General features: G+C 39.4%; 1 protein-coding gene across 2 annotated transcripts; it reads left to right on the top strand.

The window, feature by feature from the left end:
- Nucleotides 1-47,107: 47,107 nt before the first annotated feature.
- On the top strand, nucleotides 47,108-121,267 carry RAMP3 (receptor activity modifying protein 3). 2 transcript variants are annotated; one of them, XM_058183229.1, is made up of 4 exons: nucleotides 47,108-47,440; nucleotides 84,476-84,505; nucleotides 88,165-88,294; nucleotides 118,233-121,266. In XM_058183229.1, the coding sequence occupies exons 1-4, from the start codon at nucleotides 47,389-47,391 to the stop codon at nucleotides 118,486-118,488; spliced, it is 468 nt and encodes a 155-aa protein (XP_058039212.1). In that variant the 5' UTR covers nucleotides 47,108-47,388; the 3' UTR covers nucleotides 118,489-121,266. The 2 variants fall into 2 exon arrangements, with proteins under 2 accessions (XP_058039212.1, XP_058039213.1); XM_058183230.1 differs by lacking the exon at nucleotides 84,476-84,505 and having other exon boundaries at nucleotides 118,233-121,267.
- The last annotated feature ends 22,665 nt before the right edge of the window (nucleotides 121,268-143,932 follow it).

The raw sequence follows: 143,932 nt of genomic DNA, 5'->3' as shown, positions 1-143,932 counted from the left end.
ATTGGTTCACAAGTCCATCCTAGAAGGTTCCACAAGTCAGGAGAAGATGGGAAAGAGTTAGTTTCTATTGCACCACATGCATATGCTGAAAATTAATCTTTTCTCAAATTCCTTTTCTGCTTTCTTTCAACTTCTCTAATCTTTCTCTCAACTTCTCCAATCTTCTTCCTATGTACTGTTCTCAGATCCACTAGGACACAGATCAGTACTGTTGCTGCTTAGTTGTATGTGGTGTTTGGCAACTGAATGTCTGCAATGAAGCACTGGGGGGGGCGGGTTTACACATAGTGCACAAAGAAACACCATTCTATCAAGATGGAAATGAATGTGGCTATGTGGGGGAAGAAAAATGATGAACATGTCATGTTCCTTTTGTGTGAACCATCGCATAATTGAAGCAAAAATAAAATTATAGAACGTGAAAAGTTCAGTGCCTATATTATCCATGATAACAAGCAAGAGTAAAGAAAAAGTGATTGTCAAAACCAGATCATGCCAAACAAATTTTATTCCATTCTTCAACAAAGTGATCAGATTAGTAGATCTGTGAAATGTTGTGGACATAGTATACTTAGATTTCAGTAAAGCATTTGATAAAATAGACCGCAACCTACTTCCTGGCAAGTTAATAAAATGTGGGATAGACAGCATCACAGGTGGGTTTTAACATACAGTCTTTAATAGAACTATATGCAGATGAAGGGCAGTAAGCAGTGGGGTACCCCAACGTCTTGTGTTAGGCCAAGTACTCTTCAATATCTTCATAAACGATCTAGATGAGAATTGAAGGGGAACCCATCAAATCTGCAGATGACACTAAGCTGGGAGGAGTAGCCAACACCCCAGAAGACAAGCTCAAGATCCTTGACAGATTTGAAAACTGGGCTTAATCTAACAAAATAAAATTCAATGTAGATAAAAATAAGGTTTTACACTTAGGCAAGAAAAACCAAATGTATAGGTATAGACTAGGTGAAATTTAACTTAATGCAAGAAGGATCTTGAAGTCCTAGTGGACAATAATTTAAGTATGAGCTAATAGTGTGTGGCAGCAGCCAAAAAAGTCAATGCAATCCTAGGCTGCATTAGCAAAGGATAGAATCAAGATCATGTGAAGTTCTAGTACTGGTTTATAAAGCCTTAGAAAGACCACACTTTGAATACTGCATCCAGTTCTGGTCATCACAATACAAAAAAGATGTTGAGACTTTGGAAAGCGTGCAGAGAGCAGCAACAAAAACGATTAGGAAACTGGGGACTGAAATATACGAAGAATGGTTACAGGAATTGGGTATGTTTAATTTAATGAACTTTTCATTAAACGAGGGGAGACATGATAGCAATGTTCCAATATTTGAGGGGCTCCTAAAAGGATGAGAGTGTCAAACTATTTTCCAAAGCACCAAAAGGCAGACAAGAAACAATGGTTGAAAACTAACGGAGGGAAGCAACCTAGAACTAAGGAGAAATTTCCTAATGGTTTAGAGCATTCAACCAATGGAATAGCTTGCCTTGAGAAGTTGGGGCTCCATCATTGGAAGCTTTCAAAGACATTGGACAATCATTTGCCTGAAATGGTATAGGGTCTCCTGCTTGAGCAGTGGGTTGAAGTACAAGACCTCCAAGTCCCTTCCAGCTCTTATTATTCTATGTTCTATTTTCTATGATGGAAAAGTTAGAAATGCTGCTGAGCATGTCAATTGAATATCAATATCAGTGATATGCGCAGTTTATCCTAATACTCATTCAGGAGAAGGTAAGGGCTTGCTTCATGGCTTGCAACAGAAGATTAGTGAAAATACTATTGAAGAGTACTGTTGAAGAGAAGTAATGAGTGGTTCCTAGGTTTTAAGGCTCATGAGAACCTTCCTAATATGCAAATGAGTGGAGAAATGAAGAGTGCAGACCAGGATACAGTTGAGCTCCCAGAAACCTTCAAAGAGATCAAGGAAGGTGGTTATTTGCTCTAGCAAATATTCAGTATGGGTGAAATGGGGCTAATTGGAAGAAAATGCCAGAAAGAATCTACATCAGCAAAAAAGAGAAGACAACACCAGTCTTCAAAGCTGCAGAGGATAGACTAATTGATGCTACATTGCAATGCTTGTGGTGACGAATCTAAAACCACTGGTAGACAACAACTCCAAGAACCCACAAGCTCTTAACATCTAAAAGAACTTATTTCCAGTTATGTGGAAGGCTAACAAGAAAGCGTGGGTAATACTTCTGACTTTTAAGAACCTGTGTTTTTACACTAGTTTGAATTTATTAAAAAAATTGTGAACAGCTGCTCAGAATATAATCTGTCCATAAGTATGGTAATACCTATAGGTTTAATTTTCATCGTCACAAATGACAACTCCAGGAACCAGGCTTTTTCATTGACCAAATGTTCTTAGTGTCAGGAAATTTCTCCTTAGTTTCAGGTTGGAGCTCCTCCTGATGAGCAATATCATCCATTGTTTCTTGTCCAGCCATCAGTTGCTTTGGAGAATAAATCAACTACCTCACAGCCTTTCAAGTATTGGAAAATGACTATCATGACACCCAAGCCTTCTCTTTAATAAGATTAACTTTCCTAGTTCCATTAGCCCTCCACCATATGATTTAGCCTCCAGACTCCTCATATACTTTCTTGCTCTTTGCACTCTTTCCTCAAGTCTCTGGGGAGGGCAAAAACGGAGGCTGGAAACGAATTTATTTTTGGACTCCTGGTAAGCCCATTTTTCGCCCCCTCCAGGCTCTTAAGTGTCAATCTATCCATCTCATCACATTCTAACATTTTTTTAATTACATTTTCATCTGTCGGGACCCCATCATTTTTCCATTGTTGTGCAAACACTATTTTTGCTGCCATTACTACATGCAAAATAAATATGTATTCCCTTTATTATACTGTTCTGGTAGTATCCCTAGCAGAAATATTTCTGGTTTCAAATCTATGTGTTTTTTTATCATTTTTTCTAACCAGGTATGTATTTTAGTCCAATATTTTTTTGCCTTTGAGTATGTCCACCACATGATAATATGAAGCTGGTGTCTGATTACACTTCCAACATTTAGCTGATGAGTTTTTAACCATCTTTGCTAACCTAATATTAATTTAATATTAAATTAAGATAAAACCATAATAAAATCACCATAAGATGGCTCCATCGAATCGCAATAGGATAGATGTTATAATTTAATATATAAGGAAGATAACCCTCTAACCAGTGTGACTGAAATTAGAAGCCCTGAAATTTTTTTAAGGGTTCTCAAATTATATGTTATCGTTTGTTCTGGTGCATCCTAATCACACCAGTGGTGGGATTCTACTGGTTTGCACCAGTTCAGTAGAACCGGCTGTTAAGTAGTTAAGCAGTTCAGAGAACCGGCTGTTAAAAATTACAACATTCTTGTTTCCTAGACTAATCTTTAGTGCCCTGCTTACAGAAACTGCCTCTCCATTAACCCTTATTACATTCATAGCAGTACTTCTGAATTCCTGATCGCTTTTTTTTCTTGAATTTCATAAAGGGGAAGGGTTGTTTTAAGCTTTTTACACTGCTGTTGGGAGGAAATACTCACCTGTTGGAGTTCTTCCAGCCAGGATGCAATGATCAGCACTTTGAAGAAATAATTGAATAATGAAGCAGAAGCTTTTAATGACAAGGAACCAAGATGAATGACATTCAGCAAGGTTTATTGGCTAGCTAGAAAGATTGACATTCAAATGTGAGTTTACATACCCTTTCTGACTTTTAGTCTAAAACTGGTTTTTGGTGAAGTTTAATTCTGTGCTTGGTGATGTTTAATCCTGTGTTTAGTGATGAGATAATTTTCCCTATTCAGCTTTGTTTGGAAGGAAAAAAGGTTGATCTTTGTTCCTGAAAAGAAGCAGCTTCAGAAATCTGACTAGTTCCTCTATTTGTTCTGGTAATTGGTTTAACAAGCAACAGATACTCTGTTTGCTCCTTTGCTTCATTCTGGAGAGCTTAAATGACCTCTCTACTAAAGGGTTTCACTTTATGAGCAAGAGTTGGTTGCTGATAGTTATCATTGCATTTTAATTATTTTGATTCCTCAAGGTGCTCTGTCCCCCTGCCTGATTTGTAACTCCAGTTTGCAGGTATTTCTAATCTAATGATTGGTATTTAGGGCAGCTTTTTGCAAGCAAAGAAGCTTCTTGTGTTTTTGTACAGGTAATCCTTGACTTACAAACGTTTCAATTGCACTGAAAAAGTGACTTATGACTGTTTTTCACACTTACAACCGTTGCAACAAACTGTCATTAGGGCAAAGAAGCTATGTCACATGACCACCTGGCCACGCCCACCCGGTCTCATGAAGCACCACAGTTGCGAAATGAGTTACATGGTTGTTAAGAATGCTGCAACAGGCATAAATGATGACCAGTTATGAGTGCGAGGACCGGTCAAAAGTGTGAGGACTTGTCAGAAATCACTTCTTCATCCCTCTGGGTAGTCCCTATGTGCATAGGGACTATTCAGAGGGCTGAAAAAGTTATTTTTGACCTATCCTCACACTTTTGACCGGTCCTCTCACTTACGACTGTTCTGCCATTTTATGTTTTGCGCCCTATCTTGTAACTGTGGTGAAGAGAAGCAGTTGTGAAATAAGTGACACGGTTGTTAAGAATGCTGCAATGGGCATAAATGTGAGGATAGTCATAAGTGTGAGGACCAGTCAGAAATGACTTTTTTAGCCCTCTGAGTAGTCCCTATGCACATAGCTACGTCCACCCAGTCACATGACCAGTTAGCCACGTCCACCCAGTCACATGACCACCAAGCCACCCCCACAAATAAGCCACACCCACAGAACCGGTTGTTAAAAAATTTGAATCCCATCACTGAATCACACTGCAGTTTCTCAGCCATTTCCCATTTAAAAAGCTTTGCTTTAGTTTTGGCATGGCCTGTCCCAATTCTATTCAAATGGCTCTGTTGTGTTCGGCTGGAGAACACGTGACCAGTAACCAGCAGTCGATTGGTTAACCGCCGATGCTATAGCCGGCGGGAGAATTAAGGAGCTGCTATTGGCTGAGCTGTTGACAGCTCCAATATAAAAGGGCTGTCAGTTTAGAGCTTGCTTGCTTGCTCACTCACCTCAGTTAATTGTTTGTAGTTAATAAAAGAGCTGTTAATGGTTCTCCTGTGTTGCCTCACTTCTTGCCGTTGTTTTGCAAACACAACACTGGCGACGAGGATTTTGTTAGCGGAGATCGCAGGGGAACAAAGCCATTCACGAGAGCTAGCCAGAGAGCAGAGCCAAGGCAACAAGACATTGCAGGACTAAATTGCCTCAGGCAAGTCTCCTTGATCAATGGCCACTCTTTCCACATTCGCTCCATTCGATCAGGCGAAGGAATCCTGGGACTGCTTTGTAGACAGGGTCAATTGTTTCCTGGCTGCAAATGACTATAAGATACTTCCCGATGACAGGAAATTAGCAGTATTCCTTAGTATATGTGGGCATGACATGTTTGAAACAACCCGAGCGCTGTTGGCGCCTCAAAATGTTTAGGATGTACCATGGGGGGTGTTATTAGATAAGCTGAAGATCCCTTGCCCTCAAGAGTAATCAGGCGCCATGCCTTCAGGCACAGGTACCAGAATGAGGGAGAGTCTATAAGTCAATACACAGCAGCATTAAGGAAGGCTGCCCTTTATTGTGAGTTTAGTGACCTGGAGGATATCCTTCTGGATCAATTTATTTGTGGTATCAGGGATATCGAATTGCAGTGCCGCCTACTGGCCAGAACAGATATCACTTTTCAAACTGCAATAGATGAGGCTCAAGCCTCAGAACTGTCTGCTAAGTCGGCTTCTGAAATAAGGAAGCCTTTCAGCACTGCTGCAGCTGCTAAACCAGCCACAGTGCATCAGCAGGAGATGGTTTCTGATCAGTTCTCAGAGGAGGAGGAAGAGATAAGCCGTCTTAATTCGAGTTCTAGGAAGGGTTGGGTGACCGAGGAAAAAAAGCCACAGAATCCATGCTTAGGTTGTGGAGGAAACCACCACCGTTCTTTGTGTAAATTTAAGAACGTGGAATGTCGGCGTTGTGGCAAGAAGGGCCACCTCGCTAGAGTCTGTAGGGCCACGCTGCCCTCAATTTCCAACCCTGCAAAACAGCATACTAATTTCAACCCTGTGAGACCCAATCGTGATGCACAGCAGCGAGATAGGGCTGAACGGATTGAGGAAGATTGTTTCTCTATTCACCGGGGCACAGAACAGGGGAAAACTAGAGTAAGTCATGCCAGGTCAGGACTTAGGAAAAATTTTTTCCTCACAGTCCATATTGAGAATAAACCATGTAGAATGGAGATTGACATGGGATCTTCTGTGTCTATCATAGCGTGGCACACCATTTCCTACTTAGTGCCCTCCCTTAAAAAACACCAATTAGATCGGGCTCAACTAAAGCTTCGTGATTACCAAGGTAATCACATTCCCATTTTGGGTTCCAGATATTTTCAAGTTCAATATAAGAACTTTAACGATCACCTTAGAATCATAGTTGTTGATGGCATTCTCCCCTCTCTGCTAGGTCTGGAGTGGTTCGATGCATTGGGTTTGGCCATAACAGGCATACATGCTCTTGCATCAGACCACTTCTCCGATCTCTTCCAGGAATTCTCTGATGTCTTCAGTAAGGAATTAGGCAAATATAAGAGGTCTCCCATCTCATTAAATCTAGATCCCTCAATAGCTCCTATTCGCCTTAAGCCTTGCAGGGTTCCTTTCGCCCTTCGCACTAAAGTTGATCAGGAAATTGACAAATTATTGGCAGAAGGTATACTACAACCAGTGGACCATGCTCGCTGGGAGACGCCTATAGTGATCCCCATTTAGGCTGATGGATCGATAAGGATCTGCGCGGACTACAAGGCCACGCTCAACAAGGCTCTACAGGCAAACCCGTATCCTGTTCCGGTGGTCCAACATCTTCTGCATTCATTGGGCCGCGGCAGCATATTCGCCAAGCTCGACATGGCACAGGCCTACCAGCAGCTTGAGGTAGATGATGAGTCCGCGGAGGCGCAGATGATCGTGACTCACCGCGGTGCCTTCAAATGTCGCCGGCTGCAATTCGGGGTCTGTGTGGCCCCCGGCATTTTCCAATGCCTGATGGAGAGACTCTTACATGGGTTGCCGTAGGTTGTCCCCTATTTCGACGACATCTTTGTGTCAGCCATCGATGAGGCTGAGTTGCTACACCGCCTCCGTGCCGTTTTGATCCATTTCCGGAAGGCTGGCCTTAAACTAAAGTGTGAAAAGTGCATACTGGGCGTTCGCCAGGTCGAATTTCTTGGTTTTCTTGTTGATGCGTGAGGTCTGCACCCTACCCCCGCAAAGGTACGTGCAGTACAACAGGCTCCTACACCCACGACTAAGACTGAACTGCAGGCTTTCCTTGGCCTCCTTAACTTTTATAACTTATTCTTGCCACATAAAGCTACAGTCGCAGAACCTCTCCATCGCCTCCTCAACAGCAAGACACCTTGGAATTGGGGCCGAAAGAGGATGCAGCTTTCTGGGCCATGAAGGCACTGCTCACCTCTGACAGTGTCCTCATGCAATACCATACGGACTTACCTTTGCTCCTGGCATGTGATGCTTCACCCTACGGGATAGGAGCTGTCTTGAGCCACGTTCTACCAAATGGATCAGAAGTTCCTGTTGCTTATTTTTCTAGGACTTTGTCTCCAGCAAAACGTAACTATGGACAGGTAGATAAGGAGGCTTTGGCAGCTGTGGCCGGGATCAAGCGTTTTCATGATTACTTGTACGGCAGTGCATTCACACTTGTCACCGACCACAAGCCACTCTTGGGCATCCTGGCTGGGGATCGTCAAACCCCCCTTGTCCTGTCGCCAAGGATGACACGATGGGTTGGGTTCTTAGCGGCATACCAATACACCTTGGTCTACAGGCCAGGCAAGGCTATTGGACACGTGGACGCTTTGAGCCATTGCCCCCTTCCAATTCCTGCAGAGGACCCTGCCCCTGCCTCATCAGTCCTGTTTATCGACGACCAGGCTATTCCAGTGTCAGCATCAGATGTGGCGAAGTTCTCTTCCAAGGACCGTACCCTCCGCCAGGTGGCCGACTGGGTGAGGAGAGGGTGGCCCTTTGGGCAGTTGGCTTCCGAGTTTCAACCTTACAAGGTCAGGCAGCATGAAATTTCTATCATCAGAGGCTGCCTACTCTGGGGCTCCCGAGTGATAATTCCAGATGAGCTCCGTGGCCAGATCCTCAATGTCTTGCATGAAGGCCACCCAGGCATCGCCCGCATGAAGGCGTTAGCTCGCAGTTACCTGTGGTGGCCCAGACTAGATGGGGAAATCGCTGAGTGGGTGGCCGGGTGCCCAAGGTGCCAGATCCATAGAGCAGCTCCTCCAGAGGCAGTGGCCACTGAATGGGAGATGCCAAAAAGCCCCTGGGCCCGTGTCCACATGGATTTTGCCGGCCCCATCCAAGGTCACATGTTGTTGATTATCGTTGACGTTTACTCTAAGTGGGTCGAGGTTGTCTCAATGACCTCTACCACCTCAGAGGGACTGATCCGTGCACTTAAGAGAGTTTTCACCACTCATGGTTTGCCTGATGTTTTAGTGTCAGATAATGGGCCGCAGCTAACCTCAGCGGCCTTCCAAGCATACCTGGCAAAGCAGGGCATTTGCCATGCTACTATTGCTCCATTTCATCCTGCCTCGAATGGCCTGGCTGAAAGGACAATCCGCTCAGCTAAAGAAGTCCTAGCTAAATTAGTTTCTGGAGATTGGCGAGACAAAATAGCGACCTACCTATTGGCACAACACACCACTCCATGCCCCACGACTAACCGCTGCCCGGCAGAACTGCTGATAGGCCGGCGATTTAGGACTGTGTTAGATCGTTTGCACCCTGAGTACTCGCCAGAGAAACCCCCTGATTCTACCAGTGGAGCCCGCGCATTCCAAGTGGGGGATTGGGTGTATGCCCAGCATTTTTTGGGGGACCCGCAGTGGCTACCAGGTCAAATAGAAGAAGTGACCGGCCCCCGTTCATACTGGGTTAAGTTGGAAGATGGTCGTATGTGGCGGCGCCATGTGGATCAATTGCGCCGCCGCCACATGCCCCCATCCAATGTACTGAGCAACACAGATCTGGCCGCATCGAATCAGCCACCACCTGTACAAAGCAACGAGTCCCGTCCAGAAAACATGCCCAACCCTGATAGTCCACCCACAACTTCACCAGCTGTCGATTTACCTCAAAGACCACATCAGGACCGGTCCAACGAGTTTTCATCCAGCGCGGTCGAACAAGCCGACGAGTTTCCATCCAGCGCGGCTGAACAAGCCCCAGAAGTTCGTGAAGTTCCTGTGCGGGTCCCATCAACAGCACCTGGTACGGTTGTACTGCGCAAGTCGGAGCGAGCCAGAAGACGCCCAGCCTACTTGGCCGATTATGCTTGTGCAATCCGGGAAGGGAGGGGTGTTGTGTTCGGCTGGAGAACACGTGACCAGTAACCAGCAGTCGATTGGTTAACCGCCAATGCTATAGCCGGCAGGAGAATTAAGGAGCTGCTATTGGCTGAGCTGTTGACAGCTCCAATATAAAAGGGCTGTCAGTTTAGAGCTTGCTTGCTTGCTCACTCACCTCAGTTAATTGTTTGTAGTTAATAAAAGAGCTGTTAATGGTTCTCCTGCGTTGCCTCACTTCTTACCGTTGTTTTGTAAACACAACAGGCTCCAAATTTTGGGGGGCAATTTCATTCCTGAAAGCGGATTTGTTGGATGTGTGTAATTTCTTTAGTTGTGGTTATTAAAAGCTGCCCATTTTAATCACCATTCTTCATCTAGACCATAAAACTTTAGTATGTTATCCCAGATTGGTTTAAATTTGGTGAAAGGTAGAGTCTAATATTTTATGTATCAATAGATCTCCAGAATCAGTGGCCTGTTTAACTTATTTCACTCTCAAACTACCTATGATTGTTGCTTGAAATCAGGAAGGGTGTTCTGTCCCCCCACAACCACAACCAAGAAGATACGCGAGCTGACTATATCTGCCAGCAATTTATTCCTACGACAGATATCAGTTCTTGCAACGAACCTGCGATTGCCTGCCAAGTTCTCTTATCTCCTCAGAAGCTAGTGTAACTACAGTTCGTTACTGGAGCAACCAAGAGTTCAGAAATAAACAGAAATCCAGAAGCCAAATTCTTAGTCTCGAAATATTGCACCAAAGTTTCCAAGAGTCAGTTTTTGTCCGTCACAAGAAGCTATAGAGCAGCTCCTCCTGCTTTTATACTCTGTGGGGTATGGCTCCGTGACTCAGCACTCTCTAGGCCTGCCCCACCCCTTCTTTTGTTGTTCCCACCTCTCCTTTCTGCGATGCCTGGGATTTAACCAGGACTGATTGTCAGCAGCTGGGCTTGAGGCGTTTCCTGGGAGGGGGAAAGTGTGGGAGAAAGAGGCCTCGTCATTTCCTCCACCTGGCCTGCCTCTGGAACCTGGAGCGGAGCCAGAGAAGAAGGTCCTGCAGAGGGAAGCCCTGTCAGCTCTTCCCCCTCACTCTCTGAGTCACTCTCTGCCAAGAGGCCAGGCTCGGAAGCCGAAGACACAACAAAGGGCAATATTAGAAAGAACATGGAGTCATGAAAGTGGTGTGGATTTAAGGGTTCCAAATATTATTTTCATTGCATCATTAATCCTAATTATACCTCAGATCCATATTTTTCAACTAACATAGAAGGCTTAAGTAGAAATAAATATGAGTACCTAAGTGGACTGGCCATAGATAATAGGATAGATGTTACAACACTACAAGAGAGTAGTAGTCAATTGGTTGACGAGGAACAGTTTAAAACCCGAGGGAAGAACCCAGGATAAAAATTATAGTTAACATAATGTCTAATGTATCTCTATCATGATATCGAAGAATAAAATATTATTGTTTCCAACAATATAACATTGAAACTATCACTATTGAAATATCAGGAGTAATGATCAAGGCGATTTACAAATCTCTCAGTATTAAATAGTCTAGCCTACCACTGCCAACCTTGGACCACCAAGGTGATTTTAATGGTCATCATGTTGGGGATATAACACCAAGAATGAGACTGGGGAAATATTAGCAAATAGGATAGAGCAGAATGAGCTTCACCTAGCTTATGATGTCAAAGATTTGAAAAACATCCGTTCTTCAATAGCAAAATGAAACAACTCCAATCCCAGGACTGAAGACTAAATTTTAAAAATATCCCATAAGCTGATGAGATATTTGCTTCCGCATTAGTACTAAGTTAATTGTATGGATGTAGTTACAAGGGATTCAGCTCTACTTAAAAGAATTTATCTTATTTTTTATTAATCAAATGAGATATTAATAAATGAGTTGGAGTATCTGTGGTGGGAGAATGGAAAAGAAAAAGTCTTCCTATGCAGGATGGATGGAGCATACTATTTTTAGACTTGAGGTACTACCACTATGAAACACAACAGGCAGAAATCATTAGAGGAGAACATAATTTATGAAGAATTTATCAATCCAGGTAGTCCTCTATTAATGATTATTATTTTATTTTATTTATTTATTTATTTATTTATTCATATTTTTATACCGCCCTATCTCCCTAGGGACTCAGAGCGGTGTACAGCCATATAAAAACACATAAATATACAAAGTAAAACATTTATCTAAAAAACTTATTATATCGGCCAAATAATTAAAATAGACATATAAATAATAAAACCCAGTTTAAAACCAAATCTAAAATTTAAGCATTTAAAAATTTAAAAAACTTAAAAATCTAGTCCAGCCCTGCGCAAATGAATAAGTGTGTCTTAAGCTCGCGGCGGAAGGTCCGAAGGTCGGGAAGTTGACGAAGTCCTGGGGGGAGCTCGTTCCAGAGGGTGGGAGCCCCCACAGAAAAGGCCCTTCCCCTGGGTGTCGCCAGTCGGCACTGCCTGGCCGACGGCACCCTGAGGAGTCCCTCCCTGTGAGAGCGCACGGGCCAGTGGGAGGCATTCGGTGGCAGTAGACGGTCCCGTAAGTAACCCGGCCCTATGCCATGGAGCGCTTTGAAGATCATTACCAAAACCTTGAAGTGCACCCGGAAAACCACAGGCAGCCAGTGCAGTCTGCGCAGGAGAGGTGTTACATGGGAGCCACGAGGGGCTCCCTCTATCACCCGCGCAGCTGCATTCTGAACTACCTGGAGTCTCCGGGTGCTCCTCAAGGGGAGCCCCATGTAGAGAGCATTGCAGTAGTCCAGGCGAGATGTCACGAGAGCATGAGTGACCGTGCATAAGGCGTCCCGGTCTAGAAAGGGGCGCAACTGGTGAACCAGGCGAACCTGGTAAAAAGCTCTCCTGGAGACGGCCATCAAGTGGTCTTCAAAAGACAGCCGTCCATCCAGGAAAACGCCCAAGTTGCGTACCCTCTCCATTGGGGCCAATGACTCGCCCCCAACAGTCAGCCGAGGCTGCAGCTGACTGTACCGGGATGCCGGCATCCACAGCCACTCCGTCTTGGAGGGATTGAGCTTGAGCCTGTTTCTCCCCATCCAGACCCGTACGGCTTCCAGACACCGGGATTATTCATTTAGTGATAGTTCAAAATTACGATGATACTGAACAAAGAGATTACAACCTATGCCCAAAGTTACAGCTCCTGCAGCTTCCATTGCAGTAATTTACAAGTGGCTGCAGATATGTTGCAACTCCTCTCATTTACTTTTCCCTTTACCCATCTATGCCCTTAAATGTTGGAGAAGTTGCAGTGGCACAGCACGAAATTGCCACCTCCCTCTGACAGCCAAATTTCCAGGAAGCCTTCACAACAGCTGCCCACAGGAAGGTCTAAACTCCTGGGAGACTCCAAGGGTACGAAGGAGCCATCGCGTCCCCCATGAAACTCTGAAAGCCTGGGAAACTGCAGCCCAGGACAGAGCTGGAGCATTGAAGATCTTGTTTTTTTTCCACCACAGAGTTGTCCCCTCCTTTCCCCAAGCCTCTGAAGCAATTCTAAAAGAAAAAATTTCAGCTGCCTTTTGTTCTCCTTTTCCTTCTCCTTCCCTTTTCTCTTCCCCTCTCCCCTTCCCCACTTCTCTTCCTTGTCCTGACTTTTATGGGTTAAAACTATCAAGCACATATTCTTAGAGGAGCTTGGTTTCATGGGACCATTTCTACTTCCACAGGAGCCAAGATAGTGATACCATAGCAGCTTCTAGTTGACACAGATAATTTCAAGTATTGTATGGGTTGATGTATAAGAACTCAGATTTAAATTCTGCAAAGTAATGATAAATTTTATCTTAAAAAATTGACATACCCAATAATGCCATTCGTTTTCCACATTTGTACCTTATATTGAAGTGCCCATATTATATCTTTTGGCTTAAATTAATATTAGAAATGTGCTTGCCTAAGACCAATAAAATACTCCCACTTTCTCCTGCCCCTACAGGTATTCTTCCTGTTAGGACTATTTATTCAGTGATTGTTTGAACTTACAATGGCATTGAACAAAGAGACATCACTGGTCCTTGAAATTCCAGCTATTGTAGTGTTCCCCATGAATAAAATCGAGACTCTTGGCATCAGTTTTCACTTATGACCAGTTGCAGTAATCCAAGTCATGTAATTGTTATTGTTGACCTTTGCTGGCTTCCCACAAGCAATGTCAGTGGGGAAGCCACAGAAAGGTGACAAGTCATTTCAATAAACCTCCTCTTGACCTTTCTTTGTCTGTAAATACCACACTCTCCTTCTTACTTCACTTGCTTGCATCGACCAGAATTCTTCTTTGCCTCCCTGTGCTTCTACCTAGGCATGGACCCACCAGCACTTTCATTTCCTGCCCCCCCCCCCCGGAGCTTGTGCTATATTGTAACATTCCCTTCCCCAAGTCATGCATAGCCTGTGTGGTGCTTTCCAGGCCCTTCTTACCTGGGTCTTTTGGATTCCCTCAGCTCCTTACTTAACAACCTGGATGTCATGGAGTTACAATGTCCGTTGGGATTGCCAAGACTGCCATTGCTCAGAAATGTTGTCACATGACGTCATATTTTATGACCCCATCACAGAGTGATAGCAATCCTGGTCCCAAATGCTATTACAGCTTGAGGACTACTTTTATAGGTAGCATCTATACAAATATATACAAAGCATCTAGGTCATTTCTGTCAAACTGGTCATTGTTACAGTTAGGGCTAGTTATATTCCCTAGGGCATCAGTGTTAGTTACCTATGTCCTATCATGGAAATTGTGCCAATGTTCTGGCCTTAAACTAGCAAATTTTAAGTAACTGAAATATTTAAGGTTCAGTTGTCTTAAATGAATCAAACAGAGATCTACACAAGATGGCAGGCTTGTTTCTTGCTTCTTTTCTTTTCTTCTTTTAGGAACAGTGAACTTAGTCTGTATGCTGTCCAATACATTATTTTGAAAACTTTTATTCCTTTAATGAATGGAAAAAATAAATATTAAAAATCATAACTCAGAAAAATTTTCCAACAACAAAACTCTCCCCTCCCACCTTACTGGAATTCAGTAATGAAATAAATATGCTATTGGAAGGTCAAAATTAAGATAATTTCATATTGGATCAATCTATTTAGAGTTCATTTTACAAAATTAAATGCACTAAAAATATTTAATTTCTTAAATACCGTATATACTCGAGTATAAGCCGAGTTTTTCAGCACGTTTTTTGTGCTGAAAAGCGCCCCCTCGGCTTATACTCGAGTCTACGTCTTGATGTACTTCGGGAACCCCGCACAGGAGACGCCAAAGAGGCGGCGAGATCGTCCGGCGGGATTTGCCCAAGGCTGAGCAGTTCGCCGCGCGGACCTGAGCCAAGCCGGTCGCAGTCCAGCCGAACGGTGAAAGCGACATGCCGAGCGCCGCCCGCCACCGCTCGCTGACTGGGACCGCTTGCTGGTCCGCAGTAACTCCGCCAGGCTGTGCCGCGAAGAAACCATTTAAAAGCCCCGCCAGGGCTTTCTCTTCTCCTCCGTGCTTCAGAAGTTGGGCTTTTAAATGGTTTCTTCGCTGCACAGCCTGGCGGGAGTTACTGCGGACCCGAGCCAAGCCGTCGCAGTCCAGCCGAACGGTGAAAGCGACATGCCGAGCGCCACTCCGCTTTCACCGCTCGCTGACTGGGACCGCTTGCTCGGTCCGCAGTAACTCCGCCAGGCTGTGCCGCGAAGAAACCATTTAAAAGCCCCGCCAGGGCTTTCTTCTTCTCCTCCGTGCTTCAGAAGTTGGGCTTTTAAATGGTTTCTTCGCGCACAGCCTGGCGGAGTTACTGCGGACCCGAGCCAAGCCGGTCGCAGTCCAGCCGAACGGTGAAAGCGACATGCCGAGCGCCACTCCGCTTTCACCGCTCGCTGGACTGCGACCGCTTGGCTCGGGTCCGCAGTAACTCCGCCAGGCTGTGCCGCGAAGAAACCATTTAAAAGCCCCGCCAGGGCTTTCTTTCTTCTCCTCCGCTTCAGAAGTTGGGCTTTTAAATGGTTTCTTCGGCACAGCCTGGCGGGAGTTACTGCGACCCGAGCCAAGCCGGTCGCAGTCCAGCCGAACGGTGAAAGCGGAGCGGCGCCGGCATGTCGCTTTCACCGCTCGCTGGACTGCGACCGCTTGCTCGGGTCGCAGTAACTCGCCAGGCTGTGCCAAGAAACCATTTAAAAGCCCCGCCAGGGCTTTCTTTCTTCCTCCGTGCTTCAGAAGTTGGGCTTTTAAATGGTTTCTTCGGCACAGCCTGGCGGAGTTACTGCGACCCGAGCCAAGCGGTCGCAGTCCAGCCGAACGGTGAAAGCGGAGCGGCGCCGGCATGTCGCTTTCACCGCTCGCTGGACTGCGACCGCTTGCTGGTCCGCAGTAACTCCGCCAGGCTGTGCGCGAAGAAACCATTTAAAAGCCCCGCCAGGCTTTCTTTCTTCCTCCGTGCTTCAGAAGTTGGGCTTTTAAATGGTTTCTTCGGCACAGCCTGGCGGGAGTTACTGCGGACCCGAGCCAAGCGGTCGCAGTCCAGCGAACGGTGAAAGCGAGCGGCGCCGCATGTCGCTTTCACCGCTCGCTGGACTGCGACCGCTTGGCTCGGGTCCGCAGTAACTCGCCAGGCTGTGCCAAGAAACCATTTAAAAGCCCAACTTCTGAAGCACGGAGGAGAAGAAAGAAAGCCTGGCGGGCTTTTAAATGGTTTCTTCGCTGCACAGCCTGGCGGGAGTTACTGCGGACCCGAGCCAAGCCGTCGCAGTCCAGCCGAACGGTGAAAGCGGAGTGGCGCCGGCATGTCGCCACCGCTCGCTGACTGCGACCGCTTGGCTCGGGTCCCCGCGGCGGGGCGGGGGAGCCGACTTTGGCCCTTTAGCAAGGAGGAAGGTGGGAGGGAAGCGGAGCTGCCGGGTGTGGCGCCCCGCCCGGGGCCGCCGCCCCCGCCGGGAAGAGGGAGGAGGTGACCTCCACGCGCGGAGAGGGTGGGGGATGGGGGGGTTGAGGGGCGTGCAAGAGGAGCGAGCGTGGAGGAAGAGGAGGAGGCGACGGCCCCGCCGGGACAGCGCGGCTTCTAAGATCAGCCCACGCCCAAGAGGGAAAGGGAGCGAGTGGGTGGGTGGCTGGGACGAGACCCCCACCACAAACACACACACAGCCGGTCGGACGGCGCGGTTCCTTTCTCTGCTCTCTCTCGCTCTGCGCCAAGGCGCTGGAAGGGGGCGGAGAGCGCGAAACAGCAGCAGGAGCAGCCGCGCCGCCGCTTCCTCCTCCTCCTCCTCCTTTCGTGGCGGGCTGCTTCCAAGTCTGGAAATCTGTTTTGGGAAGTGGTGGTGCAGCGCAGTTCAGCCCTGTCGGCCGGGGAAGGAGGCGGTGGATCGGATTCTCGCGCCACAATCAAGTCGGCTGGAAAGCTTGCTGCTTCTTCTTTTTGCTTCTCTCCCCCACCCCTCTTTTCGGCTCTCTTGCAACGTTGCTGCAGCTCCTCGGCTCCTTTTCCCGGCGCCCAGAAGGCTCGAGCCTCTGCTGCCGATTGAATACTAAAATAAAATAAAAGCGGAGAAGAACGGGCGCCATGGTGTCCGCGTCCCTGTCGCCGCCCGCAGGACGCGTTTAAAAAGGCGGGGAGTTGAAAAGAGGCTGCCTCTTCGGGTTACCTCAACATCCATTCCAGAGCCGCTAAAGAGCGGCTGCTTGGCCCGCCCTGGTTGGGGAACGGCACAAAAAGGGTCCCTGGTGACCCAGAATTCATCCTAGCCCCATTGACTGGCCCCTTTGACTCGATAGGATTTAGCTGACGGGATTGTTAAACAGCGCTCGCACCTTTCTTCTGGGGAGAGAAGTCACTCTAATAAATATTGGGAGGTGTTTTCAAGGAAACATAGGGGTCCACCTTCTGCCCACAAGAAATGTAGGGAAATGCCACCATTCCCAGCCTTCTGAGCACATCAGCTTATCCTGGCAGAGGATGAGGAAAGTCGCATTTCAAAGCCTTTGGAAATCACCAGCTTGGAAAAAGCTAAATTATGTAGGGCTATTCAGCTACAACTTCGTGTTTAGGTTTTGTCTTTTGAAGCGAGATAATGATAGCTAGCTAGCTAGCTAATTAGATAGATAGATAGATAGATAGATAGATAGATAGATAGATAGATAGATAGATAGATAGATAGATAAGAAAGAAAACAGAACAAAAAAACAGAATAATAGAGTTGGAAGGGACCTTGGAGGTCTTCTAGTCTAACCCCTGCTTACGCAGGAAACCTTATACCACTTCAAATGCTTATCCAATATCTTCTTAAAAACTTCCAGTGTTAGAGCATTCACAACTTCTGGAGGCAAGTTGTTCCACTGGTTAATTGTTCTAACTGTCAGGAAATTTCTCCTTAGTTCTAGGTTGCTTCTCTCCTTGATTAGTTTCCACCCATGCTTCTTGTCCTGCCCTCAGGTGCTTTGGAGAATAGTTTGATTCCCCCTTCTTTGTGGCAGCCCCTGAGATATTGGAATGTTCCTATCATGTCACCCCTAAACTAGACATACCCAGTTCACATGCCCCGTGAGACGTCTTGCTTGCATGTCACACACACGCACCGCTCGCTGGGAAAAAAAAAAGGATGGAAGGAAGGAAGGAAGGAAGGATGGATTGATGGATGGAGGCGACCGCTTTGAAGCGCAACCCTTCTCCCGCAACTAAGGGGGGGGGGTCAATGTTTTCCCCAATCCTAGGGTGTGGGGAAACAGTCATTCTTTCTTCCCCCCTAGTCTCTCCCGAGATCGCACTGCAGCGCCCATCATCCCCAGCCGGCAATCTGAGCTCGTGCCATCGATGTGGTCCTTGAACTTCCCCCTCCTTGTTTCTAACCCAGCCTAGGATGGCCGGGCGTGGAGGGTATGGTGGTGGTAAACGACCAGGAGAAAGCTTTCGCTCTTTTCGAGAGGTCCTCTTGGAAGGCTGCCTTGGAAAGGGAAAGTGGGAGGGGCAGAGATTTCTCCTCAAAGGTCCCCTTGGAAGGCTGGGTTGGAAAGGAAAGTGGGAGGGGCAGAGATTTCTTCCTCTCGGGTCCCCTTGGAAGGCTGGGTTGGAAAGGGAAAGTGGGAGGGGCAGAGATTTCTTCCTCGGTCCTTCTAGAGTCCTTGAGAAACTGATATCATACAAGGTTAATAAATTATACCTCCTCCTCATTGATGAGTTTTTCATCCTGAAATTGATTGAAACATTGTACCATCATATGCTGCCATAGTATAGTGTTAACAACATCTGTAAAGATGATATATGAGCATGACACTAAGTTTTTTCTATATTTCCCCCTTTATTGAAAAACTTCCATCATGCTTCTTTCTGAAAACAAAGGTCATTATAATATACCTCATTATATATTTGATTTGATGATATTTCAGTTAATAAATACCATTTAAGGTGTTAAGCTTCCTTTCTTTTCAGCAGCAAAGTGAATTACAACTTTAAAGAACTTTATTACTTTATATTCATTTATTTTAAGTATAGATTTTAGATTTTTAAACAAATATGTTTAGAGCTTTTATATCTTTCAAGTTATTCAAATTATCCCCTCAGCAGGTATATAATGGCATCCAATTCCAATATCATGTTGGGGCTTTTGAGCAAGGGAGGAGGAACGCGAGCACCACCTTTTGCGCTGGCATTCCGGGATTTCCCTTTGTTTAGAGCTGGGAATCCTCCTTCCCCCTTTTGCACTTTTATTGTTTTTCGTTCAAATAAATATTCATGTTATTTTACTTGGCTCTATCTTTATTTTTTACATTGACCAGTAGCTGCCTCATTTCCCACCCTCGGCTTATACTCGAGTCAATAGTTTTTCCCAGTTTTTTGTGGTAAAATTAGGTGCCTCGGCTTATATTCGGGTCGGCTTATACTCGAGTATATACGGTATATAAAAAAACAAGTGTTTGAAAATAAGTGTCACAATAAATATTTATCACCTAAAGAATAACATAAATGAATCTTTCCAATCTGTCAACAAAAAACCAGGCCACAGCCAGAGAGTGACCACAAATCATTAATCCACAAATGTCAGATTTTTCTATTAAATTATAATTCTTTGGGTATTTGTTTTTATAAAAATGATAAAAACATTCAAAGTTTGAGACATAGAGCTCGATGTCATATTAACATATTTCAATCTTATTTTTCTTCACAATATCATATATAAGGATTAAAGTCAAAATAGGATCAAGATGGAACAGTACAAAATATGTACATTATAACCCATCCAAAATATTATACTTCTGATATATTGAAATTTAAAACCAATTCCATTGTTTTCAATGGATTGTACAGGAAATTTATCAAACTGATTCAAATTGATTTAATAATGAGATATCTTATCAATTTTGGTAAGGAACACTGTTAAATATGAGTGGCTGTAAATATCTTCCATATACAATAATATTTGGCGCTCAATTCCAGCGACCTTAATGTCAGGGGTGGGATTCAGAAATTTCAGCAACCAGTTCTCTGCCTGATTGCTGGGTGGGCGTGGCCTACTGAACCTCCTGCACCATGGGGGGTGGTGTATTTGCCCTCCCCAGACTATGGAGGCTGTTCTCAAGCCTCTGGGAGGGTGAAAATGACCTCTCCCGAGCTCCAGAAGCCCTGCAGAGGCCGGAAACAGGCCCATTTTTGGACTTCCGGTAGGCCCGTTTTTCACTATCCCCAGGATTTGGAGACTTTCCTCGAGCCTCCAGGATGGGCAAAAACAGGCTCCCCCAGGCTTCGGAGGCCCTCCATAGGCCAGAAATGGGCCATTTTCGGACTTCCGGTTCTTCCAGTAGGCTTGTTTTTCGCCCTTCCCAGGCTCCAGAGGCTTTTCTCGAGCCTCCAGGAGGGTGAAAATATACTCCATTGGGCTCTGGAGGTCCTCCAGAGGCTGGAAATGGGCCCACTTTTCTACTTCCAGTAGGCCCGTTTTTCACCATTCCCAGGCTCCGGAGGCTTTTCTCAAGCTTCCAGGAGGGCTAAAACAGCTTCCCCCGGGCTCTGGAGGTCCTCCTGAGGCCAGAAACAGGACTGTTTCTGGACTTCCGGAACTTTCGGTAGGCCCTTTTTTTGCTCTTCCAGAGCCTCCACGCAGGCTCTGCACTTAGCTGGTATCCAAAATGGGCTGCATGGAGACTCCTGGGAGAGGTGGGGTGGGTGGGCGGGGTCAGCCAGTTCTTGCAACTACCGGTTCGGTGAACCAGATTAAAATGGACATCCGGTTTTCCTGAACTGGTCCGAACTGGCTGAATCCCACCCCTGTTTAATGTCCCAAATATTCTTTGGTTGTACAGCAAAGCAAGCCAAAGACCAATGTTTGAAATTGATCAGAAAAATAAGAGATATCGAACTTTTTTCTGTTAAAAGCCATATCTCCTAATAGTAATCTGTTGGTAAAGGCAATGAAATCAGAATTCAATAGATATTGTAGCTAGATATTTTTTCTGATATTTGCATACTTTCTCCTAACTCAATTTTTTCTTTTTTTCTTTATATATTCCTTCTAGAAAAGAACACTTTAGATTTGTTCTTGACAAAGATCTGAATTGATGCTTACGGGAAATTTTTGAAATCAAAACAAGACTCACATATTGCCAGTTCTGCTACAAACAGGACTATCTATTAAATAATTTGTAAGTAAAGTTGAAACTTGAAACTTGTCCATATAGCTGAAAAATATTTTGATTAATAGCTTTTCATGACAATAACTATGTTTGACTGAGGATTATCTTTTACAAAACAATTGCAATTTATTTTCTCAGAACTGAAGAATATAAAGCAAAAAACTAAACAAAAGATCTGTACATATATTACCATGGTGTTTAGAGTTAATTCTCCCAAATATTGAAAAATCTGTCATATCCATACATACTGAGAGGGGGAACGATATATTTCCTGTCTTATTTCTGAAGAGTTTATAAAATAGTGGCAACAAACAATAAATCAATAATTAAAACATGTCCTGTATAAAAAATAAAATTTAAGTATTCTTTCCCGGAAAGAAATGTTTTTTGAAGATCCAACACATATTAATAAAGAAATGATTCAGGTCGCTTCCCTTCTTTTCTAGAGAGTTCCAAAATCTGTGCAAAACTATCAACCTGCTTTGGGCTTAGCTCAATTAGATATTTTTCAAGGATAGTTGAAGAAAGCAGAAGATTGGCAAGAAGTATCTTGATAAGCATATAAATTGATATGAGATGAAAAAGTTGTTCAGTGTTTGCCCATATCCTCAATATACAGAGTGCTAACAAAAAATTCTACGTAGTAAAATTTGTAGTATATTTCTCCTTCCTACCTAGAATTTCTGGATTACATTTGTTACTAAAATTCTTATTCTATACACCTGGTGACACAGTGGAGCAAATATACTTCAAATACTGAGAAAAATGTCCAAATTGGGCTCTATGGATTCCAGATGAATTCATGCAATTTTTACAGCTCTTGCAGCCTTCCAAGTTTGAAGCGCTGATATGTGGTCCCAAAATGACACATTTCATAATGTGTTCTGTTTTAATAAAACAAATTCCACTATTGTATTAACAATAAAAATGAATGTATTGTGAAAAAAACTTCTAAGCTTTCCCACAAGAAATGAATGAACCTCTCCTTCAACAATATTACCAATTATCATGATATACCATCTCAGGAAACAGACATCACAAGAAATACTAGAACATTATTGATACTGGCTATAACTGTGGTGTAGAACTCAATTTCATTGTGGGCCGCATCAGGGTTGTGTTTGACCTCGGGGGACTGGATGGACATGGCCAGCTCGACATCACTCATCTCGGGGGGCACCTGTGGTGGCCAAAGCGCTCTGCAAGCAAAAATGGGCTCTCGAGCTCCGTTTTCCACTGCAACGGCATCCTGTAATCCTATGCCAGTGAAAACGGAGCTCGGGAGGGCTGCACACAGCCCTTATGAGCTCCATTTTCACTGGCAAAGGCACCATGGGCCAATCCTTTGCTGTTTCCAGGACAGACCCGCGGACCAGATCTAAACACTCCGCAGGCTGGATCCTGTCTCCGGGCCTTGAGTTGGACACTCCTGGCCTATAATAATTGAATTGTGGCAGCCTAACAGTATTTTCTCTCTGTCTGAGGGACAAGACAAATCTTTCCCATGTTTTCCTGTTTTCCCAGACTAAGATCTTATTTAGCAATGGTTGCCATGTATTTTCTTTAAGACATCTTTCTGCAACTCTAAATCATATGAGAAAGATCTCTGCTTATCTTTTCTAATATGCAACTAACCATGTTACAAACATTGCCCAGCAGTATCTTTTTTGTAGAGAAGTTTGGAACCAGTTTGTACCAGCATCCAAGACCAGGCATCCTGAGAAACAATGTGGATTATCCAAACATCTTGGCATTTTCAAAATATCTCAGTGAGTTCAAATTGGCTGAAAATGGACTGGTCATGGGGGAAAGACTGGGATAAGGGGAAACGTTTCTGTATCTTTTGGTCAGATCTAGCCTGAATTTACTGCAGCCAACATCTTTTAGTAAAAGAACCTTTCACTTCAACCAAATGGAGTTAAGGGTCTTTCTTTCCTAAGGGATCAGATTGGGGCAGGTTTGACAGCTTCCTCCTTGGTCGTCCTTATCTGCAACAATTTATTGTTCTTAAATAGCAGAATTTGAAACATTAAAAAACCCTACTTGTTATAGCTTAAAAAAGACTTGATAACCTAATATCCATTTGTCTCATGAGCAGATCATATAGAAACACGGAACCTGTGATTTGTTATCTTAAAGGATTTACTTAAAGGATAAGTAAAACAAATCCTAAGTAAAATTCTAATTGTGGCCCACCTTGTGATTCAAAACTGGTTCTATATATTACGACAGAGTCGAACTCAGAAGGGAGCCTACAGTCTTGTTCCATCCATGCTGTGTCTGCTGCAGTGCTGTGATTGACAGATGCTTTCCTGCTTGCTGGTAATATGCTGGAGAAGGAGGATAGCCAAATTGAAGGAATAGCCAGTCTCTTTGCTTATCACATGCTGCACATGTCGGAGATTTGAATTCAGCAGGAGGCCTTGCCAGAGAATATGCTCCTGAATATAAGCAGTGTTTTTTTTTTAACAAAAGAGTAATAAAGTAGTAGGACACTCTATTAGAAATACTAACAATCAAAAGAATTATTGTAGTCCTGGATGCAAAGTATAGACTTACCTCAACATCAGCAAATACTAATAGATATTAATTGTATTTGAAGCAAAAGCATTTTTTAAAAAGAAAAACATAAAGATACTTACATCTTAAAGAAAGAGAAAACTGTGATATAGTCGTAGAAAAGGAAAAAGAAAATTTCCTCATAATTTACAGAATACAGAATAGCAGAGTTGGAAGGGACTTTGAGATCTTCTAGTCCAACCCTCTGCTCAAGCAGGCGAACCTATACTATTCTGGAGAAAAGTTGTCCAATCTCTTCTTTAAATATAGAGACCCATTTAGCTAACAATAAACCAGTGAAAAAATGGCTCATCTTATCAAAAGGGCTTCAAATTAAAATGGAGAGAGGAAGGGGGACAATCTTCAAAACCTTAAGAATCTAATTCCAAGCAAAAACAACTAGATAATCAATCACAAAAAGAAGGAGGGAGTAAAGAGAAAGAAGAAATAAAAAAGAAAAACATAATGAAGTAGAGAGTGATAGGAAGGATGGGAACCCCAGTTACAAAGTAGGAGATATAAGAAACATACCCAAGACCCATAAAGGACTCAAATGCCTACATACTAACACTCAGTTTAGTGTAAGTTTAGGGAACAAACTTGAAGTATTAGTACATGAAGGCAGATATGATATAGTTACCATTACTAAAACTTGATGGGATGAAACTCATGACTGGAATGTATAGATGGAAAGATACAAACTATTCAAAAGAAACAAATATAACAAAAGAGGAGGCGGAGTTGCATTATATATAGAACATCACTGCCTCTCTACAGAAATGCACAAAACCAAGGAACGAAAATCTCCTAGAATCCATATGGGTCAATATAAAAGGAAAAAAGAATAACATTGCTATAGGCATATACTACAACAAAGCAGAAGAAATAAATGATCTCTTTGTTAATCAATTAACAAATGTATGTAGGAAATATACCACTGTAGTAATTGTGTTAACAGAATATAATCCAAATCTTAAACTTTAAAAGAGCTGATTTTAACAAACTCAGAAAGAGCCTAAGAAAAATTCCATGGATGAAAATCATAAAGGGGAAAATAACTCAAGAAGTGTGGGAAACACTGAAAAATATTATCATAAAAGCTCAATCCAACACTCCAACACTGAATAAGAAAAACAAGAAATCCAAAAAGAAAACAGCATGGCTGTGCAAAGATCTCTCTAATAAATTGAAAGATAAAAAGGTTAAGTACAAAAAATGGAAATAGAGACACATAACTAAGACAGAATATCAACAAATAGCCCAAATCTGCAAATCTGAAGTCAAGAAAGCAAAGGCTCAGAATAAACAAAGACTTGCAATAAAAGTCAAATATAATAATAAAAAAATTCTTTCAACATATAAATAACAAGAAAAAAGTCAAGGAACAGTCAATTCACTAAACAGAGAAGATGGCAAAGAATTAACAGATAGTAGAGAGAAAGCAGAGTTGCTTAGCTCATTCTTTGCGTCAGTCTTCACACATAAAGAAAATACAGCCCAACCTACCAAAACATAACTATAAAAGACAGCTAGAAATAAAAATTAAAATAAGCAAGAAAATGGTAAGAGAACACTTGTCTGACCTTGATGAATATAAATCACTAGGACTTGATGGATTGTATCCCAGACTTCTGAAGGACCTGGCAGATGTTATCTCAGAACCATCAAAAATCCTGGAGCACTAGGGAACTACCAGAGGATTGGAAAAGAGCTAATGTGGTTTCCAACTTAAAAAAAACAAAACAAAAAACAGGCTCAGGAACTACAGACCAATCATCCTAACATCAATACCTGAGAATACTGGAAAATAATAATTAAAAAACAGATATGTGAATATCTAGAAAGAAATAAAGTTATAACTAGAAGCCAGCATGGATTTAATAAAAACAGAACATGCCAATCCAATCTTATTTCAATCTTTGACAAAGTGACTAAATTAGTAGACCAGTGAAATCTTGTGGACATAGTATAATAAGACTTCAGCAAGGCATTAAATGAAGTAGACTCTAACCTACTTCTTGGTATACTAGAAAAATGTCAGCATCACTACCAGATGGATTCGTAACTGGCTGACAAACCATACTCAACAAGAAGTCCTTAATGGTACTACATCTACATGGCCACAGGGTTCTGTCTTAGGCCCTTTACCAAGATATTAATCTTCACAAATGACTTAGATGAAGGAGTAGTAGGAGATATCATGAAATTTGCAAATGACACTTAGCTGGCAGGAATAGCCAACACCCCAGAAGTTGACAAACTTCTGTTTGACAAACTTGAATAATGGGCCCTATCTAACAACATGAAATATTATGTGGAGAAAAGTAAGGTTTTATATCTAGACAGGAAAAAAACCCCAGAGGTACAAATACAGATTAGGCGAAACTCCGTTCAAAAATGGTAACTATGAGAGGGACCTTAGCGTTCCAGTGGGCAATCACTTAAACATGAGCCAGCAGTGTGCAACAGCAGTCAGGAAAACTAATACGATACATGGTTGTATAACAGAGGTATAGAATCATGTGAAGTATTAGTATTAGTATTACTTTATAAAGTCTTAGACCATACCCGGAATACTGCATCCCTGTTTTGGTCACCACATTACAAAATGGTTGTTGAGGCTTTGGAAAAAATGCAAAGAAGAGCAACTAAGATGATTAAAGGTCTGGAGACTAAAACATATGAAGAACAATTGCAGGATTTGGGTTTGGCTAGTCTAGAGAAAAGAAGGATTAGGGGTGACATGATAACAGGATTCCATTATTTGTGGGGCTGCCAGAAAGAAGAAAGGGTCAATTTATTTTCGAAAACACCAGAAGGCAAGATAAGAAACAATGGAAACTAATCAAGGTGAGAAGCAACCTGGAACTAAGGAGAAACTTCCTAACTGTTAGAACAATTAATCAATGGAACAGCTTGCCTTCAGAAGTTGTAGGTGCTTCATCACTGGAGATTTTTAAGAAAAGACTGGACAATTGGACAACCACTTGTCTGAAATGGTATGGGATCTCTTTCTTCAGCAGGGGATTGGGCTAGAAGACCTCCAAGGTCCCCTCCAGCTTTAGTCTGATTGATTGAAGACCTTTTCCCATCTTCTGTCTAAAGCCATTTGTTCTATTTCTTTAGGTTTCACTAACAAGTGAAAAGAGATGATGCAGTAGCCAACAATACAGAAAGATAATGGATAGCACTTTAATTTAGTAGGTAGGAGCAAAGGCCTAAAACTGACCATAGAGGAATTTCCTAGTAAGCTTTTTATTGTGTAACAGTCAATATTCCATTCATGAAATTTTGGGGGGAGTTCAAATGGTCTTGTCTACCACTGATACTCTATTATTTTCCCATTTGTTCCCTAGCATGCAGACATAGACATTTTGCTCTCCAATTATCCTCCTGGCAAGTTGCAATTACTGTGGAGTCCTTGGTGTATTCATAGTCTTTGACATACGATCATAATTGGAACTGGAATTCTTTTGCTATGTGAAGTAGTAATAAAGCAAAAAGTCATATAACTGTATGGCTTAGCGAGGGCAATCTTGCTATTTCCTGTTGCTGTCATTAAGCGAATTCCACCCATTATTAAGCAAGGACACACCCCAATCAAAGCCAGCCTAGGCTTGAGCCTTCCAGCCTTGAGCCTTGGTTCTACCAAGATAAGAGACTGCCTCCTTTTCAGCTTCCCCCATTTTTCTACTGCCCTCTGTCTCTGCCCTTTTGGCTATTTTGTCCTGTCTTGTGTGGTGGCAGGCTGCCCAGAAAAATGCAACTCTAGGACTGCTTGCCATACTATAGTTCAGGGACTTTTGGCACATTGTAGTTCGGTAACCATCCCTGGGGCCATCAGCTGCTCCAGCTCAGCCAAGCAGCACAATAAAAAGCTGCAGCATGCTAGGAAAGCTTTTGAGGAGAGTTGGAGGAGCAAATCTCAGTGCTAAATAGAAGTTTGAATCAATGGAACCCTGTTTACAACCACAAATTAAACAAAAGAAAATGAAAGTTATTTACAATAACTAGAGGTCTTCTCATTTTTTTTCTTTAATGAAGATGATTTTTATGAACAGTGACTGAAAAAGAAAAGTTTGAAAATCCTAATATCTACAGGTAATGCTTGCTTAACAATCATTTACTCAGTGACCATTCAAAATTTCAACAGTGCTGAACAAAGGGATTTATTACCAGGAGTCTTTCTGTCAAGCAGCACATTTGTGTCAAGGAGGCTGTGTGAAAAAAATCCTTCATGAAAGAATGTTTTCACCTAGCCTCTTTGAAAGCGAAAGTTCCAGTAAATTGATTAATTTTATCATCCCTCCTCCCCACAAGATGGAGTTTGTTGATCAAGAGGTATTTTCACTCTCAAGGAAGCTAACTGAAAATGTCCATCCCAAAATCCAAACAAGATTTGCCACAGCTGGCCACAAGAAATGATAGGACTTCCTCTCATTTCTGGAGGCTGGCTCTAAATGTCCAATGCTACAAATGCTCTATGGAATTCCTTTCTGTCCATAGAGGGGAGGGGAACATCAGCTCAGCACTGCAGTTTCCTTTTGTGCATGAAAGGGAAACTGACTGACCTCTTTGGAATACAAGTCTTTCTTTTCATTCATTTAATGCTCTGCTCAGTTGCTTGATGACTGAGCTGGGATTGTGATTGTTGAATGTAGCATTTACATGGGCATCTAACTTAATGACCATAATGATTTACAACCTAGATTCCCTGGCCCCATATGGTCATAAATTGAAGACTACCTCTAATGGAAAATCAAACCTTTGGTTCCTTGAAAAAAGGAAATTTACATGCTATTTATACAAGTGGGAAAAATCAAGCTTAGCTATTGTAGAACAAAACAGAAAGGATTAGAAAACTGGCTACTTATGATTCTAAAACTGCGTAGGAAATGGATAAGATAGATAGGTAGGTAAATATAGATGATAGAGATAATATGGTATATAGATTAGATATATAGATTATAATATAGATCATGTAACATAATCAAGCCTGTATCCAAATTATTTATAAATAAGTTTAGTATCCAGAGATTAAAAGAGGGAAAAAAACTGAACACTGATTGCTTTTAAATGGATAGAAAGAGAAATTGAAGGGCTCAATACTGCCAGCTTGACCATACCAGTTATTATAGTATTAAGATCCTATACTGTAGATTTCCTGAAATGTAAACTGCAGTTTTCCATTCCATTCCAGTTTACATTTCAGGAAATCTACAATATATAACTTGTCTTGAAAAGACAATGGTTTTAATGCTTAAGAGAGCCTTCAGTCTCCTGATTGCCTTTTGATTAGGGCCCATCTAGATTATACAGCTCAGTAAATAAATAAATAAAAAAATAAATAAAAAAAAAGTCACGGGGTACTCAAAGGAAATAAAATCTTTCCATACCTAAGAAAATATGAGAAAAGCTATTTCACTACAGGAAGCTTTAGTATTAGCTTGGTTGAAATCTTAAAATACAATGACAGATTGTTGTTGTTTTTAACTGTCTCTCAGAATGGATTTCATAAAGAATTTTTTTCTTTACATTTGTATATAGCCCTATCATATAACTGTCGTAACAGTAAAGAACTGTTCAGGTTCTTTAACTATCTAATACCAGGGGTTTTTCACAGTAATTCTGGGAGATTTTCATAGCAATCTGTGGCTTTAAACCTCTGTCTATTTTCGGCTCTTAAGTTTACATACTACAGTTAACAAAGGAATAATGTAAGAATGTCACTCCAAAAAATGAGAAAGAGAGGGAGGAGACAGGGAGAGAAAGTAAATCTTTAAAAGCAAGAACTGAGACAATCCATGCTTACAATTTTTTTTAATTTACATTTATATCCCGCCCTTCTCCGAAGACTCAGGGCGGCTTACAGTGTGTAAGGCAATAGTCTCATTCTATTTGTATATTTTACAATGACTAACATGTAGTTTCAGAAAGAATCAGATGTCATCTGAATGATACCAAAGACGGTGAAGTGAAAGCATCTAGCTACTAGAATTCTCTGGCAAAATTTTATTTTAACCTCCATATTGCGAAATTAATGTTTTATTAATTACTGATTTTTGTGCACAACTGTATATAATTAATTCCCAAACAAGCTGGGTGAGCTGTTTTTACTTTATTATCAAGAGAAGATTATAGCATGAGAAGAATGAAGAAATGACAATGAATGAACTTTAGTAGGGAAACATCATTTAAATCATCCAAGCAACAAAACATGGAATTTAAAAAGGCAGCTGAAGAAGATAATGTAATTATGACAGTACCATCATTAGCATGATTAATAAACCAAGACCTAGATATAGTCTAAATAAATGTGATATATTGAATTAGAATTCACAAGATTAAAGCAGTGGTGAAATCCAATTTCTTTTTACTACGGTTCTGTGGGCATGGCTTGGTGGGCGTGGTGTGGCTTGGTGGGTGTGGCAGGGGAAGGATACTGCAAAATCTCCATTCTCACCCTATTCTGGGGCCAGCTAGAGGTGGTATTTGCCAGTTCTCCGAACTGCTCAAAATTTCCGCTACCGGTTCTGCAGAACCTGTCAGAACCTGCTGGATTTCACCCATGGATTAAAGCATAGTGAGACACCCCACTTACCATAGCAGGCAACCAAATTCCCTGAACCCCTGAGCCCCTTAGACACTTTCCTCTTCTGAAGCAGCTGCAACATGCTCAAGTATAGTAATGACTATAAAAAGCTGTCAAGAAAAAAATTGTAAAAAAATAAACTACAGATCTTGTACTGATGGTGTGGACTGTTTTATAATTTTTTAATTACTTAACAGAAATGAAAATGAAAGTAGATTCATTGAAATAATCCCTTGACATCTTTAAACATTCTTTTTAATAATAGATTCATTCAGATTGCTAAATAAGAAAGAAAGAAGAAAAAAGTTTTTGGGTCCAAAAACAATCAAGGCTCTGTAATCCAAAATAAAGTCTATAGTTGAATTTACTGAGAAAGGGAAACAATCTCCAAAAATCCTGTCCTTCAACATTTGAGATGCAGAAAACTTGAAAATCAGAATCAGAAAAATAGCATGTTGCAAAATAATCAGATTTACCGACAAATCACTTTTAATAGACTCAATAGTAGACAGTGAGGTTCAAAGAAAGCAGTCTGTTATTCTCTAAGACAATTACTTCAGTGTCATCACTATGCAATTGTGTTACATTTAGTGGAGTAGCTTCCTAGTAAGATGGACTGTAAGCAAATTCTGATATTTGGGCAGTCTATAATTCCAAGTATGCTTTTTAACTTGTATATTTTATAATATTTCCATAGTGTTTATTTTGTGAGACACAGATCTCCCCACTTTTTGAATCACTACATCAAGATGCTGCCAAAAGGACAATCAAGGAGTGAATGCTTCTGCTACTAGTTATAAAGATAATATACCAACCCTATCCTTGGGAGAAGCTTATTCTGATAAACAATTTCAGATAGAGAGAAGACAGATTACAGCTGAACCGCTGGAGGCAGAATTAACAGGCATCTTTGGAAACTTGTCAAGCTATGAACAGGAAAATTTACTGAAAAGTTAGAGGATCGTATGCAACTTTAATCACCATATACAAGACAGCTTCCCCACAAATTGACCTGATCTTTGTGCCCTGTACAGATGTCTACAAAAGCAGTACTAATATTGATTCCTCTTCAACACCCCTCAAAGATAGGCAACTAGAAAGACAACTAGTTTGTGTCACTGAAGATTTGAATATACCACCAGGGAATGCAAATTAAGTCGCACAAATTTCAGAGATTGCAGATAAAACCTTACTGGATTCCATCTTCACTTAAAGGGCATTTGGATCTCTACAGTAGGCTGTTCTACTGCAACAGTGGACAATGCAGGAGCTGCCAGATATAAACCCCAATATTTTCCAAATGTGTCTATATCAATACTTTTGTCTGCCCAAACTGAATGACATTCAACTAATACTACTTCACTGCCCTTCATTTCTCAGAACATAGTATGGTGGAAATCCACTTACCTTTGCTACTGGTTTGCAATGGGAGTGTGCAATATTTTTGCGCATGTCCAGAGTGTCCATGATGACATCTGGGCAGATGGGCGGAGCCTTCTGCTGCCCTTACTACCAGTTCACAAGATCTGGTCCATACTGGTAGCAACCCACCACTGATCCTGAGAAGAAGTAAGGGTAGAGAAAACATCTCAGAAAGGACATAGTACACCAGAAAATAAAGGCAGAGGATAGGGAAAGTGCTTTCAGATTTGCAAGGTTTCTACAATAAACTTGTAATAAAAATGGCATGAATATTTTTGATTTGGTTTTCTGTCTGGGACTCCTAGAAAGACAGACATTTTTCAAACTCTTCTTACTCAGATGGTTTAAAACATAATTGGCAATAAGCTGATCCAAAAGTATTAATACCTCATAACTTCCAAGAAAGGGATTTATCTGTACTTTTCAAACTGGGATTATCCCAGATTGTAAATCTGTAATTTTAGCTAAGTGTCAAAATTCTGCTTGTATTCCAATATCTTTTGGTTATGCTATACAACCATTAATAACAGAACAGAATTATTATTAAACCTGGAAACAAGCCACTGTCAGGGAATAAGGGAGCTCACAACAAACCAATCATGTTCCCCATTTTAACATGGTTATTTGGATTTTGTCTGTCTGTCTGTCTATCTATCATCTATCTATCCACATACACACACACACGGAATAAAAGTGAAAATCAGAAAATTAAAGCTCTCATAATTGCAATTTAGTTGAAAAAAAATTAATTGATTGATTAATTGATTCGCTCCATAAAAATAATTTTAATATCTAATCAATCTGCTTAAAATATCATAAAGTGATTACAGTTATAAATTGTATGTATGTACAGGTTGTCCTTTGTTAATAACCATTTGTTCAGGGACTATTCAAAGTTATGGCCAGTGAACAAGGACATTTACAACTAATCCTCGAAGTTGCAGCTATATTGCATTGTCCCTAAAGTCATGCGAACTGAATGTGGATGCTGGGTAAACAGCTCACATGATAGTTGCAGTTTCCCATAGTCACATGGTCAATATTTGTGACCTTCACTGCTAGGTTCTGTCAAGCAAAATCAATGACAGAAGGCTGCAAAGGGCTGTTATATGACATTGTTCTAACAATTGTGCAGGCTTAATGAAAGAACTATAGAATTAACACCCAAAAATAATGTCTTCAGCATCATGGGGGATTGCAATACTAAAATAGGAAGCCAAAAGATAACCGGAATAACAGGCAAGTTTGGCCTTGGAGTACAAAATGAAGCACAGGCTGATAGAATTCTGTCAAGTTAATATGATGGTCATAGCAAACACTCTTTTCCAACAACCCAAGAGACGACTCTACACATGGACATCATCAGCCAGTCAACACAGAAATCAGATTGACTATGTGCTCTGCAGCCAAAGATGGAGAAGCTCTATACAGTCAGTAAAAACAAGACCAGGAGATGACTGTGGCTCAGATCATGAGCTTCTCCATGCAAAATTTAGGCTTAAATTGAAGAAAGTAGGGAAAAGGCCCAGATCACTCAGGTATCAACGAAATCATATCCCTGAGGGATATACAGTAGAGGTGACAAATAGATTTAAGGAATTAGATCTGATAGAGTGCCTGAAGAACTATGTACGGAGGTTCTCAACATTGTACAAGAGGTAGCAACTAAACCATCCCAAAGAAAAAGAAAGGCAAGAAAACAAAATGGCTGTCTGAGGAAGCTTTGCAAATAGCTGAAGAAAAAAGGGAAGCGAAAAGCAAGGGAGAAAGAGAAAGATACACCCAGTTGAATGCAGAATTCCAGAGAATAGCTAGAAGAGATAAGAATACGTTCTTAAATGAACAGTGCAAAGAATAGAAGAAAACAATACAAGAGGAAGGACCAGAGATCTCTTCAAGAAAATTGGAGATATAAAGGGAACGTTTCATGCAAAGATGGGCATGATAAAGGACTGAAGTAGCAGGTACCTAACAGAGGCAGAAGAGATTAAGAAGAGGTGGCAAAATTACACAGAGGAACTATACAAGAACGAGCTTAACATCCCTGATAACCACGATGGGGTGGTCACTGACCTTGAGCCAGACATCCTAGAATGTGAAGTCAAATGGGTCTTAGGAAATCTGAGCAACAACAAAGCTAGTGGAGGAGAAAGTATTCCAGCTGAGGTATTCAAAATCTTAAAAGATGATGCAGTAAAAGTGCTACACTCAGCAAATTTGGAAAACTCAGCAGTGGCCACGGGATTGGAAAAGGTCAGTTTACATTCCAATTCCAAAGAAAGGCAGTGCCAAAGAATGTGCAAACTATATCGCACCATTGCACTTATTTTACATGCTAGTAAGGTTATGCTTAAAATCCTACAAGGTAGGCTCCAGCAGTATGTGAACTGAGAATTACCAGAAGTGCAGGCAGGATTTCAAAGAGGCAGAGGAACTAGAGATCAAATTGCCAACATACGCTGGATCATGGAGAAAGCTAGGGAGTTCCAGAAAAAAAATCTACTTCTGCTTCATTGACTATGCTAAAGCCTTTGATTATGTGAATCACAACAAATTGTGCAAGTTCTTAAAGAAATGGGCGTACCAGACCATCTTATTTGTCTCTTGAAAAACCTGTATGCAGGTCAAGAAGCAACAGTGAGAACTGGACACGGAACCACTGATTGGTTCAAAATTGGGAAAGGAGTCTGGCAAGGCTGTATACTATCACCTTGCCTATTTATCTTATACGCAAAGTACATCATGAGAAAGGCGGGACTGGATGAATCAAAAGTTGGAATTAAGATTGCCGGGAGAAATATCAACCATCTCAGATATGCAGATGATACCACTCTAATGGCAGAGAGCGAAGAGGAACTAAAAAGGCTCTTGATGCGGGTGAAGGATAAGAGTACAAAAGTTGGCTTGAAACTCAACATTAAGAAAATTAAGATCATGGCATCCAGCCCTCTCAATTCCTGGCAGATAGATGGGGAACAAATGGAGGTAGTAACAGATTTTATTTTCCTGGGCTCCAAGATCACTGCAGATGGGGACTGCAGCCAAGAAATTAAAAGATGCTTGCTCCTGGGGAGGAAAGCTATGGCAAATCTAGAAAGGGTACTAAAAACCAGAGACATCACCCTGCCAACAAAAGTGCGTATAGTCAAGGCTATGGTTTTCCCAGTTGCAATGTATAGCTGTGAAAGTTGGACCATATTTCATCATGCAGGGCTGGCTTAATGAAGTTTTTATTGGGGTTTTATTATAGTCTTATATTCCTTTAGCCTTTAAGTAGTTTTTTAAATGTTTTTTAACTTTTCTGAGTTGTGCTTTTACCCTGGCTGTAAACTGCCCTGAGTTCTTCAGGAGAAGGGTGGTATATAAATTAAATTAATTAATTAAATAAATAAATAAGAAAGGCTGAGTGCCAAAGAATTGAGGCCTTTGAACTCTGGTGCTGGACTGCAAGGCGATCAAACCAGTCAGTTCTAGAGGAGATCAACCCTGACTGCTCTTTAGAAGGCCAGATCCTGAACATGAAACTGAAATACTTTGGGCACCTAATGAGAAGGAAGGACTCACTGGAGAAGAGCCTAATGCTGGGAAAGATTGAGGGCATAAGAAGGGGACGACAGAGAATGAGGTGCCTGGATGGAGTCACTGAAGCAGTCAGTGTGAGCTTAAATGGACTCCAGAGGATGGTAGAGGAGAGGAAGGCCTGGAGGAACGTTATCCATGGGGTCGCCATGGGTTGGACACGACTTCGCAACTAACAACAATGAAAGAACTAGAGTTAGAACTGCTAGAACTCCTGTTGTCACATGAAATCACACTTTACGACTATGTTGCTTAACAACAGAATTCCTGGTCCCTATTACTATTATTATAGTAATCTAACCCTATTACTATTATTAACTTAGAACTAACTGTACAGCAATTTTTATTTACAGGTAAATAAGGTATGAAGGTATGCGGCCAAGAAGAAGTTGTGGGGTTTTTAAAATAGCTTTTTAAATAAGGGTTTTTTAAGGGGGGGTGGGATTTGACGGGTGGGGGCGAGAACCCGTCGGGGAGGGATCCAGCCCCTGTGCTAGTTCGCGACACTATTCCATCTTGTCTGAAGGCAGGGGGGGAGGACGTTCCAGGTTTAGAGGGTTGTTCAATCTGTACGGTAAGTGGGAGAGGCAGATATGGCGGGGGGAAGGGCCGTACCGAGTTGAGGGAGCACGCGTTCGATGTTTGAGAGCGATCGCGTGCTCCGGCCCCTCAGTCCCTACCCATTCCTCGGGTGGCCATGATCCTCAGAGCTTGGATCTTCGGCTGATGTTATGTAATGCTCGGTCCGTGGTTAATAAGGCTCCCCTGATCTGCGACCTTATTCAGGGGGAGTCCGCGGACCTTATGGGCATTACGGAAACCTGGTTAGGCCCAGAGGGGGGGGTCCCCCTTGTTGAGATGTGCCCTCCAGGTTTCCGAGCATTTCATCAGCCGAGGGCCCAAGGTAGGGGTGGGGGGATGGCGGTTGTTATTAAGGAGGATCTAGAGCCGAGGGAGACCACTGTTCCTCAGATTGCCGGCTGTGAATCCCTCTATGTGCGGTGGGGCTATAGGAATCAGTTGGGCTTGGTGATCGCGTACCTGGCTCCTTGCTGCGTGACCACAGCCCTGCCCGAGCAGTTGGAGGTACTCGCGGCTGTGGCGGTTGAGACCCCCAGACTCATAGTCATGGGGGATTTTAACCTGCCATCAGTCGGCTTGTCATCGACGGCAGCTCGGGAGTTCCTGGCTTCCATGACGGCCTTGGACCTGATTCGAGTAAATGATGGCCCTACACACACGGGGGGAGGCACGCTGGATCTGATTTATATCTCTGGACAGTGGTTAAATGATCTGGTGTTAGATGATTTAGTAACAGAACCAATGTCATGGTCGGATCATTTTCTCCTTTGCCTGGACTTCCGAACCGCCATTCACCACCGCAGGGAGACGGAACCTATACGGTGGTTCCGTCCCAGGCGCCTGATGGACCCTGAGAGGTTCCTGACGGAGCTTGGGCCATTCCCTGAGGAACTGGCCCACGGCACGGCTGAGGAACTGGTCGTGGCCTGGGAACAGGCCGCGGTCGGGGCCTTGGACCGTGTCGCGCCTTTGCGGTCTCTGACCCGGCGTAGGTCTCGTCCGGCCCCTTGGTTCTCCGAGGGGCTGAGGGAGATGAAACGCCGGAGAAGACGCCTGGAGAGCACCTGGAGGTCCAGTCGCTCCGAAGCTGATCGGACACTAGTTAGATCCTATTCTAGGACCTACCTAGTGGCAATGAGGGAAGCGAGGCGTTCTTACACCTCCACCCTCATTGCGTCGGCAGATAACCGCCCGGCTGCCCTGTTTCGGGTGACCCGCTCTCTCCTACATCAGGAGGTGCGGGATGACCCTTTGCAGGGACGAGCCGAGGAGTTTAGTGGTTATCTATACGATAAAATCGCTCAGCTGAGGGACGGTCTGGACCGAATTTGGGATGATCCAAGCGAGGGAGAGGAGGCACGTCTTGTTGAGCCCATTTGGGATGAGTTTGACCCTGTGGCTCCCGAGGACGTCGACAGGTTGTTGGGGAGGCTTCATGGCACGAGATGTTTACTGGACCCGTGCCCTTCCTGGCTGGAACTGGCCACTCAGGCGGTGACACGAGGCTGGCTCCAGAGGATTATCAACGCTTCTTTGTTGGAAGGGGTTTTCCCTGCCGCCTTGAAAGAGGCGGTGGTGAGACCCCTCCTTAAGAAGCCCTCCCTGGACCCAGCTATTTTGGGTAATTATCGTCCAGTCTCCAACCTTCGCTTTGTTGCGAAGGTTGTAGAGAGTGCCGTGGCGCGACAGCTACCCCAATACCTGGATGAAGACATCTATCTAGACCCGTTCCAGTCCGGCTTCCGACCCGGATACAGCACGGAGACAGCTTTGGTCGCATTGGTGGATGATCTCTGGAGGGCTAGGGACAGGGGTTATTCCTCTGCCCTGGTCCTATTAGACCTCTCAGCGGCGTTCGATACCATCGACCATGGTATCCTGCTGCACCGGTTGGGGGGATTGGGAGTGGGAGGCACTGTATATCGGTGGTTCTCCTCCTATCTCTCCGACCGGTCGCAGACGGTGTTGACAGGGGGGCAGAGGTCGACCACGAGGGGCCTCACTTGTGGGGTCCCTCAGGGGTCGATTCTCTCGCCCCTGCTGTTCAACATCTACATGAAGCCGCTGGGTGAGATCATCAGTGGTTTCGGGGTGAGATACCAGCAGTACGCTGACGACACCCAGCTGTACTTTTCCACCCCGGGCCACCCCAATGAAGTTGTTGAAGTGCTGTCCCGGTGTTTGGAAGCCGTACGGGTCTGGATGGGGAGAAACAGGCTCAAGCTTAATCCCTCCAAGACGGAGTGGCTGTGGATGCCGGCATCCCGATTCAGTCAGCTGCAGCCGCAGCTGGCTGTCGGAGGTGAGTTATTGGCCCCAAAGGATAGGGTGCGCAACTTAGGTGTCCTCCTGGATGATCGGCTGTCGTTTGAAGATCATCTGACGGCCGTCCAGGGGCCTTCCACCAGGTTCGCCTGGTTCGCAGTTGCGCCTTCCTTGATCGGGATGCCTTATGCACAGTCACTCATGCACTGCTACCTCTCGCTGGATTACTGTAATGCTCTCTACATGGGCTCCTTGAAGTGCACTCGGAGGCTTCAGTTAGTCCAGAATGCAGCTGCGCGGGTGATAGAGGGAGCTACGCGTAGCTCCCATGTAACACCGCTCCTGCGCAGACTGCACTGGCTGCCTGTGGCCTTCCGAGTGCACTTTAAGGTGTTGGTTACGACCTTTAAAGCGCTCCATGGCTTAGGACCTGGGTACTTATGGGACCGCCTGCTGTTACCACATGCCTCCCACCGACCCGTACGCTCCCATAGAGAGGGACTTCTCAGGGTGCCGTCCGCCAAACAATGTCGGCTGGCGGCCCCCAGGGGAAGGGCCTTCTCTGTGAGGGCTCCCACACTCTGGAACGAGCTTCCCCCGGGTCTACGTCAAATACCTGACCTTCGGACATTCCGTCGCGAACTGAAGACACATCTCTTTATTCGCGCTGGGCTGGCTTAAATTGGATTTTTAAATGTGAAATTTTATTAATTTTTAAACGGGGTTTTTAGTTTACGGTAATTTTAATTTCAGGCTAATTTTAAATAAGTTTTTTAAATGGTATTTTAACCTGTATATTTGTATTGCTGGTTTTATCTTGCCTGTACACCGCCCTGAGTCCTTCGGGAGAAGGGCGGTATAAAAATCAAATCAAATAAATAAATAAATAAATAATAAATTACAGACAGCATAAAGTATCATGAGGCAGGCAGCAAAGATTGAAGACCTGGCATGTAAACACTGAATAGATGTTCCAATTTTTAAGGCAAAGGAATGAGGTCCTTTGAGGTTTGTGTATGGTAGAATGAGGTTTGTGTATGGTAGGAAATAGGCTGGGGGCTATTATCCAAATATTTATTGTTTTAAGCCATTATTAAAATTTTCTCCCTTAAATCTAATTATTGAAATGTTAAATAGCAAGGCACTTTGTATTTGCTTTACTAATCCTACAGTATGTAGAATTTAGTAAAGTGTCAGGCACAAAAAATCAGGAACTAGGGTTATTCAAATAAGTACCTGTTTATTCCATGGTGATGAGTGGTTGATCCCTCCCTCAGGCTCAGCCTTGTTATCTCCTACAGAACGTATAATTAAATAGCTTAAATATTCAGGGATAGCTTAACACCCATGCAATTGTAACTAGAGTAGTTTTGTGTCCTATTTTCCAAAACATAAGACCTTCATTTGAAGAGTTCTTCAATCTAAGTGTAATTTAAAAATAAAGGAACAATTAAAGAAAAGGAGAGCATGGCTATCAAAGCTCTGTGACAGTAAATTGTGTAGACACAAAGTACTTGATTACTCATTTCTGCTCTGCTGAGATGTATTTTGTCTTGAAATAATTATAGTGATTAATTTTAAAATTATATCAACATATCAGCATACGTTAGTATAATTAACATAAACAAATTGAAATGAAATTATATTTGTTTTTTGAAATAGGGTGCAGTGATGTATTTCTCCTTTTCTCAGAAAAAAGAAAATAAAAAAAGCCACTTTAAGACTTGGCACAACAGAATGGATATATTAATTTATGAATCCTACAAGGTACCATATGTTACAAGATATTTTTGGGAAAGTGTCTCAAGGGGAGGATTAAAAGAAATAGGAAAATGAAAATTACAAATCAATTTATTCCTCAACTACCAACATTTGGGCTGCTTGAATTTTAAAGCACATACAGAATTTATTTATTTATTTATTTATTCGATTTGTATACCGCCCTTCTCCTGAGGGCTCAGGGTGGTTCACAGCCAATAAAAATACATATAATACAAGTTAAGAACTATATAAAAAATGTAAAAATATAAAAAAATATAAAAAACTGATTCAATTTATGGCCTAAAAACTAAAATAAGAATAAAACCCCGTTTAAAAAACTGCATTTAAGCTAGCCCTGCGCGATGGAACAGAAGAGTTTTCAGCTCATGGCGAAAGGTCCGGAGGTCGGGGAGTTGACGGAGCACCGGAGGCAGCTCATTCCAGAGGGCAGGAGCCCCCACAGAGAAGGCCCTCCCCCTGGGGGTCGCCAGCCAGCATTGTTTGACCGACGGCACCCTGAGGAGGCCCTCCCTGTGGGAACGCACAGGTCAATAGGAGGCTACTGGTGGCAGTAGGCGGTCCCATAAGTAATCCGGTCCTATGCCATGGAGTGCTTTAAAGGTGGTAACCAGCAACTTGAATTGGACCCGTAAGATCACTGGAAGCCAGTGCAGACCGCGCAGGAGAGGTGTCACATGGGAGCCATGAGGTGCTCCCTCTATCACCCGCACAGCCGCATTCTGGACCAGTTGGAGCTTCCAGGTGCCCTTCAAGGGGAGCCCATGTAGAGAGCATTGCAGTAGTCCAGGCGGGACGTGACGAGGGCATTAGTGACTGTGCAGAGGGAAACCCGGTCTAGAAAGGGACGCAACTGGCATATCAGGCGAACCTGATAAAAAGCTCCCCTGGCGACAGCCATCATATGCTCTTCTAAAGACAGTCGTGCATCCAGGAGAATGCCTAGATTGCGAACCCTCTCCGTGGGGGCCAACGACTTGCCCCCAACAGCCAGTGATGGAATCAGCTGGCTGTACCGGGATGCCGGCACCCACAGCCACTCAGTCTTGGAAGGGTTGAGTTGGAGCCTGTTTCTCCCCATCCAGACCCGTACAGCCTCCAGACACCGGGACATCACTTCGACGGCCACGTTGGGGTGGTTAGGGGTGGAAATGTACAGCTGGGTATCATCAGCGTACAGATGACATCTCACCCCAAAACCACAGATGATCTCGCCCAGCAGCTTCATATAGATGTTGAACAGAAGAGGTGAGAGAACCGACCCCTGTGGTACCCCACACAAGAGGCGCCTTGGGGCCGATCTCTGCCCTCCTGCCAACACCATCTGCGACCGGTCAGAGAGGTAGGAGGAGAACCACCGATAAACGGTGCCCCCCACTCCAAGCCCCCCGAGCTGTTGCAGCAAGATACCATGGTCAATGGTATCAAAAGCCGCTGAGAGATCTAATAGGACTAGGACAGAGGAGCAGCCTCTGTCCCAAGCCCTCCAGACATCATCTATCAACGCGACTAAGGCCGTCTCTGTGCTGTAACCAGGCCGGAAGCCAGACTGGAACGGGTCCAGATAGACAGTTTCATCCAGGTAGTGGGGGAACTGTCATGCCACCACACTCTCAACAACCTTAGTCACAAAACGAAGGTTGGAGACAGGACGATAATTCACTACAACAGCTGGATCCAGGGAGGGCTTCTTGAGGAGGGGCCTCACCACCACTTCTTTCAAGGCGGTAGGGAAGACACCCTCCATCAGAGAAGCGTTGACAATTCCCTGAAGCCAGCCTCGTGTAACCTCCCGGGTGGCCAGTACCAGCCAGGAGGGACACAGATCCAATAAACATGTGGTCACATTCAGTCTTCCCCATATCCTGTCCATGTCCTCAGGAGCCACAGTATCGAACCCCTCCCAGATAGCAACCTCAAGACCTGCCTCCTCCGTCCCGCCTGACCCTACCCAATCTGAATCCAGACCTTCCCAAATCTGAGTGATTTTATCATGCAGATATTGTCCAATCTCCTCAGCATGCCCTAAGGGGTCCTCCAATGCTCTCTGATGGAGAAGAGAGCGAGTCACCCCAAACAGGGCAGCTGGGCGGTTATCTGCCGATGCAATGAGAGCAGAAAAATACTCCCATTTTGCCACTCTCATCGCCACTAAGTAGGTCTGAATTTGAGACCTTACTAGTGTCTGGTCAGATTCGAAACGGCTGGCCCTCCAGTTACTCTCTAGGCGTCTTTTATGGTGCTTCATCTCTCTCAGCTCCTCAGAATACCAAGGAGCTAGTCGAGATCGGCACCGGGTCAGAGGCTGCAAAGGCACGACGCGATCTAGAGCCCCAGCAGCCGCCCTTTCCCAGGCGGCGACTAGGTCTCCAGTCGAGGGCTAAATCCTCAGGTAATGGCCCAAGCTCCATTAGGAACGTCTCTGGGTCCATCAGGCGCCTGGGACGGAACCAGTGAACTGGCTCCGGCTCCCTGTGATGAGGGTTGGCAGTTCGAAAGTCGAGTTGAAGGAGCGAATGATCTGACCATGACAAGGGTTTAATAACTAAATCCCCTAACTCCAGATCATTCAACCACTGTCCAGAGAAAAAAATCAAGTCCAGAGTGTTTCCTCCAATGTGAGTGCGGCCATTCACTAACTGGGTCAGGTCCAGGGCCGTCATGGAAGCCATGAACTCCTGAGCCGACACGGATGCCCCACCAACTGACGGCAGGTTGAAATCTCCCATAACCATAAGTTTGGGGATTTCAACCGCCATCCCGGCGATCACATCCAGCAGCTCGGGCAGGGTTTCTGTCATGCAGCAAGGAGCCAGTACGTGATCAGCAAATCCACCTGCATCCCCAGGCCCCACTTCACAAAGAGGGACTCACATCCGGCTATCTGTGGTTCAGTAACCTTCCTCGGCTCTAAACTCTCGTTAATAATAACTGCCACCCTCCCATCCCTACCCTGGGCCCTTGGCCGATGGAATGCACGGAAACCCGGTGGGCACATTTCTACCAGGGAAACCCCCCCTTCTGTGCCCAACCAGGTCTCCGAAATGCCCATCAGGTCCGCACCCCCCTCTTGTATGAGATCAAAAATGAGGGGGGCTTTATTTACAACGGACCTGGCATTGCACAACATCAGCCGACGGCCTAGCCTCTGGGAATTCAAGCCACTCGGGGAACGGGAAAAGTCAGGGGGACCGGAGTGCGTGATCGCTTGCAAACAGCGAAAAACAGCAAACAGAATTACTTTTTAAAAAGACACAAAACAATATGACATTACTACCTGGGCTCTTGATTTGAGTAATTCTCAAGAGGTTGAACACAAAGAAAATACTTCATCTTTTAATGAGATTCTGAAGTCAGTAAAATCTTATCTTTTTATACAGATATTTTCATCTGATGATAAGAAAAGCTGATGTAAGTAAGCTATATAGCTAAACCAGAATTATTTAGAGATTACTTCAATCTCTGTAATGATTCTGAGCTATTTACAACAAAATGTTCTAATCCAAAAGAGTAGAGAGATGTTTTTTTTGTTTAAAAACAATTGTCTCAAAATGAAGTTTTCAAGAATTTGTGAAAATGCAAACTCTAATAAGTTAGTCATAACATAAAACAATCACACTGACAAACGTCATATAAGCTCACATGCTAACCAATTCAAGTTACTTAAAAAGTAACCAAGGTATAGTGATAAAGACACTGAAGTCAATGTAGAAAGATACTATGAGAACCATGTTCAGGTCTGTTCTCACTATGGAGACTCACTGCCAACCCGATCAACAGGCGTCATTTTTTTAATTTATCATTGTTATTTATTGATTTATTTATCAAACACAAGAGCATATATAAGTATAAGCATGAAATAATCATACGAATTGGATATAGTCAAAGGGACTATTAGGACAGGAATGGTAGGCACGCTGGTGGTCTTATGCACGCCCCTTACAGACCTCTTAGGAATGGGGTGAGGTCAATAGTAGATAGTCTTTGGTTAAAGCTTTGGGGATTTGGGAAGAGACCACAGAGTCAGGTAGTGTATTCCAGGCATTAACAACTCTGTTACTGAAGTCATATTTTCTACAATCAAGATTGGAACGGTTCACATTAAGTTTAAATCTATTGTGTGCTCATGAATTGTTGCGATTGAAGCTGAAGTAGTCTTCAACAGGAAGGACATTGTAGCAGATGATTTTATGGGTTATACTCAGGTCATGCCGAAGGCGACGGAGTTCTAAATTTTCTAAACCCAGGATTCCAAGTCTGGTGGCATAAGATATTTTGTTGTGATCAGAGGAGTGGAGAACTCTTCTTGTAAAATATTTCTGGACACGCTCAATTGTATTAATGTCCGAAATGAGGTGTGGGTTCCAGACAGGTGAGCTGTATTCGAGAATGGGTCTAGGATATGTTTTGTATGCTCTGGTTAGTAGTGTAATCTTTCTGAAGAAGAAGCTACGCAAGATTAAGTTTACAACTCTTAAAGCCTTTTTGGCAATGTAGTTGCAGTGGGCTTTGGCACTTAGATTATTTGATATGAAAACTCCAAGGTCTTTGACGGGGTGAGGGTCATCTACAAGGTAATGTCCATCAAGCTTGTATTTAGTGTTCTGATTCTTTTTTCCAATGTGTATCAGAAAATTTACTGCTTGAAATTTGGAGTTGCCAAATTTTTGACAATTCCGACACAAAGTCAAGGTCTTTTTGAAGGGTAGCCACATTTTTGGTAGTGTTAAATAGTTCGCCATCATCAGTGAAGAGAACACAAATACTTATAATATGGTCAGAGAGGTCATTAATATATAATATGAAGAGTGTTGGTCCTAGAACGCTGCCTTGGGAGACACCGCTAGACAGGAGTGGGATTTGATAGGGCATTGCCTATATTGACCATTTGTTGTCTGTTTAACAGGAATGCTGTTATCCAATTATGGAGGGGTCTGGAGATGCCGTAGGATTTTAGTTTTAGAAGAAGTTTGTCATGTACCCCTGAGTAAAAAACTTTACAGAAGTCTATGTAAATTGCATCTATTGCTTTGCCCTGGTCAAGATTTGTAGTCCATATGTTTTTGCAGTGAAGAAGTTGTAAATTACAGAATAATTTTTTTCTGAAACCAAATTGTTTATTAGAGAGTAGGTTGTTTGTTTCTAGGTGGAGGATGATGGATTGGTTGATGATTGATTCCATTACTTTGCAGGTGATACAGCATAAAGAAATTGGTCTGTGATTTTCAACTAGGCTGGGGTCTTCTTTTTTGAAGACAGGGATGACCATGACTAGTGACCATGGTTTGGGAAGGGAGCTGGTCCTGAAAGATTTTTCAAAGATTATGCTTATGGGTTTTGCTATAACAGTGGAAAGCTTTTTTAAGAAGTATGCACCTAGACCACCAGGTCCAATAGATAGAGATGGTTTCAGTCTGCGAAGGGCCTTTTCAACATTATCTTCTGTGAAATCTATTTGTGTAGCCACTAGCTCCAGTATTTCTGCCTTTGTTAGCTACCCATCAGCTGATTGGTGTGCTAGGTATTTCTTTATAGCCTGCTATTATTTTTAATAAATTCTTAATTTATTATCATTGTTGCTCTTTACTTTCTACAAGTTGTGCAGGCTTGCTCTATCCTTAAACTATATGGTTGGCAATTCAGTAGCCTGTTATATGTCAAAAGCTAGTTAGACTTGCCCTTTACTTTTTCCATACATAATCATTAACTACATGATTTATTTGACTGAGTAGTCCCAAGAGAATACATTTTCTCTCTTCTAGCAAATAGCCTACTTCTTCTTTTGAATACATCCTGGGAGGCCCAAATCAAACTCATCCAGAATAAAGGCTACATCCATCATACAATAAATGATCATGAAAAAGGACCATCCTGTTGATAAATGCTTCTTTTCAGTGAAACAAGCTCTGCAGCAATATTGCCTCATCCCAGGATTCAAAAGAAACTTCTAAAGTAAGCAATCATTTTAGCCAAACCTTCCTTTGTACATTAAAATTAAAAAAAAACAACCTTCAATTTTATTAGAATTAAATTTCTTAAGATTCATCCTGTTCCATACTTTTCCTTTTCCCTTGGTTTTGAGGTTAACCCAGAGAAAGAACAATGAACACCAGTGACTAGCACAATAGTGGGGAGGCTTGCCCAGTTCTAAATGTATTTTAGCAGTGTGAAACTGTAAAATAATATTGATTTGTGTAACTGGCTTTGAAGTATTCTGGGCTGCTCTTGCTTACTCTGAGTTACTGCTGCTACGGAATAAGGATATAGCCCTGCAAGCATAGCTTAGATTTTTTACTTTATTTCTTGGTTCTTTATTTAAGAGATAATTTCTCCTCAAAATCAGAAATCAATATATTATCTCCACTATGTCTCATAGTGGCTTTTCTTAGGAAAAAAGGAAAGCTTGGAAACTAAGTACTTTCACATGTGAAATATACTTTCACATGTGAAAAATCAAGATTGAATTCTGTCTCTGTCTCTCTCAAACACAAAGACACACAAGCAGACATTGAGGTTGAGTGAAGAACAGTTGGGCTTCTGTTTTCAGGCCTGATTATTCATGATGTGAAATGATGAAAAGTTAATAAGAATAATAAAATCCCCCTCCTATTTCCTTTTATATGCTACAGCATTTTGTTATGATTAATTGGTGCTGTCAACTGTACTCAGCCAGCTGTTATAAAATTGTCTGTGGGTGCTCTGTGCCAACTCATTTACCCTGTGTACTGAAAGGCACCCGTTATGATAAATTGTGATGCTATCAGGAGTGTCTTGGCCACCTGCTTCATCTTAGCTACCCTGGCAAAAGTTTATCTTACCTGAGCTCTTGGAATTACCTAATAGCTAAGTATACAGCAGTTTGTTCAAGACAGATAATGTTAAAGTGAATAAAATAAAACAGAGTTCGAGGTGTTCTAAAAATATAGAGGAATGAAAGAAGCGGACAGACCGCAAAAAGGAAGAGAAGAGTGGCGAGTTTGGCCAGAGGGCGGGGAAAAGAAAGGCAAGAAAGGGGCATTCCACCGGCTGCTCCCCTCGAAGGGCCGAGCTCTGGGAGGCCACCCTGACCCCGTCCTGGCAGTGCTTGTCGGTAGCATCAGGCTGCACTATCTTTTCCCTGGAGCGTCCGGGATATCTCCTCCTCCTCCTCCTCCTCGAACCAGGCTGGGAGGAGGGACGCAGGAAGCAATGGCACTCCAAGCTGAGTTGGTGGCGGCGGCTGCTGCTTGCTGCTGCTTCTGCTTATATGTCGGCGAAGGAAGGGGGAGGAGCAGGGGGGTTGGATTTTGTGCGAGCGAGATGCTTGGCAGCCCAAGTTCCCGCTCAGGACTTCATACGGTAGAGTGAAGATCGGTTCTCCACTAGCGAGAGTGCCGAATAAAAGATCTGACCGAGGCTGCTCGAAAAGGGCCTCATGCGCGCTGCCTTTGGCTCAGATTGCCGGCTGTGTTGCCTTGTGCTGCCGAAATATTCGAGATGGAGCGTCGTGCCTTGCGGTTGGCCCAACTTTTCCTCTTTGTGCTATGGGGTAAGTACCTAACGCTACGGTTCCCGGGTTATATCTATCGCATTGTCAAGGAGACGCTTGAAAGAGACATTTGGCTACGCTCGTGAATATATGCTCAAGGTATGCTTGAACGGCATGGTTTGCTTTGCAGTAAGTCCTTTAGGAGGAAAAAAGAAAACAAAAAACCAAGCCGGAGTTTGTCAGAGAACTCATTTTGCTTCTCTATAGACTGATTACATCTGAAATAGCAAATCAATAATATAGCTAAAAGTTTGATATTATTCAGGAGCAGGGGGAAAAAAAAGATTCTGAGGGAGAGACAACCAGTCTCCTAGCATCTTGCTTGAAGCCCCTATTGGCAGTGTTTATACAGAGCCACAAGCCCAATTCTCAAAATGTTAGATTTGTAGGTTGATAAACTCAATATGGTTTTGCTCAACCTGAAGAGGACCATCTACTTTTTGGCTGTCCTTCATACTATCATTGATCTTGAGTTCCGGTGAAGAACAATCAGTAAATCTCATGAGTTTTCCGAAACCAGAGGTGTAAATTACTTTTGATGAGTAAGGAACCCATTTTAAATTCTGGAGCTGCAAAATGAATCTGGCTTCATTATACATGTTTCTCTGCTCAGATTATTTTAGTTTTCTTGGCTCCTTTTAAACATAATTTGTTTACTTTATGGTTTGCAGTCTATTGAATATGTTTTACTTAAAATGGCACTAAATGCTGCATACAGTGTTTAACATTTGTGGTTGTAGCTGCTGCAAAGGCTGCAAAAGAGAAATTTGGGGACATATGCAGCTCTAGGACCACAGATTTCCCACCTTTGCCCAAAAAGATCCAAAAGGATTACTTCAAGGGTTGTGGAAAGAAAGGATAAACTTCAATTAGCCCCACTGTGTGCACTCTGCAGCAATTTTCTTAGAACATAAGATTTCAATCCACTTCATCATAAGTAGCATATTATTTTTAAGTGTAACTGATTTACATACATGTTACAGTGAAGCTGTATTTGTTATACACTATTACATACTGTAATGACTGGCTCAATGAGATGGTGTAAATCCAGTTGTTACCTGACCCCAGTAGTATATCTGCATTGGAATATTGTGTGTGTGTGTGTGTGTGTGTGTGTGTGTGTGTGTGTGTGTGAAAGAGAGAGATGATTAACATTTCATTTCATAATAGCTGGTGGAAACTAGTAAAATATTTTGTTCAACAAGAAATATTTTAAGTTTGAAAGAAGTGATTTTTTAAAAAACCACCCATTCCTCCTTTTCTTGTGAGTGCAAACATCTGTTGCAAAAGCAATAATAATTTCCTGGCAAAAGAGACTTTGCTTAATCCAGGTTTTCCCCTCTCCTTATCTTCTCCCTTCCCCATTATTAGTTTGTTCCAGTGGGAGATTTTTGTTTTCACCTAAAAACTTGGTAATGATGTAACTATAATGGAATGGGCTTCTCTGCCATATAGCAGATGTTGAACAAAGCAACCTGAAACATAATAAAATGAAAGATGAATTTAAATAAACTTTCTGATACTAGATACATCTATAATAGGTTTATGTACGCACCGAAGAACATAATCATCAACGTTCTTTTTTTTAAAAAAATTATGTGTGATATGGAAATGACAGTTAAAATATCTAAAGCTGCAGGAAACTGCCCACAATATGGTAATTAAGACTAAAAGGTCACAAAGCAGTAGAGTTTGGGTAATTGTTGGCTGAAATATGAGCCATTTGAATGAATGAATGAATGAATGAAAGAAATATTGAGTGGGATAAGCATTGTGATGCTTACAGTCATCGCTATGTGAACATTTCCTTTCTGGAATCGGTTGCTGATAATCTTTATTTTTAAATTTTATTTTATTTATTTAGAACAGGTAGCTTTAGCGGAAACATTCAAAATGAAGAGCTGGTCTTCAGCCACTTGACATCTTTATGCTGTAGAAAAATTCTTAGAAGATAAAAATAGTAGGTAGGCAAAAGACAATGTTTTGCTCTGAAATACACTCAGCTACCAAAAAAGAAAACTCAAAGAAGGAATACAGGCTGTTGCCAGTCAGTGTGACATAGGAAGATTTTCATATAGTAGTCAGGCAAACAGGAAGGACCCTGGATGACATGAAGCAGTAAATGTGAAGTGGTACCAAGGAAACAGGAATTTTGATGGGGAAGGCTGGGAGGCGATCTAGGATAAAGGAGGAGGATGCAGGTTTTAGAAAAACAATAAAATAATTCAGTGGAAGTATTAGAGAACATGGAGAAATGTGCATGAATGAGACAGAGTTTTAATATTGGTTCCTGAATGTAATAATAGATAAAATGAACTGAGTGTGAGAGAGACTGAATTTGGGGAAGGGGAAAAAGGGAGTGAAGGTCATAACTATAGATTCAATTTTTTGTAAGGTTCATATGCTACCTTTTCTATATATTGAGTCATTTGGATATTAGACGGCCTTACAAAGCCAATAAACAAATATATATTCAGGGATTTAGGCGAATTTGTTTTTTGTTCCCCCTCCAACCTTTCATTTGGATTCCATTAAATTTTTTGCAGGAGCTGAAGAAGGGTTGATGATTCTTCAGAAAATTATTTGACTTCAACCACACCATTCTGCCTTTCTATGAAATTTGTGCTTTCTGACTAGATTCTACAGCCTCTAACAAATGTTTTTTTGGCGATGTTATGTTATTTTCAAAAAGATAGATATTCCCAAACATTTTAGAAAATGCATCACTTAAGGAAATGAATTTAGAAGCATGTAGAATGTACTGATCAGCTAATGGAGATCTAGAATTAACAATACCGCATTTGCACATTTTGCCCTATTTTTTTTAATCCTTAATTTTGACCTGTTAATAGTCTATGTGCAAAGTACAGTAACTTCCAGAGATATTCTGAACAAATAGGATTGTAGGGTGGCTTCTGCCCTTTATTTTTTGTGATGATATGCAGACAACACCACATATGTATACTTGTCTTTTGTGTCCTGATTAGTGCACACTTGAGGACTTCATAGTAACATAACAGAATGGAATTAATGTTGCTAGTTGGACGAGATCTCTCTAACTTGTACATATTTTAATCTTGTATTTTATATTTTAAATTTTATTCATATGACATCATCTCATATTCATATGCCTTGTTTTAATTGTGATGCTTCTGACACGAATAAACAAAGAAAAGAAAATCTTTTAAGTAAGACAGATCACGTATCATTATAAAATAGTGAGAAGAAAAAGTTACCTTCTCAGGAAAGTTATTGGCTAAGTTGGAAGGGGATTAGGACATTTAGAGGCTGACAATTGGCCGCCCCTGCTTCGCTTCCAGCCACCCACCTCAGCCGTTTGCACAGCAGCTTTTCTCCTCTACTGGACCTCCTGTGGTGATTTTCAGTGGACAATGACCCACTGGCCCTTTAGCCCCAGCCCTTCATCCCAAGGGGGAGACAGGGCTCTGGGCAAAAAGGGGACCAGGAGGCTAACGGGGACATCGGTGAGGAGATGGAGCCAAGACTGCTGCATCAGATCATAGTGGATCCTGACTGCAATCTAAAGGTCGCTTCCATGCTGCCCCTCTCTTTCTTTTGCTGCTGTGGCTGCTATAGCCATCTTACAGAGCTGGGGCGGTGCCTTTCACTTATGGCATAGTGACAGGAAATGGCAAAGGAAGGAGAGAACCGGTTGTCACCACCAACTTTTGATCCAGGAAGGCTTGGAGGCCCATTCTTCTTTAGAATGATATGCAAGCAGCTTGTCATGTCCCACTCCTCCGCTGACGGCCAGGTCAGGGAAATCCGAATCAGGCTTGCCTCTGTAGCTCTGCCCAAAGTCCTAGCAAAGTCCTCAGAGCAGGCAGGAGACCAGTAAGTGACTTCAGCAAGATAAGTTCGACTTTGCCTGACTCAGAGACTGCCAGAAAGCAGATCCTTTATATAGGCCATGGGGTGTGGCTCCATGACTCAGCACTCATTAAGGCCTGCCCCTCCCTTCCTTCTGTTGCCTCCGCCTATCCAATCTTCTGATGCGAGGGTCACTCCAATCAGCTGTTGTTGGAAGTAAACTTTCCTCAGGCTCACATGCTGTGGAGGAGGGGGAGGGGTCTAGCTGCTCCGTTTGCCTGGGCATGGAGCCAGGGCTGGGGCCGGGGGATGCTCCCTCCTCTGCAGCCTGCTTGGGCATGGAGCCAGGGCTGGGACCGGGAGGTGCCCCCTCCTCTGCAGCTTGTCTGGGCATGGAGCCAGAACTGGGGCCGGGAGGCATACATTCCTCCGTGTTCGGGAGCAGATAAGCAGACCCCGGCTGCGGTGAGAGCGGACAAGACACAACACAGCTAGCTGCACCATTGACTCTTCCCAGCAGGGGCATGGAGCTTGAGAAGGGGAAGGGGAGCCCCAAGTCGATTGCAGACAAAGATGCTTTGACAGATCCTGCGAAGTAGTAGCGAGGTAATTTTTAAGTACAGGTGCCTCCTTCTTTTTTTACTCCATACTGGGTTTATAACTAGGTCTAGTTCTCAATGGCCTCCAAAGTCCTTCCTGACAATTTGCTTTGAAGAAAAACAAAACAAAACAGGGAGCAATCCAGTATTCTGGATGTATTTGGGATTGGAAGGAAACCTTGCTTTAGGATTAGATCAGGGCTGCAAAACCCTGGAGCACTGCTAGAGCACACACAACAGACATTTCCTTCCATAGGGCTTTGCTGAGATTTAGAGAGCCTCTGAATTGTTTCTGAGTAGAAAATTAGGCTGGAGTCAGCCCTGCCTGCCTCAGGCTTTGCTCTCCCTCAGCAACACAGGTGCCATAAGTAAAGGTAAAGGTTCCCCTCGCACATACATGCTAATCGTTGCCGACTCTAGGGGGCGGTGGTCATCTCCGTTTCAAAGCCAAAGAGCCAGCGCTGTCCAAAGACGTTTCCATGGTCATGTGGCCGGCATGACTCAACGCCAAAGGCTCACGGAACGCTGTTACCTTCCCACCAAAGGTGGTCCCTATTTTTTCTACTTGCATTTTTACGTGCTTTCGAAACTGCTAGGTTGGCAGAAGCTGGGACAAGTAACCGGAGCTTACCCCGTTACACGGCAGCACTAGGGATTCGAACTGCTGAGCTGCCGACCTTTCGATCGACAAGCTCAATGTCCTAGCCTCTAAGCCACTGCATCTCTCATACAGGTGCCATATGGATCCCCAAATGCAGCAACAATGGCCCATTTTAAAGGTAGGAAAGCTCTCCTAACTGAAGCCCATGGTCCCCATGATCACTTCTGCATGCCACTGCAACTGCTTCCAGTTGCCTGGTGCCCTCCCCATAGTCCCCATGCTCCCCATGATCACTCCCGCATGCTGTCTCCACTGCCAACAGTTGCCCAGTGCCCCCTCATGTTCCCGTGATGGCTTCTAGATGCCACTGCTGCCAGTTGCTTGGCACACGCACCCAGCGCCCCCCACTCTGGTGTATTGTTCCCCCACCACAGCATATTGCTGATCACTTGCTGCCACCTGCAGCGGATTGACTGGTGACTTCTTGTCCCTTGCAGTGAAAGACCCGGGTCAAACGATACCTGCAGGAATAAGCTGGACTGAAGGGTTGCAGAGGGTCAGGGGGTCATTGGTCGTGGAGAATCACCAGGGGAGGTCAACAGAGGAGGAAAGCAGGCTGTGAATCAGCTGAGGTGGGTGGCTGGGGGTGAAGTGGTACGGCCAATGGTCGGAGCATAAATGTCCCATTCTGGTTTGAAGTGGCGAGGGTAATAATTGCTTCTTAATAGCAATAGTACTTAGTCTTATATACCGTTTCACAGTGCTTTACAGCCCTCTCTAAGCAGTTTATAGAGTCAGCAAACAATCTGGGTCCTCATTTTACTGGAAGGATGGAAGGATGGAATGCTGAGTCAACCTATATTTGTATGAACCCAGAAGAACTGCACATTATAGAATATATAATAGAAACCAGTTATAGGAAAAGATTTTCCTTATTTATAATGAATTCTCTCACATTTTTTAAAACCCATACTCACATTAGTTTAGAATGTAATCTGTCATCGTTTGTTCTTTTAATTTAATTACAAAATTTAAATATGATATAATTTATCAGATCCACCAGAAATCATTTTCTGGACAAGAATAGATGAAAGTGTTTTTTGGCAGCCATGGAGAAGTTTTCTTCACCATTTGAGTGATTACATATCCTGCATACTTATTAAGCTTTACACTGAAAAACTATCATATCATAGGTTATTTCCATCTACATTTCAATTTTTCTCTCCCTAGTTATTAGAATAGGAATTCCCTTATTAAAAGGACATATATGATACGATTTGGTAGTTCATGCAAATAAAGATTTATTACAGAAAATACAATATAATTTGTATATGAATAATCGAACTTGTTTTCTTTACCATAAGAGAGGTGAAGTAAGCATAGAGAGGGTGTATAGTGAAAAGGTCTGTAAATGAACAGAATAATGTAACCCCTGAAATTTCCAGAAATGGCTAGAAATAGTGACAATTATTTTTAAGTGCTTACTAAGCAAGTTTATAAATATAGTATAACAAGTTTGGTCAGCGATATGAATTTGAAGAATCAGTTCCAAATTTTGCATTTTTTATTATTTTAGTGAAATGTGAAATTTTTATTATAACTTCTTGAATGGAAAGGTCTATAAGCATATATTAATAGATACATACTGATATTGATATAAATATTTGTTTCTACATATGATTATTGGAGAAAAATATAGCAAAAAAATCTAAAGTATCAAAATGAAGTGGCTAATGACAAATGTAGGGAAAAATGACCTTCAAACTTGCAGAAATTTAAGAATAGAAGGTCAAGTATTAAATTTTTATGGGAATGATTTTTAAAAAAATTTTTTGTCAGATTTTCTTTATCTTTTCTAAATATTTAGCACTTCAATATTTGCATCATTATCATCATGGCTTAAATGCAATTATGTATAGTTCTACTTTTATCTAGCGGGTGCTTTAAAAATGAAAATATCTTCACCGCCTTGAAAGAGGCGGTGGTGAGACCCCTCCTTAAGAAGCCCTCTTTGGACCCAGCTATTTTGGGTAATTATCGTCCAGTCTCCAACCTTCGCTTTGTTGCGAAGGTTGTAGAGAGTGCCGTGGCGCGACAGCTGCCCCAACACCTGGATGAAGATGTCTATCTAGACCCGTTCCAGTCCGGCTTCCGACCCGGATACAGCACGGAGACAGCTTTGGTCGCATTGGTGGATGATCTCTGGAGGGCCAGGGACAGGGGATATTCCTCTGCCCTGGTCCTATTAGACCTCTCAGCGGCGTTCGATACCATCGATCATGGTATCCTGCTGCGCCGGTTGGGGGGATTGGGAGTGGGAGGCACCGTATATCGGTGGTTCTCCTCCTATCTCTCTGACCGGTCGCAGACGGTGTTGACGGGGGCAGAGGTCGACCGCGAGGGGCCTCACTTGTGGGGTCCCACAGGGGTCGATTCTCTCGCCCCTGCTGTTCAACATCTACATGAAGCCGTTGGGTGAGATCATCAGTGGTTTCGGGGTGAGATACCAGCAGTACGCTGACGACACTCAGCTGTACTTTTCCACCCCAGACCACCCCAATGAAGGTGTCGAAGTGCTGTCCCGGTGTTTGGAAGCTGTACGGGTCTGGATGGGGAGAAACAGGCTCAAGCTTAATCCTCCAAGACGGAGTGGCTGTGGATGCCGGCACCGATTCAGTCAGCTGCAGCCGCGCTGGCTGTTGGAGGCGAGTTATTGGCCCCAAAGGATAGGGTGCGCAACTTGGGTGTCCTCCTGGATGATCGGCTGTCGTTTGAAGACCATTTGACGGCCGTCTCCAGGAGGGCCTTCCACCAGGTTCGCCTGGTTCGGCAGTTGCGCCCCTTCCTTGATCGGGATGCCTTATGCACAGTCACTCATGCGCTCGTTACCTCTCGCTTGGATTACTGTAATGCTCTCTACATGGGGCTCCCTTGAAGTGCGCCGGAGGCTTCAGTTAGTCAGAATGCAGCTGCGCTGGTTGTAGAGGGAGCTACGCGTAGCTCCCATGTAACACCGCTCCTCGCAGACTGCACTGGCTGCCTGTGGCCTTCCGGTGCACTTTAAGGTGTTGGTTATGACCTTTAAATCGCTCCATGGCTTAGGACCTGGGTACTTACGGGACCGCCTGCTGTTACCACACGCCTCCCACCGACCCGTACGCTCCCATAGAGAGGGACTTCTCAGGGTGCCGTCCGCCAAACAATGTCGGCTGGCGGCCCCAGGAAGGGCCTTCTCTGTGGGGCTCCCACACTCTGGAACGAACTTCCCCCGGGTTTACGCCAAATACCCGACCTTCGGACATTTCGTCGCGAACTCAAGACTCATCTTTTTATCCGCGCAGGGCTGGCTTAAATTGGGATTTTAATGTTTAAATTTATTAATTTTAAACGGGGTTTTCTTAGTATGGTAAATTTTAATTATTGGGCTAATTTAAAATAAGTTTTTTAAATCGTATTTTAAACTTGTATATTGTATTGTCGGTTTTATTATGCCTGTACACCGCCCTGAGTCCTTCGGGAGAAGGGCGGTATAAAAATCAAATCAAATAAAATAAATAAATAAATAATAAATAAAAAGCATATGAAAATAAAGCAGCAGGTGAAGTGAAGCAGAATCACATCAGATATGTGTACAATTAGCACAGGGGCCCCCCAAGGCTGTGTGCTCTCCCCACTTCTCTCTGTATACCAATGACTGCATCACTAATGATCCATCTGTTAAACTACTGAAGTTCGCAGATGACACAACAGTGATCTGTCTCATTCGAGACAACGATAAATCTGCATACAGATGGGAGGTTGAACAACTAGCCTTGTGGTGCAATCAGAACAATCTTGAACTAAATACACTCAAAACCGTAGAAATGATGGTAGACTTCAGGAGTATCCCTTCCATACTTCCACCTCTTACAATACTAGACAACACAGTATCAACAGTAGAGACCTTCAACATTTTAGGTTCTACCATATCACAAGATCTAAAATGGACAGCTAACATCAAAAACATCATCAAAAAAGCACAACAAAGAATGTTCTTTCTGCGCCAACTCAAAAAGCTCAAACTGCCCAAGGAGCTGCTGATTCAGCTCTACAGAGGAATTATTGAGTCTGTAATCTGCACCTCTATAACTGTCTGGTTTGGTTCTGCAACCCAACAAGACAGACACAGACTTCAGAGGATAATTAGAACTGCAGAAAAAAAACAATTGCTACCAACATGCCTTCTATTGAGGACCTGTATACTGCACAAGTCAAAAAGAGGGCTGTGAAAATATTTACAGACCCCTTGCATCTTGACATAAACTGTTTCAACTTCAAAACAATGTTTTGAAGTTGAAACAATATCCTCAAAACAATATCAATATCCTCAAAACAATGCTATAGAGCACTACACATCAGAACAACTAAACACAAGAACAGTTTTTCCTGAACGCCATCACTCTGCTAAACAAATAATTCCCTTAACACTGTCAAACTATTTATTAAATCTGCACTACTATTAATCTGTTCATCATTCCCATCACCCATCTCCTTCCACTTATGACTGTATGACTGTAACTTTGTTGCTTGTACCCTTACAATTTATATTTATATTGTTTCCTGATTGCTTATTTGCACCCTATGACTATCATTAAGTGTTATACCTTATGATTCTTGATGAATGTATCTTTTCTTTTATGTACATTGAAAGCATATGCACCAAGACACATTCCTTGTGTGTCTAATCACACTTGGCCAATCAAAAAAAATCTATTCTAGTCTATTCTTAGTCAAAACTAGATGTGTGCATGAAATGGAACATGTATTTTGTTTCAAACTTACAAACAAAAGTTACATTCCAAAATTTTGTCTGCTTATTTACAGTATTTATTTTATAAAAATTCTAGACCATAAAAAAGTTAAAAGCTTCAATCTAATAAGACTAAACCCATTTGGTAACAAATCTCCCAAAAGTTAATATATAAAAAAAACCTATTGAAAAAGGATGGTTTTTACTTCCTTACCAAACATTGACATGTTCTCTCAGTTTCAGGCTACCTTTTACTTTGATAAACACAGAATGTTTTGGCTCTTTTGATAAAGAGAAATAAGAGAATTTAGCTAGCAATAAGAAGCAGAAAACTAAGTCTTGAAATTTAATGGTTAACTGGATTTTGTAGTTCAGGACTGATTACAATGATCTAACACAAATAGATTTCACAGAAGATAATATTGAAAAGGTCCTTCACAGACTGAAACCATCTTTATCTATTGGACCTGATGGTCTAGGTGCATACTTCTTAAAAAAGCTTTCCACTGTTACAGCAAAACCCATAAGCATAATCTTTGAAAAATCTTTCAGGACCAGCTCCTTTCCCAAACTATGGTCACTAGCCACGGTCATCTCTGTCTTCAAAAAAGGAGACCCCAGCCTGGTTGAAAATTACAGACCAATTTCTTTATGCTGCGTCACCTGCCAAGTAATGGAATCAATCATCAACCAATCCATCATCCTCCACCTTGAAACAAACAATCTACTCTCTAATAAACAATTTGGTTTCAGAAAAAAAATATCCTGTAATTTACAACTTCTTCACTGCAAAAACATATGGACTACAAATCTTGATCAGGGCAAAGCAATAGATGCAATTTACATAGACTTCTGCAAAGCTTTTGACTCAGTGGTACATGACAAACTTCTTCTAAAACTAAAATCCTACGGCATCTCCAGACCCCTCCATATATGGATAACAGCATTCCTGTCAAACAGACAACAAGTGATCAAAATAGGCAGTGCCCTATCAAATCCTGCTTCTGTCAATGGTGGTGTCCCCCAAGGCAGTGTTCTAGGACCATCACTCTTCATATTATACATTAACGAGCTCTCTGACCATATTATAAGTAATTGTATTCTCTTCGCTGATGATGTTAAAACTATTTAACACTACCAAAAATGCGGCTACCCTTCAAAAAGACCTTGACTTTGTGTCGGAATGGTCAAAAATTTGGCAGCTCCAAATTTCAACCAGCAAATGCTCTGTCTTACACATTGGAAAAAAGAATCAGAATACTAAATACAAGCTTGATGGATATTACCTTGTAGATGACCCTCACCCCGTCAAAGACCTTGGAGTTTTCATATCAAACGATCTAAGTGCCAAAGCCCACTGCAACTACATTGCCAAAAAGGCTTTAAGAGTTGTAGCTTCTTCTCCAGAAAGATTACACTAACTAACCAGAGCATATGAAACATTTGCTAGACCAATTCTCAAATACAGCTCGCCTGTCTGGAACCCACAACTCATTTCGGACATTAATACAATTGAGCGTGTCCAAAAATATTTTACAAGAAGAGTTCTTCACTCCTCTGACCACAACAAAATACCTTATGCCACCAGACTTGAAATCCTGGGTTTAGAAAATTTAGAACTCCGCCACCTTTGGCATGACCTGAGTATAACTCATAAAATCATCTGCTACAATGTCCTTCCTGTCGAAGACTACTTCAGCTTCAATCGCAACAATACAATCGCACACAATAGATTTAAATTTAAAGTGAACCGCTCCAATCTTAATTGTAGAAGATATGACTTCAGTAACAGAGTTGTTAATGCCTGGAATGCACTACCTGACTCTGTGGTCTCTTCCAAAAATCCCCAAAACTTCAACCAAAGACTATCTACTGTTGGCCTCACCCCATTCCTAAGAGGTCTGTAAGGGACATGCATAAGAGCACCAGCTTTCCTGTCCTAATGTTCCCTTTGTTGTATCCAATTCGTATGGTTATTTCATGTTTATACTTATATATACTGTTGTTTTTGACAAATAAATAAATAAATAAAAACTATACAATCTTCCCGTCCCAAACACTGGCCCAAATTGAGGTTGGTGTGCTTGAGACTGCCAGAAAAATCTGGTATCAAAATTAGGGCTGTGGCTATTGCTGGATGAGCGCATATTAACAGGCTCAGTTTCATCTTCCTGGCCGCCGTGTCATCTTCTGGCCTCCAAGTAGATCATCAGCATGTACAATCATCCCTTAACTTTGGATCATATAGACTGGCAAATAGAAGTGCTTGCCGGCTCAGGAGTTTCAACTGTTGCATGTGAAGTTGGGTGACCAAGGTTTTCCCATTTTCAGAGTCCAGTCTTTTCTGTAGTTCACCCAAGGTTTTCTTTTTCAATATAAGAAAAGAACAGCAGGAGCTGGGTCAGTATCTCTACCCACCACTTCTCAATGTCATTTAAACAAGATGCAGTTCTACAGCGGGGGACATCCTGAAAAATCAGGTGTTAGATTAACTGGTGCTTCATTTGTTGTTGATTCATTCATTTCATTTGGTGCTTCATTTGGTGTTGATCTAGTCTTTCACATTCTGGTAGAAATAATCAGATATCTTGTGACACTTCTCTGTGAAAGCTCTGGTAGCAATTTGCTGTTTGTTCAGCTGAAATTTGTGCTGACTATCTCAAGGCAAAGATTATTGTACACAGTCACATATGTTTTTTTATAGCTGGTGCCAATAAATTACACCTGAATGGGTACCATTCAATTATTAAGTCTATTTGGTTGTCCAGACATCTAGTCCTCAATTACACAGTTGATGACAGCACTCCTAGCTTCAGTTGCATGAGTCATGTCAAGTATATCCAGGCCACCATATGATCATATGCTGTGAACTCAGATTTAGAAGCAGCTAACTACTTCTTCTCTTCCTGAACACTATCTTAGCCCCTGGGTTGTTGGAACAAAGAAGACTGAAGAAGCATCCTCAGCTCTACTTCTCTATATTTTGCCAGAGTAAAGATTTCCCCTCTAAATGCTGCATCCTTCCTCAACCCTCAGCTAACATGATGCCAGCTGGTAGCCTTATTGATGATTTCAGAAAGCAGGCCTACCTCCCTTAAACAGTAAATTTTGACAATGCCCTCCTCTGATAAACTGGTCTTATTCTCATAATCACGACTTGCTCAGATATGTGGGGATATGGTTTAAGGGCTATGCCTCCTTAGACACAACTGGATGGAGAAGGAGATTGGCCTGAAATGAAAAAGAAAAAGAATGCTTGCCTGTGTATCTACCAAACGGGAGAATTGTTATTCCTAATAATTCGAAACTTGCTCTAGAAGAGGCCTTTCTTAAAGATTGCATCAGATTCAATGATAGGTATTTTTCAGGTTGAAAAATAGTTTTATTTTCAGCCAACTAATTTAGGGATATGTTTTTAGCCAATGTCTGTTTGAGCACTAATGTCTGGGATTTTCTGTTTAAAAATTTCCTTTGCTTGGGAAGCCATTGAGAGTAGGTGTGGGGAGAAAACTATATGTTGTGAAATAACTTTGATTCCACTATGTGGAATACATAATCTAAAAATTAGTGTCTAGGTTCATATACTGCACCAAACTACAATGTGATTTGTTTGGTCTTAGTTTAGAATAATACATGATTCCAGCCACTTGGGTTTGTAATTCATGATTTAACAAATGTGAACTAACATAATTATAATTTATTAAGAAACTTTGATTACAGACACCAAAGCTTAATGCAATATGTAAACCCGTCCAGATGACCTAGTCAAGTTAATATGCTTAGGATGAGGTGATAAGTAGCACAGCTTCCCTAGATAATTTATGTTTGATTTGTTACTTCCATAATGTGAATACTACATTAGCCATGATTTTTATTCAAATCAGACTATTTTCAAAGTTAATTATTTAATTAAAAATTGAGGATCAAACAATATGTAAAACTGAATTTCATGTAGCTTTTCCTAAGGTTTTTATATTCAGAACATGACCAAGAAGCTACCATCTGTGAATCACAGTCTGTTTTACAAGTTATTTCTTAATCTCTCCTTCATCTGCTTTTCACCTGAGAGAAAGCATGGGTAGTTTTTAATACATACACACATAAACTGAAGAACAAAAGGATGGTGAAGTTTTGCTCTCTATGAATAATGGTTAGCCTTCTCAGATGGCATTTTCTACAAATGGAGAGATTCTATTAAGATAACAGTGGCTAATTACTATCAATAGACCAATCTTCCATAAATGTCTGTGTACCTATAACACAACTCTTGGCTTTTACAGAACTTGATTCTGTTTCTGGCATTTTCAGCTGGGTTTTGTCTGAAACTTTTAGAGTCACTAGCAAACAGTGAGAAGAATCCTGGGTGAACCGATGAAATAGGGCATCTTTATATATACTGAGTGCACCCATGTCTTGTTCTAATGGCACAACCTCGGAGTTTTTATGATTGTTCTCTTCACTGTTAGCTATTGTTGGGAGACATCTTTGCTCAAACTAAACATTTCAGTGGGATTGTTTGGAAAAGAATTATATTCTTCTTTTTTTCATATCCTATAATTTTTATCAAATTGTTTAGTGTTTGCTTTTCTCTTCTACAGTTCCTCATGTGAATAGGACTCTCTGCAATTATTTTTTTTGGTTAGTTCTAGCAGTTCAGAGATTCTTTATATACCCTTTTCTGCTGCCTTAATAAAAATTAAAGGACTCAGATATAAAGTTGAGGTGAAAATAAAACTGACTATGGCAGAAAAAGCCACAATCAAAGATGAAAGGCAGAGTGCCTGTACCAAAATAGCTCTTCAGTATTAAAATATTTTCTATGGAGTACCTAAGTAAATTATGCTGTTTTTATTTTCCTTTTCCAGTACCTGTAAAAGAGGTCTGAAGTGAATTTGGATCCTGGAGATAAAAGATAATGCAGAATAGAAAGACTAACACTACCTTCCATAATTCTGTTCTTATCTGTCCCACACCTATTTCACTGTGTCATTGAGTCAGATAATAGTCAGAGAATATTTGGCCAAACAAAAATGGAAAAATATAAAACCAGTGGAGTTAATAATAAAAGAACGATTTTCCAACAACTCCCAGGAGAGTTTTTTAAGATAAAAAAAAATAGTATATGGAAAAACTGAATTACGTTGACATACAGTAAAGTGCTGCATGTATTCACCCCATCATGAGTACCCAATATATATATAATCCTCCCTACTGACTGCTCTGTTTAGTGACCAATGTTATGACAGTGGTAAAAGGACAGCTTTATGGCCGATCCTCACATTTATAACTATTGCAGCCCCCTTCAATCAAGAATTGAACACTTTGTAACTGATGGGCATTCATGACAACCTCAGCATCCCACGGTTGCATGATTGCCATTTGCATGCTTCTTGGGTGGTTTCTGACAAGCAGAGTCAATAGAGAAACTGGGCAGTAAAATCACAAGTTTTAATCATATGGTGTCTTGCTTAATGCCATATCACTTAGTGATGGGATTGCTGGTTCTAACTGAAGACTACCTGGATGTGCATCCCCAGGTTCAAGGGCTAGATATAGCCCGTGATTTATATTTCTGCATTTAACATCAAGCCACGTGTAAGTATGATGTATTGAATCAACTAGTGAATTTTTCTTTGTGTTAGCTAATAAGTTATAATTTCATTACTGGAGATACTAAAAGTCTTTGTCAGATCCATTACTTACAGTAAATGAAAAGAGCTGGCACAGTTAACTGCAAAAATAAATCTTCACTAACTTGAATTCACGTCTCACTCTTATCTAAGAAATTTTAGCAATTTCTTTAATCTTACTCATCTATTCATTTTACTTATCAATATGTTTTCATAGCAGTCTGTCCTATTCCTATCAGTCACTTAAGTGTAAAATAAACAGTTTAGTGGTCTAATGCAAAGAAATATATTTGTCTGAAAGTGAGAAAAAGTGAGGTGAATAGTGCGGGTAGTCCTCAACTTACAATTCATTTAATGACCATTTGAAATTACGATGATACTGAAAAAAGTGATTTTTGACCATTTTTCACACTTCTGACTGTTGCAGCAGCCCCATGATCACATGATTTACATTTGGATGCTTGACAACTGGTTTATAATGTGTACAGTGTCCCAGAGTCATGTAATCCCCTTTTGCAACCTTCTGGCAAGCACGATTCACTTGTTCACTGTATTACTAATTTAACAATTGCAATGATTCACCTAACAAATGTGGCAAGAAAGGTTGTAAAATGGAATGAAACTCACCTAGCAACGTAAACTCATTTATCACTTAGCAACATAAATTCTGAGCTCCATTGTGGTTGTAAATCGAGGGCTATCTGCATGAGATTATAATAAAGATAATATAATATATAGTATAATTTGTATCTGGATCTTTCTTAAATCAGTGACTGAAGTTTCATCAAAACAGGAAGACAAAAGGAGATGATGCGTTAGTCATAGAATCCTGTACACAAATCTGTAAACTAGAGGGAGATATATGAAATACTCAGGAATGGCTAAGAGTTATGACTTATTTGCAAGCAGTACTGAAAGAGGTTAGAATATATAAACAGAAATATTCAAAACAAGACATTTGCTTCTGTTGTTGCCTAATAGCACTGCTTGTGAAGTTGTGAAGTTGCCCTATTCTCCTGGACCTAGAGGAAAAGATTCCAGCAAATCTCTATCCTCATCATCTTTAGGAGAAATGGTCACCACCAGTGGTGGGTTGCCCCCAATCGGGTGAACCGGTAGTAGCAGTGGCAGGAGGCTCCACCCACCCACCCGGATGCTTCTGTGCAGGCACAAAAGTGCACACATGAGAGAGAGTGCACACCCATGAGCAAACCGGTGGTGACAAGTTTTGAAACTCGCCCCTGGTCACCACACATTTCTAGATTGTTGGCTAAGTTACTGGTCTCTAAATTCTTTTTTTTAATTTAAAAAATTTTTTTATTGAACATTTTTCTTCATTTTATATCACATTATCAATCTTTACAGCACTCCAGTACGCGTATCACTCATAAATACATATCAGTTATTTTCATTGTTCTTCCTAACCCTTTAAATACATATCTGTTTTATATATATTATATCATTATTCGTAACTATATATTTTATCTTTTAACTTAATACTTCTTAAATTATCTTTATGTTCTTATTCTTTACTTCTATTTTCTAACCAATTATATGATATGTCCCAAATCAAATAATAATCCGTTTATGATCTCTAAATTCTTAAAAGATTTCAAATGACCTTAATGGTCCCTTCCAGCTCTATTCTGATTGATTGATTGAATTATTGCCATTAAGGATTCATGAAAGACAGTCATGATACAGTTTCCTCTCATCCCATAATAGCAATAAAGATCTCTTTAATTGTTCTAACTGGTGGTGGTCAGTATTATTTTATTTATTTATTTATTTATTTGATTTCTATACCGCCCTTCTCCCGAAGGACTCAGGGCGGTGTACAGGCAAGAATAAAACTTGCCTGTATTATTGTGGTCATCAATTACTGAATCAAGGAAAAATATAACTTTTGGCTGATTGTGAATTGCTCAGGTTATCTTAGGTTGGAAGGTTCACAAATGCTTATTTAAATAAGAAAAACCATGCAGAGTTTTTTTTAAAAAAATAATTTTTATTAAAAAAAAATCAAAAAACAAAAAAGAATCTTTAAATAATAGTTTCTTTCTAACAATTTCGCAACGGTTAAATATTTCTCACTTGTCCATTTTTTCTCCCTTATTTCAATATATCCTTTATACATAGAAGTCTAATATTAATTTATTTACATATATACATTTAAATAACAGTGTACCCAATTTTATTTCTACAAACTACATTTTTTCTGTTTCTTCTTATTTGTTGTTACATTTTTGCTCCTATCTTCCTTATTTGATCTTTCCTTGCCTTTTATCTCTGTCCTCTAGCCATTTGTACCATTTCTCCCACACTATATAATATTCTGTTCCTTCTTTTTCTTGTATCTCCTTTGTAAGTTTATCCATTTCTGCACATTCCAAGACTTTTCTAATCAAATTATCTTTGGTCGTTATGTTATTACTTTTCCATTTCTATGAGTATATTATTTTTGCTGCTGTGATAAAATGTAGAGTTTTTATTGACCTATATTCACCGTCTCCAACGTGGGTTGTGGGTAGAAGTGAATTAGATTAAATCAGTTGTTTTTATTATTTTCTCCCAATATTTCTATCATAATCAAGTAATGATTTGATAGAAATATTTTGGATCTGATTAGGAACTATGTGAAGCAAATGAAAACAAATGTTGATGATACTCAGAGCATTGAGCTCTATGTTTTTAACAACAGTGAAAAGACTTTCAGAAGAAAATTTCTCTGTTAGCCTCAGACTGGTAATTATCAGTAGTACATATGTTGGCATCTTTAATTGAAACTGATCCAAAGCATCTCCCTTATCTGTTAAGAAATAAAATAAGCTTTTCAAATAAGATAAAGACAAACACACATTTTTAAAGTAAGCTAGATGGACTTTTTAAATATCACAGAAAATATTAGCATAAGAGCACCAGCTTTCCTGTCCTAATGTTCCCTTTGTTGTATTCAATTCGTATGGTTATTTCATATGAAATATGGAATGCACTACCTGACTCTGTGGTCTCTTCCAAAAAACCCCAAAACTTCAACCAAAGACTATCTACTGTTGGCCTCACCCCATTCCTAAGAGGTCTGTAAGAGACATGCATAAGAGCACCAGCTTTCCTGTCCTAATGTTCCCTTTGTTGTATCCAATTCGTATGGTTATTTCATGTTTATACTTATATATACTGTTGTTTTTGACAAATAAATAAATAAATAAAAACTATACAATCTTCCCGGCCCAAACACTGGCCCAAATTGAGGTTGGTGTGCTTGAGACTGCCAGAAAAATCTGGTATCAAAATTAGGGCTGTGGCTATTGCTGGATGAGCGCATATTAACAGGCTCAGTTTCATCTTCCTGGCTGCAGTGTCATCTTCTGGCCTCCAAGTAGATCATCAGCATATACAATCATCCCTTAACTTTGGATCATATAGACTGGCAAATAGAAGTGCTTGCCGGCTCAGGAGTTTCAACTGTTGCATGATTCCCATGTGAAGTTGGGTGACCAAGGTTTTCCCATTTTCAGAGTCCAGTCTTTTTTGTAGTTCATCCAAGGTTGAAGCTAGATGGACTTTTTAAATATCACAGAAAATATTAGTTTAATCACACACTTTCACTGTTTTTTTAAAAAATATTCTTGCTTGTGCACAATCGAAATGAGTAACAATTTTTCTATCATTGTGAAGCGGTGATTGGTTTGCATATAAGTAGACATTATTTATATGAAGCAATTGAAAAAAAAAGTTATTCATATTGTGGTACCTTGGTACTCAACTGCTTTGAAACTGATCAAATTTAGTGGTCCACATATGAACATTTTATCCTGGTACTCATTGTTTGTTTGATACTCAATGCACAAACTAGAATTTGCTGATGTCAGATGCTTTGTGATTCACTACATTATTCCTTATGGGAAAATTTGTTTGGTACTCATCATTTTTGGTACTCATTGTGCCTCCTGGAACCAATTAACGAAGAGTACCAAGGTAGTACAAGATAAGGAACAGTTACAGTTAATTCTATTTTTGGCTACTAAGAACTAGAAGAAATTTGCAGCTGCAGAAAATATTTTGAGTTCAGTACTACTTTTTGATACTCAACGTTACATTTCAATATTCGAGGTACATTTATGTTGAGGAACACTTATTCAAATTTAAGTGTAGCCATTCTGGAAAGGAATGGCCTTTTTATAGCTATGCATATTATAGTAACATCCAACTGGAAATTTGTTATATAAACTCTTCCAATAGCTTTTTGGAAATTTCACAACTATAGTTCAGAACAGAGCAACCAAGTTATTGAGTATATACAATATTTTTAATGACTCCAGGTTTGTTTCTGTATATAATCCAAAAAGGCTGATGCTGATCTTCAAAGAAATAAACAATTGAAATAATTGTTAATGTAAAATTACTGACAGCATTCTTAACTAAGTTTTTTTCAGATCTCCTATCTTATAAACAGTGGTTTTGGAAAAGGTTTTTTAATTGCATAGTGATTATGCAATTCCTTCCTAAAGGAGATCTGGTTAGTGTTTCTTATCTTTTAGAACAGAGTTAGTTTAAAGGATTATACCTGGGGGGTCAGGTTATCTTGTTCTTCTTTGACTCATAGCCTAAGGAACAATATGAGCACTATAGGAATCAGCACTTCTTCCCAATCTCTTTGCCAAAATCTTATCCAGTACAGGTAGTCTGACCACAGTTGAGCTCAAAATTTATGTTGCTACGTGAGAAATTTGTTAGATGAGTTTTTGCCCAATTTTATGACTTTTCTTGCTATATTTGTTAAGTGAATTGCTGCAGTTGTTAAATTAATAACACTGTTGTTAAGTGAATCTGTTTCCACATTGACTTTACTTGTCAGGAAGTTGCAAAAAGGGACAGGTGACACTGCCATTGTCATAAATATGAATGAGTAACCAAGCATCTGAATTTTGATCACATATCCATGGGGATGCTGCAATGGTCATAAGTGTGAAAGACAGTCATAACTCATTTTTTTCCAGTGCCATTGCAACTTTAAATGGTCACTAAGGAACTGTTGTAAGTCAAGGACTACCTGTAATGTAATGTGGCTTCTCAGCAGCCATCAGCTTCCCAACTATTTGTCTTGGGTTGGCATTGCCAATTGTTGACCTCATCTCTTGCAATAATTGCACTGTGTTTTTTCTCTTCAACAAGCTGTCTCTTAAGTCTTTCTTGCAGGGTGGATTTGAGTTAAATCAACTTGATTTAAATCATAATTTTTAAAGAGCAACTGTCATCTCTGCCCTCCCCTGACCCGCTCTTGACTCACCGACAGTCCCATTCACTTTATTGGGATGGTTGGTGATACGGCAGTGACACAACAAGGTGAGGGATATGGCGGGCAGCAGTGAGTGGATGTCCACTAACAAGCGCTATCGTGATGGATCTGAAATGACAGGTGCTCTTTAAATGTAAGGACTCATTCTTGCTGGTAGTTAGAATCTTTAATATTATTATTTGCAAACAAAATGAAGATTTCCTTTTTAGCTTGCGGAGCTTGGATTCATTGAGTTTACCAAAAATGTAAATTTTGCAGAATATACAGCTTCATGCTATATAACTAAGCTCCATCTCATGCTGAATAAACTAAATTATTAAATAGAAAACTATATTTAGACAGATTTTTATTCCAAAAGCATTTTATTAAAATAAATTTGATAAAAATAAAAAAAATCCGATTTAAATCAAAAATCCTTTTTGATTTATTTTTTTTAAATGTTGATTTTTATCCACTCTGCTTCCTTGCATCCAATCATCAAAGTGGTATAACCAGCACATCTGATGCTTTCAGCAATTTTAATTCTAATTTCTAAATTTTGTAGCGCAGCATTTCTTACGATATATTCTTTTTTAAAATTTAAATTTAACAACCTGACAATTGCAATCTTGTCATACAAGTTCTTCAATAGACAGATGATGTGGTATGCTTATTCTTTCGAGATTATGTTCATCAATTCATAATGATCTGCTCAATCAAAACTCTTTGTATAATTCACAAATAATTTTTGGAATTCCCTTGCCCTTTCCCCTGAAAGCCATGAAAAGCGTGGCTTGTTTGGTGGGTGTGGCTTGGCTTGGTGGTCATGTACCTATGTGGGTGTGGCTTGGCAGACATGTGACCGGATGGGCATGGCTTGGCGGTCATGTGATGGGTGAGCATGGCTAGGTGGTGACGATCCTAGTTCCCCCTATAAGGATTCCCCCATCTTGACCTTTTGCAATCCCCCAAAGGGTCAAAGGAAACCAAATTTTATATAGCTTTGAACCCTTAAGGCAAACCAAATACAAGTGGTCCTCGCTTAATGGCCGGTTGCTTAGCAAGTATTCTAATTTATATGTCTAGTTTAATGAAAAGTAGGACTAGGGAAGACATGGTAGCATGATACCAATATCTCAAGGGCCACCACAAAAAAGAGGGAGTCAAGCTATTCTCCAAAGCACCTGAGGGTACAATAAGAAGCAATGAAGAAGCATCTTAGAACTAAGGAGAAAATTTCCTGACAGTTAGAACAATTAATCAGTGGAACAACTTGCCTCCGGAAGTTGTGAATTCTCCAACACTGGAAGTTTTTAAGAGGCTGGATAACCACTTATCTGAAATGGTGTAGGGTTTCCTGCCTCAGCAGGGGGTTGGACTAGAAGGCCTCCAAGGTCCCGTCCAACTCTGTATTCTATTCTATTCTATTCTATTCTATTCTATTCTATTCTATTCTATTCTATTCTATTCTATTCTATTCTATTCTATTCTATTCTATTCCCCCCTCTCTTATCTCTCTCTTTGTCCCCCCTTTCTTTCTCTCTTATTCTCTCTTTCTCCCCTCTTTCTCTCTCATCTTTCTCCTCTCTTTCTCTCTTATTCTCTCTTTCTCCATCTCTCTCTCTTTCTCATCTCTCTTTCTCCCCCTTTCTCTCTCTTATCTTTCTCCCTCTTTTTCTCTCTTATTCTCTTTCTCCATCTCTCTCTTTTCATCTCTCTTTCTCATCTCTTTCCCTCTCTTTCTCTCATCATTCTCCCTCTCTTTCTCTTTCTCTTTCTTTCTCTTTCTCATTCTCTTTCTCCCCCTCTCTTTCTCTCTCATCTTTCTCCCTCTCTTTCTCTCTTATTCTCTCATCTCTCTCTTTCTCACCCTCTCTTTCTCTCATCTTTCTCCCTCTCTTTCTCTCTTATTCTCTCTTTCTCCATATCCATCTCTCTCTCTCTCTTTCTCCCCCCACTTTCTCTGCATGCACATGCAAGCCTGATAGAGGACAGAGCCATCCACTTCTCCAGCATAGGAACGGTTTGAGACTGTATTGTGGCCTGAATGCCAACATCACAACTGCCCCTTCCTCTTTCCCCTCTCTTGTTGTGGTCTCACTCTATTCTTCTTTCCCCCTCCCCCACGAGCTTGCCATTCCTCTCGCAGTGCCTGCAGGGATGAAGCTCCCTCTTCTCTTTCCCAAGGCGCGGGCTTTAACAGAGGAGAAGCAAAAGTGATCAAATGGCGCCCGTCCTACTAGAGCAACAGCTGCTTGGCTTGCCTTGACAGATTGCCTTTTTTTTCCTCCCCTCACCTTGTTTTTTTAACTCACCACTTTAGAGCAGAGGTCTTCAAACCTGGCAGCTTTAAGAATTGTGGACTTCAACTCCCAGAATTCTGGGAGTTGAAGTCCACATGTCTTAAAAGCTGCCAAGTTTGAAGACCTCTGCTTTAGAGGCAGTGTATTCAAGCAAAGCCTGGGAGGCCCGCGCACAAGGGATACCCTGCCCCCTCCCCTCTGCTTTTTTCCCACCCTCCTTTTCGCTCAGGAGTGAGGGGAAATAAAGAAGCCAGCAGTAAAGGTTCACTTGCTTTCTTTGCTCACCTGCCTCCGCTGCCTTTTCTCGACTCCCTTGTCTTGCAGCCAGCTTTCTCATTTAGGGAGAAGCTGCAGTCTCAAAAATTGGGGGGCCCACGCAGCAAGAGAAAGGGCAGTGAAACTTGCAAGAGCGTAGATGGGAGAACAAAGCAGGCAATGCTTCGGGCTGGCAGCTGGCCTTTTTATCCCCCTCACTCCCGAGGCAGCCAGATAGCACAACATTAGACTGTGGCTGCCTTATTCTGGAGCTGCTGCTACCATTCCAGAGGGTGGGGTGGTGGTGGTTGGGAGGCTAGGCACTCGCACATCGTGATTGGGTGGGTGAGCTTGGGCTGGCAGACAGAGGGCAATCATTCCTTCGCTTGCGGTCCCTGGGGAACTGGCCAGGAGTGCCTGGCAGGCTTGGGCTAGATGGGCTAGCTCATGTGACAGGGATTACTACTGGGTGTGTATGTGCTGCCAGGCCAGGATGCGGCAGGCTGCCCTTGCCCAGGCGGCTCCAAAATTACTGTGGAAGGGAGACCCACTCCGGACCTGCTTGTTTGGCCAAAGGGCTACCTCGGGGGGAATATGGCAAGGCTTGGCCTCCTTTCGGGCCCACCTCTCAGATGCTGCCTCTAATCTGCAGTTTACTCATGAGCACCATTTCATGAGCACCTTTCTCCTTGCCTCTACAGCTAGGATCTCCTGCGCATGCTTCCCTCCCTCCCCATGTGCATTGGAACACCCGCTGCTGGTATCACCCCTCCACCAGATCTTCCTCCCCACCAGCTTACCTTCCACGGAAGCTGGTCCAGAGTCCAGAAGGCAAGCTGACCGGAGTTTTCAGTGCTCCCCCAGCCAGCCACCACCACTGGAAAGCAACTGGCAAAGAAGCCTCCGAAAAGGCTTCTTTGCCAGCCGCTTTCTCTGCAGGATGCTGAAAAGTACCAGTGGAAAAAGCTGCTGCTGTTGTCGCCATGTTCTTTGCACATGCATATCCTATTGGACTTGCAAGGCAATGGGATGCGCATTTGTGAAAAAAATGGCAGCAACCTACATGGCAGCTGGGGCGAGCGAATGGCGATCAGGAGACCGGTTCAGGGGCATGGCCATATTTTCGCTAACGGTTCACACGAACCGATGCGAACCGGTAACAACCCACCACTGATCTAAATATTAGCAAGACAAAGGAGATGGTGCTGGATTTCCAGAAGCAAAGAGAGGAACATGCCCCATTGTATATCAAGGGGGGGCTGCGTGGAGAGGGTTTCCTCTTTTAAATTCTTGGGAGTGCTCATTAGTCAAGATCTCACCTGGAAAAACAACATTTCCCTAGTGGTTAGTAGGGCTCAACAGAGATTTCATTTCCTTAGAGTCCTGCGGAAAAATTAAGTGGAACAACAGCTGATGACTTCTTTATATCGGTCCACGATAGAAAGTGTCCTCACATACTGTATAACAGTATGGTACGCTGGTTTAATAGTCACGACAGGAAAGCAGTACAGAGAGTGATTAATACGGCACGAAAAACTATTGGTTGCCTCCTAACACCACTGGATGACATCACCAGATCTTGCTGTTTCAGCAGAGTGAGGAAGATATTTAGGGATGTTTCACACCCTGGCCAGTGTCTCTTTTCACTTTTACCATCTAGCCAGACAAACAGGTTTAAAAACAGTTTCTACCCATGGACTGTCAGACTCCTAAAGACAATATAACACCACAAACAGAATTAATATGACGAATTTCACTGGTGCCAGTGTAGTGTGTAATACCATGATATAAGATCATACACCAGAGTAATATTCATGTTGCACAGAATATGACGTACATATGGAAAGTATGACTAGATTTTTTCCCTTGTATAAAGATTATTCTTTATAGTATTCATGCTGTCTTATATTCTTGTACTGACTGCACCAGTAGAGGCTAATTTCATTATATAATGATGTACAATGACAATAAAAACTTTGAACTTTGAAAAGTATTTCCTATTATTTATTTTTAAATACTGTATAATATTTATATTTACTGTACTATATTTATTTTTACTCACTTATCTCTTATATTTATTTTAGAAACTCTTTAGTACCAGGAAATAATTGTGAAAACTAGTGCTCTGAAAATCAGGCATGGATGAGGTGAAAAGAATGTGTTTGAAGATCCTAGGATATAATAAACAGAATTCAAATTTCAGGTTCACTTAGTTAATGGCAAAATCATAGATAACATTTATTTTCCCCTACAAAAATGAAAAAAAACAAACCCACCCCTCTTCAATGTCTTCCCCTCCTTCTTCAAATTTGAAAATCTTTCTAGAGTGCCAAATCATTTTGCCTCTGCAGTCAATGTTATGTTCTATGCTTGAAGCCAAAGAAAATGACAGTCTACTATAGCAAAACATTTAAATCTCCATCTGCAGTATTTTTGGAAAAACAGTTATTGTCTGTGGTGCTTCTGTAAAACAGACAATATGTCACATTTAGTTATAGTTGTAATACAATACAAATAGAAGCTGTTTTGTATTGTTCCAGATATAGTAACTGTTATGTATTAACAGTTGTGCCTTTAAATATTTGAGCGGGAAATCAGCACGTTGCTGATTGGACGAAGCCTCCAGCAGAACTGTATAAAAGGAGAGGTTTTTCCCCAGCCTGTTGCTGGGTTCACCATATATTAAAGAGCTGTTGTCACTACCCTGGTCTCCAGCCTCGTTACTTCCCGAACTTAACATTGGCGACGAAGGTGGGATCTCGAGGCTAAGGAGAACCAGAACCGAGCTGAAGCACGCTAGTTCCGAACCCAGCAAACTCAGGGCAGAAACGCGGAAATGGCAAACACGCCACCCGCACCGTACAACCCGGGCAAGGAGAAATGGGGAACATATATGACCCGTTTGAGCTTTCTAGAAGCCAACGAACTACAGGATCCCTGATAACCGCAAAGCGGGCTTACTTCCTAAGCCATTGCGGGCCGAGGTCGAGATTGCGGAAGCCCTGGCAGAGCCAACGCCGATACAATCGGTATCGTGGCCGACTCTGCAGACTTTGCTGAAGAACCATTTCGCACCGACGCCGTCCAAATCGTGCAGCGGTTGAATTCGGAGGCGTAGACAGATGGAGGCGAGTCCGCCGGTGACTACATGGCGCGTTGAGAAGGCGTCCAAGGACTGTGGATACCGAGACTTAGGCGAAGTGCTACTCGAGCAACTCATCCGAGGTCAAGGACATCCGCCTACGGCGGCGACTGCTAGCCAGGAGCAACCTGACACTAGCCACCGCTCTGGGCGAGGCCAGAGCACACGAAATGTCTACTAAAGCAGCAGAGACTCTGCAAAAGCCTCTTCAATCCAAGGCGGCGCAAAGCCAACGCCAGTACACCAGGAGGAGATTCAGTCCGAATCCGAAGGTGAGGCGAGGATGAGAAGGGTCTGCGGACCGAGAAGCGCGACACTGAGGACCGTGGCGAGTGCGGAAGCTGCGGAGGCAGCATCAGCGCCAACGCTGCAGGTTTAAAGCGCAACATGCGGCGGTGTGGGAAGAAAGGACACTTAGCTCAGGTTTGCAGGCGGCCCAACCTTCCCGCCGAAAATTCAAATCGGCCAATCAAAGCGGAACCGGAAGGCGGCGATTGGTTCAAACAAGAAAGGCGAAGTCTAACCAAAGCGACTGTCATTATAGGCGCGCCTCAACCAAAGTGGAAAAGAAGATTTTACAAAGCCCAAGATCGAGGAGTACGGTGCAGGCTTGAAGTAGACACGGGATCAGCGATCACCATCATGTCCTGGGACACCCTGGCGAAGTCACTGCCGTCCGTCGCAAGCGCCATTTGCAAGCACAGCGGCTACAGTGCACGACTACCAGGGGAATCGCATCCCTGTTCGAGGGACCACCTCCGTCCGAGTCGAGTACGGCCCTCACAAAAAGACCCTGCCCATCACGATCGTCGAAGGAACTCTGCCCAGTCTGTTGGGACTAGACTGGTTTCGTGCCCTGGGCATGGGGGTGACTGGCATCTACAGAAGTGACTGCAATTTGAAAGACATTCTCTTTAACGAGTTCGAAGATGTCTTCAAGGACTGCCTGGGCAAGTACAAGGGGACCCCTATTTCCTTCAACTTAGACCCCAGGTAGCCCCCATTAGGCTTAAGGCGAGGAGGTCCCTTTGCCCTAAAACCAAAATTGATAAGGAGCTGGACAAGCTCATAAATCAGGGGTTTTGGTGCCAGTCGATCACGCAAAGTGGGAGACGCCAATCGTCACCCCAATCAAATCGGACGGGTCAATTAGAATTTGCGCTGACTACAAGGCGGCGCTTAACAAAGCCTTACAGAAAAGCGCGTGCCGGTTCCGTGGTGCAACATTTATTGCACTCCTTGGGGCAAGGGCAAGTCTTTGCAAAGTTAGACTTGGCCCAAGCCTACCAACAACTGCCAGTAGACGCCCGCACAGCCAAGCCCAAACGACAGGACGCACAGGGGGCATTCAAGTGCACCGATTGCAATTTGGGGTTAGTGTGGCACCAGGGCTGTTCCAAAACCTGATGGAACGACTACTGCAAGGGCTCCCAGGGTAGTTCCTACTTGATGATGTCCTAATTTCAGGGAAAACATGGAGGAATTGGGGAGGCGGTTAAGAAAGGTCTTGAGCATTTTCCGGACAGCGGATTAAAAGTCAAGACAAATAAATGTCAGATAGGTCGAATCGGTCGATTTCTTGGGCTACGGATAGACAAGAAGAATTCACCCTACTGAGAGCAAGGTTAAGGCAATTAGGAAGGCTCCAGCGCCCAAAAACAAAGCAGAGCTGCAGGCATTCCTGGGATTGGTTAATTTTACGCGGTCTTTTAAAGAACAAAGCAACCGTTGGAACCGCTGCATAGGCTCTTAGGAAAAATACTGTTTGGTCTTGGGAAAGTCAGAAAATAGGGCTTTTGAAGCAGTAAAGAACCTGCTCTCAAGTGATAGCCTGCTCATCCAATATCACGACTCACTACCCCTAGTGCTGGTTTGCGATCGTCCCTTATGGGGTGGGGCTGTACTCAGCCATAGACTTCAAAGCGGCACAGAAGCCCCTATAGCGTTCTACTCTAGAACGATGTCCTCCCCAGAGAGGAACTACAGCCAATTAGACAAAGAAGCATTAGCCATTGTATCAGGGGTCAAAAAATTCCATGAGTATGTCTTTGGGCGGAATTTTGAAATCGTGACTGACCACAGACCGTTATTGGGATTACTGGCTGGCGACCGGCCAACGCCTGTGGCACTATCGCCACGTTTGACTCGATGGACTATATTTTTAGCCGCTTACTCATACAAGCTGCAGCATCGACCGGGAAAAGAAGTGGGGCATGCAGACGCATTGAGCCGATGCCCACTGCCGGGGGCGACCGAAGACCCCACTCCGGGGACACCCATCCTCCTTATTGACTCGTTGGACTCTGGCCCAGTCACATCAAAGGAAGTGGCTCGGGCATCATACCGGGACATTGTGTTAAGGACTGTACTCGGTTGGGTACAGAGAGGGTGGCCCGCTGCGCCGGGCGAACGGTTCAAAGAATTTGTTAAGAAACGTGATGAGCTCTCGGCTCAAGGGGGGTGCCTGTTATGGGGTGATCGTGTAATAATTCCTGTTAAGTTAAGGGGCAAGGTATTGGACCTCCTCCACGAGGGTCACCCAGGCATCGTAAGGATGAAGGGGTTAGCTAGAAGCTATGTATGGTGGCCACTCATGGACGCAGAGATTGCTGAGAGGGTAGGGAAATGCCAAGCTTGCCAAGAGTCCAGACCGCTACCCCCAACAGCCCCAGTCAGAGAATGGGAAAAGCCCCAAGGGCCTTGGTCAAGAATCCACATTGACTTTGCTGGCCCCTTTCACGGCCAAACATTCCTAGTGGTGGTGGACGCATTTTCCAAATGGTTAGAGATCATACTTATGAAGTCCACCACAGCCGAAACAGTAATCGCAACCCTGCGCCACCTATTCGCAACTCACGGGTTGCGGGACACTCTGGTGTCCGACAATGGGCCCCAATTCACGGCAGCCCAGTTTGAAGAGTACCTGGCAGAGGAAGGCATCCGACATGCCCTCTCTGCACCTTTCCACCCTGCGTCGAATGGCCTTGCAGAGCGTTCCGTCCGGAGCGCTAAGGAGGCATTGTCCAGGCTCAAGCCAGGTGACTGGCAAACAAAAATAGACTTTTTCCTAGCCGTCCAGCATAGAACCCCAAGCACAGCCACTGGGAAAAGCCCAGCCGAATTGCTAATGGGACGAAAACTCCGGTGCCCACTTGACCGTTTGAACCCCCATTACACACCCGAGGGTTACAAGGGGGAGCTAGAAAAAACAGCAAGGAAAATCCCAAAATTAATCCAAAGCCGGATGGCCAAGAAAAAGAGTCGGCCAATAATCCAGAGCCCGACGGCCCAGAGAAAGAGCTGGGAGGAGAAAACAGCCCCTCCGACCAGCTCGAAACACCACCCAGAACTGAACCGCGCAGGTCAGAAAGAACTAGGAGACGCCCAGGTTATTTGCGTGACTACGTCGAAAAATAACATGTAAATAAATATGTAAATAAGACCAAGTGTTTTCTGGGAGGGGAGGAGTGTTATGTATTAACAGTTGTGCCTTTAAATATTTGAGCGGGAAATCAGCACGTTGCTGATTGGACGAAGCCTCCAGCAGAACTGTATAAAAGGAGAGGTTTTTCCCCCAGCCTGTTGCTGGGTTCACCATATATTAAAGAGCTGTTGTCACTACCCTGGTCTCCAGCCTCGTTACTTCCCGAACTTAACAGTAACCTGTGGATATTTGATGCTTTGTTTATTCTCATTCTAAATGTTTAGTGGAAATTCTATATTAAACAACTTTAGTGCAAACCAGACCACCAAATTGCCCCTTACTCCCAGAGTTTTGAGAAAATAGGGGAAACCCCAGTAAGTGTTAGACTCCCAGCAATACATATTGCTTTTACCACCACAAAGATTAAAAATGAAATGCTAAGATTCCTAGAAGCATGTGCTTTCCAGCTACTCCACTTTCTATCCTGTAATGAGCTGAGGTACATACAGTTGCCTTGTATGTGGATTCATTGGTTTACATCATCAGATTTATTTTCTTTACTGTTCCATTTCATTTTTCCTCATTGTTTCTTGGATGACTTACTTCCTATTACTCATATATTTGTGCAAATTACATTGTTCATTGCAATATATTAAAAATGGCTTCTGTTTATACCAGCATCCTTGTTTTATCACATGTTAATTATTCTACTCTGAGAATTTCATTTGTTTTGTTTCTTTTGCCTTATCACACCACATTAGGATTGTTCTCCCGACTGTTTTCATAATAAGCTGATTTGCTTTCAAAAGTCAAATAATACCAGAGTATTAGTTAATGAAAAAAACAAGCCTTTTAAACAGAACACAATTATTTTTATTTTTAAATACATGAGTATTTAAAATGAGTGCATTGTTTTATTATATTGAAATAATTACCTTTGTATATTTTTAAAAACCAATGGAAATTGTTTGTTTTCTTTTTATTACTGGAATATGAGTGAACAATTTACGATTAAGATACACAGTTTATGAAGTATGAAGCAGCAGTTGCGTCCCAGGCAATTTTTCAAAGATCAGGAATGTATGGATGCATAAATCATTATTGGCACTTTCTTCTGCCTTATGTCTAAAATTATTTGGTGAATCCAGCTTTTCTTCACGTATCTCTGACAACTGTGAGAACAAATCCAGGACTAAAGGGCTAAACAATGTGACATATAAAATACATATTGAACATTTTGTCTTTAGAGTTTTTTTTTTTTTATTGTAAAAAGTGAGATGAAAAAGGCCTTCCTGTGTCAGGAGAAACAAACTTAACTTCTTCTGTCCTAACCTGTTTGATTGTTCATATTTATCTTCTTTGCAGGAAGAAAGAAATAATAATTATTTATTATAATTATAATTATTATAATTATTTCTTTAAAGAAATAATCTCCTACATATTTGATTGGAAAATAATTTCTTACATATTAAAACATGTTTAATTTGGTTGCTGACGTAACCAATTTTTCTAGGATTTCAAAATGCAGCAGTTGCAAAAAAATAATAATCAATGCATAAAGTGGCCTTAGATGACACAACATATTAATGAATATGTTCATTTATTCAGAAAATGAATAAAATTTAACTTTAATGGAGGAATATTCTTACAATCCTTTGGAAACTGCCTACTTCAAATTCCATGAGCCTTGAAGAAAGGTGGTTCCAAATTTCATGAGCTGGTTCCGTTCTTGTAGTCCTTCGGATTCAAATTGCATGAGTTGGAAAAGGAGGCTTTTAGAACTTCTGGTTGACATTGTGGTGAGAACAGCTTGAAATAGTTGGCTCGGTTGAGCCTTGCAAAATCCAGCTGGTAACTGCTATTGGAAAACCCAATGAGGTCATAGCCACCTTGTAGGGGTGGTGAAAGAAGGAGAAGAGCTTCGCTGATCACGAGGAACTTGCAATTTCGTCACTAGGTCTGAAGCAAGCTTTCCTGAACGACAGCAGGGACTATGGCCATTTTTGGCAGTCACAAGCCGGGACAACAAGATTTGTGCTGGAGCGGTTCATGGACAGAGCATTGAAACTGGGTGAAATAATTACCAACTTTTACTCTAAAGACCTGATTTAAATACAATAATTTTAAAAGATAACTTCCAAGCCTAAGAAAGCAGCAATTAAATACATGGAGAAGAAAAAAACAACTGAAAATCAAGAGGTGAAAGAAGCTCAAGGGAAGCTTTAAAACACAGAAAGCTTGAAAAAAGCTTAAACAATTTGAAAGATTATTTTTGGGATAAATTGTCTTGTTTCAAAATCCCCTGGATTTTGACAGACAGTTGGCAGGAGGAGGAGGCTGGCAAGAGGAGCCACTTCTACCTCTTAGCTGGTATGAAAAGACTGCCGCCAAAGCCTGCCTCTGCCCTCTCCACCCCGCCAGCAGTTCCTGCCACTGAGAGAGAAGTGACAGCATGAGAACCACTGGCGGCAGGTGCAAAGGGGTGGCGGCGGCAAGGATGAGCAATCCAGGGTTTCCCTCCCTTCCCACCCACGTGGGTTTCTTGCATGGCCCCAGGGCCCGCTGCTGCTTGTCCCTCACTTCGTGGGTCGGGGCACTTGAGCAACCCAGCTGCCTTGTGCTGAGAAACACATCACTCCGCCATGTTCTCCTGGCTGACTGCAAGTCTTTTGGTTACCTCAACATATGTTGTTGGGCCGGACGGCAACCAGATACCAGCCCATTCCCTGGTGAGACAAAGCTGTGGCCGTTCCCCAGCTGGTGGCAGCAGTCTCGGCCCCACCACCTCGAACTCCAAACATGTGGCCTACGCCACCTGTCTGGGCTCCTCCCTGCTAGGAACTGCCGGCCGAGCAGGTGTGGCTGGCGGGGCTTTTGCAGACCAGCAGCTGGTGAGGGGGGTGGCTGGGTTGCCTACACAGTGACCCCATGGCTGCTGTCAAAGTGAGGCCGAGAAACCCTCTTGGCTTGCTCCGCCGGCTGTGGTGGAGATCAGGTGGGGGTGCTGCGCCACCTGACCTCCATGCCCACCGCTGCGCCGCCAGCTGAACCAACGCTGGGAAAGGAGCAAAAGGGTGGCTGACTCAAGCAGGGTGGGAAGGAAGCATGTCCCCTTGCCCTGGTGATTCTTCCACTGCTGCTTCCCCAGCCACAGCAAGAGCAGCAGGCTGAGGCTTTCCTCCCTCCTACCTGGAGGCTTTGGGCTGCACAAGAATCCTGCTCAAGCAGGGTGGGAGGAAAGTGTGCCCCCTTGCCTAGCAATTCTTCCACTGCTACTTCCCCAGCCACAGCAGGAACAGTGGGCTGAGGCTTTCCTCCCTCACAGCTGGAGGCTTGGGGCTGGCAAAGATTGGTGCAGGAGGCTTTCCAGGCCCAAAATGGAGCATGTGGGAGGCACTTGTACGGCGGGTGCACGCACAGGGATATGTGCATGCACAGGGGAGCATGGGAGGGGGTCGTACATGCATGCACAGGTGGGGCGTGCAGTGCATTTTGGGTGCTGGCACATGCGCATGCGGTTGTGCGCGCACACACACTTTTGGCACACAAGGACAAACACTGATTTAGAGGGGGAAAAAAAATCTCTTTAAAAAAAGGAAGTCTTGTTGATGGGTGTTCAAATAATACAGCAGAGACATCTAGAAGGGTATATAGAAGGGAATGTTCAGTAGGAACAAAAATATCAAAAAGAGCTCTAAGATTCCAAGAGAGAGAGAGATAAAAGACTGACTAAAAAGTCAATAAATGATGGAATTTTAAAAAGGTTAAGGAATTATGGATAATGAGAAAATATATTAATAAAATGGGAAAATACAAATAGGGAAAATAGCAGTATATATATTAATAGATAATACAACTTAAAAATAAGAGACGGAAATTTAGGATTAGGTAATTTAATTGTATTAACATTAATAGTGTCTTAAACTATATTGTGAATTTAAAATATTAAGGATTAGAAATTGTGGGGGTTTTGAGATATACTCCTGGGATTAATTAAATACTGTTAATATTTGGCTTTATTAGTAATCTTGCATATTTGGAATATTGAAGTTTTGGAGGAGTAATGAGTAATTCTTAAAATATTATATATTAGTAATTTAGTAGGGGATAACAAATAAATGGCACAAAGAAATGTTATCTATGTTTAAATGAATTAATGGGGAAAATGATAAAGAATTATGAAGGGAGAATAGTACTGTTGAAGTTGGAAGATTAGGATTACACACACTTATTTGTATTATTACTGTTAGTGTTGTTTAAAAAAGATTTGACCCAGTCATACACTGTCCACAAAATATATATGGTGTGAAAACAAAACTGCAAATAAAACATGATTTAAAAAGAAAAGAAAAAAGAAAAGGAGACTTTCAAAGCATTGCAAGAATTGAGCCTCCTCTAGAGGTTCTTCGGAAGACTCTTTCTCCAAGCCATGTATGATATGGAAAAGGAGACTTCTAAAGCGTCACAAGAATGGAGCTCTCTTGGAAAATAATACAAGGCAGCTTCAGTAAGAAGGCCACTCCCTTCCTTTTTGTGGTAACCTCTCAAATACTGGAATCCTGCTATCATGTTCCCCTAGTCCTTCTTTTCGCTAGACTAGCCAAACCCAAATCCTGCAACCATTCTTCATATGTTTTTGTCTCCAGCCCTTTAATAATCTTAGTTGCTCTTTTTTGCACTTTTTCCAAAGTCTAATACTTTCTATGATTTTGATTCTATGCCTCTGTTTAAACAATCAAGGATTGTATTAGCTTTTTTGGCTGCTGCTGCACACTGCTGGCTCATATTTAAATGATTTTCCACTAGGACTCCAAGGTCTCTTTGACAGTTACTATTTCTGAACCAAGTTTCACCCAATCCATCTGGTAGTGATGCTGACTATCCCACATTTTTCTAGTTTACCAAGAAGTAGGTTATGGTCAGTGGTGGGTTGCTACCAGTTTGCCCCGGATCAGGTGAACTGGTAGCGGTGGGAGGCTCCGTCCATGTGCCCGGATGGCTCTTTGTATGCACAGAAGCATCACGCGCGCACCCACGAGCAAACCGGTAGCAAACAAAATTAAAACCCACTACTGGTTATGGTCTACTTTTTGAATGCCTTGCTGAAGTCTTAGTATACTATGTCCATAGCATTTCACTGGTCTACTAATTTAGTCACTTTGTCAAAGAATGAAATAAAATTGGTTTGGCGTGATCTGTTTTTAACAAACCCATACTGGCTTCTAGTTATAACTTTATTTATTTCTAGATGTTCGCATTTCTGTTTTTTTATTATCTTTTCCAGTATCTTCTGAGGTATTGATATCAGGCTGATTGGTCTGTAGTTTCTTGGGTCTGTGTTTTTTCTTTTTTGAAGATAGAAACCACATCAGCTTTTTTTCCAATCCTTGGTTAGTTCCCCAGTGCTCCAAGATTTTTTAAAGATGTGATACAGTGATTCTGAGATAGCATCTGCCAGTTCCTTCAGAACTCTGAGATGCAATCCATCAGGTCCCAATGCTTTATATCCATCAAGGTTAGACAGGTGTTCTCTTACCATTTTCTTGCTTAATTTAATTTTTATTTCTAATCTGTCTTTTACAATTACATTTTGTTTGGTAGGTTAGGCTATATTTTCTTTTTGTGTGAAGACTGATGTAAAGAATGAGTTAAACAGCTCTGCTTTCTTTCTACTGTGTTACTTCCTTATCATCTTCTCTCTTTAGTGGACCGACTGTTTCCTTGACCTTTTTCTTGTTATTTATATGTTGAAAGAAACATATAAAATACAACACACACACACACACACACATACACACACCACACGTATATCCACACACACAGTGTGTGTGTGTGTGTGTGTGTGTGTGTGTGTGTGTGTGTGTGTATATGCTCTATGTATATGTATCAGAAGAAACCATGAGTCCTTCTCATATTGGCCAAGCTTGCTTTGCGTGATGAAAATTCAGGCAAGTGCCTCAGGAGAGGACTAGGCTGGGAAAGTCTGCTGTGAATGAAGTCTCCAGGGATAATACTGGATCTAATTTTGAGAGACTGAAGATATTGTCATTGTTCCAGAGCAGAAGAAATTAGGACTAGGCTTTGGGAATACTGTAATTTTAAAGTAGGATTCAGAGTGCTTTTAGTGGAAGAATAGGAATTCATATCCATAAAAATAGAAGAGAATTTCAACATTATCTTGATTGTTTCGAATAATACACATTAGAGAAATAGTAATATATCAATTAAATGATATTAAAAAGCAGTTCATCTAAGTTTGTATAAATTAATATTATATATTAATATATAAATTGATTTCTTTCCATGCTTTTTCTTGTTTGTTAGATATATGTCTAGTTATGAAGTTGCTTAATACAGCATTATTGGCCTTCTGTGCTAATATTGCTCTTTTGACTAGCAAAGACTTTTGTTTCCCCCCCTCTTTTTCAAGCATATCTAACTAAATCCTTAGCTAGAAAAATTGTTACCCTATAATTCCAAAATCCTAACGAACAGTTATATTTTAGCTGATTTCCTATTTAAATGTGGTTTTGCTGTCTCAGCTATTCTGTCATGTCCTCCATTATGTTTTGAAGAACGTCATTTAACGCAGGAAGAAAATGGCATAAAATATTGTTTAACATGAAGTGGTATATGGTTTCTTTGTATTTAGTAAATGTTAAGATTTTTTCCCTCTGAATTATAAATGTAGCCATCTGATAGAGTACAGGTTTGAAGGAACCTTGATAAATTGTGCTGGATTCCAAAGGTTTCAAGAGATTTTTGTCAGCTCTGACTCAAAAGGCTGAGATGCATCTCAATCACAGTTCCACCCTCTGATGTATAATCAGTAGCATTCTTATACTCTCCTCTACACATGATGCATATCCATTAAAGTCATGTTAATAGGAATCCTGCTAGCTTAAAGTTCTTATCTCTGTAGTGGATTCTCTTGTTTATTTGTGGTTGATACTAATTTCATTTTTGTTAGGTTATGTGGAAGTGGGTTAGATATCATGTTCTTCCAGCCCATTTCACTAGTTTGATACCATAGATATTTTGTGGGTTGGAACCAGCTGGTTGCAAATAGCTCTCCTTAAAATCTGTATGATTTAAACTTAAGATGATGTCATCAGGTTATTATTAGTTTAATGTATTTTAGAATAATAGCACTCTAATAGATACTTCCTTTATTTTTTTCCAGCTAATAGCCTAATAACAATTGGATTTGCAGGTAAGAAACTTGGTATTTTCTATCTGTATTCTTTTTCATTGTTTCTCTTTAAAAAAGGCAGCCCTTAAAAGATTAAATTCTGATAACCTTTATTCAAAGTATATATCTTACACATAACTAGAATGAAATATAGAAAACGTGATGCTTCTAGAAACTAAATTTCAATATTTACAAGGACAGCCTCATATATAACTATTTGGAAAAAGCAAGACTCTGAGAAAAATCAACACAATTGTACAAGTTGGAGTCACTGTTTTATTTTTCTTTGAATATTTAGCTTAAGAAACTGGTATTGTATTTCCATAAGGAAAATATATTCAGCAGCAATATTTTAAATGAATAGTGATCCATTTTCTTCATGCAGTTCTTATATTTCCTTGACTGAAGTGTAAATAAAAAATAAAAGTCTGAAATGATAGAAGTAGCCCTGCTGAAGATCTATCTCAAACTGGTCAAGAAGATGCTTTTGTTATAGACACGAAGCAAGTATTTCTCAGCAAATCTCATCTCAGGTCCTGGCATCTGCTATTAATTCCTAAGAGAAAATAGAAAACTGCTATACTGTAGTAAAAAGGAGAAGAAAAACGCAGCACTGGATATTAGCATGCTTCCCTGAAAATAAGACCTAACCAGAAAATAAAAAGTACAGCAAGTGTGCAATTGTTTAGTTTTTTTTTTGTTTTTTGCATTTATATCCCGCCCTTCTCCGAAGACTCAGGGCGGCTTACAGTGTGTGAGGCAATAGTCTCATTCTATTTGTATATTTATATACAAAGTCAACTTATTGCCCCCCCCAACAATCTGGGTCCTCATTTTACCTACCTTATAAAGGATGGAAGGCTAAGTCAATCTTGGGCCTGGTGGGACTCGAGCCTGCAGTAATTGCAGGCAGCTGTGTTTAATAACAGGCTATCTTACAGCCTGAGCCACACCGCGGCCCTTAATTTCTTTATATATATACATATACTTGTCTAAGTTCAAAGTTACCTTACTACAATAAGTTATGCCCAACAAGGCATCGTTGTTTATTCCAAGACTCCAATACATTCTGAACACCCACTAAGGCTTTACCTGATACCACCAACAATAAATCACTCATACACACACTCAGAATCTTTCCTTATTGGTAGTACACACATTCCAGCAACGTGAGTTTCCTAGTGAGTTCATGAAAAGGCTAACTATGGTTCAGGGATGGGTTTCATTTACCTTTGCTACCGGTTCGCTCACTTGCGTGCCTCTTCTACGCATGTGCAGATCGTATTTCATGACATTTGGGTGGGTGGGCGGAGCCTCCCACTGCCATTGCTACTGGTTTACCCGAACCAGGGCAAACTGGTAGCAACCCACCACTGCTCTGATTGTATTACAGGCCCTCTATATTCAAAATTTATATTTGTGATATATTCATAACATAAAATATGTAACAGCTGCACCAGCAGCAGACAGAGGCAGAGGAATGAGGGGGGAAGGCAGGCAATCTGGATAAGTTTCATGGAGCACGGAAAAGCCAAGAATCGGGGGCCAGAGTGGGCAGCCAGCCATGGGAGCTTGTCTTCGGGTGGTGGCATCGGCAGCAGTTGGAGGCAGAGGCAAGGGGGGTGGGATGTGAGAAAGGCAGGTGATCAGGACATGCCACAGAAAAACTGCGAGTTGGTGGGCTGGAGTGTTTGGAGGATTGGAGTATTCGGAGGGCTGGCCAGTGGTGGGAGGCTTGTCTTCATGTCTTGGCTTGCTTGGGGCCCGCACAGCATGCCAGGTTCATCTGCCCCCCCTCCCCCGGTGCCTTTGCTTCTACCTGATGCTGGTGCAACTGTATGGAGATGCGCCACCTGCATCTCCCCACTGGCTCCCGCCTACTGACTCTCAGCTTTCCCATGGCCCGCATGGCACATCCAGATTGCATGCTTCCCTTCGCATTTCGGCCTCTGTCTGCTGCTTTGACAGGTAAATCAACTCACTGTGTTGTGCGGACTACACAGCCCCAGAGTGTGCTGACCAAGGGGCTGGTGGACTGCAGGTGCTGCAAACACCATTGGCCCCACACGGTTGCCGCCTCTTGTGTGCACACTGGGTGTTAATGTTTCCCCAAAATAAACCCTAATGCATTTTTTGGAGCAAAAAAAATATTTCGGGATCTTAAGTCTTATTTAGTCTTCAGGAAGCACAGTATCTGTCAAAATCCAGCCCTGAAGATCCATCCCCTTTTCTTGGTTAATTCATTTACATATTTATTTCTTGTTACAAAAGATAGTTGATATAGCTTGACTGAGAAAAGATAAACAAGGTGAAACCTGCTTAGTACATTCCTTGGCTGTAGACTGTGGGCCATAGAATAGACTGGGAAGTTAAAAAAAAAAATCATAGGAAAGTAAACTACTTTTCTAAATCAACTAAAAGCTCCATTCATCCCAACAGAAACTTTGCTTTATATGTTATTTAATACCCATTGATCCTATATGACAAATCTAAATTTATTTGGCTCAATCACACTAATATAAAATTTAGTATTATAAAAATTATGCTTCTGTGAAGAAACCAAATGATACATAATATATATATACTCCTAGAGTAATGAGCTATTAAATTGTAAAATAATATTAACATTAAAAACAATATTGAAATAATTAAAAGTAAATATAATTTCCAGGAGTACTACGTTGTTGTATTTTTTTGTGGGGACGCGGTGGCTCGGGCTAGGAGGTTGAGCTTGTCGATCGAAAGGTCGGCAGCTCAGCGGTTCGAATCCCTAGTGCTGCCGTGTAACGGGGTGAGCTCCCATTACTTCTCCCAGCTTCTGCCAACCTAGCAGTTTCGAAAGCACGTAAAAATGCAAGTAGAAAAAATAGGCACCACCTTTGGTGGGAAGATAACAGCGTTCCGTGCGCCTTTGGCTTTGAGTCATGCCAGCCACATGACCACGGAGACGTCTTCGGACAGCGCTGGCTCTTCGGCTTTGAAACGGAGATGACCACCGCCCCCTAGAGTTGGCAACGACTAGCATATATGTGCGAGGGGAACCTTTACATTTACTTACTACGTTTTTTAAATCAATATGTGACCACAATGGGGTTGGAATGGAAAATTTATTGTTAAAAAGTGTGGTTATTAATGAGGTCTCCTGGGACAGCACCACATTTTACAATTTTTTTATTTTTATTTTTGGCTGTGATCATTAACAAATCACCCATGATTGTTAAGCAGGACATAATATGATCACAATTTGTGACTTCCTTCCAGTTTCCCCATTGACTTTGATTTTTGGAAGCCTGACTGGGAAGGTCACAAATAGTAATCACATGCCTGCGGAACGCTGCCATGGTTAGAAATCCAAACTGGCTGCCAATAGCCAGATTGCTATCATATGATTGCGGGGGCAATAGAATGATTGTACATGTGAGGATTAATTGTAAGTTACTTTTCTATGCTGTCGTAACTTGAACAAATGATAAAAGAGCAAGGATTACCTATAAAAGTTTTAGGGCTTCAAATATCTAGCTAATGTCATGTCTAAGATATAAGATATTTAATAGTTAAATAGTCTATTTTGATTGGAACACTTTCTCTTGATGTATATTTTAAAAAATCTTCATGCTTTTCCAAAGTGGGCCATAGTCATGTTTCTTTGCTGACTTGATCAGAACTTTTCTGTTTTCTAGGTGCACAACAGCAGATCATCTGCAATGAATCCTTCATGCTACAGAACTTGCCAGTGTGTGGAAAATCCTTCGAAGAGATGATGCACAAAGTGGATTCTACAAAATGGTGCAATCTGACAGAATTTATACTGTAAGCTTCTGACTAAATTTATATAGTAGGCTTTATAATTTGATGTGGGAAAATTACTCGCTATTAAAAATGATTATTATACAGCATTAATTGCACAAAGCATAAGCTATTAGAATGTGTGGAATTTTTGGATGGAATAGCAATAGCTCTTAGACTTATATAAATGCAGATTAGAGAGTCAGCATATTTCCACTAACAATCTGGGTCCTCATTTTACTGACCTCAGAAGGATGGAAGACTGAGTCAGCCTTGAGCCGGTCAGGATCAAACTCCAGGCTATGGTCAGAGTTAGCCTGCAATACTGCATTCTAACTACTGTACTACCATAGCTGAATAGAATAGAATAGAATAGAATTCTTTATTGGCCAAATGTGATTGGACACACAAGGAATTTGTCTTTGGTGCATGTGGTCTCAGTGTACATAAAGAAAAAATAAAATATATTCATCAAGAATCATAAGATACAACACTTAGTGATAGTTATAGGATACTAATAAGCAATCAAATCATACTAGGAAATAATAAAAAAATGTAAAATTTCCAAGCAACATGGATATAGCCATAAGTGCAATCTGCTTAGAGATAAGCCCCTTTGATTGTAGCTGTAGGAACTATTGTTGAGCATATCTGCTCAACAGTTTTCTGTTCAGCTGTTCCCCGTTTCCTGACTTATGAACTTACAGCAAAACCTCTTCTATATTATATTTTGGGTTTTGGTTAAACTTAACAAGGTATCTGCTAATACTTTAAGGAACAATAGCAAATACCAGCATTTTCAGAATAAAGAATAGCCTGAATAAATAGTTGGAAACTGGCTTACCATTGCATATGGATCTGATCTATCAAAGTTTATCCTGACTTCAGCTACAATCAGAGGGATTTATCTCTGAGTAGACATGTGGTAGATTAGGGTTCCCCAATCTTTCTTGCTTTGCAGACTGGCGGCGGTGGGGGGGAATGGTTCCATGCAAATGGTGGGTAAGTGTGTCTGTGTGCATATCTACATGTGTGTGAGTGACAGGCACGCTCACCCACTGCTCATACAAATGGAGTGTGTGTGTATGCACTTGCCTGCTGCTAGTGCAAGTGGGAATACGCACATGCATGCTCATCCACTGCTTCCACAGCCTGGTTGTGAATGGCTCATAGCCTAGTAGTGGGCTGCAGCCTGGGTGTTGGGAACTCCTGCGGTTGATAGAGGCATGTGCACAAATTTAATGATTTTTCGAAACTGAATTTTTCCCCCCTTGTATGCTTGTGTACAAAGGATTAGAACTTGGACATAGCTTTTTTATGCTATCCATAAGGAACAAATCCAAAATCTTTAATGGCAATAGTGATGAAGAAGAGCTTTATTAAGCTTCTAGAGATCTTTGATGAATTAATTGTAAGTAGGAAGCAAAAAGATCCCAACTAACCAACTTTGGTACTGATAAGAATTGGAAAAATGAGCTTGAATACCAAGCACAATAAAAGGGACTGTAAAGGAAAATATGTGCTACTGCCTCAACAGGTAACATCTACTAAGAGAATATTATTAAATCAACATGAATAGTATTTGAAAACAGATTGAGGTCACAAAAAAAAGATCTTTTTCCAAGAGGAAATTAATTTATATGTTAAAGAAAATAGAGCCAGTGACTTTCCTCCAGGTTTTCTCTAAAAAAAAATTAGATAGCAAACCATAAACTGTCACAGGTGTCTCTATTACTCTATGATGTCAACATGACACGTACTATAACAGTGTTGTACAGATTCCCACTGTACCCTAGATTTTTATAAACCATCAGGCATCTTATTAAAAATCAGTTATGTTTGCTGAAAAGCCTCAAGATTTATTCAACAGCTTTTCATCTTGACCAGTGAGGTCATGCAGAAATGTCGCACACGCATGGTCACGCTCATCGGTGCCGCGCTCCAGAAAAGCCAAACTTCCGGGTTCTAGCACACACGGATGCCTAATAATCAGCTGACTGGCGCGCATGCGCTTACCAGTTTTCAGCACTCAGTGGACAGAAACACCCAGAATGATAGCCATAGGGCAAGAATATAGTAGGCAAAATAAAGTTATTCTCCCTTCAGTATTAAAACTAATAAAAATACAAATACATGCAAAAAGCTTGTTAGCAGCAGCAGTAAAAATCTTATAATATACTCAGTGGTGACAGAAACTAACATGCACAGCTGGCAATACGTGCTCTCTTCTCCAATTTAAATCAAGCATTTTATGTTCCAGAATAATTGCTCTCAAGATAGCATTAGTCCTGCTGTGTAAACACAAATTTAATGATTTTTCGAAATGGCACTAAACCTATTTTTATGACAAACCATGGAGGCCAGCTCCCAGCAACCGGAAGGAAAAAGGCATTCTTCCAGTGGCACAAAGTGGCTAATTGCTGTTGGGTGAAGTTGTAACTATATGGTTAATAAAGCCTGCTAGATTGTATCTATTGCCAGATTGTATGAAACATTCTTTAGGTTGATGTAGGCTAGAAGTAAAGTCTGTTGTGACAAAATAAATAAATAAATAAATAATTGAAGGAGGTAGATTGCAATTAAAATCATTACAGGTATTAAATGAAGAAGGGAGGAATTATACTTGGTTTCAATATGGGCAAATAAGTGCTAGATGGAAAGAAGATCAAAAAATTGGTATAATGCAAAGGGAGGAAAATTTAATAAAGCAAATTAGAAATCAGACCCAGGAGCATATAAAGAGATTGTATAATGTGTTGCTTGAAATAGATTCGGAAAAGGATTTGGTAAAGGATTGTATGATAAAATGGGCACAGAATATTCAGGAACCAATAATGTTGGAAACATGGGAGAAAATCTGGGTTAGAAATGTTAAGTTTACACAAGCACAGAATTTAAGGGAAAATTTTTATAAGATGTTTTATAGATGGCACTTAGATCCCAAAAAATTATCATGTATGTATCCTAATATCCAAGCGAAATGTTGGAGGTGTGATTGTGATGACGCTACATATTTTCATATTTGGTGGACTTGCAAGAAAATTAAGGTCTTTTGGATAAGAATTTGGTGGATTATTCAAAATGTACTGAAGAAGAAGATAAAGTTCCTGCCACAATTTTTCCTTTTGGGAATTATAACGGATTGTACAGGGATTGAGACTAAATTGATTCTGAATTTAATAACAGCAGCAAGACTGTTGATTGGACAATACTGGAAGAAAGAAGAGGTACCTACAATAGAAGAATGGATACTGAAAGTTATTAATTTGGCTGAGATGGCTAAAATCTCAGCTTTTTTAAAAGACAATACGCAGGAAAGTTATTTAATTGAATGGAAAAAATGGATTGATTATCTACAAAATAGATATCAGATTAAGAAATATCAGATTGCCTTTGAATAATTAGAAAGTTATTTTATGTAATGGGGAGGGGTTGGGAGATGAAAAGCTTTGGATGTGGTTAATTGGATTGGAAGGGAAAATTTTATTCTATGTTTGGTTTATGTATAACAATACCTTGTGATTGACCCGGGAAGCCGGGGGGGGGGGAAGGGAGGGGGGAAGGGGTTTTTTTGGGAGGGAGGGGGAAAAAGTCTTTGTTTTTTAAAAAACTCTTTCAATAAAAAATAAATAAATAAATAAATAAATAAATAAATAAATAAATAAATAAATAAATAAATAAATAAATAAAGTGAACAGTGACAATATCATGAAAACCTAGTGCAAGGAAAATGTTACCAGATTGTGTTTGTTGCATTGAGAAAATGTAAGATGAGCCCTGTACTAGAATGTGTATACTAGTAAGATGAGCCCTGTACATTGCTTTAAAAATTAACTGGCCAAACACTTCTTAAATGAATAAAATATTAATACCCCCCATCCTTTAGTGGTTAAACATTTCTGCAGAAAGATATAGCTTTTTGCCATATTCATATTATTGCCCCTCAATAGTCTGGATTACATTTGGAATCTATTAATGTTATTTTATACTTTCATTATTTTATAATTATGAAAAATATGTTATATATGCCTGGACAAAAGGTAAGTCTTTTAGTTACCAAAGAATTATTCAGCTGAGTGGCTGCTTTTTTTCTGATCATTTGATATTATCTAAGAAAAGAAGGAAATGGTAAGTATTTTTCAGGTGGCTGCTCTCAATCTTTAGAAGTACTGAAAGGCCATTTAATCCAGGAAAATGACAAATTTGCTGAGGTGAAACAGAGTGGTTTTATATAGAAACTTTGAGTGGGGTCATATTTTTGGACATTTCAGTTCAATTCTCTTTGCACTAAAGGAGAAAAATAGCCAAAGTTTCAAACCATTTTCCTAACAAAATTGGAATAAGCTGCTATTTTTATTATTTGCCAGATACTTTATTTTTTACAGGGGTGAAATGATATATTAACTTTTGTTTTATTATGTTTTTTTTATTATTATTACACCTAATCGCAAGAAACCAGATGAGGGGAAATCAGAATTCGGAGGCTATTTCCCTATAGGGAAATACCTTTCATTGTACAGTTTTAATTGGTGTTTGCTTTAACTTTTAACTTCCACTATAAGTATATCTAAATTCTTTAAATTGAAAGAAATTTATTGAAAGAATTTAATGAAAATTAAACTATGTAATATATTTTAGAAAATAAACAATGATATTTTACTAATGTCTAAGAATAAATTCTGCCCAGAGGAACCTATTGCCAAATAAATACAATTAAATGTGAAATGTTGGTGAAATTCATTCTGTAAGTAATCTGTTAAATACTGCATTTTCTTACCATGCTGCATAGTTAACATTAAAAATTGTTTGTTGTATGTGTGGATTAAGAGATATATGGAAATTGAAGTGAGAGCTATGTTTTATTGAATTAATATTATTCTATATGTCTAATAGTTACTGAATTTTTGTTAGTTTTGGTATTCAATTTTTCACGAATAATTTGGCTTTTATTAATGGAGGAATATTATTCTCCAGTAATTATTAATTGAGTATTATTAATGGAGAAGTTGCCTGTGCCTTTTGTCTTATATGAATCCTAAGTATACTAGATTAATTTAATCCATATCACAAAAGGAAGAAAGAAATATAATTTGAATTACTTAAGGACAGAATGGTGGGGAATTAAGGTTTTAAATAAAAATATAAAAGTTTTTTTTAAATTAAAAAAACCTGTGAAATAATTTCATGGTCTTAAACTTCTGGGTAGCTTAAAATGATTGGGTTTTATTTTCAAAATGTAGGACTCTAATTTCTGGAACACTGAAAGTAAAAATGTTTAGTTACATTATGTTGATTTGCGGGATGTTATATTTCATTCCACGAGAAAAGAAATCAGCCAAGCATTGTATATTAAACTCCATTTTGTCCCAGCTGGTAAAATTCTTCAGTAATATGGAAAAGTATTTAGGATGTTGATTGACTGTAATGATAAGTACTGCAAGCTGGAAACTAGAATAAATATTTGAGTTTAATTAGACAATTGTGAATTGTAAAGTACAATTATAAATAGATAAGAAACAAACATTCTTCTTCCTAGGTCTAAAATTGCAGTTGTTTTCTGCTTTTCTTCTGAGTCATTTTGAATGTCCAAGTGTTTCTCTAAGCACAAGAAAACAGTGTATTTTCCACACCCATTGCCTCTTCAAATTAAGTGCATTTAAAATTCTTTACATTCTCTTGGTTAAAACTTGTTATATTTTTTTCTAACTGATTTGCATAGCTAATATATGGCAATACAGCATATACAGTATATATGATAATACCTAACAATGTTCTTTAAAATCTACCCTTTAAAAAAAAATACTATTTTGCCTTCTAGACTTAGAAACCGGAAGCCAAGTTCATTTATTCCCATTTTGAAAGGAGTTTATGCATTTTCTCAGTAGCAATGGTTTCTACTGCTCCTGGGAATTTAGTGCCCTTTATCATTATGGACCTTTCTCTATTTTCTGGCTAACAGCCAGCTGCCATATCCTGTTAATTTTTTTCTGCCTTTCTTTAGGAAGTGCCTACTCTTGAGAAAACACATCACATAGGAAAGCACATTGCTCTTTTAGCGTCCTTTTTCACATCATGGTTAGGAATTGTGAGGCTTAAAAATGTAGTCAGACTGTCTCGGTCCAATTCCAAAGGGGATAATCTTAGGCATGAATTGGAAGAAACTAAAATAGCTGATATACTTGATAATGTTCCCTTTGGATTTTCAGTTGCAATGGTTTTTTTATCAATTCATCTTTAAAGTGAAGTGGGTAATGAGACATGCTTAAGTAAAGCTAGTAAGCTTGCCCTACTTCTCAAGCTTAAATAAAGCTAGTAAGCTTGCCCTACTTCTGGAATTATTTTTAGGTGCTACAATTAATAATGATACTTCTTTCTTAAAAGATGTAACTGGTTGAATTAAACATTGATTTGTTATAGCACAAATAAGCCAATTGCTGTTATGGTGCTGAATATATAAATAAAGAGCTCCACGTTACCTGGATAAGAAATGGCTTGTTTGTGATGGAGAGCAAATATTTAGATACAAGACAGAATTCTTTCAATCCTTTTTGGAGTGATTTGCCTATTTTTCTATCTTCGAGATATCACATTACAAATAGTTTTTATACTTTTCTTATATCCTGCTGGTTTTAACATATTATAACAAACATTGAGCAGTCAAACATTAGCCTTCAATATCTGTGTAATTGGCTTATTTTAACATAATTTAAAAGATATTCCCTTTATGAGACTTGTAAGAAAAAAACTTATTTTGATCTCATTTTGTATTTCTCCATTTTATTTAAACCTTTACATGCCTCTATTTTACTATCTCACACTAATTGCTTACTAATAGAGTTTTCAATTGCAGCATACATAACAACTGAGAGTATAGTTTAAAAGTGAAAGGAATCTTACAGAAATCATCTGCGGGCATGGAATTAGATGAATTTTTGATTTAGAGCCATCCTTCAGTTTTTAAAAGATAGTTTTCCGAAGTTAACTTATGATGGCATCCATATCAAATTCATAGGAATTAACTGAGGCATGATATTAATCTGGAGTCGGTGCTCATATAGTAGAGTTATTTATGAAAAGCTGTAGTCACAGAGGTAAATTTCTAATGATGTAGTTTAGTGCATTCAAAGGTACTATTTTAGAAATTGTATAAAAATCTGAAAAATTTCAGGATCATTATTTTCATAGTGCTTATTGCCTAAAAGGCTGTATTATGAAACAGAAACCAAAAAAAGTATAGCATATGATTTTAAGTGAGCTTGAATGCCCACAAATACTCCAAATTAGCAAATGCATAAAAAATGGAGAGTCACACAACTACTAGTTCCTTTTTTCATTTTCGAAATATTTTATCTTTTTTTTCTTTGTCTGCCTACCTGCTTATCTGTCTATATAATATCCATTCTTTTGTTCACACAAACACACACACACACACACAAACAAACACATACACACACACACATACACTGAGAGAGGAAGAAAGAATTACAATAATTCAATAATAATTTTATATTTTTAATATATAAAACAATTAGCTTATAATTGAAACCAATATCATACAATTAATACTTCGGGTGAGTTATAGCAGTTCTTTTTTTAATGTTCAATTTAATGTATTATGCTTATGTTTACATTCTAAATGAAAATTAACAGTTATGATTTTTCCCCCAATTCTTTATTTTCAATACTTTAAGCAATCTGAGTAATAGAATGCTGATAATGTTTAATTATATGGAGATCATATACATATCATTGTACAGAAACAAAGAAAGTTCATTCCTATTATAGTATTTTTTTAAAAATTATTTCTCTACTGATGGCAACTTCTCTGTTTTCCTTTCTGCTCTCAGAAAAGAATGATTATGTTTTTTTCTATTTGTGAGCCCATAAGCTTGACTTGAAAATTCATTCTTTTTTTCAATTTGGTTTCTGAGATTAAACTTCCATATGTGCTCTTGAAGAAAGACTCAGATTTTTAACTGAAAAAAAAATAAATTTCATATTTCTCCAGCTGATTATAGAGCAGAACATTAAGATAAGTGTCATAGGTACTTTTACATTTTATTGTCCAGGTCTCTTCTTGAGTCTACATCTTTAAATGTTTTATTATAGAATTGTATATTTCTCAACCTTTTCCATATTTCCTGTAATTTCTGTAATTCTTCATATGCATAAACATGCTGTCACTTACAGAGATTATATCTACATCTGTACTTTATTATTGATTATATGCCATCAAATTACTGTCAGTTCTTATCAACCACATAGATTTTCCTTATGATGAGAATTATAATGATAAAAATGATAATTTTTAAAATGTATATACTGTTTTATCTGTCTTTAATCTGTCCCTTCAGGTCTTCCCACAATATACCCATTGCTATAATATCCATCCATCTTGCTCTAGTCATTCTCTTCTCTTTCCTCCTTCAATAGAGGCCTAGCCAGATGCCTATCTTGTCCTGTCCTATCCCTTTTCTGGTTTTCAGCATTCCATTTTGCATGTTTCTTTCAGAATTTAACTGTTTTTGGTCCTTAGGTAAACCCCAGCAATTTTCATTTAAAAGGAATATTTTCTATAGTTTGTATCATCAGTTTAATGCAATCACTTCCTTGCCTAGTTCATAGCCAAATGTACTATTAGATCTGTAAGGCATATTACTTAAGACAGGCTTAAATAATACGCCTTAGAGATCTAATAGTACTAATAACAAAAATCTCCCTTGATTTTTTAAATAAATCTTCCTACAAGTTGGGCCTATAAATCAATATATGCAGAGCAAAATAAAAACAATAGAGCAATTATTTCTGGATGATTTCTGAAAGCTGCTGTTTCTTTTTTTTAAAAAAATAATATGAAATTATTAGAAAAATATAAATATACAATTTAGCTGTACTCACAGTAAAAAGATGAAAAACCACATAATCTTTTAGAACACTGTTGGCGAACCTTTCACACTCTCGCGTGTCGGCCTGCGTGCCGGAAGTGGCATGCGAAACTGTCCCATGCCGAATGCACGGCCTCACTGGCTCTTGTCGTGTTCATGCGCTCGAACGTGCGCCGGCCAGCTGGCCATCGTGCACGGTGCTGGCGACCCCAGAAGTGCGGTGATCCATCGTGCTTGCACACGACACCAACCCGGAAGGCCGGGTACTGGCTCGCGCATGCGCGATGGACCGTCACACTTCTGGGTTCCGCCGGCACCGCATGTGCTACAGCCAGCTGGCTGGCACGTGTTTGAGTGCAGGAATGCAATGAGGAGCCGGCGAGGCCACGCATTTGGCATGGGACAGTTTTGCATGCCACTTCCGGCACGCGTGCCATAGGTTCGCCAACACTGTTCTAGACTTTGTACCTTGACGTAGTATTTCTTACTAGAGGAGAGAGAAGAAATTTATGGAGAAAGGAGCAATGACTAAGTGATGACAGGTAAAAGAACATCAGTCTCACTAATTAAAGGAATGTTAGATGTTGTAAAAGAAGAAATGTAAAGGATTAAAAAAATAGAATTTCTGTACTATTGTTTACATTCCTACTGCCCTTTTTAATCATATGGCATACCTTCTGGGATACACTAGGATAGAAAACTTTTATTCTTGAATTAAGAAACAGATATATTGATGCAGAGAAGCTAAACAAAGCTGCAAAAGAATAAGAAATGGACCAAGACAACACAACAGCAAGGTGAGAAAGTGTAAATGAAGGAAAGAAAAAAAAAGTCAGAGTAGGGTAGGTATTAAGATATGAAACTGAGGTTTCACCAACCCTCAAAATTCACTGAATCTCTAAATAAGAAATCTCATTAGAGGAAAGATTGTAAGGGAATAAAACAAGGCTGCTATGGAAGTAGGAAATCATGGCTAAGGATGGTAGAATAAAAAGTCAGTAGATGGAGGAGGTAATTTGATGTAAGCCTAAAGTGAAAGAAGACTGGATTATAAATGGATCAGATCTCAGAAACACCTTTAGAGACTCATATCACCTTCACTGTACTGCATGGTTCCTGTTGATCAAGAGCAGACTTTAATTATCATCCTCTGGGGGATTTTTAAATAAACTGAATAAATAGACATATTTTTCAAATGATTTTTTGTAATACAAATAAGTATGCATCAAGATTTTATTTGATATGTAAATTTTTTATGTATAATGAAAGTAAATATATGGAGATTACATGTAGGAATAACTTAAATAGCTGTATAGACTTAAGTATTATAGAGAAAATTATAATGAATCTGATAGCTATCTTATATATTGGGGCTTGAATAATGTGCTTTATTTCAGTCTTAACATTTATGTGAATTTTCAAAATACAAAAAATACATGTCAGTTTTAAAAAAAACCTTGTTCTTTTCTTCCAGTTGGAAACTAATAATTTTCTGATACTATTAACTGAAGACAAACAAATTGTGTTAAAGGATTTTATAATCTAGTTTGGATCATAAATTGTACTTGAAAACCACACTTACGTTTTGAAACATAGCCGTGTTTTTGTTTTTGTACCTACAACTTAATGTGCTATTGATAATAATAATGGTTTGTAAAACATACAATTAATTAAGTGAAAAAACTATTAACTAATCAAAATCTAAACATTTAAATGAAAGTATTGTTGGTGTGGCAGGGTTGCGGTGGCTCAGTGGCTAAGACACTGAGCTTGTCAATCGAAAGGTCAGCAGTTCAGCAGTTCGAATCCCTAGTAATGGGATGAGCTCCCGTTATTTGTCTCAGCTTCTGCTAATCTAGCAGTTCAAAAGCATGTAAAAAATGCAAGTAGAAAAATAGGGACCACCTTTGGTGGGAAGGTAACAGAGTTTGCTTTGGCGTTTAGTGATGATAACCACGGAGACGTCTTCAGACAGTGCTGGCTCTTTGGTTTTGAAACGGAGATGAGCACCGCCCCCTAGAGTCAGGAATGACTAGCACATATGTGCAAGGGAAACTTTTACCTATTGTTGGCGTAAGACTACACTTCCTTTTTTTTTTACTAAAAGGTTTACCTACTGTCATCATATGCATATAGTAAAAATGTATCTTTTAAAAATATTTATTTGGTTAACAGAATAACACATCTAGAAGGGACCTTGGAAGTCTTCTAGTTAAGCAGAACACTCTATGCCAGGGGCCAGCACTGTTCTGTGGCACAAGTGAGCAAAGCCCCATCCGTGCAAGTGCAGGATCCAGAGAGCATGTGAAATGACACGCCATCCCCAGTTCTTGGAAAAACTACTCATCACAGAACCAGCCCTTCGCCCCCAAAAAGTTGGGGGCCGCTGCCTATATCATTTTAGACAAATTTCTTCTTAAAAACCTCCAGTGATGGAGTACCACAATTTCCGGAGACAAGTTGTTTTACTGATTAATTGTTCTAACTGTCAAGAAATTGCTCCCTTATTTCTAGGTTGGTTTTCTCCTTGATTAGTTTCCATCCATTGTTTCTTGTCTTACTTTCAAGTGCTTTGGAAAAGAGGCTGACCCGTTCTTTTTTGTGATAGCTCCTTGATATTGGAAGATTGCTATGATGCTATCTCTATTCCTTTTTTTCATTAAAGTAGACATACCTAATTCCTGCAACTATTTTTCATAAGTTCCAGCTTCTAGTCCCCTAATCATCTTTGCTACTCTTTTCTGCATTATTTCTAGAGTCTCAACATCTTTTTTATATCTGTGGCAACTAAAATTAGATGCAATATTCCAAGTGTGATCTTACCAAGGCATTATAAAGTGATACTAACATTTAACTTAATCTTGATTCTATCCTTCTGTTAAATGCAGCCTAGGACTGTGTCAGGTTTTTTGGCAGCTGTGACAGATTGCTGGCTGTTGTTCTTTGAGTTAATTAATATTTTGCAGATTTGTAATGATTCTAAAAAAATACTTTACAGTAACTCTTCATATCATTACTTATTTAAACAATAGCTGAGAATATACATATCTTATAATCATCTATCATTTTTTTCAGACATTTTACATTTTATGTACATTTTATTTACATCTATCATAAAAATGAATAAATAAAACATTATTATTAAGCTACTGAAATGCCCACCAAATAATGAGAAAACATATTAAAATATAGTATCATGGATACAAACTTGTTGAATTCATAAGCAAATAGCAGTTCCAAATTCTTCTTATATCTTATATCTTCAATCTATTTTTTACTCTTGCTACATAGCTATTAGATACATTGGCCTGCTGCTTTTTTTAAACAGTAACTGTCAAGAATGCAGATAAGTTCTACATTTGAGAGAGTATATATTTCTCTTCATTTTCTTCCTAGATAGCAAAGTGGTTTAGGTGGAGGAGAAAGGAAAGGAGGAAGGAGGAAGGAAAGGGAGGGAGGAAAGGGGAAATATGAACAAATTTACAGGTGTGTAGAGCATTAAGAATTTAGACGACTTTTATTTTGAGATAAAAGTCAAGAGTATTGACTAATATATTAATTTTGTAACTGTTCCTAGAAGAAAGCCTAAAAGTGATTGGTTCAGACTGTAACAATTTGTAGGCTTCATTACATTACTATAGCGGTCCTGCAATCTTCGTTTGGGCTTAGACTGGGTGGTGCCAGCAGCCTCCTGCTTGCTGTTGGATGCTGGTTTGCTTCAGGGATTGGGATATGATAGCCAATCAACTTGGAGCTTGTTTAATTTGTCTCACTGGACTTAAATTCAAGTTCCAAGTTGATCGGCTGCCGACCCTGCCTTCACACCCCAATCCCTGAAGCTGCTCATTGGATAAAAATAATTACTGTATATCCCAGTGTTAGTGAACCTTTTCGACACTAAGTGCCAAAACGGGAGCATGCGTATGTGCTGGAAACTGGAAGAGCATGCGTGCATGGGACAGCTGCTCTTCCGGTTTCCAGCACGTGCATGTGCACCGGCTACCTGGCCTTGTGGTTTCTGGCATGCATGCGTACACAAAGACCACCTGGCCGATGCCCATGCGTGCATCAGAAACCAAAAGAGAAGCCACCCAATGCACATGCCAGGTCTCTGCTCTTCTAGTTTCTGGTGCACACATGCTCACCGGCCACCTGGTGTTCCGGTTTCTGGCATGCATGTGTGCACGAAGACCAGCTGGCCGGTGCACATGTGTGTGCCAGAAATCGGAAGATCATCTTCCTGGTACACACATGTGTACCGGGTGGTTGCTCTTTCGGTTTCTGGTGCTCACGTGTGCCATAGGTTCACCATCACGGGTATATCCAGATGCGGAGGATTTTCACATCCCCAAAATTATAATACTTCACAGCAAAGTATTTTTATCTTGTTTAGATTCAGCTCATTCTTACAATGGATATTTCCTGAGGATGTAGTAAAAGAAACGTATCACAAGCATATTGACACAACTCATCATTAAATCTCTTTATGATACTTCTGAGTAATAAATATAAATTTTAAAAAGCATTTACGATTTTAGGAACTGTTGCAAAGATTTCTGGAACATGCATTTGAGTAAGCTTAATAAACACAAATTCTTACAAGTCTAGTTTTATCATTTAAATGCAAATGTTGATTCCTCATTGTGGTTGAAAGAAATTCTAGAAGGGTAGCATGTTGGTTGGCCACAACTTAAAGAAGTCTGGGTAGGTTTTTTAATATTTGAAAATGGACCTTTAACCATATTTGCCATTTCTTTAATAATAATAATAATAATATTTTAATTTGTATACTGCCTTCTCCCGAAGGACTCAGGGCAGTTTACAGCCAAGATAAAATACAGCACATACAATAATAAAAACAGACATTAAAAAACTTATTCAATTTGGCCTCATTTTAAAATACGATCAACCCTATAAAATTAATAAAAATTTCAAACCCATAAAATCAGCTAAAAGATTTAAAAATTCAAGCCAGTCCGGCAAGATGGAATAGATAAGTTCCGCGGCGAAAGGTCCGAAGGTCAGGTAGTTGTCGAAGTCCAGGGGGAAGTTCGTTCCACAGGGTAGGAGCCCCCACAGAGAAGGCCCTTCCCCTGGGAGCCGCCAGTTGACATTGCTTGGCTGACGGCACCCTAAAGAGTCCCTCTTTGTGAGAACGCACAGGTCACTGGGAGGTAGAAGATGGCAGTAGACGGCCCCGTTAATATCCCGGTCCTAAGCCATGGAGCACTTTAAAGGTGGTAACCAATACCTTGAAGCGCACCCGGAATACAACAGGCAGCCAGTGCAGTCTGCGCAGGATGGGTGTTACATGGGAGCTCCGAACCGCTCCCTCTATCACCTGCACAGCTGCATTCTGGACTAACTGGAGCCTCCGGGTGCTCTTCAAGGGGAACCCCATGTAGAGAGCATTGCAGTAGTCCAAGCGAGAGGTAACAAGAGCATGAGTGACCGTGCATAGGGCATCCCGGTCCAGGAAGGGGCGCAACTGGCGAATCAGGCGAACCTGATAAAAAGTTCTCCTGGAGACGGTCGTCAAGTGATCTTCAAAAGACAACCGCCCATCCAGGAGAACACCCAAGTTGCGCACCCTTTCCATTGGGGCCAATGACTCGCCCCCAACAGTCAGCCGCGGCTGCAGCTGATTGTACTGGGGTGCCGGCATCCACAGCCACTCCGTCTTGGAGGGATTAAGCTTGAGCCTGTTCCTCCCCATCCAGACCCGTATGGCTTCTAGACACCGGGACAGTACTTCAATAGCTTTGTTGGGGTGGCCTGGGGTGGAAAAGTACAGCTGCGTATCATCAGCGTACAGTTGGTACCTCACCCCAAAACCACTGATGATCTCATCCAGTGGCTTCATATAGATGTTGAACAGGAGAGGTGAGAGAATCGACCCCTGTGGCACCCCACACATAGGCGCCTCGGGGTCGATCTCTGCCCCCCTGCCAACACCGTCTGCGTCCGGTCAGAGAGATAGGAGGAGAACCACCGATAAACGGTGCCTCCCACTCCCAAACTCCCCAGCCGGCGCAGCAGGATACCATGGTCGATGGTATCGAAAGCCGCTGAGAGGTCTAATATGACCAGGGCAGAGGAGTAACCCTTGTCCCTGGCCCTCCAGAGATCATCAACCAACGTGACCAAAGCCGTCTCCGTACTGTATCTGGGTCGAAAGCCGGACTGGAATGGGTCTAGATAGACAGTTTCATCCAGGTACTGGAGTAATTGACGTGCCACCGCACTCTCTACAACCTTCGCCGTAAAGCGAAGGTTGGAGACCAGACGATAATTTCCTAAAACAGCTGGGTCCAGGGAAGGCTTCTTGAGGAGGGGTCTCACTACCGCCTCTTTCAAGGCAGCAGGAAAGACCCCCTCCTGCAAAGAAGCATTTGTAATCCCCCGGAGCCAACCTCGTGTCACCTCCTGCGTGGCCAGCACCAACCAGGAGGGGCACGGGTCCAGTAAACATGTGGTGGCATTCAACCTCCCCAGCAACCTGTCCATGTCCTCGGGAGTCACAGGATCAAAACTATCCCAAATAGTCTCAACAAGATGAGTCTCGAACCTCTTGCCTGGATCTACCCAATTTTGATCCAATCCATCCCGAAGCTGAACGATTTTATCGTATAGATAACCGTTAAACTCCTTGGCACGCCCTTATAATGGGCCCTCTCGCCCCTCCTGTTGAAGGAGAGAGCGGGTCACCCGAAACAGGGCGGCCGGGCGGTTATCTGCCGACGCAATGAGGGAGGAAACGTAAAAACGTAATGGCAATCATTTAATAAATCTCTTGATTATCTACTATCAATTTTCTTTGCTTTTTTGACTACTTTCCCCCACTCTTTTATTTATCTAAATTATATGAAAATTTGAGCAGACATTATGAAATATCTGTGAACCCTGAGGAAGCTCTAAATTGCATTTTCTCACTTCCTATTTCAGTTGTGGTGGCAATAGAAGTACCATTTTCTTCTTCCATTGTCAGCATGGATTATTAAAACATTGGGCCAGGCAACCATCTGGCAGTGCAAAAACTGCCCATGCCTTCATTTAATGTTACTCCCCACAAAAAATAGAGAAAAGGGAAAGGAGTTTAAAAGCACCATGATGGGTATCATCAGCACCTCAGTCTGCTTCTTCCCTAATAAAAGCAACTGCAGAAGGAGTACTGTGAGCCAAGGATGGGAAACTTATCGGTCCCATTTTTAAAAATTAGGCTTTTTAAATACTGCTTACTATTTTTTAAGAAACACATTTTTACACATATTGCCAGAAGGGAAAATTTAGACGGCCTAACTTAAGAAAATATATAAATGAAAGTTTCTCATACATCAAACAAACGGCTGTTGACCCCTTGGGATCTTGGTGGTTTATGTTTCATACATCTCATCAGATTGCTACACTGAGCCAAAAGCTGGAAACAATGATATGGAAAATAGTTTCAGCTCTCTGATCTCCAAAGATACTCAATTGCTATCATATTCTTCAGTTTAACTTAATGTTAAGATTAAATATTCCTCTCTCTATCGCAGGGGTCCCCAACCCTGGACTGCAGCCCACTACCGGGCTGTGGCCTGTTTGGAATTGAGCCATGTGAGTGGCTAGTCGGAGTGTGCTATGCACACGCAGAGCTCAACTTGCATGAGTGGTGGGCTGGCGGGCATTCACGTGCACACGTTGGCCTACTGCATGTGCCAGGTGAGATGCACACATATGTGCTTGCGCAAGGGCTATGTGTGCATGTGTGTATCATCCTGCTGTTTGCGCAGCCCAGTTCCTCTCTCTCACCCAGCTGGGCCGCCAAACTGCAAAGTTGGGGACCGCTGCTCTATTGTATTTCTTTTCATATCCTTATTACAGAAAACATGAAATAGCTTATTTTTAAAAAGACAATTTAACATGGGAAAGAAGAGACACTCAGTAGACGAATGTTGTTTGTCTCCTATGCATTTTTCAAACTAAAATAAAGCTGCTCAGGTGATAACATTAGAGAGGCATAGAGAGGCTGTCTCCATGGGAGCAGCTCAGAGGACAGAATAAGATGCTGAGATGCTGAAATGAATTGAAGTACTTTATTTTTCGGAGTATAAGATGCCCCCTTCCCCCCCCCAAAAAAAGACGGTGAAAATCTGGGTGCGTCTTATACTCTGAATGTAGCCCCATCCAGCTTCTAAAGTGGAGGTTTCAGAGGCTGAAAAAAACATCAGAAATGAAGCTTCAGAAAAGAAGCCCCCAAACAGAGCTTCAGAGGCCTTTTTTTCTGAAGCTCTGTTTCAGAGACTTTCAGAGGCAGAAAAAAAAGCCAAAAAAAAAAAAAAAAGGAAGGCACAGAGCTCACAAGCAAGGAACCTGTTGCTAAAATTCACCTCTGAGAACAGCTGATTGGGGGTATTCCGGGAGGCCAATCCACTGCCAATCAACTTTTTTTTTATTTTCCTCCCTAAAAACTAAGGTGCATCTTATACTCTGGTATGTCTTATACTCCGAAAAATACGGTATCTCAGCAAAAGAAGCAAAAAGAGGGATGACTTATGCCTTTCTTTCATTCTCCTTTCTTTCTCTGCCATTTAACACAAATTATCACTCGACCATAGCCTTCCTAGGAATATTTTTGGTGCTCCCCATCCATTTTATTAAATCCTCAGAACTAGTCTGGTATAGTAGTTAAGGCACCAGACTAGAAGTCAGGAGATTAAATTATTGTCTCCCCCTTAGATACAAAACTCACTGGATAACTTTGAGCCAGTCGTTCTTTGTTAGTCCTGGAAAGCAGGCAGTGGCATAATGGAATCTTGTTAAAAAACCTGCAAGGCAGACAGTTGCCAGGAGTCAACACTGACTTTATATACATGCACATGTGCACACACACATATTGTGTGTGTGTGTGTGTGTGTGTGCACACAAATCTTGTAATGATAATGATCAACCCAAAGATATCCTGTGGCTAAGTAAAATCCTAAAACTAGGACTGCCTCATAAATTTCCATATTTTGGGAATATAAAGTAGTACTACTACTAGTAGTATATGATTTGGGAACAAAACTAATAAAGTCACAGAAATGATTAGGACTGGGGAAGGACTAAAACCAACGAATTGGCTTCCATGCGACTAGCCATGTGCATCATATGTGCCTAGGGACTGAGGAAAGCCTTTTAATTTAAAGCACTTAATTGTATAAAATCTGAGAGATGACAGCTAACTGAACACATTTTCAAGTTGCAATTAACAATCTTGTTTCCTAAGGAGGACTTGGTTATCTCATTTTGTTTTTCCTTATTTCATAGCAATTAACAAGACTCTGGCATGAAGACAATACAGTAAAAACACCATGCAGTTATTAATACATATGAATACTTTAGCTCACCATAATTTTCTAAAACGATTTTTGTATTACATGATTATGTATAACTCCCACATAAAACTAATTCTTCAGCCAGAAGTAATCTCAGTGATAAACAATGCTGGATTTTTAAGAGGAAATCCCAGAGGAAAAATAAAAACCTTCTGAAAACAAGTTGTTTTCAAGTACAGTTAAATCACTTCTACTTCTAAGGATGTCCAGATTTTAAATTGCTCTTTTATACAGAACAACTTAATTCTGCTATAACAACTAATTTAATCCAGTTTCAAGGAAGTGAATCCTTTTAAATTGGTTTCTAAAATGTTTACATATTAACATTAAACAACAGAGTAATTTTTGCAAAAATGGAAGTACAAGGTATTCTGTAAGAGAGAGGTTTCTGGCCTCAGGGAAGTGCTAAAGCTTAAAAAAGAGAGAGAATAGAATAGAATAGAATAGAATAGAATAGAATAGAATAGAATAGAATAGAATTTTATTGGTCAAGTGTGATTAGACACACAAGGAATTTGTCTTGGTGCATATGCTCTCAGTGTACATAAAAGAAAAGATACCTTCATCAACATTTACAACACAATTGATGGTCAATATATCAATATAAATCATAGGGATTGCCAGCAACAAAGTTACAGTCATACAGTCATAAGTGGAAAGAGATTGGTGATGGGAATGATGAGAAGATTAATAGTAGTGCAGATTTAGTAAATAGTTTGACAGTGTTGAGGGAATTGTTTAGCAGAGTGATGGCCTTCGGGAAAAAACTGTTCTTGTGTCTAGTTGTTCTGGTGTGCAGTGCTCTATAGCGTCATTTTGAGGGTAGGAGTTGAAAGAGTTTGTGTCCTGGATGTGAGGGATCTGTAAATATTTTCACGGCCCTCTTCTTGATTCGTGTAGTATACAGGTCCTGATGGAAGGTAGGTTGGTAGCAATTATTTTTTCTGTAGTTCTAATTATCCTCTGAAGTCTGTGTCTTTCTTGTTGGGTTGCAGAACCGAACCAGACAGTTATAGAGGTGCAAATGACAGACTCAATAATTCCTCTATAGAACTGAATCAGCAGCTCCTTGGGCAGTTTGAGCTTACTGAGTTGGCGCAGAAAGAACATTCTTTGTTGTCCTTTTTTGATGATGTTTTTGATGTTAGCTGTCCATTTTAGTTCTTGCGATATGATAGAACCTAGAAATGTAAAGGTTTCTACTGTTGATACTGTGTTGTCTAGTATTGTGAGAGGTGGAAGTATGGAAGGGTTTCTCCTAAAGTCTACCACCATTTCTACGGTTTTGAGTGTGTTCAGTTCCAGATTGTTTTGGTTGCACCACAAGGCTAGTCGTTCGACCTCTCATATGTGTGTGTGTGTGTGTGTGTGTGTGTGTGTGTGTGTATATATAATATATAATATTATATATATATATAAATATATATATGTTTTCTGAGGTTTTCGCGGGTGTTTGTATGTAGGTCTTTGGTTATTTGGGTTTTCTCCCGCGTAAAATTGGAAGTGTCTTGGCAACGTTTCGACGAAGTCTCATTCGTCATCTTCAGGCTTCAGCTTCGTGCTTCTGGGAGCAATGTGTGATTGCAGCTGTTTCTTCCTTTTTAACTGCTAGTGGGGGTTTGAACTGATTGGGTGGGAGCTTGGCTGTGCTCTGATTGGATGGGGTTTTTTTGTGCTCTGATTGGCTGGGGGTGTGTCCTGTTTGGGTGGGGGCTTGGTTGTGCTCAGATTAGTCTGAGTTGCAGGGGGATTTGAGCTGGTGAGCTGCACTGCTGCTGTTTGGCTTCGTGTTCGTGGTCGTGCTACATCTTCGTAGTGGGTGTCAGTCTGCTGCATGTATGGATTGGAGGGGTTTGAAATGGCTAATGTTGCAGCTGCGGTCTGGCTTCTGGTCCTTGGTCGTGCTTCCTGATCAGTGTGGGTTTGGGTCTGCTTTCTGGGTGGATGTGTGGTGGTGACATCCTGTGTGGACCTCGTGAGTGTGGGTCTGGTGTCATTCCTCGTGTTAGACACTCGTTTGTCAATAAGGGCGGGTTTCCAAATGGCTGGTAGGCGGGAGATATCATCTCGTTTGTTCATGCTGTGTGGGCGTTTTTCTATCTCGATGGCTTCTCTGATTATTCTGTTGTTAAAGTGTTCAGTTTTGGCGATAGTTCATATATTTATATATATATGTTTTCTGAGGTTTATATATATATATATTATATATAAAAAAGAGAGCTAGTGCTAATTGCCATACTAAAGGTTTGTTTCTCTTCTTTATGAAATCCATTGGAAGCCTATCTCTCTTCAAGAGCAAATACAATGATCTTGCTGTGCATGCTTTGAAATTTATTTGGAAGGAATCCATCAACAATTTGCAAAAGTCTTTTCTAAAACAGATGTGTTTTCAGTTTTCCGTGTCTGTAGAAAAATGCAGCTGCTTTGTGTCAAATGCTTAAGGTGTTAATGTGATGCTTAAAGAAACCACTACTGCTTTTAAGGCTCTTGCCTTGATATTAAAATCAGATAGGAAAATAAGTGTCTCCATAGCCAGCCACACCTGATCAGCAAACCTGGTTGACCACTAGTGTGTAGGAAAGAAATTTTTTTTGTACCCCAGGTAATATGGCAAACTAATTTCTCACTTTTTTTAAAGTTTGAAAATTATTACAGTATACTGTATCTATATTTAAACTTTCTCCAAAAAACTGGAAGAGACTAACTGATTTCTTCCATTTATTTTCCTGTGGCAGAGATTATGCTAATAAAAGCTAACCAAGGTCACAACTGAGCATTCTACCAGTATTTTTAGCTAGTTTACAGGTAGTCCTCAACTTACAACCACAATTGGGACCAGAATTTCCATTGTGAAGCAAGATGGTTGTTACGTGAGTTGTGCCAAAGTTTTTGACTTTTGCCATGGTTGTTAATCAAATTACTGCAATTGTTAAATGAATCAAACAAGTGAATCTGGTTTTCTCCTTTGACTTTGCTTGCTGGAAGATAACTGGAAAGATCGCAAATGGCAATCCTGTGACCCTGGGATACTGCAATAATTGTAAATACATGTGGGTTATCAAGTGCTTGAATTCTGGTTATATAATCATGGGGAAGCTGTGACAATTTTGAGGATCATTTGTAAGTCACTTTTATCAGTGCCATTGTAATTTTGACCTAAGACTAAACAAATGCTTGTAAGTCAAGGACTATGTATTTCTCAAAGGCCTTTTCATTTCAAGCGAGTATTTATTAATTATTGAATATAAATTTTATATCTTGTATTTCATTTTACAAATATATAGTGCAAAAACTAGAAGTATTAATACATTATCATAAGTAACATAAATTCTGATATGGGTAGGACAAGGATAAAGAAAATGCAAAGAAACAAGCTGTGGTTAGATGTGGCTTGCAAAATAATTTTTCTCTGGCCAGTCTCACCATTTGGTAGCTGTGCTTTGTGGCAGTTTCTATATTTGAATCTCAGCAAAAATGACTTGTTTATTTTTTGTTTTTGTTATTGTTCTTTTCAGTTGTGTCTGATTCTCAGAGACTTCCTGGACAAGTTGTTTTCTTAGCAAGTTCTTGTGAAAAAGTCCCCCTCTTCCCTTAAACGGTTTACATTTCTCCTTTCTAGGGCTTAGAGAAAGAGACTATTCCAAAGTCACCCAGCTAGCTTTATGCCCAAGGCAGGATTAGAATTCTCACTGTCTCCGTTTCTAGTCTGATACCTTAATCACTAACCATGACTTGATTATTCTCATGCCCAATTTTCCATTAAGCATACACTGAGAATGGTTAGAAAATAGAATTTATGTTACATTTTTTGTCCACAAGGAGAAAACCATTTTTGCAGGAAGGGGGTAAAATCATACATTTTCATTCTTGATTTAAAGCTGGAAATATAGATATAAATATGCTTACATCATCCCAAATACATGTAGAGCAGTATCACTGAAAATCTGTTTTTGAAAAACTGATTTGCAAAACAATTATTATTAGACCTTTGTTAGAAATACATCTGCTTTGTTCACTACTCTCTACAAACAGATGTTAACAGTATTTATAACAAAAGAAAAGTATTTGACAATCTGCTGATGATAATTCTGTCAACAGAATTACAATAAGTAAGGTTTTAAGATTTTTGAACAATCCAATGTTAACATTTTTATTGTCTCAGTATATCCTTCCTGACTTACACCTGCAAGGATACAAGGAGTGTAAATATTTTGTCAAAAAGAAAAAAAAAGTATTAAGAACATCTTCTGTTGAGTTTTATGTCAAGTTTGTGGTGAATAGATAGAGATTAAAGGTATATCTGTGACAACATTGCAAAATTTTTTGCAATGATCACACTGTTTTATACATCAACAATTAACCACAACAGTGTCCTGTTCTAATATACCAATGGGCTTAATTAAGCCACAAGCAGTACAGGGGAATAATATAAAATTAATTAGAATAGCAAAAATATGGAAGCCCAAGGGCAAGTTTGTAAACTACTCTAAATAAGGAGGGAATAAGGAAATAAACAACTACTGATCTACCAACTTTTGAACAAATCTACTATACTTTATGAAGGAGCTGATTTTCTTCCAGTTGAAACAATATAAGACTTTTTCCAAGAATATATATATATATATGCTTAATCTCACAAAATAAATTAAGAGAATGAATGGATTTTCAAATCAAGCCTATAAACTAACAAACGGAAAAAATTACAAACACTATTATCATGTCACCCCTTTATATTTTTATTACAATTTTGATGTGATTTTATATATTTGTAAATATATTTATGGTTTTACTTTGGTGTAAGCCACCTAGAGTTGTTTTGCAGCAATATGGGTGGAAACAAATTTAAATAATAAATAAAATAATAAATAATAAAATTAATGCAGATAGATACTTTATCAAAAATAAGGGAAAAGGGGACACATAAAAAGTGCTAAAGTGGCAAAGAAAAAAATAATTATGTCATTATTGCAATAAAAAATTACATATATACCGTGTTTCCCCAAAAAGTAGACTCAGTCTTATTTTCTTTTGACTCCTGAAAAAACGGCTAGGGCTGCTTTTCGGGGGCGTCTAATTATTAACACCTCATGGCAGTGGCACCGACAGCCTCGTCCAGCAGGAACCCACTGCTGGCCCACTTCTTTTGCAGCTCCTTGCCGACATTTGCATGCATCGCCTGAGCCTGCGTTTCGCCATCAGAGCCTTCCATGAAGCCCTCTGTAGCTGAGAAATGGGTTCTGGATTGACACGCACGGCACCCTCTGGCTTCCATTTCGCCTTCAGAGGCTTTGCAGAAGGCATCTATACCCAATAAAAGAGCTCTGGATCAATCTGGAGCTCTGTTATTGGCTGCAGAGGGCTTTCTGGAAGCCTCTGAAAGCAAAACTGAGGGCGAGGCAACATGAACATCAATCCGGATCTTTTTTCTTGGCTGCAGCGGGCTTTCCAGAAGGCTCTGATGGTGAAATGGAGGCCAGGGGCGATGTGTGTGAGCGGCAACAACTGGCCGCAGAAGAAATAGACCGGCAAGGCGAGGCAAGTGTAGGGGTGTTCAAGGCCTGATAACTAGGGCAACTCCACCACCTCATTCCCACCCTAGCTTAATTTGTACCCAGGACTTAGCCCAACCTTCTGCCCCCTGAGGTGGACAGGGTCTTAATTAGGGCTAATTTTAGGGATAGGGCTTAATTTTTTTAATTATATGTTTTATTTATACATTTTTCTTTAATAAATGTAAAACCACAATATCTACATGAGCACAGTCTGAGTACAGTTAGTTCTGACAAATAATAATAGTAATAATAACAATAATATTCATATCATTGGTTATAATCACACACTAATAATAATATTTACTTATACTAATCAATTCATTGTGTAGTTAATCATTTTCTTAAACTTTTAAGTTTCTAACTTCTGTTTCTATTAACTAACCATTGATAAAACAAATCCCATGTTAAGAAATATTCTGTTTCTTCCTTCTCCTTTATTTTGAGTGTTAATTTATCCATCTCTGCGCATTCTAATATTTTTTTATTACACTTTCATCTGTTAGGATCTCTTCATTTTTCAGTTGTTGTGCAAAAACAAATTTAGCTACTAACACATCTAAAATTAAACATATATTCCCTTTGTTATCCTGTTCTGCTAAAATACCCAAATCAAGAATATTTCTGGTTTTAAATCAATATGTTGCTTCACCATTTTTTCTAACCATGTAATGTACTGTTGTACAATGTTTTTTTGCCTTTGGACATGTCCACCACATATGATAGTACGAACCTGGTATCTGATTACTGGTACATTTCCAATATTTGGCGGACATGTTTTTAAACTTCTTTGCCATTCTTGCTGGTGGTAAATGCTACCTATAAAACATTTTATATAAATTTTCCTTATAGGTAGTTGACATCATTAATTTATAATTTCTATCCCATAGTTTCTGCCATTTATCTAACACTATAGTATATCCAAAGATTTTGGACCACACTAACATTGTTTCTTTCACTTGTTCTTCATTTTGATGCTCAATAGATAGCTATACGTTTTCTTTATTAGTTTTTCATATGTCCCTAGTAGTAACTGATCTAATGCTGTTGGTTCTTTATAGAAACCATACATATTTACATCTTTCTCATACCTTGATTGTATTTGCATGTGTGGCCATCATGCTAGGTCAATCCCTTGCTTTTTCAATTCTTGCTTAGTTTTAAGTTTCCCTTTTTCATTCAAAATGTCTTTATATCTTGTAATTTTTTTCCATGTTCACAGAGTTTGGATGTATCAGTGCCTCCATCGTGGAGAGCCAGATTGATATTTTCATGTTTTCTTTTGATTTTTCCCCATACCATCAGCAAAGCATTCCGAACAGAACAGAACAGAACAGAACAGAACAGAAGAGAAGAGTATGCTGTGAATGCTCCAACACTGGAAATTTTTAAGAAAATGTTGGATAACCATCTGACTGAGATGGTGTACAGTTTCCTGCCTGGGCAGGGGGTTGGACTAGAAGGCCTCCAAGGTCCCTTCCAACTCTGTTGTTTATTATATTATATTATATTATATTATATTGTATTGTATTGTATTGTATTGTATTGTATTGTATTGTATTGTATTGTATTGTATTGTATTGTATTGTATTGTATTGTATTGTATTATATTATATTATATTATATTATATTATATTATATTATATTATATTATATTATATTATATTATATTATATTATATTATATTATATTATATTATATTATATTATATTATATTATATTATATATTATAGTATGGAATTTTTATTGGCCAAGTGTGATTGGACACACAAGGAATTTGTTTTGGTGCATATGCTCTCAGTGTACATAAAAGAAAAGATACCTTCATCAAGGTACAACACTTAATGATGGTCAGAGAGTACAAATTTAACACTTAATGATACAACACTTAATAATAGTCATAGGCTACAAATAAGCAATCAGGAAACAATCAATATCAATATAAATCATAAGGATTATCAGCAACAAAGTTACAGTCATACAGTCATAAGTGGAAGGTCTCTTTGGAAATGTCTATGAATTTTGTTTTTTCCATACCATAGAAAGGTGTGCCATCCCAAATGAAGTTCATGTCCCTCCAAAATTAATTGTCTTTTATACTTCAGATTTATCCATTCTTTCACCCATGTTAGTGCAGAGGCCTGGTAGTATAGCTCCCAGTCTGGTAACCCAAAACCCCTTTGTTTTTAGAGTCTTGTAACATTTTCAATCTTATTCTTGCTCTTTTCTCTTGCCAAATATATTTTAACATCATTTTATTTAGCTCCTCAAAATATTTTTTTCTAACTTTATGGAATTGTTTGGAACAAGAATAATAATCTCTGCAAGATATTCATTTTTATTGTAGCTATTCTTCCTACCATCAATAATTGCAAATTTTTCCACTTCCAAATCTAGTTTAATTTTTTTCATTAGCTTAGTATAATTATCTTTTTTAATAGTTGCACATCTTGCTGTTAATTGAATTCATAAGTATTTTACTTTCTTAACTATCTGAATATCTTTCTTCATCAATTCTTTTTTCTGTTTATCTTAAAATTTTTGATGAGTATCTTGGTTTTCTCTTTATTTATTTTCAATCCTGCAACTTCACTATATTCTTCTATTATTATTTTTTTATTAACTTGGTCCAGTTTCTTGTGGTTCTTCTAGAATAAATTCCAGGTTATCTGCAAACACCTTTAGTTTTCATTTTTCTTTTTTTATTTCCATGCCTTTTATTTCTGAATCGTGTCTAATGTTTCTTTGAATGTTAATATAAGTAGGAGAGGGACAAAAGGCATTAAAATTCTCTGTCATGTCCCCATTAACCATTATCTTTGCAGTTGGTTTAGAATATATTGTCTTAATCATATTAGTAAATTTTTCACCAAAGTCCATATATTTTAATTATAGTGACATAAATTGCCAATTTACATTGTCAAATGCTTTCTGTGCATCTAAAAAAAATTACCATTTATTTTTCAGAATGTACTTCATAATACCCCAATGTATTTAAGATGATTCTCATTGTTTTTAATTTGTCTTTTTTAAGTAAAAATATATTCTGGTCCAGGTGTATAAATTCATTCAAGAATCTTTTTAGTCTTTGCTATTATTGAGGCATATATTTTATAGTCTACATTTAGTAACGATATTGACCTATAGGGTAGGGCTTAATTTTAGCTCATGCATTCAAAAACATGATAGGGCTTCTTTTTGGGGTGGTTCATATTTTTGGGGAAACACAGTATGTGTGTGTGTGTTAAACATACATCTAATGTAAATATTATTGAAATGTATATATTTAATACATTTATACAACTATATTTTTAAACCTATTGTATTCTGTATTTAAAAAGTTCTATATTTTATTATACAGCTATGCTACAGATTGTAAGTCTACAATCTGTAGATCTTCCGTTTAGAGGTAGCAAGTGCAATTAGGCAAGTGCAATTCATGAATAATTGCAGCCATACATTTGACTTTGAACTGCTGCAATATCAGTCTTTTACACCATAGTAGCGGTGTATAAGTGTCTAGTTCAAAAGAAGTATTTTCTTTATTATATCTCCAAAAAATCCTGCTGATAATATTTTTCTATATACATGGAGTCTAATAAATCATAAATATTATTTTTATTTTCTAGGTTGTAATTTTAGGACTGTTGCAAGGTAAGATTCTCCCATTGTCTAGACCAGGGGTGTCAAACTCACGTTGTCACAGTGTCATCACATGATATATCGGGACTTTTTCCCCTTTGCTAAAACGGGCATGGGCGTCATATATCTGGCCTGCCAGCTGGGAGTTTGACCACCCTGGTCTAGACAATATTGGAACCTCTCATTCTTTATTCCATTAATATGTTAGCATCTGCATATAAAATTGATTTCTTGATAAAAAATATGTATGACGATTATTGGTTTTTTATTTTATTTTAAAGGATTTAGCCAATTATTCTTTCAGATATCTCTCAAAGCTAAAAATGCTACTGGTCCAAACTATGTTATTAACAAATGTTGTATTTCTAAATATTATCATTGGGTTATATCCAGTGGTGGGATTCAGCCAGTTCGCACCAGTTCGGGAGAACCGGTTGTTAACTTTCTGAGCAGTTTGGTGAACTGGTTGTTGGAAGAAATCATTAGGGCAGAGAACCGGTTGTTAAATTATTTGAATCCCACCACTGATTATATCTGATATCTGATATTTATCTCTTAATACAGAGTATCTTAAAAATTCATCATCATCTGTTAGTTGATCCAAAATAAATGTCTTTGCTTTCATACATTTTTTTCTATATCATCATCTTTGTCCAAAGTTTTAAAGTTGGGTTTTCTCATACAGTCAGTTTGTCATGAGAAAAAAAGCTTGGTTTTTTAAAATTAGACTTTGCATTATCTAACATTCTAACTGATGTACCGTGTCTCCAGAAATACTAAAGTTTTAGTATTTAAATTCTAATATGTCCATCCAACCAAAGGTGCTGTTTATGTATAATCCAAAGTTGCTTAAATTGGAAAATTAAAAATCAAATGTTGGCCTTCAATATTTACTATTTTACAGTTTGTAAACTTTATGTTACAGATAGTCTTTAAGTTATGGACCCTGCCCATTACAGCCCTAAGTCATAATGATGATAAAATTACCAATTTAATTTTATGATGGATTTTTTTTTGCAGTACTCATTAAGTAAACTAGTGGTTGCAAAACGAACACTACATCAATTAAGTTAATGTCATGGTCATTAAGTTAACCTCCTAATGTTTTTTTTAAAAATCGGTGCTTTCATGTACTTAAATGTAAATAGAAGAGGACTTTTGTAATTCTACATAGTAGTCGTCACTTAAAGATCATTTATTGAATAACCATTTGAAGATTTGATGGTTTTGCAAAAATAACTCTGAACCCATTTATGGCCATTTATTACTTTTAAGCATTCCTCAACGATGTATTTCCATTACAGTCAGCATACATTATCTGATTTGGGGTATCCCCCTTCCCCCCCTCCTTTGAAGAGCAGAGAGATTGGAGAGAAGGGGATTACAAGAGGGGACTATTTGGTCTTCTACACACTGAATATTACACTAGGAGCCTGGGCATGGTAGCCATGTTCATACTATTGCAAACAGTTTACAGTTCTGTCTTGAAATCATTTCTCCAATCTCTCTGCTTTGCAAGACTGAGGGAGGTGTCTGGTAAAGAAGAGGTTGCCTAGAGAAATTAATTGCTTTTCTCTCCCCCCCCCCTCAAGTAGAGAGATCGCAGAAAGATTTCAAGAGAGTGAACTGTTTGCTTTTCTACACATGGAAAGCAATGTGATTGCACTGGCAGTGGCACTCACACAGGAAAGATTGATTGCTTTTTTTCTCTTTCCGCCCCCCCACCCCACCCCAGAGCAAAGAGATTGGAAAGAAAGATATTTCACGAGAGTACTATAAGCTGTTTGTATAAAACCCTTTACAGGTGGCTGTTACCTATAAACTGGGTTGACAAAATCAGAAATGAGGAGGTGATAAGCCACCTGGGAAAGCTAAGGCAAATCATCAAAACCATTAAAAAGCAAAAGTTAGAATATTTCGGACATGTGATGCAACACCTGGAAAAATATGATCTAATTCATTTAATCTTCCAGGGAAAGATTGAAGGCAAACTAAGTCCAGGCAGAAGAAGAACATGGCTTCAAAATCTAAGGGACTGGTCTGGACAAAACTCAGCAGCACTTTTTTATTGTTGTTAAAAATAGGATCACCAACATGATCGCCAATGTCCAATGACGGATATGGCACAAGAAGAAGAATAACACCATGCAATTCCCAATCTGATTATATCATATTGATTGTAATGGTGATCAGGTGACTGAGGGATGCTGAAAAGGTGTGAAATTGACTATTCTTATTTCTTTCCAGACAGAGAGCACAGTTCAAGTGTGACTTCCCACTTAGTGATTACTTTGCTTAGCAGTTCCTATTTGGGTCATTATTCAAGGACTAATAATAAAAAGTACTGCATCTTTTTAGGATTGTTTATCGAGGACCACCTGTAAAAAGCTATTGCAACTTATATTTTAGAAGCAGAATCTTTGATGTTAAAATATGTTGAACTAGGTGTACATTAAATTAGAAAGAAAAAAATAATTGTCAGCAGTGTTTTGAGAATGTATTTCTTATTTTCATATTATTTCTTTTTCAGGTATTACAACAATTTTATTCTATGTACAGAACACAAGGTTTCAACAGCAAAGTGCTTTTGGCCTAACCCACTGGCTGAAGGCTTCATCACTGGAATCCATAGACAATTCTTTACAAACTGTACCTCAGATAAAGTGCATTGGGAAGATCCTCCAGATAAAATTCTGGTTCCTTTGATTTTCATTCCAATTCTTCTGACAGTTGCCATGGTTGGTTTAGTGGTATGGTGTAGCAAAAGAAGTGATATTTTGGTATAACTCAACATTCATCACCATATTGTTCTTTCTTTTATTGAGAATGGAATAGAAACATTATATGTACTGTATATCTACATGTACATGTGTGTATGTGTGCACGCACACGTGTGTGCGCGCAGGTGCACATGTGTGTATGTGTATACACATACATATAAAGACACATACATATAAAGACAATTTTGGCAAGCAAAATCTACATTCTTCTGTAGCTACATATATGTACTATAAACATTATTTCTCCAGCAGTATAAACATTGTGCTAATAAAAATTATGGCTCATGACCATAACTCTGTAATGAATAGAAACTGAAAACAATATCTGAATATGCTATATACAATGGAAGTTTGTGGATTTTAAACTTACGAATGAATCTCAGCTATTCAACTTTTTAAAAAGATGATTCTATATGTGGACTGTAGATTTGAAATGTATGCACATGTATACTGAACAATCGTATTTATGGTAGGGGCTGTTTTGGAATTAAATGTGAAAATCAAGGATATTTAAGTACGGACTTTGGGACTTAAAAAGACTGTCCTTGCCAAAGATATATAACATGCATATATACATGTGCAGCAAAAGAAAGTGAAACACTGTGAATAATGAATGATCAGAGAATTGTCACAATTATGCTGGCTCTTCTATGAATTAGTAAACAAGAAACATGTCCTTGAATGTTTGCATCCTGGACTGGAAATCTACAGAATGGTCTCTTGAAAGGATATATTTTTCTTTTGCAAAGCTGCAAAGAGAATGAGAGGAAATTGGTCAACTAGAAATGTATTCAAGTGTCAGAGGAACTGTTATATTCGTCTCTTTCTGTGTTTTTAAACTGGTAATTATAAGACAATTTTCCTTTTTTCATAGCCTTTTTTTAATTTAATGTGCTTTAAATGGTCAGATTTCATAGGAAGAAAATATGGCAATTATATTAATACTGATGCATTTGAGATTTTACATATTGAAATACAATTTATATGTTAGATGTTTTGAATTTCCACACAGACTTGTACATATAGAAGAAATGAGTTCAGGTTAGCAAATATCTTAGACTTTTTAAGAAGCGATACCTCCAATCAAATGCACAGGATAAATAATTTATAGAAAACTTCAGATTTGCTAATCAGAAGTCTTCTGTAACATCAAAATTACATTATGTAACAGTGTTAACATCTTCAATTAGAAATATTTTGTATCTGAATAATTAAATAATACTAGAACAGTTTACCAATAATTTGATGTTCATAAAAATATCCACTATTTTGGGGACCAAGGATTAAAATTGGATGTTATTAATATACCACCTGATTCTTATCTATAACCATAGCTGTTTTATTTAAAAAATGAGATGGGGTACAGGTCACAAATTGTTACCCTTGCAATCTGTCTTCAGTGGGATTTATATATGGTTTTAAAAATACATCTTCAGAAATTTTTTATCAATTAGGGGACTTCTTGAATTAAAAAGAAATAAATTGAGTCAGGAAACTGTGACAAATCCATCTAATATGAGATAAGAGATGAAATAATACATGTTAACAGGCTAGTAATGATTATATAGTCTTATTTTCTTAGTTCAAATCATACCGAACATAAGGAAGGAATTATGGCACATGATTTTTAACTTGCCAAATTAGAATAGTTGAACTGTTATCAATCAGCTGGTAAATCCTCTGAAGTGCATTTTTACTGTTATCTCCTTTTCCAAGTCAAATGGTTCTGATAGATTTAGACTGCACTTCATTAATTTAAAGCAATGTTGGAAGACAATTTTTATTATATACCTAGAAGTTCCACAACTTACATATCCAGACCCCATCTAGTTTGTTGAATATGTCTTGTGAACTAGAAGTTCTGGCTCAGTTTAAGGCACAAATCAGACTCTCGTTCTTATGAATGATAAACTATGGATGGAGCTCTCCGTAGCCAAAAGAATGTTTTCATTCATTTGTTGGAGTAGCCAGATGATATTTGGGCTGCTGTCAGCTTTCAGTAATATTAAAACTATGATACAACAAGATAGCAAAATCTGTTTCCCCACAAATGTTTCATTTGTTTGATGATTCTTACTGTCCTCAGTGGACATCATGATATAGGCTGCATAATAAATATTTCCACCTACTTGTGGAAATAATTTTTGTTCTTGAGTTAACAAGCTGTTTAAGAAATGTTCTACTGAATCATCCAAAAATTATAATAAAACAAAGATTAGACCAAGTGAATTTTAAAGGTCTATAATCACTTATTTTTGTCATATTAAAACATACTTTGACAAACTATATCAAACATGGAATTTACCTCTTCCACAAATATCAGATTAGGGATTCTGATTTGCTCCTCTGAATAAAGCAGAGCTCCAAGTTCACATGATTTACTCAATGACCAAGAAGGTGCTTTTGATAATCTAGACTCTGGAATATCTGACATATACTGTAATAAAATAAAGTGATATGACATAATAATATACAGTACAGTAGATCCTTTCAGAAAGAATTACTCAATCCATGTGATTTTTTTCTGGTTATTCTGTAATAGCATATTTTAAGAGTTAAAATTCTTTAGAGATCTTATGTAGAGCTTCAACTCTATATAACACTATACCTGTAACATGCAGATGTATCAGCTCCCAATGCAATCCTTATGAAACTAATTGTGTTACAAAAATATATGATGAAGAAATTGTTTTTACCCTATTAAATGCATCCAGAATAAAATCTAGCTTCACTGAATTCTATAGAACTTAAATAAATTACATCTAACAACTCTTCCTGATTTGAGTGTGTTAACTCTCAATATTAATGCCACAATTTCATATAATTTTTTTTTAGGAGTGACCCTCAATCTTTTTTCACATTATTTTGTTTCTATTTGGCATTGTGAGAGGTAAGCATCTGTATAGGTTCTGAACATCCTTCTTGATCATTGATATTTAATTCATTAATTTGCTTTGAAATATACTTAACCTGGTCTAGCCAACAATAATTCCCACTGTCTGGACTTTGGCTTTAACACTGAAAATATGATACGGATCTAAAAGTTATGATGACTTCATTGGGTTCAGAAGAATGGGACTAGAAGCAAAATGTTGCAATGGGGAATATACTTGTTCTTTGTTCAAACCAGCAGGATGTTCTTATTGAATGATCAGTTCTATTATTCTCATACCATCATCAAGCAACTTGTAGCTACTGAGCATGCTCAATCATTATAGCAAATCATTTCAAAGTTTCCCTATATGACCTTTGATAGCCTCTTATTCCTTTGTGGGTCTCTTTTGTCAATATTTCTGTCAATGCTATTAGTTAATTCTGTTTGGAAGTGTGGATTTCAATAATAAAAGAGAACTTTGGGTGATTTGATGGAAAACTAAAAGAAATTTTCAGGAATACAACATACCAACAGCATTTTAAATGAAGGGCTTTTGAGATGTCCAAAGAAGAGACATTCTGCAGACAAATGAAATTATCATACATTGAAATATATATGTAATGACTACTGTGGGAGTCACTATAATGATTGCATAAAACAGCTGCTTTGCAAATATCTATATAAGAATGCATTACATATATAATAAGATATATAAGTAACTATGCATTACTGCTTTGGAAAGAAATGCTTCATATATCAAACATATATATACCGTACTTATTGGAGTATAAATCACACTTTTTCTCCCCCTAAAAGTGGCTGAAAATTGTGGTGTGTCTTATACATTGAATGTTGCCAAAGCACCACCCACTCGCTGGCCCCTTCCCTTCAACTGTTTTCACCCTCTGTGTGTCACATTTCTGGCCTCCACGCATTGCATTTTCGGTTGGTTCCAGGCGGCGGGGATTGGCGGCAGTGAATGGGCCTTGGCAAATGGGTGGTGGCAGTATCGAACAGGTGGCAGTGAACTGGCTGTGCCAAATGGGCCATGCCAAATGGGTTGTGCCAGCGGCGAACTGGCCGTTCCAAATGGGCCACTGTACCAGCAAACAGACCATGGCGTAATGAGTGGTGGTGAATGGGCAAAGGCAGATTTTTTCTAGTTGTTTTCTTCCCCGAAAAGGTAGGTCTGTTTTATAATCCAAAAAATATGGTACATGTTTGATATATATACCCTGTTTCCCCCAAAATAAGACATTCCCTGATAATAAGCCCAAGTGGGCATTTGAGCGCAAGGCAATAAGGCCAAGCACTTATTTCAGGGTTAAAAAAAATATAAGACAGGGTCTTATTTTTGGGGAAACACGGTATCATATTTATCAAACCTGGCACCGGTTAACAGCAGTGTTCCCCAAGGCAGCGTTTTAGGACTCACACTTTACTCTTTCTGCTTTACATAAATGACCTTTGCGATTATATTATAAGCAGCTATATCCTCTTCGCTGATGATGGAAAACTATTTAACACCACCCACAATACTGCTGCCCTACAAAGAGATCTTGACTATGTTTCAGAATGGTCACGCAATTAGCAACTCCAAATCTCAACTAACAAATGATCTGTCTTACACATTGGCAAATCAGAACACCAAATAAAAAGCTGGGTGGATATGACTTTGTAGATGACCCTCACTCTGTCAAGGACCTAGGAGCAGGGGTGAAATCTAAAAATTTTCCTACCGGTTCTATGGGCGTGACTTAATTGGTGGGCATGGCTTAGTGGTCAGGTCGCCGGGTGGGTGTGGCCAATAACAATAAATAATAAAAATAATAAAGTACACAAAACAATAAAAGGTACCAAAAACCAACTTTCACACTTTACACACACATAATACAACACAACTGATTCACACACAATGTAAAAGCAGCTGTACTTCACCCAAAATGGCCCCTGCAACAAGCAGGAACCTCACACAGCCACAAAAAGCTCAAAAACCAACTTTCACACTTTATACACACACAACACAACACAACTGACTCACACACACATACACACAAAATGCCACATACAGCTTTGTGAGATTTTGTGTGTTTGTGTAGTTAGAGTGAAACACTATAGAAACACACCAAATCTCAGAAAGCTGCACAAATATTTTATTATTTTATTTAATTTTATTTATATTTTTTTAGATAAAAGCAGCTAAATTTAAAACTTCCTTAACTTTAAATTGCTGTCTAAAAAAAACCTCCTTAAAAAAACCCAATTAACTATTTTTTAAAGCTCCTCCCCACAGTTAGTTACCCAATTGGAGGCAGGCAGATTGAGTTGCTCACTGATGAGATGGATTGCAGGCAGGCAGATTCAGTTGCTAGCTGATGCAATTGATTGCAGCAGCCAAAGCAAAGCAAGGCAGGAGCGAGCTCGAAAGAAGCAGCAATTAGGCAAGTGGGGACTGGGCGATTGCGTAGGCATGGGCAGAGGCTGTTGTAAGAGCCTGTTGTAAGAGGTTGTAAAAGATGTTTTTAAAAGCCTGTGATGATCAGGCAACTCAGCTGGGATCGCCAAAGGAAAAAAAGCTTTTAAAAGGCTCCTCTGATGATCCCAGCTGAAGTTGCCTGATTTCCAGAACCTCTTAAAAAGATTTTTTAAACAACCTCTTTGGCCGAAGAGCTTGTAGAAAACATGCTTTTTAAAGGTTCTGGCAATCAGGCAACTCAGCTGGAATCACCAGAAGAACCTTTTAAAAGCTTTTCTTTTTACAACCTCTTCGGCTGAAGAGGTTGTTAAAAAAAGCTTTTAAAGGGTTCTGATGATTCCAGCTGAGCCGCTCAATCATCAAAGACTTTTTTTTACTTTTAAAAGCATTTTTTTCAGCCGAAGAAAAAATACTTTTAAAAGTAAAAAAACCCCAAACTTCTGATGATCGTGCGGCTCAGCTGGGGCAGGGGGCAGGGCCAGGGATTTTTGCTGCCATTGCTACCGGATCAGGTGATCTGATCCAAATTGGGAGCATTTTACCCCTGCCTAGGAGTACTCATCTCAAACGATCTAAACCCCAAAGCTCACTGTAACAGCGTTGCCAAAAAGGCATTAAGAGTTGTTAATCTAATTTTGCGAAGCTTCTTCTCCAGTAACATTGTATTGCTAACTAGGGCATACAAAACCTTTGCCAGACCAATTCTCGAATACAGCTCATCTGCCTGGAATCCACACTGTATATCAGACATTAATACAATTGAGCAGGTCAATTGAGCAGGCCAATTGACTACAAGAAGAGTACTACACTCCCCTGCTCACAATAGAATCCCTTATGCCACCAGGCTCAAAATTTTGGGCCTGGACAACCTGGATCTATGCCGCCTACGGTCTGACCTAAGCATAGTACACAAAATTGTCTGCTACAATGTTCTATCTGTCAATGACTACTTCAGCGTCAACCTTAATAATACTCAGGCAAACAATAAATACAAACTCAAGGTAAACTGCTCCAAACTCGATTGCAGAAAATACAACTTCAGCAGCAGAGTGGTCAATGCCTGGAATGCTCTACCTGACTCCCACAGTTTCAGCCTTAAACTGTCTACCATGGATCTCCTCCCATTCCTAAGAGGTCCGTAAAGGGGGTGTGCATAAGCGCACCAGAATGCCTACTATCCCTCTCTTACTGTCCTCATTTATTTGTACTCATTTCCTATGTTCATGTCCATATTTATACTTATATCTGTTATCTTGTACATGTTTGACAAATAAATAAATAATAATAAATAATAAAATAATATTTTTTTCATACATGGTCTGGAATACCATGTTTTCTAGAATCCATATTAAAGTGACTTCCACAATATTGGCTTTCTCAAACATTCTAATGGTGTCACAAACTACTTTATGAACTAATCATCAATATATATCAAAACCCTGATTATCAATACAGGAGTTTCTTCTGCAAAAATTTTAAAGTAATTAAGACTGTTGGTGCATGCCAACTGGAATCATTTTTACCAGTTGAATGAAAAAATAACCTGCTCCCAAATGCATATGCACATATTCCTAATATTATAAAATTTCAGGATATAGCCTAAACAGAAATTATATTTCAAGGGCCATTAAAAAGCCTCTTGTCTGGCAACATAAAAGGCCTGACTTTACTCAGCCATGTAGAAGAAGGACAGTGGAAGCTAAGTGTGCTTTCTGACACTAGCATGATGGATAGGCACCCATTTGCGTACAGCTGTTGACGTCAATGACAGAAACAGAAAGTGCATCAGCAGAGAAATCCTGTTTCAGTTACAGGATGAAATTATATTTAGACCATAAAATCTTTAAACAAGATTATTGTTTTGCATATTTTCTTCAGACGCTAGGAATCTATGCAATCATACAGGTTTTTAAACAACTGCAATGTCTTTATGCCTAGCTGATAGACACTACATTTTTAGCAGGAATTCAGATTTGATAAGTTTACAAGGTAAATTATAACTTATATTCTTGCATATGCAAACCAAGTTATAAATAAACATCTTTTAGGTTGTGGCACTCATTTGTTACTTTTAATAATAATGATAAGAATAGAAAGTGCAGAAAAGAAAAAATGTTTTAACAGTCTTGATGTTTCTAATCCTTTCGATAATATCCTAGAATTTGATTTCTTTTCCATTTTTTCTTTGTGTCTTTTCACAAAATTCTTCAAAGCTTAAACAAGCGTATTTTGAAAACCCAATATAGGAATATTATTCAGATTACTTTCTTGGTTTGATATTTGTATATCTCTTATTAAGAAAAAGAATTTTTTTTGTATGCCCAGTTTGGCATATTTTTCCATGTCGTAGCATGTCATTTTTAAATGCATGTCAGATAAGTCTCAATCTTGTCAAGAAAAAAATACCATTTCATAACATCTTTCAACTGTACCATCTATCTAATTTATGGGTTTGCTGTTCAAAAATATCCTTCAATATGTCCACTGTTAAGATATTTTACTTCATTCTGTATTAGTAAATCAGATGTAAGTGTTCTTCTTTAATAGAAATCTTTAGTTCTTTTTGGTTTCTTGCAGTGTTCTACTCTCAAAGTCTTATCCTACCATGTTTTTAAAGAGAATTTAAAACAAAAGCATATGTCAATGGAAAGGATTCTTACATAATTCCAAAACATTATTTCAGATCCGTGAAGATCCTTAGCTCATTTGTAACTTTCCAAATAAAAAGTTGTAATCACTCTTTTGCTGTTTATTCTAAAAGAAATTTGTTGAAATCCTTAAAATTTACTTTGCTAAGGATTGAAGGAAACTCGCCTTGTGCTTTATAACATTGATTTAAAGGTTCCCAATAGCTGAAAAGCAGTTAACCAATTTCCAAAAGTTATAGGAAAAGTATATACACAAACCCAGCATCCTTTTGAAGGCACTGACTTTCAAGGGGCTGAGCAAGATAGCTTTTCCTCATCTAGATTTCTAGAAATCTTAGTTCTTTTTAATGGGGATCCCTCCTCACATTCTGTATGTGAAGCAGAGTGATTACTAAATAGTATTTCACTTCACCATTTTTTCTTTGGACACTAAAGATCCCAGTAAGTGGGGGAAGTGCTGTGTCATGTGTAAGCAAGATCTAGATTGTTGCTTTTTGGATCGAAAAGTTCCTTGTTTCTTAAACTATGCTCTATTTGAGAGCTTCCGCTATGAGTCTCATACAATTGATGGAAGGATACAATGACAGGAAGTTATGTCCTAAATTTTCAACAACTGTGCCTGAAATATAGCAGCATAGTCAGTGTGCACTCCAGAGATAACAATAAAAAAAAAATAAGATTCACCAACCACCTATGTTCCTAATCTAGAAGCATTTATTTTGGCATGGACTCATTATTATATCATATCCATTGTTTTAAAAAAAAGATTGGTGAGTATTCTCTTGCTAATACTTTTTTGTCCTCCGTTTTTCATTCCTAAAATCTGAAGATGAAAAGTACCTCATGATTATTTCCCTGTAATTCCTGCAAATGCATCTGTTCTTCTTATACAATGATTGCTACATATTTGAGAAATAACCTGCATGTGGGTAGAGGTAAGGTCACTATGCATCCTGCTTGCTGAAGCCCTTATTTATATGATTTAAAGAATGTATTAATCTAAATACTGCCTCTTCCCTAAATAAACTGGATTACGAAAGCACAGTAAATCACCAGGGCTGTCTCCTGAAAAGGAAATACAACCTTGAAATGGGTACCTTGGAAGTCAGTATTGCTCAAGGGAAATAGAGGTTATGAACCTGAATTGGAGACAATGACATCTTAAATAATACAGGAACCTTCCACAATAGTATTTTCAGAAAACACAGTTAAATGTGTAATCTGTATTTCTGCATTTATCTCCAAGCCTTTTTCCATAAGGCTTGCTTTTAACTCTTATCAAGCATGATAGACAAGATCTGATATTTATATACAGCCTGGAAATTGTGCATTGGAAGGTTATCACTTCCCACTAATCCACAGTAAGCATTAAAATGTGCCTCTGCTCTTCAGCTGATGTGTAGCCAAGATTTTATGGAGTTCAGAGGAATTTTACATCTGTGACTAAACCTTACATCTGTACCTGAACCTTACATCTGTACTTTTTATAAGTTTCTGTTGAAAACATTGTGGTCATACTATACAGGTGGAGAAACCCACTCATGAATTGAATGAGAACATTTGAGTGTATCTCTTTTTCTAATCACAGAGCCTGTCATGTAACACAGTGTTCCCCCAACATTTGAGCCTCAGGGACCGGTCCCATGGAAAAATTATAGGGGAATGGGAAATCTTAATAAACTTCATTTTATCATTTGAAATCCTAGGATAGGCAATTACTAAATCATTATATTTGATTCCCAGGATCATGACTGCAAATTAGGAGGAAAGTGTGGCTGAAAAAAATAAATATTTTTAGCAGTTTGTGGATGTTTTTATAATGACTCAGATGCTCAGTGACAGTTTCAACTGTCTCAATGTCACTTGGATGCAGTTAACTTTTAAAATAGGCTGTTTATCACTAATTCTGCTTCCAATCGTTGCCTTTCATGATTATTACGAAATTTCTTTCTGATGAGATTTTACATGCATATATTTATTTGTGTAAAATGCTATGGAGAAAACCATACAGGAACTTAGAAATACATGGCACTGCAAAAAAAAGAAAGAAAGAAAGAAAGAAAGAAAGAAAGAAAGAAAGAAAGAAAGAAAGAAAGAAAAAGAATGAAAGAGTTTTGCTTATCTTCTTGTCATTATTTTCAACAAGCTTTTCTTTGTTGAAACTGTTGTCTTAGAATCTAAAGGCAGATATGATATTTCCTGAAGGGAATATCTTTCAGATTAATTTACATTTTTATGTTAATCATTTTCTGTCTTGAACTTTGAATTCAGCTTGAAAGAAAAATGAAATAAATTCTTTTAATACAAATATTGAAAATATTGAAATGCTGTGCCTTTTCACATTTAATCTGCTTTCTTTATGTTTCCATTTTTATCTAGAGTAAAGGAAGAAATGAGGGTATGAATAAGAATCCTTCAATCATAATTGTGACAAGATCATTGTGACAAGTGAGGAACATTAACTAGAAACTATTGATGTAATAAATAATTTAAGTAAGGGAAAGTTACTCTAGCCAAGAGAATAAATGTCAAAATTATATTCCAGAGCTTTTTCAAAAGGCATCTAGATGGTTTTTACTTGAGGAAGAAGAATAAAACATTTCATTTCTCATCTAAGAAACTTCATCACTTGAAATGGTAGGATTGTAATTTTTAGTGCTTTTTTCGGGCCATTTTTGGCCCAAAAAACAGCCTGAAAATGGCTCGAAAAATGGTCAAAAATGTGTGTGTGTGCTGGCTAGCTGGTCTTTGAGTTTCTGGTGCCCCGGTGCATGCACATGCACACAAATTCTGGTTTGGGCAATTGGTACCGAAAAGGTTCGCCATCAGTGCCTTCTACCATTTCTGACCAGTGCATGTCCAGTCTCTTTCAATCATTCTGAATAATTGCAAAAAATAAATCTCTTTCACTACATTTGTGTTTGTAATCACTTCATCACAGTATATTCTACGAGATATGTGAAAATCACTCACTCAAGCTTTGTGTTGTATGAAGGTCAGATTAAAACAATGTCTCCTAAATTAAGTACATTTTGTCTCCTAAATTAAGACGGCATTTGAATCTGCATACAAATTGATTATTTTATTTGTTCACGGAAAGGTTTTATCAAATTTGTATGTTCAATAAATAATCATGAAGTTTTCATTCATAAAACCAGAGGTACTTCACAAGAACCTGGAAGGGATGTAAAATAGCCCTGTTGAAATAAAGTATACCTTTGGTCTGAATGGAAGAGAAATGATATGGGAATAAAGTATATAGTGAGGTAAATTGGAAATGACAGTCTTAAATGTTTCTAGAAAGATAGACCAACACTGAAATAACTGATGAAATATTATGCTTGAAAATATAAATTAAAATTTATTTTAATTATATTAAAATATTTGTTATTCTTTTGTATGATCCATCTCATTCCCACTTATAGGCAAAAATTTAAAACTGCAAAGGCTTTGGCCATTTATATTTATAAAAAATATAAATATAAATGAAAACATAAATTTTAACAGTGAAGAGTGTTAAAGATACTTGCCTAAAATTTGTATCACAATTGTCCTCCCAGATTCCATAGCGCTTTTATGTGAAATTCAGCACTATTTTTGTCCTCTTGTTATTTCTTTGAATAATAGCTTTACATTCTGTGTAACATATACTTATAGCTCAATTGTCTATTCTGATTTGCAAAATCTTTTGTTTCCCTGACCTTAAATGGAAATTGATTGGGCAGGGCACTATATCTTTAAGATTTATTATGGCTATTAAAAGTAATTTTATGTCTTTATTTTTTATTTTGTTTAATGTTTCTTGAATTATGTGGTTTTAATTGTTATATATTTGTAGGCATCATATTTTATGAGGTTAGCAGCTATATAAATTTGTTAAACAAATAGATAAATATTTATCAACTATTTTACAAGAAAAATATATGATGAAGTAAATTAGACGCTATTATAACATATATTTACATGGCTTTTAATAAATATATCATTTTAATAATATTGCATTTACTCCACCATATATTATTTCCCCCTTTTATAAGTAAGTAGAAAACTCAGAGAAGTTAGGAAATAGTGAATTTTTCTGTCATTAAAATCAAATCAGCTGTTTATAATTAAAATCAGTTCTAGGCAATAATATATGCAGCAATAAATATTGAAAAGAGTCTTTCTAGACAGCTTCAGTATTACATCATTGTTAGTCTAACTATGAATGTTGCATCAAGGGCAGCTGGAAATTACAGCTATTCTGGTGCAATAAAACAAGATATTAAAACAGCACAAAGTTACAGAAATTAATACACTAAATGATATAGCAGTATGATTTTAATCAAAATCCTTGACAAAGTGATATGTTTTAGCTGAAACTTGTCCTGAAACTTAAACCTGAAAACTATTCAAATTCTGGGATATCTGGAGAGAAAGGGAGTTCAGTATTCTATTCTTTACAGTTAAGAATATTAATTTGGAGCATCTGAACAAGTATAGAACAAGTTTCTTTCCCATAAATTTGATTTCTATCTCACATTACTAGTTGTAGATATAAGCAATATTTCTTATTTATTTATTTATTTATTTATTTATTTATTTATTTATTTATTTATTTATTTATTTATTTATTTATTTATTTATGGTATTTCTATACAACCACAATTACACAGCTCTAGATACAAATTAGAATAAATTAAATAACCAATCAAGCCATAGAAATATAATTCATGAATATAATTCTTTAAAAATCAGCAAAATTTATCATAGTTTATCCAACTAAATAGGGTAAATGTAAATTTCCAAAGGCCTCTCAGAAAAGCAATTTCTTTCCAAAAGAGATGAATTAGTTTGGTCTTGCAGGGGATTTATTCCACAATGAATGGGAACAAAAGGGAAACATTACTTCTCTTCCTAAAAATGAGGAACATCAGAATATCTCCCTCTGAGATAATTCTAGGCCAGCCAGAATTATCTTGGAGGAAACAGTTTCATAAGTACTCTTTAGTACTGATAAAGTACTGTGCTCCTTATCAATAGAGCTTTTTAAATTAAAACCAACATCTTAACTTTATTCAGAAGGCAAAGAAGGACCTGCAAAATAAGTCTAAATGAGCTTGTATTTTTCAGAAAGTGCCTGCTATATTTCATATCTTTTGGAGTTTTAAAATATAGGCTCATGCAGAATATATTGCTATAATATAGCTTGGAGTGATTATTGTTGAGCCTCCCACATTAAAAGGGCTGGTATGGAATATGAGCCAAAGCTGAAGATAGATGCCTCTAGCCATCGCTTCTATCTGTGATCTGAGTGGAATCATACATTCAGAACTATGAAGGAAGCTAAATGGCCAAATAACTTCTCATTAGATTCGATTTCAACTTGTTTTGTCTTATCCAAATCCTTATTAGCCTGTTCCCTAAGTGAAGATTGAGGCACATCAATCTGACACTGTGGAACCAAGTTCTGCCTTCAAAGGTTTTTCAACTAAGGACTACTTGAATAATGCAAACCATAAGACCACCAAGACCTTGTGAAAGATGTGGCTACAAGAAGGCTGCACAAAGCAGATGTGTCAGGTTATCTCATACATCTTTATGTTCTGGCAAGAAAACAGAATAAGATGTTGCAAGAGGATTGATAATTCTCAGCTATGTGATGGGAGATGATAGCCAAATCTGGCCCTAGGCTCATGCCCCAGCATTCACAGATCCAATAAAGCTAAGTGAGAAAGGAAGATCATTTTATTACAATTTATTCAGAACATTCTGATAAAAAGAATTCCTCTCATTCAAAGTGGGGCTATGAGCTTCCATTCTCTTTTACAGTTAACACATCAAAGGAAAGTACAAAAGAAAGGACCAAAGCATTTTCTCCTTTGCATAATAAATCAGTTTCATGAATCAATCAGAATAGAGCTGGAAGGAATCTTGGGGGTCTTTGAGTCCAACCCCTTGCTCAAAGATGGACCCTATACCATTTCTACAAGTAACTGTTTAGACTCTTCTTAAAAAACTCTAGTGATGAAGCACCCACAATTTCTAAAACAAGCTGGTTAATTTTCCTGACTGTTAGGAAGTTTCTCCTTAAAAATCATAGCTTGGGCAAAAAACTTTGGATATTCAATTGAGTCAGATAAATGGCAACAATTATGGGAAAGGAATTACAAATTAACAATGTCCACAGCATATAAAGAGAATCAATATAAAATGTTTTACAGATGTCACATGCCACCTGAAAAACTGGTAAAAATGTTTAAAGATAAATCAGCTAAATGCTGAAAATGTCATCGGATACCAGGATTGTATTATCATATGTGGTGGACATGTCCAGAAGCAAAAAACTATTGGATTAAAATTAAAACATAGTTAGAAGAAATGATACAACGACATATAGACTTAAAACCTGAATTGTTCCTATTGGGTATCCTACCAGAGAAATTTAGTAAAGAAAACATATATTTGACTATACATATAATAACTGCAGTGAGGATAGTATACATGCAAAGATGGAAAGCAGAGAAAATCCCTACAGAGGGAGAAGTAATTAAGAAAATATTGGATTGTGCAGAAATGAATAGATTGACTTTGATAATCAAAGAAAGAGAGGAATCTGAATATTTTAAGATATGGGGACAATTTTATCATTGGTTAGAGAAGTAATATACATAGGCTAATGTTGTAAAGAAACATGGGAAGAAAAAAGAGGAGAAAGTAGATTGATAAATGTGTTAATGAAGTAAAAAATGTGGGAGTAATGTTATAATAAATGAAATGATATTATAAAATGATTAATATTTTAGAACAAAAAGAAGACACAAAGGATGCACTCAGATGAAGCACTGAACGACTGAATTATGTATTGTTTGTTTGTTTGTTTATAAAATTATTTTTTTTTTAAAAAGGAAGTTTCTTCTTAATTCCAGGTGCTTTTCTCCTTGATTAGTTTCCATTCGTTTCTTGTCCTGCCCTCTGGTGCTTTGGAAAATAAATTGACCCCCTCCTCTTTGTGGCAACCTCTCAAATACTGGAATACTGCTAACATGTCTCTGCTAATCCTTCTTTTCTCTAGACTAGTTAAATCCAAATCCTGCAACCATTCTTCATATTTTTAGTCTCCAATCATCTTAGTTGCTCTTTTTGTACTTTTTCCAGAGTTTCAACATCTTTTTTTGAAAAATTCAATGCAATATTCCAAGTGTGGTCTTATAAGGCTGCCTTAGTTATATTTCCTTCTTTCCATTTTTTATACCTACCCTTTTTATCTTTCAGTTTATCAGAAAGATCTTTGTGCATCTATGCTGGTTTCTTTTTGGATTTCTTGTTTTTCTTTTTCAGTGCTATTGTTTTGGACTTGGCTTTTATGATGACATTTTTCAGAGTTTCCCATGCTTCTTGAGTTGTTTTCCCCTTTAGGATTTTCATCCATGGACTTTTTCTTAGGCTTTCTCTAAATTTGTTAAAATCAGCTCTTTTAAAATTTAAAACACTGGCTAGATTATGTTCTATTGCTTGTGATTGCATTACATTGAATTCCAATATGATGTGGTTACTCTTACCCAAAGTTCCGGCATCTTCAACTACCTCTTCACTTCTTCTCTAATAATAAGAATTAGGTCCACTATAGCTTTTCCTCTAGTTCTCTCTCCTATTTTTTGGATGACAAAGTTGTCAGTGAGATTGGTTAAGAATCTGTTTGATCTCCCACTTGCTGCAGAGTTTGTTTCCCAGAGGGGCCTCTGGTAGCTCAACAGACTAATGGAGTCTTTTATTAACACAGCTGCTTGCAATTACTGCAAGTTCAAGTCCCACCAGGCCCAAGGTTGACTCAGCCTTCCATCCTTTATAAGGTAGGTAAAATGAGGACCCAGATTGTTGGGGGCAATAAAAGTTGACTTTGTATATAATATACAAATGGATGAGACTATTGCTTAACATAATGTAAGCTGCCCTGAGTCTTCGGAGAAGGGCGGGATATAAATTCAAATTTTTTTAAAAAAGTTGATATCAGGGTAGTTGAAGTCTCCATTACCACTGCAGTATGTTTTCTACATACATTTGTTATTTGTTTAGCAAAAAGTTCATCTATTTCGTCTGCTTGGTTGGGTGGTCTGAAGTATACTCCTATAACAATGTCATTCTTTTTTGCTTTTTTATTGACCCATATGGATTCTATAAATCCATATGGATTTATCCTTGGTTTTGTGGATTTCTATAGAGACATAGTAACCTTATATATATAATGCTCCTCTACCTTTTTTATTAGGTCTGTTTCTTTTGAATTTTGAAGTTTCAATTTTGAATTTTGAACTTCAATTTCTTTTGAAGTTATACATGTTATATATTTGCACACATATGTTCATTTAAATGAGCCCTAAAGAACCTATGGGCATAAAAAACCTGTAGAATGTTAATGAGGAAAAAACTTCATAAGGTTTCTTGAGTCCACAAAGAGACAAACCAGAAATCAATTAACACTAAAGAATTATCTAGCTTATCAGAAGACACACCACAGACATACTATTAAGACAAACATACTTCTAGTCTACCCTGACCCGGTGAGCAAAGATAGTTTACCTTGCCATTTGGTAATGTTATAAAGTATAAATCAATCAACCAATCCATCTGTAGTTACAATATAAAAACTTTCTACCTTTCAGTCTGCAATGTTTTGATAAACTATTAACATCATTTTAAAAAATAAATCAAATTAAAACCCATGCTATTTATCAAGTATAACAATGTTACAAAGTCCATGTTATTAGTACTACAAATTACATATTATATGATCTTCAGAGAAGGCTCATCAGGGAATACTTCCTTTCCTTTATTCAATAAAAGATAATATCACAATTTGAACTGTGGATTCTTTGGTGTTCTCGAAGACTGATTATTGGCAAATATTTCATTACCTAAGTAATATCATTGTCACTATTGCAGTTTGCATCCTTTCTGTAAAGCAAGCCACTGTTAATTAATAAAAACAAACAAGCTCAGAAAGCACTAAGGTCTCTACCTTTTTTTATATTTGTTAAGCTTTTGAAATAACTTATTTCACTTTTGTCTGTCAGTTTCCTGATAGGTAGGAATAGACAGAAGTTAGGCTCAAGTTCATCTGGATCTTGACAGAGTAGAACACTGGGTCTATATAATAAAATAAAATTTAGTGGTGAGAAAAGTAAGGTTTTACAGATAGGCAAGAAAAAGCAAATATAGAGATACAGAAAACCTGGCTCAATGGCAATAACTGTGCGAGAGATCTTGGAGTTCTAGTGGAAAATGACTTAAATATGAGCCAGCAGTGTGCTGCAGCTACCAAAAAAGCAATGCTATCCTAAGTTGCATTAACAGAAAGATAGAATCAAGATCATATGAAGTGTTAATACCACTTTAATGCTTTGGTAAGATCTTACTTGGAATACTGTTTTGATCACCACAATATAAAAAAGATGTAGAGATTCTGGAAAGAATGCAGAGAAGAGCAATAAAGATGATTAGGAGACAGAAGGCTAAAACATATGAAGAACTATTGCAGGAATTTGGTATGTCTAGTCTAGTGAAAAGAAGGACTAGTGGTGACATGATAGCAGTGTTCCAATTTTGAGGGCTGCCACAAAGAGGAGCCAACCTATTTTTTCGAGCACCAGAAGGCAAGACAAGAAACAATAGATGGTAATTAATCAAGGGCAGAAGCAACTTAGAACCAAGCGGAAATTTAAATTTAACCAGTGCAATGGATTGTCTTCAGAAATTGTGGGTGTTCCATCACTAGGGGGTTTTAAGAAGAGATTGGATAGCCATTTGTATGAAATGGCATAGGATCTCCTGCTCCAAGGAGCTTTCTTTCTTTTTTACTCTATTATTCTGTGAAATACTTGCTCTGTTGTTTGACCATGCTTCTGGCATTCCCTTCAAGTTGAAACCAACTAACAAAAGACAACAAGGTCAACTGCACTGGCTATGAGGCAAAGGAAAATCTCTGTAAGTGTCCAAAACTACACTAGGAGGCTTTATGTATATTTCAGGAAGTCATAGATGCAGCATTCTGTAAAAATGTTGTTTCCATTTCTCTGTAAGTTTTAGTATGTCATGGAGGGAAAAAATGCAATGGAATTAAGTTTCAGTGACAATTATTAGGAATGTCCAATATTAGTTTCAGTCCATGAAAATATCATTAGTTTTGAAATTAAAAAATTAATAAAATACTACATATTGCAATAAATATACATATAACCAATCTAATAAATAAGTAAATAAAATCAATCAATCAATCAATCAATCAATAAGATGTAGCATTGTTCCACTCAGCAAGTCAACAGGGTTCCCTTTCAGAATGCAGTATTCCAGTTTTCCAATCCCCTTTTCCATTTTTGTTTTGCTTTGTTTTCTCTCTCAGAAATATGCTCATTCATTGCTGGGTAAATGTAAAATATCTCTTGAACCAAATTCCAATTCAAAGAGATGAACATCTAATTAAAACTGACCTAAACTGAATATTATTTAATACCAAATCAGAATCTAAATATTATTTAGCCTTTCTCATAGATATTTGCTGGATTGTTATCCATAATGAGAAAAATATATTTAATTAAATTATGACAATGTTAGTATACTAACTAACATATATAGAGTATACTAATGAAATTATTTGGAGCCAAACTTATACTATAAAATCCAAAATTAAATTAATAAGTTGACTGTTTCTATACCCTTCCTTATAGTGTGAAAAACATATGAAAAATTATGTATAGGATACCTATGTGAAATATCTTGTATAATAATTGTTACACATTAGACAATGGAGGAAGTGAATTAGACAAATTTAGGCATAATGGGCTGATAAGACTTTACTTCAGAGGTGTCAAATTCATCGCGTCACAGCGGTGTCTCATGATGTATCGGGACTCCCCCCCCCTTTGCTAAACCGATCATGGGTGTGGCTGGCGAGTGACATATCCAGGCTGTGGGCCATGAGTTTGACAGCCTTGCTTTACTTATTGGAGAATTGTAAGAACAAATTGATGCTGAGTTCAACTGCATATAATCCTGTATGAAAAAAAGTGATGGCTATGGCTGGGAATGTATAACTATATAGGTATTCACATTAAAACTATCTAAAGGAATGGACATCCAGATAGATAGATATTTGCAAGCTCAACCCAGATCTCTTTACCAGATCATGACAATGATAAACAACCTGGCGATAGTTCTTTTTCCATTCTGTTTCCTCGTTCTGCAATGTTTTCTTTGTGACACTTCAGTATTTTGTACACTTGTGATATTAAAATCCATTGCATAATGTGGAATGAATTAATACTGATTATGTTATATAATACAGCTGAGACAGTTTGCTTGAAACTCTTACATGTTCAATCCATTTATATAATAAAAATAAAAATTTAGATCAGAACCAAATAGTAAATTATTTGTAGGATATAAAAGCTGTCATCAAAATGCTATCAAGTGACATCTACAAGCACATAAAGAAATAAATTATAAGTGAACCTTCAGTCCTAAATATAGTGTTGTGTAGGACATTCCCACTCAAATTTGTGGAGTTTTCTTCTTAGTTATGCAAGTAGGATGGAATGCTTTAAAAATTACTTGACTAATTTTTGTGTTTTTCACACACACCAGTGTTCCAGAACAACAACAACATATGAGACACATATCTAACAGATCAGGATATTAAAGAAAAAAAACCTCACATATAATGCCAGTTTAGTCTTCAGATGCAATTTGCTCATTGCTATTTGTGAATAACACATGACCGACAACATGACCACAGAGATGTCTTCCGACAGTGCTGGCTCTTTGGCTTTGAAACGGAGATGAGCACCGCCCCCTAGAGTCAGCAACGACTAGCACGTATGTGCGAGGGGAACCTTTACCTTTACCTTTTATTTGTGAAAATGTAGCCTAAATGGTAGTCAAAAAATGAAATTCAATAACATTACTATAATTGAGGCCAAAAGCAGAACCACCTGTATTTTAAAATAAAAATTGCATATCACTTTAGCTGTAGAAATGTTCTTATTTAGCTTTGAATTTATTATAAATGAAATTCACAAGTATTCTAAGTATTCAATGTCATGGTAATAAAACCACTTGGCTTTCTTGCACTTTCTTTGAAGAACTCATTTTGTTCCTTATTGCATCGTTTCAGCTCAGGAAAGAACAATTCAACTGGGGCTCATTTTTGAGATTGCTTTTCTAATAGCACTATTTATATTGGTTCGAATAATACATTGGACATACGGACTGAAGTGCCTTTGGCTAAATGGAGGCTTGTGATGTGTCTCAGTTTTCTGGTTCAGAAGAATAATCTGTTACAAAATGAATGGTAATAGAACAGAAACAATTACTACAGGCACAAAATGGTCAGTGAAAAGTTGTCTTCCTTTCAGTCCTGGATTTGAGGACTTTGAAGAAAGTCACAAGTGAAGCTTATTATACTAATTGAAAAATCTTACTCCTCCACTATTGGAAAAAGGAAGAAAAGAAAACAAGCAAAAGTTCATGGGATCTATGAGATAATTTTAGGATTTCTGTAGCTCTCAGTTACCTATACTGTATCTCTTCCTAGGAAACTGTCTTTGATTTTCTTTCTCTTTCTCCTTTTTCCCTGCAATATAAGTCTACTGATCTACTATATAAGTCTACTATAATCAGATTAGGTCTATTGATTGAAGACTCAGCTATCACTATTGAATTGGATCCAATTTTATTTGATTACTTTGGAATTTTTACTTATCTAGGCCATGGGTGTCAAACTCATGGCATCTTGTTGCCATCACGTGACATTTCATGACATTTTCCCCTTTGCAGAGCCGGGGTGGGTGTTGCCTGCAGGTGACACATCTGGCCCATGGGCCACCATTTTGACACACCTGATACCTAAGCCCAGATTTCAAAAAATGGAAAAGGGAAAGGCAGACGGGAAGGGGAAAAGGAATGAAGAAATATTACAAATAAACCAGTTTAATATAAAAATCTGGCTGTAATTTTGGGGTGGGCAATGTGTGGTATAAAAGTACGATACATTCTCCAACCTAAGAGAATTGATTTTGACATTTGCAAGTTTTAGATCAATTATTTCAAAGAAAAAGTCTGATGCTATAGCTGCCAAAGTTACAAAAAATTTTTCCCTAAAACTCCTAATCTAAATTATTTAGTTTTATTTATGGTCCAAGAAAATTACAAATAGATATCAATATTATAAATAAAAATCAAAGGAAAAAAATCTGCACAGTTAATAATGTAAGGAAGACCCCAAATGAATTACATAAACCATAGCTATAGGTAGAAATTTTGCAACCTTCTTGCAGGTACCTAGAATTGGTTAGATAAAAGGAAAGTGTTAAACTCTTGATTGTGGTAACAACTGAATTTTCTGAAAATTGGTGTATGCTTACGTCCTTGTGTATGCTTTGATAAAATAGAATCAGCATCACATGTTGTTAAAGTGCTCATTGTACCCTTAAAGATAAACAAATCTCATAACATCAATCATTCAGTCTATCAATCATTCAGTCCATTTTCAGAGCCTCTTAGTGTGGTGAAATATTTTAAGATTCCCTTTCAGAAGACATTCTTAAGAAATAAAAGAAGACAAGCTTCTTTAACAGGCATATATCAAACTAACCTGATACTGTATCATGAAAGATATTTTTTGAAGAGCCAAAATTGTATACACATAATTCATCACTGCCTGTCAAAATAATGTACTAAGTAAACAAAAAGAACATAAGTCCTACTCCTGTGGGGCATGTAGTCAGCCCCACAATGGATTCCAAGGAAGGAGGAGAGGCAAAAAGTGTGGCTTGGAGGCTAAATCTTCCTGACCCAATCCATTTTCTTTGGTATCAGGCACTCCTCAAAGTAGGGCATGTTTTTATTTGCTTTTCTTTCTAAGGGCCCAAACTGATGCTTCAAATTACAGATATTAAGGGATTCATTTCATCTTCTAAAATTCCCCAAAGCTCTCTCCAGAATGGGCCATGAATGATGCACTTTATTTTGGGAGTGGAGTCCTTCAATGTGTCATTCAAAACCTAATATGGCTTTCAAGCTAGTGCATAATCTCTTTTATATATCATACAGTATATCATATATCATATCAGTAAGGGTTATGCAATTTTCTTATCACTGTCAATTGTTGTGCACCCTTCATTCCATCTAATTTGTGTTACTGCCCTAAACAGAACATAAACAAGTATAATTGCTCTTTCACATATTCTGTATTTCCACTGGTTAAATAGTTGAAAAAAAAATCAGGTGAACAAATAGTGACTGTAAAGCGGAAAAGTAATAGAATAAACCTACACTGAATTTCCTAAACAGTTGTGGTCCCCAGACATTGCCAGTAGGTCAAGCCTATTCTCATACCATGACTTGCTCATCATTTTCCTGGGGAATTAGAATGGTAGGTTAGATTGCCCATGCCACTTTGCAGCAATACACCTATTTGCAGTATTATTTGTAAAAGGAGAATATTTCCATTCCAATTATTTTTGTCCTCAGGAATTTTGGGCTGAGTAATCATATGGTTATCTTCTTTATTTTATAAACTTCAAAGCCTTGAATGTATGTTAAAAAAATCATCAGTAGAAAACTGGACAAAAATATATTTGATAAAAGTAATAGAACTGTGATTCTCTAGAGATAATGCCCTGAAATATGTATCTCCCATGAATGATGTTTCAGTAGAAAACAAAACAAAAGCTTCATGAGCTGGTTACGAAACTATTGCTGACTATGAGATATTTTTCAACATTATTTTGGGAAAACAAACTACCTATTTTCATGACTCCTGAACAAACATAAAATCATTTGTGTGATTATTTTTCTACTTAACAAATTACATCTATCCAACAGCAGTGGACTACTATGTATGTGATGGTGAATTCACTCTTATTGGATGGGTGTTTCTGGCTCTTTTTGAAGGGCACAGGTTGTCACTTTCTCAAGAAGCTGTCACGGATCCCACCATTCTGAACAATTTTTGTATAGTCTTCACCTATCTGGACCCTTTTCAATCAAGTTTCAGGCCTAGATATGGTACAGAAATAACATTGGTTGTGCTAATGGATGATCTTTGGCAAGAGAGGGATGATGAGACTTCTGTTTAGCCTTGTGTTATGTGCCAGTTATGCCCATTCCTGAGTAGGGCATGCCAATTTTTTCAACTTTCAATTTCCAAATATTAAGGTCACTCAAATGTTGTGACATGTCTTGGGGATTGTAAAGATATTTTGGTTACCATCTTTTATCCTTGGACTAAAGGGGGCATTCACGTGTTGGACCTATACAACAGACATGCACTTTTATCTTACCTGAAAAGAACCGTTTAGCCACATATCAGGGCTGATGTCAGCACATTTACTTTTGTTATCTTATGAAGTGTTTACAGATAATAGCCAACAGTTTGTTTGCTACCTTGCTTCAACCCAAAAAAATTTTTTTTTCTAGTCTTGTGCTATTAAACATATGTTCTTCTGTGCCTCTTCTATTTCTGAGGCTAATGGGAAGATAGAATATAATTTGGATCAATTTACACATGCTGCTATGACTCGTTTTCTACCCAGGGAGGTTTCTCTGTACCAATGGGCCCTGTAGCTGGCTAAGGCCCCATAGCTCACAGTATGTTTTTCACCCAATGTGTTACTGCCACATTCCATTTAATGATCCATGCAATTGCTTAATGACAGCAGGTGGATTGCAGTTGTTGAGCAATGCGGTTCAAGGGAGATGTGACAGCTCACTTAATGATCACTTCAATCACCCATCAAAGATTCCACTCTAAATTATGGTAATAAGTCAAGAACTATCTGTACATGATCATTTCTTCTGAACCCTGCATTAAAAACCCTCTAGGAAAGAATACGATATGCATAGAAAGTACAGCAAAACAATAGACCCCACATATTTTCATCCTACATGGGGCTGAATAGTGACATCAAAATCTGGAACAATGGTGTGATACCAACTGTTTTTTCAGATGGAATGAGAAAACAAACCAAGCATTTGGAATATTTTAAAACTTAGTGTATATGCAGAAATTTTGGACATGTTTGGTACATTGGAACATTTGATATTGTAGGTCTTCTTTAGAGAGAAACCTTTTGATATGATTGGCTCCTTCAATAAATGTTTCCTTCATCTACAAAAAACTATTTTCATAATTCTGAGAGAAACCCTGAGAATGCTTCAGCAGCAGTTGAAAATGAGAGGAGAGGAACAACTCATGCTTTGGATTATTATGCTACATCTCAGGAAACTAAATGACTTAATTTAAAATCTGAATATTATAAAAAACTGTCAAATAAAAATTACCTTAATGATATTGTATGGCAGTAGTTTATTTCTTACTGTGCTGGAGAAAGGAGGATTTACTCCTAAATTGTAACTTATTCAGTCTTTCAGGTACAAGAGCAAAGAATGTATGATTATTCCATTTTAAATAAGGTTGGACTGAATTACATAAGGTGAAAGAAAAGCAAGATGTTAGTCAGACTGAAAAGAAATATAATAGTATTCCATACAGTTTCAAGCCCTCAGTCTGTGATCTCTTGAAATTAATAAGAACATATTGTCCCCTACTTATTCAGGTTAATATGGGTCTCAGCATAACAGAAAGATCTGTGACAAAGTCCAATGTTCACAGTTGCTTTTTTTTTAATTCCACATTGATTCAGAATTATTAAATCCCTACATACTCCTTATTACTGGAGAAAGGCAATTTGTGGCATCCTTTACATATAATTGGCCTATCCCCTTGCTGGGGTACCTTGTTCATGAGAACAGAGTGACAGGATATCCAATATCACACCTCTTCTAGTCCACATAAATTATGGATGGGGAGATATCACTAACAATTATTATTTCAAAATTCATATGAAATTGGTGGGAGATATCAACTATTAACTACTATCAATGTTCTGGTAATGTTTCAGATATAAATATGTCCATCCTGGACTGGGCCATGGATGTGAATTCACTTGGTATCTGGAGTTGTGAAGAATTGAATGGAAAAGAAGCGAGTTGCAACTTATTTCCTCAAATATGGAGTTGCTTTTTGACCTAGCTATTTAACCTTTTATCTTCTACAACTGTAATTGTCAGATAGGCAGTGGATTTACTAGCTAGGTGGGCTTTATTACTGCTTTAGCTGATGCATCCGTTGGCCTACCTGGAACAGAAAAGCCTGACACCAGTCACCAATACCCTTATCACCTATAGGATGTATTCTACATGGCCCTGCTTGGAAGCTGCAATGGGTACAGAATGTTCCTAACAAAGAAAAGGTGCCAAAATTATCAGAACTGTGAACACATAATTGATTGGGCAATTCAAAGTGCTGGTCCTTATATATAAAAGCATCCACAGCTTTATGCAAAGTTTTTTTCAGGACTGTTTATTTAAACAGAACCAGTCTGTTCACTATGTATGTCTTGCAAGGGAATGTTT

This window comes from Ahaetulla prasina, chromosome 4 (assembly GCF_028640845.1).
Source record: "Ahaetulla prasina isolate Xishuangbanna chromosome 4, ASM2864084v1, whole genome shotgun sequence".
In the NCBI taxonomy this organism is placed as follows: Eukaryota; Metazoa; Chordata; class Lepidosauria; order Squamata; family Colubridae; genus Ahaetulla; species Ahaetulla prasina.
The sequence above is the reverse complement of the archived record's forward strand: the minus strand, read 5'-3'. Positions and strand labels throughout refer to the sequence as shown.

What these genes read in the sequence shown, in the direction of transcription:
- RAMP3 (XM_058183229.1), top strand. Translation starts at nt 47,389, where the DNA reads ATGGAGCGTCGTGCCTTGCGGTTGGCCCAACTTTTCCTCTTTGTGCTA. An exon ending in TTTCCTCTTTGTGCTATGGG is followed by an intron (nt 47,441 to 84,475) that starts GTAAGTACCTAA and finishes ATTTTTTTCCAG; the next exon opens with CTAATAGCCTAATAACAATT. An exon ending in AATAACAATTGGATTTGCAG is followed by an intron (nt 84,506 to 88,164) that starts GTAAGAAACTTG and finishes TCTGTTTTCTAG; the next exon opens with GTGCACAACAGCAGATCATC.